The sequence below is a fragment of the Sturnira hondurensis genome, unplaced genomic scaffold (assembly GCF_014824575.4).
Source record: "Sturnira hondurensis isolate 20B ecotype Veracruz unplaced genomic scaffold, ASM1482457v3 Scaffold0004136, whole genome shotgun sequence".
In the NCBI taxonomy this organism is placed as follows: Eukaryota; Metazoa; Chordata; class Mammalia; order Chiroptera; family Phyllostomidae; genus Sturnira; species Sturnira hondurensis.
The window spans coordinates 30,188,587-30,329,613 of record NW_028076767.1 but is presented as its reverse complement, the minus strand read 5'-3'; the positions used below and the strand labels follow the sequence as shown (position 1 = coordinate 30,329,613).

The 141,027-nt window shown below is 46.9% G+C and overlaps 5 protein-coding genes and 1 long non-coding RNA gene across 8 annotated transcripts in view; 3 read left to right on the top strand and 3 right to left on the bottom strand.

Annotated features, from left to right (window-relative positions):
* CSNK2A1 (casein kinase 2 alpha 1) overlaps positions 1–52,230 on the top strand; it is a 55,880-nt gene extending 3,650 nt beyond the window's left edge. Inside the window, exons 2-13 of one of the 2 annotated variants that reach the window (XM_037044258.1) lie at positions 27,408–27,627; positions 29,586–29,697; positions 31,845–31,946; positions 32,460–32,510; positions 33,798–33,857; positions 35,333–35,416; positions 39,597–39,707; positions 40,635–40,736; positions 41,716–41,816; positions 44,796–44,944; positions 45,962–46,048; positions 49,305–52,230. In XM_037044258.1, coding sequence (XP_036900153.1) covers positions 27,527–27,627; positions 29,586–29,697; positions 31,845–31,946; positions 32,460–32,510; positions 33,798–33,857; positions 35,333–35,416; positions 39,597–39,707; positions 40,635–40,736; positions 41,716–41,816; positions 44,796–44,944; positions 45,962–46,048; positions 49,305–49,420 — 1,176 coding nt within the window. In that variant the 5' untranslated portion in view covers positions 27,408–27,526 and the 3' untranslated portion in view covers positions 49,421–52,230. The remainder of the gene's footprint in view (positions 1–27,407; positions 27,628–29,585; positions 29,698–31,844; positions 31,947–32,459; positions 32,511–33,797; positions 33,858–35,332; positions 35,417–39,596; positions 39,708–40,634; positions 40,737–41,715; positions 41,817–44,795; positions 44,945–45,961; positions 46,049–49,304) is intronic. The other variant, XM_037044259.1, reaches the window with a different exon arrangement.
* LOC118985988 (uncharacterized protein KIAA1143 homolog) lies at positions 22,402–23,556 on the bottom strand. Its single transcript, XM_037044768.1, has 2 exons — positions 23,547–23,556; positions 22,402–22,990 (listed from the first exon to the last, which is right to left on the bottom strand). The coding sequence occupies exons 1-2, from the start codon at positions 23,554–23,556 to the stop codon at positions 22,521–22,523; spliced, it is 480 nt and encodes a 159-aa protein (XP_036900663.1). The 3' UTR covers positions 22,402–22,520.
* An 11,059-nt stretch (positions 52,231–63,289) lies between the features above and the next one.
* TBC1D20 (TBC1 domain family member 20) lies at positions 63,290–86,553 on the top strand. Its single transcript, XM_037044256.1, has 8 exons — positions 63,290–63,488; positions 70,147–70,332; positions 73,286–73,366; positions 83,006–83,192; positions 83,361–83,462; positions 84,790–84,931; positions 85,735–85,922; positions 86,196–86,553. The coding sequence occupies exons 1-8, from the start codon at positions 63,419–63,421 to the stop codon at positions 86,449–86,451; spliced, it is 1,212 nt and encodes a 403-aa protein (XP_036900151.1). The 5' UTR covers positions 63,290–63,418; the 3' UTR covers positions 86,452–86,553.
* Positions 86,554–93,151: 6,598 nt separating this feature from the next.
* RBCK1 (RANBP2-type and C3HC4-type zinc finger containing 1) lies at positions 93,152–111,452 on the bottom strand. Its single transcript, XM_037044253.1, has 12 exons — positions 110,764–111,452; positions 109,576–109,720; positions 102,534–102,627; positions 102,217–102,415; positions 100,993–101,114; positions 100,735–100,908; positions 99,510–99,670; positions 98,424–98,535; positions 96,292–96,471; positions 95,525–95,623; positions 95,043–95,186; positions 93,152–93,845 (listed from the first exon to the last, which is right to left on the bottom strand). Exons 1-12 carry the CDS (start codon positions 110,783–110,785, stop codon positions 93,765–93,767), a joined length of 1,533 nt encoding a protein of 510 aa, XP_036900148.1. The 5' UTR covers positions 110,786–111,452; the 3' UTR covers positions 93,152–93,764.
* Positions 111,453–115,583: 4,131 nt separating this feature from the next.
* On the bottom strand, positions 115,584–127,477 carry TRIB3 (tribbles pseudokinase 3). Of its 2 annotated transcripts, none has more exons than XM_037044254.1 (4): positions 127,174–127,477; positions 123,185–123,475; positions 119,931–120,220; positions 115,584–116,910 (listed from the first exon to the last, which is right to left on the bottom strand). In XM_037044254.1, exons 2-4 carry the CDS (start codon positions 123,473–123,475, stop codon positions 116,415–116,417), a joined length of 1,077 nt encoding a protein of 358 aa, XP_036900149.1. In that variant the 5' UTR covers positions 127,174–127,477; the 3' UTR covers positions 115,584–116,414. The 2 variants fall into 2 exon arrangements, with proteins under 2 accessions (XP_036900149.1, XP_036900150.1); XM_037044255.1 differs by lacking the exon at positions 127,174–127,477 and adding an exon at positions 125,801–126,473.
* Positions 127,478–132,641: 5,164 nt separating this feature from the next.
* On the top strand, positions 132,642–136,100 carry LOC118985583 (uncharacterized). The gene is made up of 2 exons (XR_005066149.1): positions 132,642–133,380; positions 135,515–136,100. It is a non-coding gene; the product is annotated as an uncharacterized LOC118985583 (long non-coding RNA).
* The last annotated feature ends 4,927 nt before the right edge of the window (positions 136,101–141,027 follow it).

Genomic DNA, 141,027 nt, shown 5'->3' with positions numbered 1-141,027 from the left:
TTAGTCGGGAGGCCAGAGGGTGGATGTGGTAGGAAAAATGACACCTCCCACCCCCAAAAGATGTCCATGTCCTCATCCCTGCAGTCTAAGTTATATTAACATTATGTGGCAAAGGGACTTTGCAGATAGGAAATTACTCTATTGCAGATCATCCTGGGTTGTCTGGGTGGGTGCAGTCTAATCACATGAAAGCAGAGAACGTTCTCCAGCTGGAATCAGATTTGAGGCATGAGAGGCACTCAGCCTGCCGTCACTGGAGGGGGCCACATGGAAAGCATAAGAAGAAATGTGTGCAGACAACCAGCAAGGAAATGGGGACATCAGTCCTTTGACCAAAAGGAACTAAATTCAGTCACTGATCAGAATAAGCTTGGAAACAGATTTCTCCCAGGAAGGAATGTAGCCCCGTGGACACCTTTGATTTGCTGCCTTGCAGACCTCTAAGTAGAGAACCCACCCACCCAAGCTCACCTGACTTATGATCTGTAGAAACGATAATATTTATATTGTTTTTGATAATTTGTTATAGCAACAACAGAGAACTAATAGAAAGGTTTTGCTGACTTTATTTAAGAATCTTGCCCTGGCCGGTGTAGCTCAGTGGATTGAGCACAGGCCTGCGAACCAGAGGATCGCGGTTTGATTCCCAATTGGGGCACATGCCTGGGTTGCAGGCCAGTTCCCTGCAGGCCAACTCCCAGCAGGGGACACACGAAACACAACCATACATTGATGTTTCTCTTCCTCTCTCCTTTCCTCTAAAGATAAATAAAATCTTTTTTACAAAAAGAATCTTTGGGGAGTTATTTTCTGGAGAACAAAGGGGCAAAGATTATTCTGTAAAGTGATTTGGTCCTGGAAGACTCTGCAGAATAATGGGGTTGAGTGGAACCTATACCTCTTCCTTAATGTTTAAGTATCTGTTACTGTCCTTACTTGCAATTTGAAGGGGCTAGTTGACCAGCTTAGTAGAATGTAGATTCAAGAGCTACAGACCATTTATTAGGACCTCTATAAATTAATGATTCTCTCATGTCTATAATAAATGTTGGGTAAAAGTGGGGTTGTTTTTTTGTTGTTGTTTTGTTGTTGTTTTTAGCAGGAGGGAAAAAAACATCAATATGTGGTTGCCTCTTGTGCCCCCCAGCTGGGGACCTTGTCCATTACCTCAGCATGTGCCCTGACTGAGAATTGAACCAGTGGTTCTTGGGTTGCAGGCTGACGCTTAATCCACTGAGCCCCACTGGCCAGGGCTCTTCATTAATTTTTATTGGCCACATAAAGCAATGAGTTTGTGACAACCGTTTAAAGATTTATTCCCTGTTTTGTTTTTGTTTTTTAGAGGAGATAGAAATGGGTGGTTGTTTTTAAGAATTTGTAACCACCAATACACACAGTCTGTTCTTTCACACCTCCCATCCCAACCAAGTGAGGTCCTTTCTCCTGGTCCTTGTCATTGGAGGTTAAAAGTCAGATCTGGAGATTATAATTGCATAGTGGAGTCCTCTAGCTTTAAATATATATATATACTGTTTTCGTTCTTCAGCCTATTGAATTAGACTCTCAACTTTAAGTTGAGAAATGTGGACTCTCAACTTTACTGAGGGAGACTTCAGCGAATGGAGGAAATGAGACTGTTTCTTTTTGAATTAGTTACCTGATTACAAAATTAGAGCATTGCAGGATATGAAAGACTTTTGAGATTATTGTTGGACTTTTGGGTTTAGAAAAAAGGAAATTGGGTCACATGAAGGTTAACCAAGGCTCAACTAAGCATCTCAGCCCTAGAGCTGTCCTAGAATCCCGGTCCAGGTGATGGGGATGGATGACTTCTGAACTACAGCAGGTCCTGGAATAAATCCTTTCATTGGAAGGTTGGTGAGATGCCATTGGAACTGACTCTTGTTTATATCAGTTAGCCTGTGGCAAAATTTGGTTTCCTTTTTTTTTTTTTTAATCCTCACTTGAAGATATGTTCATTGATTTTAGAGAGAGGAAGGGAGATTGACATCAATTGGTTGCCCCCTGTACTGGCCCCGACCCGGAATCAAACTCACAAACTTCTGGTGTACGGAGCGATGCTCTAACCAACTGAGCTGCTTGGCCAGGGCAAAATTGGGTTTCCATATATGTCATTTCACTTAAAGCTGTAGCTTAGAGGTGACATTAAGTCAGGACTTACTATATATCCCTGTGCACCACTCCTTGCTTTGTCCTTTTTCTAGATTTTACCTTGTACCGGTTGTCTCTCTGTGCCTCAGTTTCTTCATGGGATAATGTATCAGGGTAATGCATGTAAAGCATGTAGCACAGTACTCAACAGAGTAAGTGCCCAAAAGATGTTAAGTGTTATGCATGATTATTGTTTGGACAGCTGTATGACTTTTGCATAACCATCACAGTACAATCTGTATAAGTTCAGAAATTAAGAACTGGTATGCTTTGGCATTGGGTTAGGTAAGGACTTAGCATTTTAAGGTAATAATGCATGTGATACTTGTTTTAAAATGAGAAGCGGGATTTGATCCTTGGTCTATCACAGTTTATTTTGTGACCTGGGCCAAGTTCAAGTTCGTTTCACAAGAGTATTAGCTTGTTCACATACCTAAATTCTTTGAATTCCCAAGATGGATGATTTAAAAAGTAGTGTATCATTTAATTGTTTTTTAATAGAGAGAAATCTAGGCCAGCTAGCTTTTCAAATGAAGAAATTCCTCTAGGGTTATTAAGGAACTGCTGTCATTGGAACAAAGGGTATATTTACATTTGGTTATAGACAGTTGACAGTTTTTCTTAACTATTTGGTATGCTCCAGCATAGAAATCAGCAGACTTAGTTGTTAGAGACTTTTTTTTATAGACTTCTCTATAATGTGAAAAAAAAGTTGTTACAAACTTTTTCACATTATAGAGATCAAGAATTGAATCTTTTTAAAAGTTTAAGGTGAGCCCTGGCTGGTGTAGCTCAGTGGATTGAGCGCGGGCCTGCGAACCAGACGATTGCGGTTCGATTCCCAGTCAGGGCACATGCCTGGGTTGCAGGCCAGTTCCCCGCAGGGGCCAGTTCCCAGCAGGGGATGCACGAGAAGCAACCATACATTGATATTTCTCTTCCTCTCTCATTCCCTTCCCCTCTAAAGATAAATAAATAAAATATTTAAAAAAAAAAGTTTAAGGTGAATGAATTCACAGTATCATGTTAGGAGTGGCATTTCACTGGTTTCTACAAATTCTGTGTCTTAGACTTAGCAACAGTTGCTATGGTGGGCAAGCTTTTTTTACATTAGTGATATAGTGTTTTCTTGCATAGAAAATACTGTGCTATCTGAAATGAAGGTTTTAGGGTTAAATACCAGGGTATACTTAGAATAATCTTTTGTAATTTTAGATGGGTCACATCTTAAATACCTTTATATTAGCTGCTTTTTTTTCTTTCTTCTTTTTACACTTTTTGGTCTTGTGGATTTTCTAGCAATTTTTTGTTAGCTGAAACAGTTTAATTTGCTTGGGCTCTGGCAGGTTGGCTTGTTTGGTTGGAGCATCATCTCTGCACCAGAAAGATTATGGGTTCAACCACTAGTCAGGGCATGTCCTGGACATTTCCCTTTCAAATTGATGTCTGTCTCTCACCCCACCCCTCCCTTCTCTCTCTGTAAAATCAGTAAGCACATCATCGGGTGAGGATTTTTTTAAAAAGTTAATCTGTGTGGAAAAATGAGCACTTGAAATTTTCTGAAGTTACGACGGATGCATTAATGGGCATTTCTCAATTTAGTTACCTCATTAATGTTCTACAAAATTTAAGAAAGCAAACCTGTTAAAAACAAATTGATAAATTGTTTTCCTAAAGAAATGAAATCGTGTCCTATTTCAAAGTACAAAATAGCTATTTGGGGCTATGCAATTTGTAACCAGTCAGAGATGTTACCCATTCAGCAGGCCCTCCCTCTCTCAGTGCCTACTACATTTCAGACAGGTGCTGTGCTAAGGGTCTCTAGATTGTCCCTATCCTCAAGTTTACAGCTGAGGACATTTTGTAATAATGCATATGTCGTCCACAACTTAGCATTCTGAGATGTTTTCTTAAGAATGAAAACTCCGATTGGTTTTTGTATCTCAGGTAGTTTCTGAAACAACTACAGAAATTTGGGGGAGGGAGTTGAGAATTTCTCATTCTTCTAAATGAGAAAAATAGAATTTTCTATTCTGAAAAATAGAATTTTTCAACTGACATTGCTTGCTGTGCAGGGGCACAGAATTGTTGGGGAGAACTCCGGCTTTAGGGTGAGGCAGACCCAAGTTTGGGGGCCGTTACTTAAGGTCTCTCGAGCCTAGATTTTTGTCGTCTAAACAATTGAGATAACTACCTTGCACAACTTAATTATTAACCTGTAAAATGGGGGTTAGTAGTACTTAGTTATTAACCCTCACAAGTGAGGATTAATGACGGGAGCAGCAGATAATGTTATCTCAGGGTTACTGTGAGGGCTAACAGAGATAAGTTTCTGAAATGCTGGCTACCTGACTAATGTGAGTTCTTACCCTTTACTGCCAGTAAAGACACTATGTCCATTGTCAGTGCTACCACTCTTTTTTCCTTATTTTCATTTTCTGCTGCCAGGAGTACTTGTTTTTTAATGAGGCCTTTTGACCTGGACTTCCTGTTTCTGGTGTGGCCTGCTGGTTCGGGGAGGTTCTGAATTGCTGTTGTGGAAGGGTGGGTCACTATGCAATCAAGCCCAGTGTAGCTGCCTCAGTTACTCGTGTACAGTGCGAATTACCAGAGTGGCTCTCTGGGCCTCGTGAATATTGGGTTCTCTTGCTTCTAGACAGACGAGTGAACCCCGCCTCTGATTTGGGGAATGTTCAAAGTTTGCTGTCCTGCAGTCTTGTGAACCTGACTCAGTGGTCTTATTTCTTGGTGGTTCTTTTTGATTGCAGTTTGGAGAACTTTATCCGCATTGACATCATCCATGTATCCTGTTCTCCTAGGTAATGTACTAATTTGCTTTCTTGTTTGTTCTGTATTCTTAAATCATACACTCCTTAGGTAGGGAGGGAACCTGTCTTTATCAGTAGTTTAAAGTGGTTAATGTGTTCTGGGTGTTTATGACTTGTTATATAACATGACTACAAATATCCGTATCCTTGGAGTTTTTTCTTCCGTCATTTAAAGCCTGGTTTTTATACCATAGTGGCCTCATAGTGAAGAGAATAATGAAGACTTCTCATTGTTGAAGCTCGCATGCTCCACCCTTCTCCTCTTGCCTCCACATTTAAACCAGCCCATTTCATCGTGTTTATGATAGGCTGTTACTGAATCAGCATGCAGAATTAGGGAGAGTTGAATTAGTGAAAATAATTATTTAGTTTGAATTCCAAGCAGAGCTGGGTTCAGATCTGGCCCTAGCCACTTAGTAATCCTGTGAGTCAGGCCATTGAACTTCTAGATGTGTTCGTTTCTAAAATGAGATGTGGACCCTGGCTGGTGTAGCTCAGTGGATTGAGCGCAGGCCTGCAAACTAAAATGAGGTGTGCATCTCATACCAGGCCTGGCTTATTAGAGGTGTTCAAATGATAGCAGTAATTATTACATACGTAAATGCTGGATTATACTTTAGATTACTCTGGGTCTCAACTGAAGTTTTCTGTATTTGCTTCCAAAGAATTGTGGTCAGTGGAATAAAGTATCAGACTGTGACTTTATTTTCCTGCGTTGCCTGTTTAAAATATATACGATGACATCTTTCCCCATCATTCATTATATTCTATATTATCGGAGACAGTGCTGGACTGAGACTCTGTCAGCTGTTTGAGGTAGAACTGCATGGATTCGTGTTGCACTGCTTGGGTTTTCGGATAGTGCTTCCCTCCAGTGGAAGGCCCCTCTGTTGCTTTATTATTCATGTAGCATTGGAACTTTGATTCCTCTTCTGATTTAAAGGTGAAGAAATGAAATTCACACAGAGGGTCCAAATGTTTTTGTTTTGTTATTTTGTTACTCCATACGTGCTGGTTTGTTTTATGGAAATGTTTTTTGGAAATGTTTGCCTTCTAAAATAACAATGTTGTCAGTTTTGTCAATGGGAATAAAAACAATGCTCAGTGAGTGATATGTTAAAATTGTAGTGTTTTAAATATCCTGTAAGTTTAAGCACGAAGTAGCTTAATGGGTTGTCAGGTGTTAACTGTGAATGTTTACAGTTCTGAATTCAGCTCTTTGGGGGGGGGGGGGGGGNTTTACAGTTCTGAATTCAGCTCTTTGTGGGGGGGGGGGGGGTGGAATACCTTGTTGGCTTTCAACAGATTGTTTTCTTGCTTACTCAGTGTGCACTTGGAGTCTTGGGATTTGAAGGTCAGAATGGGTTAGGGAACCTGTTAAGGAGCCACTGGTTAACCATTTTTACCTGTATAATTTTCTCCTATTTAAAAAACACCACCACAGCTTCTTTGGCAGTAGTCTGATAGATGAGAAAGAATGTTCTTGGCCACGTTTACCACCTTAAGTTGAAACAGGAAAGGAGAATCATAAAGCGTGGGGGCTGGGGAGGAGATAATTTCATTTCTTTTGGCTCATTCTTCCAAGTTAGGGTTAAAAGGTTTAGTTTGTGTTTGTTGTTTTAGGTTTGTTTTGGGGGTGTTTTTTTTAAGCTCTGTATAATTTTTTTTAAGATTTTATTTTATTTAGTTATCTTTAGAAGGGAAGGGAAGGAGAGGGGGAGAGAAATATCAATGTATGGTTGCCTCTGGTGTGTCCCCTGCCAGGAACTGGCCCGCAACCCAGGCATGTGCCCCAACTGGGAATCAAACCGCGATCATCTGGTTCGCAGGCCCGCGCTCAATCCACTGAGCCACACCAGCCAGGGCTGTTTTGGGTTTTTTGTTCCAAAGACTTCCAAATACATGATCTCCCAGAAGAGACAGTAGCTCATTAGTTGTCATATCTGGATAAAACGTGAAAGGTGCAAAGATGATCGCATAGCTCTTGAAATAAGGGGAGTTATGAAATAGTTTTCTCAACCTGTGTCGACTTTGACTATTTAGCTCATGATCTCCATAGGTCATTTAAACCAGAAATTTTCAGTGAGTGTATATATCAGGATTCACAGATGTGTGGAGATTCTGATCCTGTCACTCCACTGGCCGTTTGTGGCAGGTACAGGGCATCTGAGTCAGTGACCTTAGGTCTGAAAGTATCAATTATTCCAGTGTGCCATACAAGTATTATTTTTTTCTCTTGTGTCCTGAGTTTTTAAAAAGCTGTGAGCACTAATTTAAAAGTTCAGTAATGATATCTTAGCAGTTTTAAGATTCAAGAGGCCATCAATCTTAAAATCTGGGCTTTGGGTTCAGAAAAGACCCTTTTTAAGTATCTCTCTAATCCTTAAATTTGCTTTTCATATATAATGCAAGGGATATACTTAAATGTAAGACACTATATGATTTGTTTGGACACTTAGGAAGAAATTCAGGTTCTTATTTTTTAAGCAGTAATGTGAAGCAAAGGTAAAGTTCCCTTGTGTAAACTCTGTGTCCTCACCTGACTGACTGAGGCTGACGTTTTGTTAATCATTCATCAAGCTCCAGGCTCAGGCTGGAACATAAATTGAAGTCTAAGATACATTGTCTTATTCTCTTCCCTCAGGAAAGAATAGGGTATACTTAGTTTAAGAAATCTGATTGTTTAATATTTGTGTAAATTCACAAGTTAACTTTTAAAATGGATGTTTTACAGTGTTAAAAATGTTCGTTTCCTTTTGTCTGACTCACCGATTCTTAATTTTGCTGGGGTTTACTGATTCCTCTGAGCCTATAATAAAAGCCATAGATCTTGTTTTTTTTAAAAATGTGCCTGCACGTGTTATTTGATATATACTTACAAGGGGTTCGTGGACCTCTGATCTCATTGATGAACTGCATTTTCAGTGTCATAATTTGCTTTGTTCAAATACTAGTTTTCCCTTTTTATTACTTTTAATACTGTAACATTTGCCTGATTTGTCATTTGCCACAGCATTATTCTTCCCACAAGTGTCTCTGGGCCATCTTCTACATGCCCAGACTCCCAAGGATGCAGTTTTTAGAACCCTCAGAGCTTTGTTTAGTTAGGGGTGGGAGCGTGAACGGCACAGTGGCAGTGCTAGGTGGAAAGGAAGCCAAGAGTGCTTGCTGTTGGAGTACAGAGGGGGCTTGACCGTTAGATTTTTTTTTCTCGTAAATCTACCGTCAATTGTGTTTCTTTTTTTTTTTAAGATTTTATTTATTTTTTTAGAGAGAGGGTAAGGGAGAGAGAAACACTGACTGGTTGCCTCTAGTAGGTTCCCTGATCAGGAATTGAACTGGCAACCTTTTACTTTGCTGGACGATGTCCAACCAACTGAGCTGCATGGGTCAGGGCAGTTCTGTATTTCTTGACAAAAAGCATATTGTGGCCCTGGGTGGTGTGGCTCAGCGGAGTGAGCACCATCCTGCAAACCAAAGGGTCACTGGTTCAATTACTGGTCAGGGCACCTGTCTGGCTTGGGGGCCAGGTCCTCAGTTGGAGGGATGTGAGAGGCATCAATGGTTTTCTCCCTCTCTTTCTCCCTCCCTTCCCATCTCTCTAAAAATAAGTAAAATTTTTAAAAAAGAAAAGAAACAAAATCCCAACATACTGTGAAGTGTTCCTAATGGAAACTTAAATCAAGGAACAAATAGTCTTTTTATTTATTGTTGTTCAGTTACAGTTGGCCCCATTTCCCCCGTTGCTCTCCCCTGCCCCGTCCAACCCCTGCTCCTGAAGATAGTCCTCACCCCATTGTCTGTGGGTCCTTTGTACATGTTCTCCTTCCTTCCCCTATTATCCCCCACATCCCTCCCCCAAGGAACAAATAGTATTTTATTTTTAGATGGAAGGGAGGGAGAACGAGGGAGAGAAACATCTATGTGTGGTTGCCTTTCATGCGCCCCACACTGGGGACCTGGCCTGCAACCCAGGCATGTGCCCTGACTGGGAATCAAACCCAGTGGTTTGATTGCAAGTCAGTGGTTTTGCAGGCTGGTGCTCAGTGGACTGAGCCACACCAGCCAGGATAGGAACAAATTGTCTTTTAAGTTGAGAACTTAAATGTGCTTGCCATTGCTTGTGATAATACTGACCATTTTCTTTGCTCGTGTTTTTTCCCAGTTACCTTTTTTAGCATGTCAGTTTATATATTATAATTGTATATATTTAGTGTAGACCAGGGATTGCTAACTCAGATATCCACAGAAGTTGGACCAGTAAGCTAAATTAATAGAATTATCCAGGTTTCCAGAGAATTATCCTGTCTCGTTTCCAGTGGATGGGTTTTATAGTCCATTGTTGGATACTCATAGCTCAGCAGATCAGAGTGACTTTGTCAGTGCAGGAATACAAAATCATCGTTACCAGACAGACCTACCTCCCTTCTTTCGAGGTCAGTGTTGGCAACTAAGTCACACTTAAAAATAAGCATCACAGAACATTTTTTAAATCCTTACCTGAGGATATGTTCATTGACTTTAGAGAAAGAGAAAGGAGGAGGGGGAGAGAGAAACATTGACCAGTTGCTTCCCACGTGCTCCCAGACAGGATCGAACCTGCAACCCTTTTGGTGTACGAGACAATGCTTCAACCAAATAAGCCACCTATTACAACTAAGCCATTAGCCAGGGCTATTACAAAGCATTATAACATCTAATTCAACTTAATAGCTGATTCACTTTCTAAAAACACTGAAAAAACCTGTATAGAAATGTTCATGGCTGTATTATTCATAATGGCTGAAAAGTGGAAACCTGAATGTCCATCAACTGATCACTGAATGAACAAAATGTGACATGTCTATGTGGTGGGTTTAGCCATGAAAAGGAATGAACTCCTGTGAATAAAACTACAACATGGATGAACCTGGAAAACAAGCAAAATGAAAAAAGCCAGACATACAAGGTCACATACTACATCACTTCATTCATATGCAATATCCAGGATAGGCAAACCCACAGAAACAGAAAGCAGGTGAGTGGTTGTTCGGGAGTAGGGGCAGTGGGGTATTGGGTGACTTTGGGGGTGTGGGCAATGTTCCGGAGTCAGATAGTGGTGGTGATTGCACATTGTGAATATGCTAAACACCACTAGATGGTGCGCTTTAAAATGGTGAATTTTTTCATGGTGAATTTTATGTTACGTGGATTTTACCTGAATTTTAAAAATTGGGGAGGAAACATACTGTGTGAGCCAAATAGGACGTAAGTATTTGCTGTAGAGCAGAATGAATAGGCTGTGAATCTAAATGGAATATTTTAAATCACCTCTCTGTGACATGGTAGCAATTACTGTGATATATTTGCCTTCTGTAACATGGGAAGAATAGTCCCTAGGTCTTGGACTTGGTAGGTTTAGAAGTGATCAGTATAAATCCCAAGAAGCAGTGACTTGCTCATCATAGACATTCACGTACATTTATAGTTGGAAACCAGCCAGTGTTTGCCACCTTCAGTTCCAGCCTGTGTTTTGTTGCCAAGTCTAGGTCGGCCTGCACTACTAGTTATTGCTTATCCATCACCTCAAGAGGTATGGTTGTCTCCTCTGTAATCTACTTCCGGGGCAGTAAAGGGAGGAGTGGGAGAGAGTATCATTCCTTATATTCCGCAGTTTCTTCACTGTAGTCAGATGCTGTGAAATGACAGATCCAAAGTCATATTTTGTTCTTAGTGGCTCCAAGGTTCATGTCTTTCAGTAACAGTACTAAATGTTTTCTGTAGCTCTGTCAAGGATTGTTGAGCACTGTGCTCATCACATTGGGTAAATGACATAGCCTCGTGGAAGCTTATGGCCTAAAGAAGCATCTTTCACATATTGACTGGTTTCGCATCTCTTTGGGAAGTGATAGTATGGTTTGTATCTCTGGCATTAGTGTGTGCTAACATTTATATGTAAGACTGAGAGCATCTTTAAAATCAGTTACAGATTAAATATCTACCATACAGCCAAACAGGTTTTCTTAATTTTGAACAGGAGAAAGTCTATATGTAAGCAAGGTTAATTTTTGCCCCAAATATTGTTTCTACTTACTACTGTCTTGATATTCAGTTTTTCAAACATTTATGCAACACCATGCTAGGCATCGCGATAACTGCAGGGCACATATACTAAGAGAAGTAAGAGTCCAGGTTCTTGAGTTCATTATCTGCTGAGGGAGAAGTGTGTAAACAAAATACACGTGCTGACATCATGAGTACTCGGAGGTGCTTTGGCTCCAGAGGAAGTGCTTTCCTTATTTTGGAGAGCTGTGGAAAGGCTTCATCTGGATGTAAAACTGATTCTTGGAGGGTGAGGAGTCCCCCTAGAAAGCAGGATTAGAGGGTATTGGAGAGGGTAGGGAGTGAGGGGAGGAGTGTATTCAATACTCACTTGCTTAACATTTACAACGTTTGTGACTTTTTAGAAGTGTTCTGAAAGTGTTATGCTGTGCAGTAGAAAGACATTAGGATAGAGCGGAGGTTGTGAAGTGATACCCAGTTACAATACAGATTGGACTGGTTATGGGAGTGTTCGGGGTTTGTGCTCGCACGTGTGTGTCAGTTTTGGCAAGTCTTTCCTCTGGGAATTTCAGATTTACTGGCATAAAGTTGTTCATGTTATCCTGTGTTAAATTATTCGGTGTTTTAGGACAGTGTTTTGGGATATGATAGGGTTTTTTCCCCTTAAATTTAATTTTTACAGTTAATATACAATAAAATTGATTCGTCATGTTTTCAGTCCTGTGAACTATATCACACACGTAGAAGGAAGGAACCACCATCACAGCCAGGACACTGAGCCCGTGTTAGTCACACCAGGTCTCCCAACCCTGTTCTCTGGCAGCCTTCATTCTATTCTCAGTTAATGTAACTTTATGTTTTCAAAAATGTTATGTGAATGGAATCAAACAATATATAATATTTTGAAACTCGCTTTTTAAATTTTTTAAATTATATTTTATTGCCTTGGCTGGTGTGGCTCAGTAGATTGAGTGCCAGCCTGTAAAACAAAAGATCGCCAGTTCAGTTCCCTGTCAGGGCACATGCCTGGGTTGCAGGCCAGGTCACCAGTAGGAGGCATGCGAGAGGCAACCACACCTTGATGTTTCTCTCCCTCCCTCCCTTCCCCTCTAAAAATAAATAAATAAAAATAAATTGTATTTATTGATTATGCTATTACTGTTGTCCCAATTTTCCCTCTTTGCCCCTCTGCACCCAGTACCCCCACTCCTTCAGCCAATCCCCACACCATTGTTCATGTCCATGGGTCATGCTTAGGTTCTTTGGCTACTCCATTTCCTGTACAGTAGTTTACATCCTCATGGCTATTCTGTAACTACCTGTTTGTACTTCTTAATCCCCTTTCCTCTTCACCCATTCCCCCACACTCCCTCCCATCTGGCAACCATCAAAATGCTCTCTATATCCATGATTCTGGTTCTGTTGTTCTTATTTGCTTTGTTTTTAGATTTAATTGTTGATAGGTTTGTATTTTCTGCCATTTTATTGTTCCTGGTTTTGATCCTCTTTTTCCTAATAAGTCCCTTTAACATTTTATATAATGATGGCTTGATGATAATGAACTCATTTGGTTTTTTCTTGTCTGGGAAGCTCTTTATCTCCCCTTCAATTCTAACTGATATCTTTGCTGCTGGGTAGAGCAGTCTTGGCTGTAGGTCCCCACTTTTGATGACTTTGAGTATTTCTTGCCAATCCCTTCTAGCCTACAAAGTTTCTTTTATTTTTATTTTTAAGAGTTTACTTATTTATCTTTAGAGGGGAAGGGAAGGAGAGAGGGAGAGAAACATCAGTGCATGGCCGCCTCTCGTGCATCCCCTGCCGGGAACTGGCCTGCAACCCGGGAATCGAACCGCGATCGTCTGGTTCGAAGCCCCCCACCCCCACCCCCCCCCGCTCCCCCGCTCCCCCGCTCAATCCACTGAGCTACACCAGCCAGAGCACCTACAAAGTTTCTTTAGAGAAATCAACTGACAGTCTTTAAAAAAAAAAGATTTTATTTATTTATTTCTAGAGAGAGGGGAAAGGAGGGGGAAAGAGAGAGAGAAAGATCAATGTTTTTTGCCTTCCACATGCCCCCAACCAGGGACCTGGCCTGCAACCCAGGCATGTGCCCTGACTGGGAACCAAACTGGCAATCACTTGGTTTGCAGGCTGGCTCTCAATCCACTGAGCCACACTAGCCAGAGCTCAACTCATAGTCTTATGAGAACTCTCCTGTAGGTAACTTTTTCTCTTGCTGCTTTTAAGATTCTCTGTCTTTAACCTTTGGCATTTTATTTTATTTTATTTAAATATATTTTATTGATTTTACCATTACAGTTGTTCTATTCCCCCCCCCCTTCATTCCCCTCCACCCGCACACTCCCTCCCCCACCATTCTCCCTCCCCTTAGTTTATAACCACGTGTCTCAACTTCTTTAGATTCTATATTTCCCCCACTATTCTCGCCCTCCCCCCTATCTATTTTCTACCTACCATCTATGCTATTTTCTGTGCCTTCTCCCCCTCCCACCCCCCTGTTGCTAACGCTCCATGTGGTCTTCATTTCTATGGTTCCACTCCTGATCTAGCTGTCCTCTTGGTTTGCTTTTGTTTTAGGTGTGGTTGTTAATAACTGTGTGTTTGCTGTCCTTTCACTGTTCATATTTTTCATCTTCTTTTTCTTATATAAGTCCCTTTAGCATTTCATATAATAAGGGCTTGGTGATGATGAACTCCTTGAACTTGACCTTATCTGAGAAGCACTTTATCTGTCCTTCCATTCTAAATGAAAGTTTTGCTGGATAAAGCAATCTTGGCTGTAGGTCTTTGGATTTCATGACTTGGAATACTTCTTTCCAGCCCCTTCTTGCCTGTAAGGTCTCTTTTGAGAAATCCGCTGACAGTCTGATGGGTACTCCTTTGTAGGTGACTGTCCCCTTATCCCTTGCTGCTTCTAGGATTCTCTCCTTCATTTTGGCCTTGGCTAATGTAATTATGATGTGCCTTGGTGTGTTCCTTCTTGGGTCCAACTTCTTTGGGACTCTCTGAGCTTCCTGGATTTCCTGGAAATCTATTTCCTTTGCCAGACTGGGGAAGTTCTTTATTATTTGTTCAAATACGTTTTCCACTCGTGGCTGTTTCTTTCCCCCTTCTGTCTTTAACCTTTGGCATTTTAATTATGATGTATCTTGCAGTGGGCCTCTTTGCATCCATCTAGTATGGAACTCTCTGTGCTTCCTGGACTTGCATGTCTGTTTCCTTCACCAAATTAAGGAAGTTTTCTTTCGTGATCTTTTCATATAGATGTCCAACTTCTTGCTTTTTGTCTTCTCCTTCTGGCATTCACCCTATGAGGTGAAAGTTGGACCTCTTAAAGTTGTCCCAGAGGCTGCTTAAACTATCTTTTTTTTTTTCGGGGGTGGGGGTTTCTTGTTCTGAGGGGAACTCTGCATCTGATAGAGCTTCTCCCCATTTTGTTTAGTTCTTGGGGAGTTTTCATTTATTCTTTCATTTGGGCCATGTTTCTTTGCTCATTTCAACAGCATCCCTGTGTGTGTTTGTGTGTATGAGGTAGAACTGCTGTGACTACCTGTCTTCATAGTGTGACCTAATGTAGAGGTGTCCTGTAGTGTCCATTGGCTCAGCCTCCCGTCACCCAAGCTGGGTGCTTGAGGTGTGCCTTTGGTGTGTGCTGAGTACATCCTCCTCTTACATTGGAACCTTGATTGCTGTTGGCAGATCAGTGGGAAGGATTTACCCTGGCCAGAGACTGGCTTCTTTCACTCAGCATATTGCTTTTGAGATTCATAGACATTCTTTTTTTTTAATATATTTTATTGATTATACCATTACAGTTGTTCTATTCCCCCCCTTCATTCCCCTCCACCCGCACACTCCCTCCCCCACCAAGATTCATAGACATTCTATCAGTGGTTAGTTCCTTTTTATTGCTAAAAACTATTTCATTGTATAGATGGACCGCAGTTTATCCACTTAGTTAATAAAGAATAGTTAATATTCTTTGATTATGAATAGAGCTTCTACAAATATACATGTATAAGCTTTTATGAACATGAGTTTTTATTTTTCTAGAGTAAATAGCTGTGAGTGGGATTGCTGGGTCATATGAAAAATATTTTAACTTTATAAGAAATTACCATGTAATTTTATAAGGTGACTGTACCAGATTACATTCCCACCAGGAATCAATTACATAGATTCTGTTACTCTGAATCCTCTTCATCTTATTGTCAGGTTTATTTTATTTTTTTTTAATTTTAGCCATTTTAATAGATCTGTAGTGTGTCTTATTTTGATTTTAATTAGACTTCCCTAATGATTAAAAATATTTTGCATCTTTTCATGCTTCTGTATATATCTTGTGAGGTATCTTCAGATCTCTGGCCAATTGTTTAATTGGGATATTGTTGAATTTATTATAGGTACAAGTCCTTTTTTTATATATAAGGTGTACAGTTTAAGTTAAAGTTCATAATTTTGCAAATGGGTGTCCAAGTTTTCCAAAACCACTTATAAAAAAGATTATCCTCTATCCATTGAAGTGCCTTTGTATCTGTGTCAAAAATCAATTGGCAGTATTCATGTGGGTCTTATATCTGTGCTCTCCATTCTGTTCAGTTGATCTGTTATCCCTTTACTAAAACCACACTAATTTTTGTAATTGTAGCTTTGTAATAGTCTTAAAATTAGATGATTCCTCCAGCTTTATTCTTTTTAACTGTTCTGGTTATTCTAGTTCATTTTGGATTTCTGTTTTAATACAACCTGTCACAGTATTTGCCTTTTACCTGAATAATTTATTTCATTTATATTTAATGTAATTAGCCCTATTTCTGTTTAACTTTTCTCTCTTGTGTCTTATGTTCTGTGGTTTTTTCTTATCTTTTTTTTCTATCAGTTTTTGGATTCTTTTTATCATTTCACTTTCCCCTCTATTTCTAGTTTGAAAATGAATGGTGTTTTTGTTCTGTAAATAAATACCATCATAGATATTATAACCTGGAGCCGTAAATATCAAAGTCTGTTATTAGTCGATGTCGATGTTTATTGGAACTTTCACGTAAATGGTCCTCTTTTTTTGCTCATTCTTTTCTCTCCCAACTCAAACTTTCCAAATGGGATTATGTTATCCTCTTTTTTTTAGAGATATTTACTGGATAAAGAATTTTAACTTGGCAGAGTACACTGCAGGTATGAAACTGTCTTGGCTTCATTGTTGCTTTTGGAAAAATCAGCTGTTTCTCATGTTGCTCCTTTGAATGTAATCTGTCTTCTCTGTTTGCTTTTCAAATTTCCCCTTGTCTCTGTTTTTTTCTGCTGTTTTGTTATTATATGTTGTAGATTTCTTTTTATTGATCTGGTTTGTAATTTGTTGGTTTCTGGAAGGTGATTATATCTGGTTGCTTCTGGGAAAATGTCAGCTGTTACCTATTCAAATATTGCCTTTGTCCTGTCCCTTTTTCTTTATTGTAGCACCAATTAAAAGTACACCAACCTTTCACAGTGTTACTCTTCTCTTATTTTTCGTTAGTTTTGCCTTCTCTGCTACACTGTGGGTAATTTCTAGCCTAGTTTTTAAAGTATCCTGTTCTCTGCAGATGTTCTGAAACATCTCTTATCCTATAAGCACAGTTACTTCATAGTTTGAGTACAATAAGAATCCGAAGTTTCTGTGGGGTTTTTTTCTGTTGTCTATTCTTTTTCTGCCATTTTTTACTTTGGAGTCTTTTCTTTAATGCCTAGTTAGTTATCTTTGATTACAAGATGGATGTTGTATTTTAACAATTATTTGTGGAAATTATTTAAGGGCCAAACATAGGAAGGTACTTTTCTCCACCAAGAGCTTATTCATATTGGGTATCTGTAGACATCACTGGTCCAGGGACCACCTTAAAACAAGCTTCAGATCTGCTATTCTTCCTATAGGGCTATAATACTTCTTTGGATCTGTCACTGCCCCAACCCTGATCCCATCCACCCTCACCTGCGGATTGTAACTCTGAAATCTCAGCTCATGCTGGAGGGATTCTCCTATCAGATTCTTTATCTTTTTTTAAAAATATTTTATTTATTTATTTTTAGAGAGAGGGGAAGGGAAGGAGAAAGAGTAGGAAGAGAAACATCAGTGTGTGGTTGCCTCTCATGAGTCCCCTGCTGGGACCTGGCCTGCAACCCAGGCATGTACCCTGACTGGGAATCAAACCGGCAACCCCTTGCTTCACAGGCCTGTGCCCAATCCACTGAGCTACTCCAGCCAGGGCCAGATTCTCTATCTTAGAGCACTGGGCTTTGGTTTCTGTCAGAACAAAATTCTAATTTTTAGGGATCAACAGACCATTTGGGCTTGCTTACTTGCTTGCTTCTCTGGGTTCTCATTTTCTCTTCACTTTTGGCTATAATTGCTTATATGTTTTATTTATGAAAGAGAGAAAAGAGAAGAGGCAGTGTGTATGTGCGTGTGTGTGTGTTTAATCGATTCTTTTTGGTTCTTCACATTGGGAGGGTTGACCCAAATAAGCCCGCCATTACTGAAAATAGGAATATTATCTGGAAAAATCTTGGTTTCTTACTTTGAAAACTGAGAACCTCTAATCACACTTTCAAGGATCATCTACACCTCCTGGTTATTTGTCCTTTCTAGGCATTTTGCTCTGTGACCTCTGCAGTGAAACTAATTTGGATGAGGAGTGGAGAAAGAAAGAGAATGAAATCTGAATTGCAGTAGTTGTGAATTAATGGTTCTATTTTTTTTCTTTTAGGCACATACTGTAACAGTCAAGTATAATGTACCAGTATTCTCCAAATCAGATATAAAAAGGTTGCTGATCCGATTTGCTTCTCATAGGGGATAACAAGGTGTGTCAGCCTTTGGCAGTTTTAGGGTCAAAATTATAGCTGTTTAAAAATCTTAACTTGCTGCCCTGGCTGATGTAGTTCAGTGGATTGAGTGTGGGCCTGTGAACCAAAGGATCTTGGTTTGATTCCCAGTTAAGGCACATACATGCCTGGGTTGCAGGCCAGTTCCCAGCAGGGGACACACAAGAGGAAAACATACATTGATATTTCTCTCCTTCTCTCCTTCCCTTCTCTAAAGATAAATAAATAAAATCTTTTTCAAAATCTTAACTTGCTTATTTTATTGTGCTTTACAATTTCTTGTTTCAGTGTTCTTCACCTGAGTAATTCCTGTACATTCTTCAAAACTAAGCTTAGATGTTATTTTTGTCCCTGATAGCTTTTCCCCAGATTGGTAGGTGACTTAAATTCCCTTCAGTGCCTTCAGAGCACTAGGCCTTATTTCATTTAAGCACTGATCACTTAGGAGAGTAATGGTCTGTTTTTTTTTTGTCAGAGGACTTAGAGAAGGAATTCCTTCTGGGCCACAGGCACACATTTCCTAGTGCATAGTAAGTGTTCAATAAATGCTTACTGAGTGAACATTATGCTCTTGGTTTAAAAGGAGAAGAATAGTAGAAATTAAAGGCACCTGTGGACATTTGAGACAAGCATTCCAGGTAGTATTAACTACTTAAATCCTTTTTTTTTTTTTTGGTGTCATGTGGCCTTCTAAGCAGTGCCACTTTTTTAAAAAGATTTTTAAAAATATTTTACTTATTTATCTTTAGAAGGGAAGGGAAGGAGAGGAGAGAAATACCAATGTATGGTTGCCTCTCATGGGTCCCCCACTGGGAACTGGCCTGCAACCCAAGCATGTGCCCTGACTGGGAATCGAACCGCGATCCTTTGGTTCACAGGCCCGAGCTCAATCCACTGACCTACACCAGCCAGGTAAACAGTGCCACTTTTGAAAGGGGAAAAGGTAAGTTTGTGAGACTCAGTATTTGTCTGCTTCTATAAGAAAGCATGAACATGTGAGTAGTTACACTTTTCCCTGAGTTTGTTCCACAAATCCTGCCTCTCTCAGCAGCATGCACTGCCTGGTTGCTAGGAAGAGCTCACGCAACTGCTGTTCTGCCCACAGGAGTCCTAAATCATGCAGACAGGGCAATATAAGTGCATTCCTCCTCCTTTGCCTTAGAAATCTTTGTCCTGTCTGGATGATTATGAGACTCGGTTCATTCACTGTGGAAGATCTAGCAATAGCAGGATTTTTATTTTTATTTTTATTTTTTTTTTTCGTTTTGAAGATAGTGACTCTGGTAAACATGAGGGTTATAAGAACTAATAAAACTATTGCAGTTTGAAAGTGGACTTAACTTTTTAAATTTAAAGTTCCAGAATAATCTTTACAGTTCTAATACTAGAAAATTAATCTATAAAAGTACATTAGAACAAATGAGTAATTGACTTGTACAGTTTCCTGGTATTAGACCATTTACTAGGCCCCCAATTTTCTTCTTAGCTGCCAGATTGAAAAGTAGAAATCATATAGAATAGAAGAGAGTAAAGAGAGAGACTGGCTGAAAAGGGCAAGAGAAGTTTGTATAGAAATTAATTCTATTATATTCCATTTATGTCAGTAAATTTCTGATTTTGGCACTGTGTATTTTAAACTTATTGTTTAAAGGAGTTTCCATTTCCTTGCATCTTATAAAGAATAGGTTAAGCCCTGGCTGGTGTGGCTCAGTGGATTGAGCGCCAGCCTGTAAACCAAAGAGTCACTAGTTGGATTCCTAATCAGGGCACATGCCTGGGTTGCAGGCCAGGTCCCCACTGGGCCACACGAGAGGCAACTACACATTGATAGTTCTCTCCCTCTCTCTGTCCCTCACTTCCCTCTCTCTAAAGATAAATAAATAAAATCTTTTAAAAAATATATAATAAAGAATAAGTTAAGCAATGAAATAAATTATCCATGTAATTGGCTTTGGTTATAGGTGTGGTCTGACTTTAGTAGGGAAAATTTTATTGAGAAGATAATTTTTCATAGTTTAAGTTTATTATAATTGGCTTCTGTTATGTTAAACATTGAACAAACAAAACTTACCCATATCTTCAGAGTCAGTCTGAGGGTTTTTTAGATAGAAGTGTAGTGGTCTGAAATTGTTACCCACTGAAGTTATGTTGTCTTTTATGCAGTTACATGGGAACAGTAAGAGTTCAATAAGGGTATTTGAAACGGAAATTATTGGGGAAGGTACTACTTCTCTGTGAGTTAGGTTTTCCTGAGGTACGCACATGTTATGAACAGTGCACAGGAGACTTGACCTTCAGGACATTCAGGCACTTTTTCAGCCTTCCAAATATCTATTATAAAAATTGCTAAAATAAAATTTCTCCAGTGTTCAATTTTTATTATTGTTATGGGGGGAAATCTCAATTGTGGCCCTGTTCTTTAGTAGAAGAATGTATAATGCTGGGAAGGAGAGAGAGAAAGCAAAGGAAACAATTGCTCAAGAACCCTTTAGTTCCTTCTGGCTGTGTGCCGGGTGCTAAGTGTTTGGGGGCACCCTGCCTTTTAGAGGCAACTTCATTTTATTTTATTTTTAAAAAATAAGCCGACATTACCAGTATTGCCACAATAAATTCAATTAAAAGGGAGAAAATTAAAATTAACATTGATTTGATCAACAGATATTTACTGTGCATCCTGCAAAGTGCAAAGCCTTCAGCTACATACGGGAAAGTAAAAAGATTTGACATAAATCTTGACTTTGGGGAGCTATGGAACTAACAGGGAAATTAAGGTTTGAAGACGACTGTAAACGAGGTTTAGGAAATGAGTAAGTTCTGTAGGAATGAAAAAGACTTGAACCTTGGCGGTCAGCCCACTTGGCTTTGCATCCCAACTTCATTTCTGCTGGATATTCTCAGTCAAGCCTCTGAGCTTATCTGTAGATTAAGGAAAGAAATGCCCGCCTCATGGAATTGCTGGGAGGTTAAGATATTTAAAGCTGAGAGGGTTTTTTATCTCCAGATTTGTAATATCTAATTTCCTATTCAGTACCCTTTTTGATGTCTCAAAGCTGTTTTAACCTTAAGTCTATAACCTGAATTGTTAGCTCTCTTCCAACATGTTTTCTATTTCCAGGAGTGTCATCAACAGGCTGTCCAACCAGAAATCTAAAACTCACCCCCCACTTCTTTACTCCATTATCCAGTCCACCCAGAGTTTATTTTTACACCATAAATTTTTGTTCCTCGCATTAGTCCATTTACCTCCATTGCCGCCACCATTGGTCAAAAGTCCATCATCTCTCTCACATAGGTGAGTGTTAACAGCCTTTTGTCCATAAATCTGTTCTCTGACTGTCCCATAACCAGCCAGAGCAAAATATTTAAAAAATATACATGAATCACTTTTCTGCTTAAAACTCTTCAATGAATTTTTATTATCCTTAATCTGCAGATACAGGCATATTTGTCTCACCCTTGTTCTGCTTTGCTCATTATTATATTCCGAAGGCTTAGCATAGTACTTTTTCATCATAAATGCTCGTGTACTTAAGGGATGAACAAAGGAAGGAATGTATGAAAGAACCAAATCAGTGATGGAGAAATTTAGGTTGTCCTTGTGTTTCCTTCCTGTTAGGCTGCATGTGGTTGTACATACATACATGTTTAAAGAGAAGAGTAAAATTCTATTTTTGAATAATGTTAATCTTGATGACTTCTTCCTATCTTTTCACATCCCCATTTTATCCCCAGCTCACCACCCTTCCCTTTCTTCCTTGCACCATCTTATTTATATGAAGTTTCTGAGCTCAAGAACCCTGTTACCTTCTCCCTGTGTAGTTACTGAAGGCCGACCATTTGAAATTCATGTGAATGGCTTGCTTACTGTAAGCAGAGTATTCAGTATGTGTGACAGTAAACTGAAGCGTGGCGGGGTGGGGGTGGTGCAAAACTGCTAGTTGTCCCCCCAGGGGAGAATCAAGTCCACTAGCTCATAAATTGGGTTCCAGCTCGTGCGGCACCAAAAGCTGCCAGGGTCGGTCAGACAAGTACTGGAGAATCTCCTTGAGTTTCATTAGTGAATAGTCTCGCTTTGCTCTTCATGGAGAACCTCAAGGCCTTAAGAGAGCAGAGGAGGACGGGGTGGTAAGAGGGTGGTACATGGGCCCATAAATGGGAGTTGGGGGATATTTTCCATGTGAGTCGGGTGGTTTCCAGGGAGAAATGAGACCTCATTTTGTAATGTCATGTCTGCCCATGAGTTGGCCCTCAGAGGCTGGGACTCAACCACAGCTTCTATAGTTTTTGTATTTTAGCAAAAGCTAAGAATGGAAACTAACCCTTTTTTTTTTTTCAGTTTTGTTAAAAATTGTAATTTACATACATATACACCCCAGATGGGAATTAACAAAATGTTAATACTATACGAGTTAATGTCTACAGATTTAGCATTTCAAGTCAGAGGAGTATTGATGGATAGACAGAGTTTTTATCTCACTAATTTTTTTGCATTTTCTAAATTCTCTATAATGCACTTGTATTATCTTTATGATAGGAAAATATTATTTTTAAAAACACCCCATATACTTCTAAAGACTGAGCTCAAAATGTTTATACTTATTAATTTTCATTGTCACTGTCAAAAGAAAGGAGGCTACTGTTTTTTATTTGCTTTTGTGAGTTCTTTTTAACTGGTTCCTGCTGATTTATTTCATCTTCGCTTGTCTTTTTCTTTTTTGAGCTTGCTGTTAAACCTGAGTACTTTTCATCTGGGGAATGCTTGAGTGGTTTTTGATACATGATTCTTCCATCAGCTGAAGCTGATTCTTCGTCTGCTTTGGCAGCCTTTATTTCTGCTCTAATTTTCATGACTTCTTCAGCTGACAGGTCTCCCTTTTTTAAAACCACCACTTGAGGCTGGTCATCTTCTTTGTCACTGTGGTCACCATCTTCATCTGGAAGCTGAGGCTGAATTCTCTTCATCTCCACCGTGGGCCCTTCCCTGTAGCCAACGCGCTCCTCAAAGCAGGCCAGGAACGCCAGCTCGGCTGGCCGCACATAGGACACCTGGTTCCGGTTAAAGGGGAAGGCTCAAGACTAACCCTTTAAAGATAGGTTTCTTCATATTAGTTTTCACTAAGGAGCTATGGTGTAATAATAATTTACATGTGTTTGGTGTTTCTGAGCCCTTTCTGGAAGCTCTCTCATTTGATCTCCTCAGTCTGCAAGTGCAGTTGGGCAGGTTTTATGAGTGATGAACCGAGCTGGAAGAAGCCCAGTGAGGTCCTATAGCCAATTAGGGATTTGAGACCGGTTCTCCACTGCTTGTTTCATCACCCCATTGCATCTAATCCCAGTTACTAAAGTTGTGTTGATCTTACAAACTTACTAAACGCATAGTAGAAGAACTTCGAGATCCACAGATAAAGGGTGGCTTACAGGTTTAAAACATCAAGCAAAAGGAAAAAAATGCCTATAAAGGAATATGAAGACTGAAGAGAGAATGTTTTCGTCAGAGAAGCTAGGAATTTAAAAGTTCAGTATCGTTTCATTGAAAGTCATAAATAACCTGGGGACAGTATTTCTACTGGCTTCAGCTGTTGTCTGTGCTGTTCTGGCTGCTTGCGTGTGTACACACATACATACCCTTATCCATCTTCCTAGTGTCTCACTGTTGTAAATGCAGGCATGCAGCCACCCCAGAAAAAGCCAGCAGTTCCGCAGCACAAAGGACCTGTTCCTTGGGAAGAACAAAGGTTACAGTAGAAAGTGTCTGCTTTCTGGTTTTTTTGCTTAGTATGTCTGTGTGTGTTTTTTATACTTAACCAATATTAGGTAAAGAAATTAGATTACCATCACTGTGATGGTTTTATAAAACCAAAGAAATAAATATTTGGAAGTAATCTTAAAACTGTTTTGGGCCCTGGCTGGTGTAGCTCAGTGGATTGAGCGCGGGCCTGCGAAAAAGAACCACACGATCGCGGTTCGATTCCCAGTTAGGGCACATGCCTGGGTTGCAGCCAGTTCCCGGCAGGGGACTCACAAGAGGCAACCATACATTGATATTTCTCTCCCTTTCTCTCCTTCCCTTCCCCTCTAAGATAAATAAATAAATAATCTTTTTAAAAATATACTTTATTTATTTTTTTTTAAAACTGTTTTGGTTCACTTTTTAGTAAGTAAGTACTTGAACAGTTTTGTTGTTTTCTGGCCATTTAAATTTGTACTTGTGGGACTCCGGAGTTTAACAGAGGCAAGTTACAGGAGTTTTGTGGATGGAAGAACTCATACATAGATAATACATGGCACTTTTGATTTCATGTATTAAAGGGGGGGTATCACTGATTGTGTTTATTAAACTCCCCAGTAGAGCATTAATTCCCATTCCAGTCTCTCGCTCATCCTCTTAAAGCTTTAAACCACTGAAACCGTGGTCATAACGAGTCATCTCTTCTGGCTTATTTTCTTTGTGTATGGTAGTTAAACTCCTGCTTAAATACAGCATTGGGAAACGTGCCGTCATCATACATGTGTCTCCTAGAGCTCTCAAATAGGCACAGTCCTGAACATTCATTAGTTCACTGAAGCCTTACCACAAACCTGGGAGGTGATTGCAGTTATCTCCATTTTCACAGTCTGGTTGAATGTCCACTCCTCCAGCCCTGTCTTTGGGCAAGTTACTTAACTCTCCTTTAGTTCAGTTTCTTCATCTGTAAAATGGTGATAATGACGTTCTCGCTTTTGTGTGGTGAGAATTAAGAGAAATCCGCATAAAGCACATAGTGAATGTGCGTATCTGGCTGACAGGTAATGAGTGATTGTAGACGTTAGCTATTGTTACCTTACTAGTGGGGTTGCATGGCAAAAGAAATCACTGCCACAAGAATCAGAAGTTTGGTTTCTGGTCCTTGCTCTGTTGTTAAGTATGTGGCTGGGGGTTAAAAAAATATTTCTTTCTGAGCCTCAGTTTTCTTACACCAACTTCATTTTAACCCGTTCATTTGGAAGTAACTTCAAATTTATGAGAGACCAAAAAAATAGTACAGATGTGACACTGACGGTGTATACAACAGAAATCAAAATAAATTGGAGCGTATCAGCATGAAAAGTTTTGTGCATCGAAGAGCACCATCTACAGAATGAAAAGGCAGCCAGTAGGGAGAATATATTTGCAAATGGTATGGAGGGGTGTCCAACCCTTTGGCCTCTCTGGGCCGCATTGGAGGAAGAGGAGTTGTCTCGGGCCACACATGAATACATTGCAATACATAACCATGGGGGGAAATCTCATAATGTTTCAAGTTTTATAATTTTTGTGTTGGGCCACATTCATAGCCATCCTGAGCCACATGCAGCCCACAGGCCGTGGGTTGGACACTGCCGTGGGGATTAATAACTAGAACAGATGAAGAACTACAACTCAACAACCAAAAAAAGAAGAAGTCCAATTTAAAAAATAGCCAAAGAACTTGAATAGTTAACTCTCCAAAGAAGATAGAAAAAAACCCAGTAAGCACATGAGAAAATGCTCAGCATCCCTGATCATAAGGGAAATGCAAATCAAAACCACTTCACACCATTAGGATGGCTACTATAAAAATAAATGCTGGCAAGGATGTGAAGAAACTGAAGCCCTTGCTCCATTGCTGATGGAAATACAAAATGATGTTGCCAGTGAGCAAAAGACTATGGTGGTTCTCAAAAAATTAAATATAGAATTACCATATAATCAGCAGTTCCACCTCTAGGTACATACCCAAAATGAATGCAAAGACTCCGAAAAATATTTGTACATCTATAGCAGCGTTCTTTATGACAGCCTGAAAGTTGAAATAACCCAAGTGTCTATTGACCAATGAATGGGTAAAAATGTGGTCTATATATACATAGTATTACTCAACCTTAAACATATGTATACTGAGTGAAGTAAGCCAACTGTAAAAAGTCAAATATTCTGATTACACTTAAATGAGGTACCTGGAGTAGGTACCCAGGTACCTACCTTCTCAGGCTCCCAGGACAATAAAGTGGTGGTTATAAGGAGCTGGGGGAGGTGGAAGTTGATGTTGAATGGGCATGGTGTTTCAGTTTGGGGTGCTGAATAACTGGGGAGATCAGAGGATGTGATGGGTGCACAAGAAGTGAGTATACCAAAAAAAATGCCACTGGCCTGTATACTTAAACATGGTTAAATTGGTAAATCGTATATATTTTACTACGATTTGTAAAAATACATGTTTTAACAAATGAATAAAAAGAACATTTGTGTTTCCTTTACCCAGATTTACCTATTGTAATATTTTACCCCATTTGCTTTATCATGTGTGAGTATGTACTCCTTTTAATTGATTTTAGAGAGGGAGAGAGAGAAACATCAATATGTTGTTCCGCTCATGTATGCGTTCATTGATTGCTTCTTGTACGTGCCCTGACCAGGGATCAAACCCACAACCTTGGCGTATGGGGACGATGCTCTAACAGCTGAGCTACCCGGCCAGGGCCGGGGTGATACACTCTTGAGTGTACCTGACCTGCCATCTAAATTCCAGTTTTATCATTTGATCTTGATAGTATTGTCTTTTAATAGCATTGCCCACCCTTCTCCAGTACAGGATAGGGTAGGACATTGTATTTAGTTGTCTTTTGTCTTTTATAATATTGATGTTTTTGAAGAGCACAGTGTATCTCCCTGCCCTGCCCCCCACCTTTTAACAGAGTCGTGCTTGGTTGGTTTGTCCCGTGTTCCCTAGTGATTAGATTGAGGCTACACAGTCTTGACCAGAAAACTGCACAGGTGATGCTGTGTCCTCCTGAGGTGATGACCTCTGGAGACTCAATACATTTTTCATTAAATACAGAGTAAGAGGAATCAACAAATGTTACAGGAATCTCAGAATGGTCGAGTATTTATTAAACTTGTACCTGTATAGAATAAATTAAGGGGAAATTAACTGATTTTTATTTTTAAATTTAATGAAATCAAGTGTATCTTTCAAACGGTGGTCAGGGGTCAACTGGTAATTGAATAGGGTCCCCCAAATGATTTGGATTCATGTAGAATGACATTGAACTTTGATGTGTGAGAGCAAGTCTTTATTTCCTTCCTGGTTTCATCAAGTGGTCTATACTCTTGGCTTTGCCACCATTCCAGAGCCTTTTGGCTGTAGAAAGCTGTGAAAAGAAAGGTACTGGTTTTGCCAGCTTCTATAGAATGTGTGGATAGTAGTGATGCTATGGGGTCTGTTCTCACTGCCATCTTTCCCTTCCAGGTTATCCTAACTTTAGCTGAGGAGGTAACAAGCTACTTTGAAGAGTAGAGTTAGGATTAACAATAGGTTTTGATTTATGTTAAGGGAATCACTGTGACACCATTGGTATACATTCACTGGTTTAACAGGTAGGAGAACCAAAGGCATATTTAAGGCCATTGTTGTAAGGTGATTTTTCTTTCTTCCCAAATGCTTTTAAAAAATGATTCCTGGGCCCTTGTGCCTTTTGTTTCTGCAGTGTAAAGAAAAGCAGCCTGAAACAAGGTCTTAACACCCCTCACCCCCAGCTGCCTCTGAACACGGTGACTGCCAGATCTCCAAACATCAAGTTCAGCTTTGTTCGCCAACCTGTCTGACATGTCGGGACCCGTGCCAAGCAGGGCCAGAGTTTACACAGACGTTAATACGCACAGACCCCGGGAGTACTGGGATTACGAGTCACATGTGGTGGAATGGGGGTAACTGCTTCCTTTTACTTCACTATGCTCACCCAAGGGCCTGACTCTTGTGGGTTTGTTGAGTAATTTATGTCAGAAAACCTCACTGGCTGTGCATTTATAAACCTCAAGATTGAAGTCTGATTTGAGTTTTCTTTTGCAATGAAGAAGCAAGGTATTGCTTTGACAAATTAACAGTTTTGATGGGCTTATTTAAGAATCGTTTCAGTCTTATTTTCTCTGATTTATATATTCTGTATACAAAGCGGATAATCGGGAGTTGCCTGTCCACTTGCCTTAGCTAAGGGCTCTGCAGTTAGGTGAGAATACTTTAAGAGACTTCGAAAACACCAAACTCTTACGTAAAATGTTTTTTGAGGTCAGAGAACCGTTGTCCCATGATGATTGTGAAGGATGAAACAGTTCTCCAGGAAGGTGTCTTCTTTCTAATGGGAAGCAAAATTAAACCCTAAACACTTGCCTCATCATGAGACTGGGCATGTGTAACATGGAATTCAGCCCAAATTCCATCTTGAACAGTTGACTCTGCCCAAACAGCTGCGTTTGCCCTCCTGATTCTCTGTGCAGTCTTGTTTGGGTGTTTGCGTTTCTTGTCCTAACATGGTATGTATGTAATTGATCAGGTCATACTTTTTTGTAATAAAAGCATTTTGACATTCAAATGCAAAAGAAAACCATTTGATAACTTACAGCCTACATTTTATATCTGTCCGTATATGATGTCCATGGCCTGTAAGTGGATAAATATAAGCTCCTAAAATTGTTGTGGGTGTATTTTAATCATATTTGGGTATATTGCCCTTGCCTGAGGATGCAACGTGCTTTAAGGACAGCATCAAGAACCAGTGGTACAATACCAATAAATGTTACCATATTGATAAATGTAACCATTCCCTTTATATCACAGGCTTTGGGCTCTAGGAGTACCTCTGTTTTACAGAAATTTCAGCTACTCTATGCAAATTGAGTGCTTTGCACTAAATTCTGTTAAAATGGCACCGAATACCCCTTTTGAGTGTTTGTCGTGGTGCTGTCTGGTTTGCTTTTGTTTTCTGTGCCTACCCATAGGAGGAAAGCTCAACTAGAAATAAGAGTCCTCTTCCCCCGCACCTTCCTTGGTTATTGCGCTGTTCATTGTCCTTAGTACCTTTGCTTTCTCTGTTCATTTACTTTCTTTTTAGCTGCTTGAGGAAATGAATGGCTGGTTGTTTCATGTTGGATTCTCAGTGTTTCCAGCTGAGAGTAAAGAGAATTTAGGCCTCACTAAATGGACCATGTTTGTCATTTAGAGAAAAGTTCTCTAACTTGTAAGCAGAGGCAGAGAGAAAATGTTGGCGTTTTTTTTTCCCTCTGATGTTTAGTGCTCATGGAAGAAATATGGGCAAAAGTAGAGGAAGGGACCCTCTAACTAGTTCATTACCTGTAGCCTAGTTTGCAAAACTCCATTATATGCACTGTCCTCAGGGCTTGCCTTGGAGGACAGGTGTGAGGGAGGTCAAGACTATACATTTGAAAGGTATTTTTAATCTGCAAAAAAAAAAAAAGCCCATAACTGTCAGCTGCTCCCAAAATGTGCTTAATTGAAATATTCTTATAATGTGTTTATTTCCTGCTAAGTGCCAACACTGGGACAGGCAGTAGGAGACAGGAATATATAAAAATTGCTTTCCAAGGGAAAGCTGTCTACTGTTGGAAACAAGTATACATAATGAACCCTAAAACAAGCTGTCTCTGTGTGGGGTGTCAGAGATGTAAACAGTGTGGGGCTGAAAGGATGTGGAGTGCACACACACATTTTTAATTGGCCCAATTAAAAAATACAAGGAAACCAATTTAGGAATTATGTGAAATACCTCTTACTTCTTTTATCCTTACTGGTAATACAGTTTTATTAGTTCAATTAGTGCTTGATAATTTGAACTGCTTAAATGATTGTGACTTTGACTCTCTGTTCACAGAAATCAAGATGACTACCAGCTGGTTCGAAAATTAGGCCGGGGTAAATATAGTGAAGTATTTGAAGCCATCAACATCACAAATAATGAAAAAGTTGTTGTTAAAATTCTCAAGGTTAGTACAAGAAGAGAGAGATGATAATTTCAGGGAAATTTGGAATTTAGATGTGTTTTAAGTAATAGTGATTGCCTTTTTAAAGTAGCATTTGAAAGTGTTTTTGGAGTGCTTCAATACCTTTATTTTATTGTGTTCTCTGAAATCAACAGAGATTATCTTCATTTGACAGGTCAGGAAACTAAAGAAAGAGAAGTGATTTGACGTAGTCATATAGCTAGGTTGTAGCAGAGCAGGGGCGGGGATGGCGGTAATAAAGGTTGTCTTTTAAGTCTGATGCTGATTTGGTGCCTCATATTAACTTTATCTATGTTTAGTTATATTTCATGCTTTTTTAAAAAGATTTTATTAGTTTATTTTTAGAAAGAGAGGGAAATATGAATGTGTGGTTGCCTCTTGCTCACCCCCTACCAGGGATCTGGCCCACAACCCAGGAATGTGCCCTGACTGGGAATTGAACTGGCGACTCTTTGGTTCACATCCACTGAGGCACACCAGCCAGAGCTAGTTATATTTTGTGCTTTTGTTTTCAGTGAATTGTTACCTCTATTGTGTAAGGATCAGCATTTAATTTTAGAGAGAGTGGGGAAGGGAGAGAGGGATCAATGTGCAAGAGAAGCATCTGTCAGCTGCCTCTCGAGCGCCCCCAACTGGGGACCTGGCCTGCAACCCAGGCATTGTGACCTGACTGGGAATGTAACCAGCAGCCTTTCAGCTTGTAAGACAAGGTCCAACTGACTGAGCCACACCAGTCAGGGCATGGCTCAAAGTTTTTAAAAAATACAGATTCTGATTGAGCACATCTACGTAGATCCTGGGAATCTGTGTATTAAAAAACCCCAGGTTATTGATCATCAAAGTTTAATAGCTAGTGATCTTATTAATGAAGAAATGATACAAATTTAAAACAATTTTTGAGAATTATGTTTAGTGTGTCAGTAGTCTGAGGTGACTGGCACCCCAGGAAAGAGCTGCATGGTCTGATATGGTGGACGCAGGTCCCATGTGGCTTTTGAGCATTTGCAGCGTGGCTGGTCCCAACTGAAATATGCTGTAAGGATAAAATATACTAGATTTAAAAGGCTTCATACGAAAAGAAAGGGAAAAGAGAATATAAAATTTCTCATTAGTAATTTTTTATATTGATTTACATGTTAAAATAAGATTTTTGAATATATTTTGTTAAATAAAATTAATTTTGTCTGTTTCTTTATCTTTTTTAAAATATATATGTGACTTGCATTATATTTCTTTTGGACCAGCACCATTTTAGACTGTTTAGGAGGAAGGTTTGGTGGAGGAGGTACAGTTGGATCAAAGCCCTCCTCAGAGAAATGAAAACCATTTCTGTCCCAGGACAGGTGTGGAAGTGATGGGTGAGGACAGAGGGGTGTGGGTGACGTGCTGTAGGGCCTGCAGGGTGGTCGTTTTAGAATGGAGAGAGGGCAGTGCTGATCACGAGGCTAGGTAGGTGTTACATCCCCTCAGATTCTGAGTTCTTTTCATATATTTCATTTGATTCTTGAAACAGTCATACGGGATAGGTACACTCTTTTTTGATCATTTTACACATAAGGAAAGCCTTAGACGGGTTATTACCTTTCCCACAGATACACAGCTAGCAGGTAATGAAAGTAGGATTCGCATTAGGCGGTCTTGACTTCAAGGCCCACATTTACCCCACAAGTTTTTGCGGCACAAAGATGGTTTGGCTGTTCTTATCTTGGTCCTGTTTCCCTCACCCCTGTTGGGTGTTTATAGACGTACAGGATGGACCAGGAAAAGCCCATGTTTCAACCTAATTGGTAAGAAGGTTTTTCAAGATATCCCCTAGTCCTATTACTATTTATAACCCTATTCTGTGTAGTTATAAAAAGTTAACATTAAGACTGATGATTGAAATTAAAGGCTAATTCTGCAGAGGAGGTCTGGTCTTTGGAATAGAAAGTTGTTTGTTTGTTTTTTTTTTTTTCAATTCAACGTTTGCTAGGTAGCCTACAGAGTGCCTTGCAGAGGGTTGGGAGAAGGGGATTCACAGATGAGTCTGAAACGTTTCCTTCCTTCAAGGAGCGCGCATACTAAGCCATTTATGTATTACATTATCTGTTGAAGTACGTTATTTCACTGATGTACTTTTACCCTTTTAGCCAGTAAAGAAGAAGAAAATCAAGCGTGAAATAAAGATTTTGGAGAATTTGCGAGGCGGCCCCAACATCATCACACTGGCAGACATTGTAAAAGACCCTGTGGTGAGTAGAGTAGATGCTAGCAGGGCCCACCAGGGCTGAGGGTGTTTGACCCCCAGAGCGCAGCCGGCCCCTCTCTGTTCCCCCATCTACCATTAAGTGCTGCTTTGAAAGTGCTTAATCAGTTATAGCATTTAACCAGCTTGGGTCTTTCTTTCAAAGAGACCTCCACCCACAGACTATTTCTTATTCTTCTAGGCTAAGAGACTGGTAGCACTGGAAACTGAAATGTGTTAATCCATTTTGCAAACTCAGGTCCGATGCCGATGGGCGATGGGCGCATTGTCGGGCTGCCTAGAGCCTGGTGAGACTTCAGCTCCATGTCTTCTGTTTGAAATCCATCCCCAAAATGACCTAAGTGTGGTGATGATCAGAGTTGGGAGGGCTCGTAGCAATAGAGGGTTTCCTACCACTGAGGCAAGGACTGCCAAATTCGCCACGTAGCGTCCGCAGACACTGTGCCCGGTAAAGCTGCCGGACTGTTGCTAATGTGTTTTTTCTTTCTCTTTTCCCTAGTCACGAACCCCCGCCTTGGTTTTTGAACACGTAAACAACACAGACTTCAAGGTATAATATGTATAACCAACCATTTCAAGTTGTTAGGCTTTTAGACCACATAGAAGGCCTTTTAGGGATGTCATTATTAGAAGAACTTCCTTCTAACTTGCTTAAAAAGAGCTTTTCATCTTCATTGTTAAATTTTAAGGTAGAGATACTCCTGTACAAACTGCCAATTTCCACATCTTGGTATTTTTGCCCTTTGACTTATTGTGTGTTCTCTTTGATGACCAATATGTTTACTTCTCACCACCTTTACTATTCACTTAACACTTTCCACTGATGTCAGACTTAATGAAAGCAATAACATATGTTTAGTCAAGATCTGGCCAAGGGCATTTCACTTTAAAATGACAGTGTTCAAGAAGGAATGTATTGTATGCAAAGCAAGGTCTGCTTATACCTTAGGATTCCTCAGAAACTCTTGGCTCTAGGTCTGAGAGAGGAATGGGTGGGTAAGGGTGGCGTCAATTCTGCTATAACACACACCTTTACAGCAGATTTCTCTTAACTTCCAGCCCATCCAGCGGCCTACTTCAAACAGTTCTCCGTTCTAGTACAATAGAAAAATGTAGGCGCTCTCTTGGGTTTCAAGTTGTAAAGGTATTAACTTGCCTTTGCACTAATTCAGTATCAGAAAATTTTAGGTATCGATAAATGGTTGAATGCTTTTGCTGACATAAGAAAAAAAGAACTTTTAGAATCAAAACAGTAACTTCAAAGAAAATGTGAGATAACATCACCAACTATTTAATGAGTTGTACATTTTTTTAAGACCATAACTCTGGAAACTGAAAAAGAGATATAACAGTTGTTCAAAATTTACTTTCAATTTGGGACACAAATGCTTCTGTCACATTGGCTTGACAGATTCGTCAGCAAGCCGTCTGCATGCCTGCTGGCGGTCTGCAGATGGGGTAGTTCCCCACCACAGAGTCTGTGTGTTTGCCAAAATGCCTTTTATTAGAAGGTCTGGAGGTAAATGAAAAACAGACTCAGTTGCAAATGTCTGTCGGGGCATGTTGCTTACATAAATTGGTATATTCCCAACAGTGGAGTATAGCTTCAGAAATACAAGTTAAAGTAATTCTTGCATTTTGCATGTGGAGTCAAAGACTCAAAGCATCCCTTTAGAGTGAATGTTACGCTGGAGAAGTAGAGACGGATGTAGAAAAAGATCTTGGGACCATAGCAAATAAGCCGAGTCCTGGTTTGAATTTTACTGCAAGTGAGGACGAGAAATTGCCTTCCATCAGCAGTGTTTCGTGGCTTAAATGTTGCGTTTGTCTTTAACAGCAATTGTACCAGACGTTAACAGACTATGATATTCGATTTTACATGTATGAGATTCTGAAGGTAAGGGAACCTTGGATACTAAATATCTAGATTGAACTTCCCTTTGTTAAATAACCCAGATGACTCTTTGTAAAATATTGGGAAAGAAGGGGCTCTTCGTGTAAGTTTTTAATAAGTTAACAATATCAGAATTCTGCTAGTGTAAAGATTGTAAAATGGGATTTGGTAAGAATGTAATTTAGAATGCTGTGGAAAAGGTGTATAGAAAAGAGCTGGGACCCCTTAAATATTTATAATTTCCATCTTGCTCCTATAAAAGTTAATTGTTCAAACTTGTAAAAATAGCTCCTTATGTACTAGCTTCTGGTGTACTTAATTTTACTTAAAATTGAACAAGTAAAACAATAAATTTAGCTGTCAAAGGGTCATTGTCCTAAGGATTATATAAATCTCTGCTCAGAGATTGCTGATTTTGAGTGAGTGGACTTTGGTTTCTAAAGTGAGATTACCAAATACCTTGCTCCTGATAGTCATAAGACCAATCAACTTTATAGCTGAAAAAATTGCTAGGCTGGAGTTTCTTACTAAATGAGGGTTGTTGGCATAAAGCCTGCATTTGAACCTTGGAAGTGTCCTAAAGAGATGATGCCAGTAGAGATATTTGACCTTTCCATTGGCTTATGCAGCCTTGTGGCAAGCAGGACTTAATAAAATTAAGAATATGCTTCATAAAATTAAGGGTATGCCTGCCTGGCCCTGGAAACTGTAGGAATTCAAGTCACCCTTCAAGAAGGACAAGAATTTGGCCAGTGACATCAGCTGACTTAAAAGCTGAAATTAGCAAATCCCAAAGGTTGTGCTACTCGGCTCACCTTAGTTTGAGATTGGACTTGGTTTTCAAGTTAGATTTGATCTCATAAATCAGGAGTTGGCCAACTTATTTACAGGGATGAAGAGTAAAATGTTTGATTTTCTGGTCCGTGCAGTCCTTCTCAGTACTCAGCTCTGCTGTTGTAATGTGAAAACAGTCCCAGACAACATGCAAACAAGTAGGTGTAGCTGTGTTCCATTACCACAAACATCAGAAAGGCTGCAGGCCATGTATGGGCATGCTTTACCCAAGTCTATTGTAAACTCTTAGCTGCTAAAGAATTATTGGTCTATGAATAACAGTTTTGTAGTACAGATGAGTTTTTTTCTTTTGAGAGGCCCATATTTGTGAAAGTAATCCAGGATTTGGGTTAGGGAGAGAAATTGGAAGTGATGCAATTGGTGTACACTTTGGGTCTTTTAAAATAGAAAGGCGGTTGTAACAACTGTATAAGACCGGGACTTTGATGTTCAGGGGCCGTGATTTTGACTTTGGGGTCCTGAGCAAGTCTCTGAAGATGGGCTTTGGGAGTGATTGTTCTCACTGTGATTCCCAGGGGTGTTGTGAGGCTAGAAAGAAAACTATGGAGGAATATAAGTAGGGAACTTGAACTAGAAAATCAGTCTTAGGCAAGCTGATTCTTTTCTCCCTGTTTCTCTCGCAGGCGCTGGATTACTGTCACAGCATGGGAATTATGCACAGAGATGTGAAGCCCCATAATGTCATGATTGATCATGAGCACAGAAAGGTAATGTGATAGACTGGCAAATGTCTTCACTGGCTCCATAGAATGTACAGCCCGTCTTCAGTGAATGAATTAACAGAGAAGAATGTTTGAACCATTATTTATTCATATTTCTAAGAATACTATCAAAGAAGGAAACAGATTAGTGTAGGAGGCAAAACAGTAACTCCCTTCTCATCTGCCTCCTATTTCTTACTGGTACAGTGTGCATAATATTTGCTTTGCATTGCCACGAGGTTATTGTGAGCATTAAGTGCACACCGTTGTGAAATGGATGAAATATTCAGATAATGCTGCTGCTTTGCAAGTGCCATCTAAGTACTATTAATGCGATCTCTGCTCACAACGTGCTTTATAACATTGCAGTTTTGTAAGATAACCAAGCCCACCTTTTACAGGCGGTAATGACTCTGCTGTAAGCTTTGGCAGTGTGGGTGATTTTTCCAACTAAAATTCTGTGGGATTATTCTATAGGCAGGGGATATATACATGAGGCAGGTAATAAAATCTTGTCTGTGAGGGACTTGCCTTTGGGGGAGGCTGGTAGGCTAGAAAGTGAAAAGTGACGTGGAAGAAAAGTAAGTTAGGCATAGGGAATAGCAGAGAATGTTGCATTTTAAACAAGGGGGTGAAAGGAAGATTTCATTGGGAAGGTGATTTGAGAGGATACTTGAAGGGCACAGCCATGCATCCTTGGGAAGAAATATGTCCCTAGGTAGAGGATGCAAAAGCCCTGAGGCAGGAATGTGCCTGGGTTGTAGGAACAGTGATAAGGATAGACCTGGGATTAGAATGACTGGGGAGAGGAAGGAAATGGTATCTGAGAGGTAAGGAAAACCAGATCATGTCAGGCCTTTTCTCTACAGATGCGAGACTTTGCAGAGCTTGAGGAAAGGGTTGGCAAGCTCTCACTTGCCTTTTCAGAAATTTACTGCATATCACCCTAGCCAGGTGGCTCAGTTGGTTACCAGTCAGTGCACTTGCCTGGGTTTGGTTCCTGGTAGTGGTGCATATACAGGAGGCAACCAACTGATGTTTTTCATCTCTTTCTCTGTCTCTCTCTCCCCCCGCCCTTCTCTCTCTCCCCCCGCCCTTCTCTCTCTCTCTCCCCCCTCCCTCTCTCCCCCTCCCTCTCCCCCTCCCTCTCTCCACCCCTCCCTCCCTCCCTCCTTCCTCCTCCCCCTTCCCCCTTGCCCCCTCTCATGCAGAGAAACTCCATACATGACTGGTGGGAATGTAAGGTGGCACAGCCATTTTGGAAAATGCCAGGCTGTTATTTTGTACTTTTTTGGATTCTTTAAAAGCTAAACAAACAGCCCTGGCTCCCCTGATTGGTCCCATTGTCCCATAAAGGGAGGGGTCTCGGGTTTGAATCCCAGTCAAGGCACATGCCTGTTGTGGGATCAGGACCAGGACCACTTGGTGTGTACTTGGAAGGTAGCTGATCGATGTTTCTCTCCCTCTCTTTCTCCTTCCGTTCCTCTAAATAAATAAATAAGCCAATAAATAAATAAATCTTTCTAACAAATCTAAATAGCCCTTGCTAGTGTGGCTTAGTGGATAGAGAACAACCTGTGAACTGAAAAGTTGCTGGTTTGATTCTCGGTCAGGGCATATGCCTTGGTTGCAAGCCAGGTCCCCAATTGGGGGATGTGCGAGGGCCGGTCCATGTTTCTCCCCCTCTCTTTCTCTCTTCCTTCTCTCTCTTAAAATAAATAAAAAAATATTTTTAAAAACCTAGACAAACATACACATGCATAATAAACAATCCTTAGGTCCACACAGAAACCTGTATATGAATATAGTCTGTATTTGTAATAGTTGAGAATTAGGAGGAAATCAGTGAGTAAATGGTTAATCAGACTGGAATGTGTGTACCATGTAGCGTTATTACTGAATAGTATTACTCAGCAATAGAAAGGGAAGATAATGAATGCCACAACTTGGTTGGATCTCTTGCTAAGTCAGAAAAAAATCTCAAAAAGTTATGCTGGTTATTTCATCTATAAAAACATTCTCAAAATAATAATAAGAGTTAGAGAACAGGGGTTGCCACAGGTTAGAAAGTGGAGAACAGATAGCAACAAGGGACAGCTGTGGTGATGGAACAATTCTGTATCTTATGGTAGGAGTTCTCCAAATCTACACATGATAAAATTACGTAGAATTACACACACACCCCAACGTGGGAAACTGGTGAAAGAAAAGGTCACTGTCAATTTCCTGGTTTTGGTATTATACTGTGGTTATATAAGATGTTACCATTGGGGAAATGTAAAGCTGGATGAGGAGTACATAGAACATCTCCAATTCCTGTGAGTTTATAATAATTTTCAAATGCAATGCTTTTAAAAAGGAGCATTCTGGTTGCTGTGTAGAGGAGAGAGGGCGAGAGTGAAAGTAGCTTGACTGACTGGAGAGGGGGCTGTGGCAGTGAATCAGTCGCGAGGTGGTGGTGGCGTGGACCGGGGCAGTAGCGGTGGAATAAGAATCATGGTCAGAGTATGGCAGAGCCAGCAGGATTTGTTGACAGATACAGGGCGTTGGGGAAACAAGAGTCCAGAGTGAAATTTTTTGGCCTGAATGACAAGATCAGTGGAATGACCTTTAATCCAGAAGAAGGGGCAGGCGGTGGGAGAAACAGAATAATCAAAGGTTTAGCCTTTGAGATGTTTGTTAGGTGACCAGAGAGGGAGAGGTGGCTGGTAGGATACGTGGGCCAGCGGATAGGTAAGAAATGCTGATATGCTGTGTATGAAGCCACAGACCAGAAATAGTCGTCTGAGAATACTTGGTAAGAAAGGAAACTTCAGGGATAGCTCCAGAGCGCTTTTGTTAGGGGTTGAAGAGAAAAACTGTAAAAAAATTATACTTTCACCCTGGCTGGTGTGGCTCAGTGAATTGACCACTGGCCTGTGAACCAAAATGTTGCTGGTTCGATTCCCAGTCAGGGCTCATGCGAGGGTGGGTTGCAGGCCAGGTCCCCAGTGGGGGGCTCACAAGAGGCAGCCGATGTTTCTTTCATACATCAATGTTTCTCTCCCATTCTCCCTTCCCCTCTCTCTAAATACAAATAGAATATTTTTTAATTTATACTTTCTTTCATACCTTTTGTTGTAGTACCTTTTGCTTACCAGAACAAGAAAGATGCTGTACCTAGTTAACAGTGAACTTACAGAGACAGTGACGAGAGCAGTCAGGCATTTGTCAGGCACTGCTGCCCACACTTCAGATCACGGTTGTGTTTGGCACAGTGGATAAATAAGGTTGACTCTCGTCCTTGCTAGTATCCTTTCAGGATACATTTTAATAAGGACCATTTGATGTGGTTTTTCTCTTCCTTTAACTCAGCAAATATTTTTATGTTTCTCATGTGTCCTGGGCAATATGTTGAATGTTTAAAATTATAAAAGTGAATGAAACAGTCCCTACCTTGAAGGAGTTTGCAGTCCATTTGGAAAAAGAAAGAAAACAAAGTACAGTAATAAAGAGTTGTGGTTTGCCCTGCCAGGTTGCTTAGTTGGTTGGAACATCAGCCTGTATACCAAAAGGTTGTGGGTTCGATCCCCAGTCGCAGTGCGTATGGAAGGCAGCCAATTAGTGTTTCTCTCACATTGATGTTCTCCCTCTTCCTTCCTCTCTAAAGTCGATAAACATATCCTTGGGTGAGAATTTAAAAAAATACAGAAAATATTGTAGGTTCTCTTAAAGAAGTATACTTGAGGTTCAAGGAGGGCTAAAGGCAGTGGATCTATTTGGTATTTAGAAAAAACCTCAGTGAAGGTGGCTAACTTTCGTCTTGAAAGATAAGATATTCACCGGTAGGAGTCTAGGTTGGATAGTCTTGGTATTCTACTTGGGTAAGCAGTGTAAGAAATTAGCAGAAGCACAAAATAAAATTGTCTTTCAACAAGTCTTCCTGGAGCATGAGAATTAAGTCACGGAGACCCCATATGTCAAGTTAACAGTTCCCCAAGTTTGATTTTCATCTTAACCATAGGGGTGAGCAAAATGAGGTTTACAGTTGTGAGTACGCAAAACACAGAATTGATTTTTGTATTACGTATTTTTCTATACGAACAACTCTAAATCTACTTTTGAAAGAGTACTCTAAAGACAGCGTATGGGGTAGCTCAAAAGATAAAACTGCTCATGACTTAAACTCTCTCTTTTTTTTCTTTAGCTTCGGCTAATAGACTGGGGTTTAGCTGAGTTTTACCATCCTGGCCAAGAATATAATGTCCGGGTTGCTTCTCGATACTTCAAAGGTCCTGAGCTACTTGTAGACTATCAGGTGAGAAGAGAAAGGCAAATAAAACTTTGGTTTATATGTATTTTGTACATAACTTGTGAAAAACGTCATTTTGTGCTTTGAGCCAAGATCATTTATAAACATCCATGGCTGCCTCTTCTGTGCAAATGTAAAATTTAAAATGTGAATCACCTCAGTTTATCTTCCATAACTTTCGTTTTTGTCTTATGTCAGTGGAATATCCACTGATCCTCATTTGACCCTCGCTGAAGAGAAAATGCACCAACGCTGGCCTTTTCTGATTAGAAACTCCAGAGCCAGTTTGAGGGTGGTCAGCTGAGGGTGACCAGCGTGAGGACTAAACTAAAAAAAAGCCCACTTATGATTTTCATAGATTGTATTCTATATATATATAAAGACCTTTCCCCGACTAAAAATTAAAAAGCCCTCCTCTTCCTCACACAAACGAAATCCTGGGGGAGCACCTTGCATGCCCAGTGCTGCCAGCTGTTATTATCAGAGACCTTGACAAGTTTGGACTCTAGCCCATGAAATGTTTTAATGGGATCTTGAGGATGTGGCTGTGAGCTCAAACATTTTATGTATAAAAATGTTTTTTATATTATTACTTATAGTGGTGAAAACAAATCACTATCCTATTATGGGGAAATTAAAAATCAAATTCTGAGACATTTATGCAACAAAACGCTACACATTAAAGGTTTCCACAGGCTAACAGTATGAGATGTTTTCATGTGAGCGAAAAGGTAGTAATTCAAAATAGTATGTACAGGTTGTTTTCAAATGGGAAATGCATAGAAAACCGAAAAGTAGTATATGAAGATGTTACTGCTGTTTGGACTTTTTAGTGGAGTGATTTTTTTTTTTAATAAAGAGCAGTTTTTTATTTTGAAAATACAGTTCTTGTTATTTTCATTTATAACTGACTTCTTTTTTACTTTAATGCAGATGTATGATTATAGTTTGGATATGTGGAGTTTGGGGTGTATGCTGGCAAGTATGATTTTCCGGAAGGAGCCATTTTTCCATGGACATGACAATTATGATCAGGTGATAAAGCCGTTCCCATTAGGGGGCTTTCTGCTCGAACCTAGGGGTGGCCAGATCTGACTGCTTAGAGACTGCCGTGGATTTTGCTGAAACCCAGATGCCCAGCCCCAACCTGAGACCTGTTAACTCAGAGGGGCCCTAGGATAATTTTCACTTCAGGGCTTGTTCAGCCAGCTCAACATTGAGCCTCATTGGTGTTTTAGGAGCTACCTGTGTAGCCTGTTGAATCACTGAGTTTTCCCCCTAGTATTTTTTCATTTGTGTTGCTTGTTTTGTTTTAAATTATAGATATAAAATAGGACTTTACCTTAGAATCTCCTAATGTGAGTTTTCATTAGAGCTGGGGGTGTCTTCAGTATGTTGGTTTCCACATGGTATTCCTGTGGTCCTTTTGTCTCATTACACAGATTGGACGTGTGTCAGTAGACGTGCAGATGACACTCTTTATACCAGCTCCACTTCCCCTTGAAAGATCAGTTAATACCAGCACCTCTTTATCAGGTGCCATGCGGGGTTGAGGAATATGCTGAAAAAAGATTAGCTCAGCCTCTTGAGTAGTTCACGGTGTATCTAGGAATCTAGATATAAAGGAATCTAACATATAAAGAAAGGGGTTGCAGTTGTAAATGCCAGAGTAGACAGGTGTGGGAGTGAGTGGTCTGAGTGTGCAAGAGGAGCTTCGCCAGAGAAGTGGCACCTTCAGCTGGATTGTGAGGGGGACATCTTAAGCCTTCATCGGGGACACATTTCAAGGGGAAGGTTATAATTATTTTTTTCTTTTTGACACTGTCACATTGAGTACTGATTTAGGGAATTTTATGTGGAAATCCATTCCTGGGTGCATAGAAATTCGATTTAAATCAGGTGTAATGTTCATTAGCCATGATGATCCCTTTCTGTTAATCTAGTCACGGTTATTGTTTATTTAATCATGTAACATGTTTGTTTGTGTGGGGTTTTGTCTTTTTTTCCCTCCTAGTTGGTGAGAATAGCCAAGGTACTGGGGACAGAAGATTTATATGACTATATTGACAAATACAACATTGAATTAGATCCACGTTTCAATGATATCTTGGGCAGGTGAGTCATAAAATTTATTCATCAGTGCCTTAAGCACTTTAGGTGTACTTTGTAAATTGACACTTTGAAATGTTTTTACTGGGATCTTGAGGATGTCGGCCCTCAGAAAATAGGTTCTCTTTACCGACATTGCTGAAGTGTCAGTGGCTCAGTGGTGTAAGTGCGGCTCGGGCATGCTGTGGTAAGAGCAGTGGGTTGAATGGCCATTTCCCAGATCTACTTACAGGATTCTGCGTGTGGAGATCATCGTCAGAGTATTCCTGTAAAATGAATGGAATGTCAATTTCAGTAGAAGGGTCACAGTTGACTCAAATATCAAATTGGGTTTTTTAAATTTTTTTACAGTATATTTTATTGATTATGCTATTAACTAATCCATTTTTTCTCCCCTTTATTCCCCTCTGCCCTGCAACCACCTCCCACCAACATCCCCCTGCCCCTTAGTTCATGTCCGTGGGTGGTACGTACAAGCCCCTTGGCTTCTCTATTTCCTATAGTATTCTTAACCTCCCACTGTCCACTTTGCACCAACCATTTATGCTGCTTATTCCCTGCACCTTTTTTGCCATTTTCATCCCTCCCCCTCCCCACCGATAACCTCCCATGTGATTTCCATTTCTATGATTCTGTTCCTGTTCTACTTGTTAGTTGTGGGTTTGTTGTCCTTTTACTGTTCATAGTTTTGATCTTCTTTTGCTTAGATAAGTCCCTTTAACATTTCATATAATAAGGTCTTGGTGATGGTGAATTCCTTTAACTTGACCTTATCTGGGAAGCACTTTATCTGCCCTTCCATTCTAAATTATAGTTTTGCTGGATAGAATAATCTCGGATGGAGGCCCTTGCCTTTCATGACATGAAATACTTCTTTCCAACCCCTTCTTGCCTGCAAGGTTTCTTTTGAGAAATCAGCTGATAGTCTTATAGGAACTCCTTTGTCAGTAAGTGTTTCCTTTCGTCTTGCCTTGCTGCTTTTAGGATTCTGTCCTTCTCTTTAATCTTGGGTAATGTAATTATGATGTGCCTTGGTGTGTGCTTCCTTGGGTCCAACTTCTTTGGGACTTTCTGGGCTTGCTGGACTTCCTGGAAGTCCTATTTCCTTTGCCAGATTGTGTAAGTTCCCCTTCATTATTTTTTCAAATAAGTTTGCAATTTCTTGTTCTTCCTCCTCTCTTTCTGGCACCCCTCCTGATTGGGATGTTGGAACATTTAAAGTTGTCCCAGAGGTTCCTAAGCCTTTCTTCATTTTTTTGAGTTCATGTTTCTTCATTCTGTTCCGGTTGGATGTTTCTTTCTTCCTTCTCAAAATCATTGATTTTAGTCCAGGTTTCCTTCTCTTCACTGTCGATTCTCTGTATATTTTCATTTCACTCTGCAGAGCCTTTATTTTTTCCTCTATTTTGCAACCATACTCAACCATTTCTGTGAGCATACTGATTACCAATGTTTCAAACTCTTCATCTGATAGGTTGGCTATCTCTTCATTGCTTAGTTGTATTTTTTCTGGAGCTTTGATCCATTCTTTTATTTAGGTTATATTTCTTTGTCTCGGTACTCCTGTTATGTTGTAAGGGGCAGAGCCTTAGGTATTCACCAGGGCCGGATAACCCACATCACTGTATTTGAGAGGGGAGTCAGAGAGAGAACTATGCTGCTTGCTCAGCTCTCACCCTGCTGATTGGGCCCTTCTGGTGCTGATTCCCAGGTGGGTGGGTTTGTGTACACCTGGGACCCTGTAGGTCTCTCCACCGAACTCTCCTGTGAGGCTGGGAGTTTCTCCTGCTGCCACAGCCCCCACAACTTTTTACAACCAGAGGGTTTTGAGTCTTTCTTTTTCCTCCCCGGAACGGGTTGGAAATGGGTTGGGTTGCGTGGTCTGTCTCACTCCCCAGTTGTTCCTCTCAGTTTATCTGCATGCGAATGTGGGACTGCAAATGTAGGAAGGCCCTTACCACAAGTCCTCTCCACCCACTCCGCCCATCTCCACCTCTCCTACTGGTCTGGATGAATGTTTTCTTCTTTAACTCCTTGGCTGTCAGACTTCCATACAGTTCAATTTTCTGGCAGTTCTGGTTGTTTTTTTGTTTTTACATTTATTGCTGTCCTTTTTGTTTCTCCTTCGTTGTGCAAGGAGGCAAAGTATATCTGTCTACTTATTCTCCATCTTAGCCGGAAGTCAGATACTGAATTATCTTGATTTAGCTTGCTTCTCCCAATGACAAAACCCAGTCTGAGTGAAAGAAGTAGTAATAGAAAATGTATGCTTCCGGACTGATGTGCAGTGAACTCTGAAAGTAGTGGCTAGACGCAGTACTAATTCACTCACTGCTCGCCAGGAGGTGGACTTCCCTGGGGCAAAGGCTGTGCTGCCCAGGGGCAGAGATGCTAGGGGTGTGGGGGTGGGAGAGGCCTGGTGAGCCCAGCCACCCGACCCGCCTTAGTGTGCAGAAGCACCCAGTCCTATAAAGTAACCTGAATTACGTTTTGTAAAATTATGAGGACTCAGAATTATCTTTCGTATGACTCTGTTCTTTTCAGTCTCTTCAACTAGCTTGGTTGTATACCCAGTGACAGAGCACTATAAAACTACTCTCTTGAGTTTTGATTTCTTTTTTTTTTTTTTTTAAGATTTTATTTATTTTTAGAGATAGGCAAAGGCAAGGAGAAACAGCGAAGGAAAAACAGAAGAAGAAAGAGAGAGGGAGAGAAACATCAGTATGTGGTTGCCTCCTGTGTGCCCCCAACCGGGGATGTGGCCTGCAACCCAGGCATGTGCCCTGGCTTGGCTGGGAATTGAACCGTGACCCTTTGGTTCTCAGGCCCACACTCAGTCCACTGAGCCACACCAGCCAGGCTTGGGTTTTGATTTCTTTTTGCTAGTGCCTGGGCTATTAGCCACTAAGGAAAACATAGGGATGAAATGTTGGGCTTTTCTGCCGCCCCTTGGTTCGTTTCTCATTACCGCCTTTGACTCTGCAGACATTCCCGTAAGCGATGGGAGCGCTTTGTCCACAGTGAAAACCAGCACCTTGTGAGCCCTGAGGCCTTGGATTTCCTGGACAAGCTGCTGCGATACGATCACCAGTCACGGCTCACTGCAAGGGAAGCCATGGAGCACCCCTATTTCTGTGAGTCCACCTGTCTGGTCCACAGACCCTGTGCGGGCCTGCCCAGTAGACTGCACAAGGCCACAGAACGTATGTGCTGTGAAGAAAGCTCTGGACTCGTGGAACCTGCAAAGGGCAGTTGGAATCCCAGCTCCGCTTAGCTCGTGGCGAGGTTTTTTTCGCCCACAGGGAGCCTCGGCTTCTCCAAATAGTGACAGTAATGGCAACTGTCTTACAGAATTGTTGGAGGGATTCTCGTCTAACAGTGCTTAATATGGTTGCTCCTCAGTAACTGCTTTTCTTACTGTATGGGTGACACTTTTCAGTGGCTAGATAGTCCGGAATGGTTGGATTATAACAAATAGCCCTGTGTCTGTCCGCTATCTCTGGTTATCATTTGTTGGAGAGATCCAAGGAAGTGTGAGCATTTTGACTGAGGGTTGTGAGTGTAGCTAAGTGTGCTGTTCTGGGTGAAAATGTCACTTAGCCCACCCATCCTTCCTGTGATGTCGGCTTCAGCATTGGGCTGTTCCTTGGAGTGGTAAGGTGGTTTTGTAGTTCATCGATTATACTGTTGCCCAGTGTCCTGTAGCTGAAGCAGACTGACATGACATCTGTGATGACAGCACTGATTCGCACAGCCTGTGGCTTTGTCCTCTATGGCACCTGTGTGACCAGCTGGGTTGTAGACTGCAGTAAGATCAGTTCACTCTGATAATAAATACTCTCCAGGCTAGTCAGATTATGTTGTCTCATTAAACTCTAATGGGATTACTTTTAAAAATTAGTTCTACCCTGGATAATTACCCCATCTTCCCGCCATTTAGTTTAGGAGGTTGCCTTTACTAGTTTGGCAAGAAAGATGATTCTGTTTTCTGTTACTTGTCTAATTCATGGTGCAAACAAAGCCACCTTAAGTTTTTCTGGGAATAATACAAAGTACATGTAAAATTCGGAGAGTGAGGATGACTGTTTTAAGACCATTAGTTTAATCATTAAGCACAACAGAACCTAACATTTTTGCCTCTTTTTTTCTAGACACTGTTGTTAAGGACCAGGCTCGAATGGGCTCATCTAACATGCCAGGAGGCAGTACGCCTGTCAGCAGCGCCAATATGATGTCAGGTCAGTTCATTGTTAAATCTCTTGGTTTTTAAAGATTTTATTTGTTCTTTTAAAGATTTTGTTTGTTCATTTTTAAGAGAGATGGGAAAGGAGGGAGAAGAAGAGGGAGAGAAACATCAATGTGTGGTTGCTTCTCATACACCCCTACTGGGGACCTGGCCCACAACCCAGGCGTGTGTGTGCTCTGACAGGAATCAAACCCGTGACCCTTTGGTTCACAGACTGGCACTTAATCCACTAAAGCCAACCAGCCAGAGCTTGCTTTTTTCTTTTCTTTTTTTTTTAAGATTGATTGATTGATTGATTTTAGAGAGGGGAAAGGGAGGGAGAGAAACATCAATGTGTAGTTGCCTCTTACATGCCTCTAACCAGGGACCTGGCCTATAGTCCAGGCGTTTGCCTTGACCTTGAATTGACCCTCGACCTTTTCAGGTTGCAGGACACTCCCATCCCAGTCAGCCACACCAGCAGGGCTTTTGATAAATTTCTAAGAAAACAAAAGGTAGAAGTCAGTTATTCTTTTTTTAAAAAATATATTTTATTGATTATGCCATTACAGTTGTCACATTCCCTCCTTCACTCTCCTCCACCCTGCACACCCCTCCCCCACCATTCTCCCCCTTTCGTTCATGTCTATGTGTCACAAGTTCTTTAGATTCTGTATTTCCCGTAGTATTCCTGCCCTCCCCCTGTCTATTTTCTACCTACCGTCTATGCTACTTATTCTCTGTACCTTCTCCTCCTCCCACTCCCCTGTTGCTAACCCTCCATGTGATCTCCATTTCTATGGTTCTGCTCCTGATCTAGCTGTCCTCTTAGTTTGCTTGTTTTAGGTGTAGTTGTTAATAACTGTGAGTTTGCTGTCCTTTCACTGTTCATACTTTTTTATTTTCTTTTTCTTAGGTAAGTCCCTTTAGTATTTCATATAATAAGGGCTTGGTGATGATGAACTTCTTCAACTTGACCTTATCTGAGAAGCACTTTATCTGCCCTTCCATTCTAAATGAAAGCTTTGCTGGATAGAGCAGTCTTGGCTATAGGTCTTTGGATTTCATGACTTGGAATACTTCTGTCCAGCTCCTTCTTGCCTGTAAGATCTCTTTTGAGAAATCCGCTGACAGTCTGATGGGTACTCCTTTGTAGGTGACTGTCCCCTTATCTGTTGCTGCTTCTAGAATTCTCTCCTTCATTTTAATCTTGGCTAATGTAATTATGATGTGCCTTGGTGTGTTCCTTCTTGGGTCCAACTTCTTTGGGACTCCCTGAGCTTCCTGGATTTCCTGGAAGTCTATTTCCTTTGCCAGACTAGGGAAGTTCTCCTTTATTATTTGTTCAAATAAGTTTTCCACTTGTGGCTGTTTATTTTCCCCTTCTGGTACCCCTATATTTCAGATGTTGGAACATTTAAAGATGTCCTGGAGGTTCTTAAGCCTCTCCTCATTTTTTTGAATTCTTGTTTCTTCCTTCTTTTCTTTTTGGTTATTTCTTTCTTCCTTCTGGTCCACTTCCTTGATTTGAGTCCCAGTTTCCTTTCCAGCACTATTGGTTTCCTGTGCATTTCCCTTCATTTCAATCAGTTTAGCCTCCATATATTCCTCTAATTTGTGGCTAAAATCGACCGATTCTGTGAGCATCCTGATCACTAGTGTTTTGAACTGTGCATCTGAAAGGCTGGCTATTTCTTGGTCACTTAGAATTATAGGCTCTGGGGCTTTGAGCTGTTCTTGAGTCCTAATGCTTGGTCTGTTTGTACCTGTTCTGTTTGAGGGGCGGAGCCTTAGGTGTTCACCAGGGCCGGGCGACCCAGTCACTGGATCGTGCTGCTGTATGTGGGGGCGGGGTCAGAGAGGGGGAAAATGGTGCTTTGCTCTGCTCTCTCTCAGATTTCTGTCCCCTATGCAGCTTCTCACATGCAAATTGGGCCCCTCTGGTGCTAGTTCCCGGGTGTGTGGGCCCATGTACTCCAGGACCCTGTGGGTCTCTCCAGTGAACTCTCTGTGAGCCCAGGAGCCTCTCCTGGCCCCTCGACCCCAAGAACGTCATTACAGTTGGTGCTTTCAGGCTCTTATTCCCATTTGCTGGACAAATGGATGACAGGACATCCATTTGGTGGGAGGCTTTGCAGCCAGAGGGAAGAACAGAAGTTCCAAGTTCTTTTCTAGCTCCAACTCCAAGATAATGTGAATTGAAATAAGGAATCTGCAAAACTATGTCCAGGACCAGGAGTGGACAAAAACGCATAATCACATTCCTATATATGATTTTTATATGAATGTCCTTATAAAATTATATTCTTGTATATGCATTAAATGTTTCTGTAAGGAATACACCCGAGAAATGGTGCCATAAGTTGGCCAGTTGACAGGGTAAGGGAGATTTTTTCATTGTATAATCTGTTTTAAACCTTTTGTATTTTGAGCCTTATAAATATATTGGCTGCCCTGGCTGATGTAGCTCAGTGGATTGAGCGCAGGCCTGGGAACCACACATTGATATTTCTCTCCCTCTCTCCTTCCCTTCCCCTCTAAAGATAAATAAATTAAAAATATATATATTGGCTGTTCAAAAACCATTTTGAAATTTCAATAACTGGCTGACTGAGAACTGTTAACAGGTAATTGTCCTCTCATTCCGATCATTAGATAAGTGGAAGAAACTAAATGCAAATAAACTCTCAAACACTATTTTAGCTTAGAACCGGGTGCTCCTTTCCCCACCAGGTGGACTTTGAGGAGTTTTGAAGTCCTAGCCAGCAGCTGGCGTAGGCACATGGGCTTTGACTCTAGCCCTCAGCTGTTTCTTACGGCAGCGACTGGCCACGTGTGGCTATTTACAGTAACTACAATCAGTTTCTTAGTTGTGCTAGCCACATTTCAGGTGCTTAGTAGCAACGTGGGGCTACCGGCCACTGTGCCAGCACAGGTTACAGAGCAGAAATCTGTGCAGTGGCCCCAGATGGGCCTCAGCTGGAGTCCATGCATAGTTGCCAACCTGACTAGCTTTTCACCTTGGACAGACTGCTTAAACTCACCAATCATGGACTTCTTTACTTTTTAAATGTATTAGAACTTTCCATTTTAACTTAATTTGTAAGAATTTAATTTGAAATTAGTTGAATTTGTGAAAATCTGGCTAAGGAGATCCCTTCAATAAACAGAATTGTTGCTGCGTCACTTGGAGGGTGGTGCCAGGGAAAACTGGTGACAATGTTTCCACGGCTGGCGTCCCTGGCTCACTCTCGGGTGTTTTCTTTCAGGGATTTCTTCAGTGCCAACCCCTTCGCCCCTCGGACCTCTGGCAGGCTCACCGGTGATTGCTGCTGCCAACCCCCTCGGGATGCCTGTTCCGGCTGCCGCTGGCGCCCAGCAGTAGTGGCCCCTCCTGTCCCCTGATGCCTGAGCAGAGGTGGAGGAGGCCACTCCCTCCTTGATGCAGCTCGCGCCGGGCAGGGAGGGGGAAGTACTTACGAAGCACCGTGTCTGAACCGTTGCTTGTGGAATTACAGTAGTTCAGTCATAAAAAAATGATAATAGGCTGATTTTCTTTTCCTTTCTTTTTTTCTTTCTTCTTTTTTAACTCGAACTTTTCATAACTCAGGGGATTCCCTGAAAAAATACCTGCAGGTGGAATATTTCATGGGCAAATTTTTTCTCCCCTTCTGAATTCAGTTCCTCATCACTAAAGAACAAAGATAAACCAGCCTCAATTCTAGCTGCTGCTATTGGGGGGAGATTCTTTCCCTGCCCACCATTGCTCCCCTATTATCCCACACTTTGGGGGTTTGTATCTCATTTTGTTTTTGAGAGATTACAAAAATGTAGCTTTTTCAAGAGAGGTAGGAAAGAAGGGGGACCCAAGTATAAAAGCAGCGTCCTGCTAGTCATTTACATCTCTTAACTCCAGAAGTGCTTCAGTGGGGTTATCCTGGTGAATCTAGTGGAAATAAGTCTTAATAGTTACATTGAAATGCTGAAAAATTACCCCAAGTCCTGAAAACTTCTGTTCAGTACGAATCATGTCTTACTGACCTGACCCTAAATCTAACTCACTTATAAATTTAGTTTCAGTTTAGTTTAAAACTTGAATAACCTTCCCTTCCAAGCTCCTTACCTTGGTCCTCTCCCCTTCATCTCCCAACATATAGCTGGTAGGAGCGGGGAGGCACAGTCTTTCTCAGTTTCCTTGGACTTGGCCATTTTGAAATCAGTTGGTACTGGGTATAACTTACTGCTTTTTACAAAAGAAAAAAAAACTTTGTTTATATGGGTTTCATGCTAACAACGCTTTAAGAGCTAATGGGAGATGTGGCCACACTTTCATTTTAAGCTTTCTACCTTTTTTTCCTCCTGCCTTCCCCTCTCCTCACATGCCATCCCTGGAGAAGACCTGCCCCTGGGTCTCGTAATTGCATCTGAGAGGGAGGGGCGGAGCCACGGGCTCCGGGGAAACTGAAACAGTAGCCCTGTAATTACGGGAAAATGATCAACTCTTGTTACAGTCCTGCCACCCCTTGCTGTGTGTATATATAATACTTTGTCCTTCATATGTGAAAGATCCAGTGTTGGAATTCTTTGGTGTAAATAAACGTTTGGTTTTATTTATCAAGGTTAGATTTAAGTTCCCTGTGTAAAGGTCTCGCTGGGTGGGTGTCTCACGTTCACATCCGAGGGGCCTGCAGCCCTGTACCGTGGAGGCTTCCTAAGCTCCCGTTTTTATACACCCCTCGTTCGACCCATGGTACCGGGCAGGGCAGAGAGGCCTTAAAAAAGCACCACAAGCCAAAGCGTCTCTGGGGATTAAGGATCCTTTGCCATAAAACTCATTTTGTGTCTCAGCAGTGCAGGGATTGAGGATGGGGAAAGTCGCCAGTTTTCGTGTGTTTGTGTGTATGTAAAGTGGATTTTCCACTGTAATCCAACCACCTAAGTTTATCAGGTGCTTCACTGAGGAAGCCTAGTTTTTTAAGCACAATAGCAAAACCATCAGCTCTGTATTTTCTCCTGTTATTTCATTACAGTAGCTGCTTGTGGGGACTAGGAAAAATTCTTCCAACATGTTTTAAAGCCTAAAGTCTTAGTTCCCCATTCTCCTACCTTTATGGATTCATAAGCCTTTCTCACCTGGGCGCCATAGGTAAATGTAATTACTTGAGGAGTTGAATTTAATGAACTTAACCTAACTTTGTAACCCACCTTGGCTCTAGAAACTTTATCAAAGCAATGGCTTAAGTGAATATAATGGTGAGCTTCAGAGAAAGCTAACGCCTCCTTTTATGATGCTTCTCAACTGTAGGGAAAACATTCGGACTGCGTGGCGGGGTGGTTTCTTTCCTTGCGGCCACTTAGAGTGGATATTTATTGTTCTTGACCCTTTAATGCCCTAGAATGCTGTGGGGGTTACCGTGTTGAATTTGTGCAGAAGCTAAAAAGCACCAGATGTGCCAGAGATGCAATTTGTGATGACATTTGCACTGGATTGTGATTTGAACAGGACACTTACGACTAATAAGTTCTTTCTCTTTAGGTGGGGAGGAGGGTTGTAAATGGAGACTTCACACCCCACCCATGTAGCTCAGAGTCTAGATGTAGCAGAGGCTGATGTGGGGAGCCGCAGGCTGCTGAACCTCCCTCCACGCATCAGACCTTGCAAGAAACTGAAGGTGAACGCAGAGGACTCTGAAATGCCACCCAAGAGCCTTTGAAAAGAAACAGAATTTTTTTTTAAATGCTACTTAAGGAGTCACTGCAGAAGCATGAAAAACCGACCCAGTCGGGTGGGGGGGGTGGGGGGGCAAGGGTTTACAGAGTAACAACTTCTTTGTTGTTGTAAATTACCTCATCTGTATACCTTGTATTGGGACACGATTTCTCAGCACTACCTGTGTCTGCGTTGATCAGACCGCAGGAGATGGACGGAATAATGCCAGTATAAAACAGTTGTGTTGGCAATTACTATGAAAGGGTTTTTTTAAGTAATTTTTAGCTTTGTTTGAAGTGGGTTTCCCCACCCCCCACCCCCCGTTTTTTAAGTTTGAAGTCAGAAGTCCCCCACTCCCTCTGGATTTATTGGTTGTAACTGTATTGTAATTGGTATAACTGAAACATAACTGTGCTGGGAAGAAGTTGTGCCATGAAGGTCTTTAATTTTTTTTTTTTTAAATAAAAACATTTAAACAAATGAAATACCCCTGCAGCCTGAGCAGTATGCTTCTCCAACCGACACCGTGTTGTGGTAAGATGGCTGTGTCCTCACGAACTTCAAAGTTAGTATCGGGCTGATGGAGATTTGAAGTGGGATAGTTAAAGATGGGTTGAGGAGTGCCGAAGTCGGGGAGTCTTTGACACAGAGACAGTGGAAAAGAGCATGACGTTGCTGCTAAACAGGCCTGGTGCCATTCCTGCCCTTGTCACGTAACTTGGCTGCTTGGCAAGTTACTTAACTCATGAGTCAGCTTCGTCTGTAAAAGGGGGCCACTGCTTCCTTGGGACTGAATCTGTAAATGTCAGGTGTTTGGCACCTGTCAGGCCCTCGGTAAACCTAATTTCCTTGGCCTCCTGGTATGGAGGGTTTGGTCTTGGTCCTGGCTTTGCTCCTAGTTGAGCAGACGAGCTCTGGGTCTCTCCAGATCTCTGCGTGTCTTCGGTCCGGAGACCAGGTGAATTGCCTTCTGAGTTCCTTTCTCATCTCTGACACTGATTTAGAAAGTTTGATGCTTAAATGCAAAGGTCCATGGAGATACCTCGTTCACAGCAGAAAAGACCTCCCTGCGGAAGGTCAGCTTTGGAGATGCCCCCAGTGCTGGGGGCAACTTGGCGAAGTTGTGGTGCCTGGGATGAAGGTGTTGTGCGGGTGAGCTTTTGGGGACCTGGGTGGCAGCTTAAGTCAAGATCACCAGGAAGACTGGTGAAAGAGGTGAGGCTGAGTTTACTTACCAGTGCCAAATGAATAAATTCTACAAAAGTACATACTTAAATTGCCTTTTGTTTCTTGTTTAATTACAAATTTTTTAAATTAAGTGCTGTTATCCCAAATCCCTAAGTTCATTTAAATCTATCAATCTCCTATTGCATAAGTTCATGCAATCTTCTATTGCATACTGTCTTACGGCATCTGCATATTCTCAGTACTGGGAGTTGGGAAGTAATGGTTTAGATAAAAGAAACTATTGTGTAATATATCTGAAATAGCTAACATGAACTCCAGTTTCTAGTATTAATTCCTATCTTATACATGAAAAATACAGGAAGATGACATTGTTAGAGACAGGAATGTATTTTGTAAAAACAAATTTTCAGAGTATGGTCATTATTATAGCCCTAAAAGTACTAGAGAAATTGGAGATTGATTTAGTGGTTGACATAATTGGGAATTTCCGTTTCCTTTCCGTCTTTAAATTTTATTTTGTCTCACCTGTTGACAACTGTAATTATAAGTAAAACTGACCGAGTGTCTCTTGAAAAATCTAGTTTTGTCATCTCCATCCAAAGATTTCCACCACCAGATGCTCTCCTTAGAGTTGGGTTTGAGTAGTTCTGTTATTAATGTTCGCCTACCTCCTGCTAGATAGGTAATTCCTCCTCCCTTAGGAACTAAGTTTTAGGGACTGTTGGCTGATCATTAGTGATCTGCATGCTAGTGAGGCTGTCTTCCCAGAGCCTTTCCCTCCCTTGAGGAAAAAGTAAGCTAAAATGCTTTGAAGTAAAGTGGTCCCCAGTTCCCTCCTCAGGATGGGTCTAGAGCCCTTGATCTTGGCCCTGGCAATTGTAGCTGAGCCGGTTGGACATTGTTCCCCCAATAGAAGGGTCGCTGGTCCCGTTCCCAATCAGGGCATGTGCCTGGGTGGTGGGTTTGGTCCCCGGTCCAGGCAACTGATGGACGTTTATCTTGCATTGACATTTCTCTCCCTCTCCCTCCCTTCCCCTCTCTCTAAAACTAAATAAAATATATATATTTAAAAATCTCTTGATCTTAGCTGATGCTCTACCCTATCTAAAGTGCCTTCCTTCTTCTCCCACTGCCATCACTACCACCATCTCATTGCCCTTTTTGCTTAACACCTGAACTTCTTAGGGTATTATTTTGTTGATTTATTGTCTCTCTCCCACGTGCATGTAAAATCCTGATGACTCCCTGGCTGTTGTGACTCTGGATTGAGTGCCAGCCTGCAAACCAAAAAGTCTGGTTTGATTCCCAGTCAGGGCACGTGCCTGGGTTGCAGGCCCAGGTCTTCAGCAGGGGGCGTGTGAGTGGCAACCAGCTGATGTTTCTCTCCCTCTCTTTTTCTCTTCCCCTCTCTCTGAAAATAAATAAATAAAATATTAAAAAAAAAACTCCCTGGTGACCTATGTCTAACCAAGCTGTGAAGTGTGCCAGGATTCTGCAGGGTTGAAGAATGAGTGGAATAGCACAAGGACATGGCTTAGCACCACACCAGGCTCAAAATAGATGCTCAGTAAGTGATGAGTTCATTCTCTCCACATCCACCTTCCCACCGCACAGTAAGTTAATACAAGTACTGTTGCATAAAGAGCATCTGAAGATCAGGAGAAATTTGTCCTTATTCTTGCAACTGGAGTGATAAGCTACAAGCCCCAGACTGGATTAACATGGTAAGATGTTTGTTTAATGAGCCCCTGATGGAATTATAAGAGACTGAAGTCTAAACAATGATCCTCACCAATTTAGTAGACAAGGATGCTAAAATATCTGCCTTCCATCGCTTATCTATAATAATACGAAATTCAGACTATTTTCCAAGTGGAACAGACACGGGGTGTCACAGATGGTCTGTTTCTGTAGTCTGATGTGAACAAGTCCTTTCTGGATTTTAGGACCTTGTACGTCTGTGTTAAATTTAACCACTCGGGAGAAGCAGCCTGGTAGAACTGCAGATGTCCTGGTTCTAATCAAAGGCCTGTCTGGCTGTGTCGTTTTGGATCAGTTACTTAACCTCTCTGAACCTTCACAGAGACTTGACTTATTACTGTAAAGTGTTTTAGACAAGTACCAAGTTACAAAGAAGCTGTGACACCCCCGTGAACCTACCACCCAAGGTACATCTACACGAGCAATGCAGATGATAAAAGGATCATACCTCCTTTTCCTTCCTGCCCTAGGGGTCCTCGTGTTTCCTTCATAAATGGGAGTGTGAACACCTGCTTTGTAGGGTTCTGTTCACATTAGACGGCATGTCGTAGAAGAGCCCAGCACAGTGTCTGACGCAGAGTTGAACTACATGGGTGGTAGTACCCTGGGTTTTTGTGCAGTTGTGCAGATTATGTGCAGAGGTTGCTGCATCTATACATTTGTGCGTTTCTGTCTACAGTTTCACAGCAGATGGCAGTGAAGTGTCCTCTAGAAGAAGAAAATCGCATTCATTGTAACAGGTTTTCAACAAATGCAAGTGAAGTTTCTCATTTCCGTTGCCCTGTTCCCTCCATCTTAAGATTTCTCTCTAGGATTTTGTCACTCTGTCTCCTCTAAGTTTTTAATTTCTCCACTAAAAGCCAAACATTTTTGCACTGCAGCAAATTACGTCTGGATCTGCCTGTGGCTGCAATCACCAAGGAGTCTAACTGTCCTTAAACATAAGAAGGTGTCCCCCGAGTGCCTCCGGGTGGCAGTTTACTGGATGGCCAGTCAGTTTCTCAGTGAATTTCCTAGGGGGGGTCGGGTATTTCTGAGTCGGCTTCACTCTTGCATCACCTGCTTTGGCAGCGTTTTCCTGGCTCCTCCAAAGAGAAAAAGAAAGCAACAGCAGCTGGTAAGTGGTTTCCTGATCTCACCTTGTGAGTCAAGAGTCAAACATTTGTAGGCTGGTATGGGAAGGCAGAACCTAGCCTGGGTTCGGTGTGTTAACCGGTGTGTGAACTGTGCCATGAACTTCCTATGAGGAAATCCTGGTAGCCACAGCTCTCCCCATCTCCTCACATGTGTACCTTGTTCTGCTCCCCGTTCACCCACTTGGCTGCTTCCTCTCAGCCCAGGCTTCCTTAGGCACTCGCCTTCTTCACAGGTCTCTCCAGGGTTCATGTTTTATGTAAGATGCCCTGCAACAAGTATCTGTTAGTGTCCATGAGCCCAGTCCTGTGCTAAACACTGGAGAGTGAGAGGAGACACAAGCCCATGGGGAAACGTGTTCTTTTCAAATACAAGAGGAAACAACAGTGTGTATATCGAATTCTTTCAACTTTTAAAAACAAAAATAGCTCCCCGGGGGAAAAGAAAACAGTTGCTCAAAGTGGTCGGCACCTAACATGCAGGCACCCACGTCCTGTTCCAAACACCCGAGAATGCTAACTAAGATGACATCGTTTACCTTCAGATAAATCACCAATTTCAAATGAACTGGCAATTCCCAGGCAGCAAAAAAGAAGACCTGAAGGTCTTCCTTTTGAAGGTAAGTGGACATTGGAGTCACAGTGGCCCCCAGACACCAGGCTTGGGTACAGATGGGCCTTAGGGGCTAGGGTTTGAATGCCCCCAGAGGGTTAGGAGACAACCTCTCGGGCTTTCACGGTAGAGACTGAAACAACCCCAGCATTTGAAAAGGCTGCTTCTAGGAAAAAAGGTTGGAAGAAAACAATATTAACCTTTTTCTTTCACTTGCTTTTGCTCTCCAGTCCTTACAGTAAAAATTTTTGTCTTCCCGCAGGATACAGATCTCTAGGTCATCGGATCTAAATAAACTGGGTTCCACCAATCAGCTCTGCCTCAGGTTGAGGATTGGCGGGGCTGGGCTGCTGTGGTGATGGGACTTGGATTTGCTCCACGCCCTGGCTCCTCCTGGGCCCCACACCCAGACGGCAGCAGCTACCCCAGGCACGCTCTTCTCGTCCATGGACAGCTGGAGCACAAGAGGCCAAATCCCACACAAAAAGAAATATTTGAAGAAATAAAGGTTGGGGATCTTGCAAAACTGACAGATACGCCATAGGTCCAAGAAACTCAAAGAACACCAGGCTGAATGAACGTACACACACGACTAGGCATGTCGTGTTCAAAATGCTAAAACACAGCCTTACAGGCAGCTCAGGGAACAAAGTGACACATTACATACCAGGGACACTTAAAAATGACCAAAAACCATGCGAGCTAGAAGACCATGAAGTGACTTCAGTGCCGAAAGAAAGAAGAAAGCCATCAACACAGTGTCCCCTACTCTGAAAATATCTTTAAAAACAAAGGAGAAGCAAAGCCTTTCTCAGACAAAAACAAAACAAAACAACGCTGAGGGAATATTTTACCTGAAGACCTATAAGAAGTACTAAAGGAAGTTCATCAGGCATAAGGAATAGAATACCAGGCAGAAATTTAGATCTACACGACAAAATTAATACTGGAAGTGGCGCTGACAGGAAGTGCAGTTGGTTAGAATGTTGTCCTGATAACCAAGGTTTGGGGTTCAGTCCCCAGTCCGGGCACATAACGAGAGTCAACCGGTGAAGGCATAAATAAGTGGAACAACAGATCAAAATACTGGAAGTGGCCCTGGCTGGCATAGTTCAGTGGAGCTGAGCACCAGCCTGTGAACCAAGGGGACTGCAAACCAAGGGGTTGCAGTTCAATTCCCAGTCAGGGCACATGCTTGGGTTGCAGGCCAGGTCCCCAGCAGGGGTGTGCATGAGACAACCACACATTGATGTTTCTCTCCCTCTCTTTGCTTCCCTTCCCCTCTCTCTAAAAACTCTTTCAAAAAATACTGGAAGTGGAGTAAGTGAAAGAAATAAAAAGGATTTTTAATTACCGTAAAAAATAAGTGTAAAGTAGGAGGAGGTCAGCAGACTTTCTGTAAAGGAGCAAAATGTTCCAGGAATTGCGGGTCATCATTTCTACTGCAACCCCAGTTGCTGTAGCGTGAAAGCAGTCTTTGACAATAGGCAAATGAGCGTGGCTGTGTTTCCATAAAACTTTGTTTTATTTGACATTTAAATTTCATGTCACTTTTATGTGCCACGAATTTTTTTATTCTTTTTCCCCAGGATAATTTAAAATGGTAAAAGACCATATAAAATCAAGTATTGGGGTGGTTTTCTCTAGCAAAAGGGTCATCTTTTTTTTTTAAGATTTTATTTATTTATTTATATTTAGAGGGGAAGGAGAGAGGGAGAGAAACATCAATGTATGGTTGCCTTTCGTGCGTCCCCTGCTGGTAGTTGGCCTGCAAGGTCCAGCCTGCAACCCAGGCATGTGCCCTGACTGGGAATCGAACCCCGATCCTCTGGTTCGCAGGCCCGCGTTCAATCCACTGAGCTACACCAGCCAGGGCCAAAAGGGTCATCTTTTGCTAACCCCAGGTGTAAAGCAAAAATGTGAGCAATGAATTGTGTATTTATAGAATACAGATAAATGAATGGTATGACTATGATAAAATACTAGGCAATAAAAAGAAAGAACCCTGGCTGGATTATCCAAAAGGTTGTGGGTTTGATTCTCCGTTGGGACACACACCTAGGTTCCGGGTGTCATACCCAGTCAGGGCACATGTGAGAAGCCCGAGATCAACATTTCTCACATTGATGTTTTTATTTCTCCTGTCCTCTCTCTAAAATTAATAAACATTCTTGCATGAGGATTAAAAGAACTTAAAAAGAAATAAATTTGATACATGCAATAAGATGAATTAGTCTTAAAACAATTTTGCTGACTGAAAGCCAGACCCAAAAGACTGCATACTGTATGGTTCTATCCCTATGAAATTGTGGAAAATGCAAACGATAGCCACAAAATGTAAAGTGGTTGTCTGCAAGAATGGGGCGGGTGGGCCATTGGGAGGCAGTGGGGACAAGGGATTTAAGAAGAAAATAAAAGTATGACAAGAGCACGATGAATAGAAGGAAGGAAATGGGACTCTATGGTTGTAAGGTCTTCAGACTTACTGTACCTAAGCATGGTATCTGAAGGCAAACTGATTAATTAAAGATGTGAGTTGTAAATCTGAGGGCCATCATCGAAACTAATGTCGTCCCCCCCACTTTCCTGCTCTTTGCCTCAGAGTCTTGGCCAGGGCTCCGCCCCTGTTCAGTAGGGGGCGGAGCATCAGACTCAGGCCTAACTCATTGGCACAGGAACTGCTGTGACTGGCCGGTGACCAAGTCAGCCAAGTGAGATGTCAACACTTCCCTTGGAAATACTGGGACAAAGAGTTCAAGGTATTTCACAGTCAGATGCAGGAAGTATGGTGCCACCCGAGCTGTCAGGGTCTCGTTATGATCCCAAGGCCTCTGTGGGGTGGTAGTTCAGTCAACATGAAAAGGTGGGCAGCTGAGAGATGGAGACGGGGGACGCAGGAGAGCGAGAACTTCAGTTATGTGCGCCAATAAACCTTTGCCGGAGATGTCTGTGGGGTGAAACTGTCGGTCACGCGCTGTGTGACAACACACCGCAAATGCAATCATTTCAGTTTTTGCGGTGCAGGTACCCAAGTGTGGGTCAGCCCGCTTCTTTACTCAGGGCCTCACCAGGCTAAAGTCAAGTTGTCAGCCAAGGTGGTCATCTCGGCTGAGGCTCTATGCCCTCTCCCAAGCTTACTACCGGCCAAATTCAGGTTCTTTTGCTGTAGGACTGAGACCCTCCACTCCTAGGGACCGCCACTGTTCCCTGCCGTGTGGCCTTCTCCACGTGGAAGTCCACTTTCTCCAAGGCCAACAAGACAACACCGCTATAGATGTCTCCTACAGAGAAGGCCCGCCCCTTCTCTATAGAGAGAAAGGAGAGTCAACGTGTGGTTGCCTCTGGAGCGCCCCCTACTGGGGACCTGGCCTGCAACCCAGGCATGTGCCCTGACAGGGAACTGAACTGGCGACCCTTTAGTTTACAGTCCGGCACTCAATCCACTGAGCCACACCAGCCAGGGCAGGCCACACCTTCTTTTAAAGGACTCGCCTGATGAGGTCTACCCACGTCAAGCTCCCTTTTGACTGCAAAGTCAGCTGACTGGGGACCTACATTACTCTTCATGTTTACCTTATAATATTACCTAATCATAAGAGTGAAATCCCATCATATTCACAAGCGCTGCCCACACTCATGGGGAAGAGATTATGCAGGCTTCTACACTATGGAGTGGGAATCTTGGGGACCGTCTTAGAACTCCACCTACCACAGGGACTTAACCGATGCCCCTGAATCTCTTGGTTTCTGGGATTTTCCATGTTCTTTCAGACTTACCGGTTGTCCCCTGTCTCACCGTTCACTTGGCCTTCCTTGTCTCCTCCCTTAGAAACTGAGCAGTTTAACATGTGTCACTACACCCCAGCTCACAGCTGGGCATGGGTTCGGTGCTCCACAAACACTTTTTGTGTGGCTCACTGGAGGCGATGCTGATACTGGAAAGGAGGCTTAATCTGGACGACAGCAAAGGCCACGTTCAGTGCTAAATTCTTTAATTCCACCCTGCTGACCCCATCCAGCCCAAACTCCCTACCAGCCCCTGCACACTTCTCTGTGCTCACTAGTGTCAAAGTCCACTTTCTCTTTCACTCCGTGCTGAAAGAACACTAAAACATTCAGTTTCTAGACTGATTTGCCTTCTCCTAGCCTGTGCTGTCTTCTCAGCCCACAGTGCTCTTCCCTGTACCAACAGACTTATGCTACTCATCCCTCTATATAAGCTTAGAAATCCCTACCCCAGGAAGTTTTTCTTCATCACCCTCCTACTTCTGTGTGTGTGTTGGGCTTCTACAACCCTTCAAGTTTTCTTCCCCTTTTCTAGGACTCGGCGTCTCTTGTAAGTTGAAGAGTCCATCTCTCTACCAACCTGAGCTGTCCAGGAGAGCAGAAAATAAAGCTTTGTTATGTTGGGTCCTAGCACTGGCCTGGTTAAGGTCCATGAATATTTGTTGAGCAAACCAATGAGCTCAGTAATATGCATGTCTGTGTTTGGGGGTCTCCCAAGATACTCACACTTCTGGGTGCCCTGGGCCCCCGGGAAGACCAGCCCAGCAGGTTGTGGCTCAACTACAGGCTCCAAACTCAAGCGACAGGGGAAGGGCACGACCATCATAACGCTTGAATCCTAGGCTCGTTTCTATTGACCTAGGAAGGCTTTTAAAAAATTCTCTTCTGCCACCTAGAGCTCCTTTCTTTTTTTTAAATATTTTATTTATTTATCTTTAGAGGGGAAGGGAAGGAGAGAAATATCAATGTATGGTTGTCTCTCGTGAGTCCCCTGCTGGGGACTGGCCTGCAACCCAGGCATGTGCCCTGACTGGGAATCGAAACGCGATCGTGTGGTTCGCAGGCCCACGCTCAATCCACTGAGCTACACCAGCCAGGACCTCGAGCTCCTTTCAAAGACAGTGGGCATGGGGAGTTTATGAGGCAAAAAGACTGGCATTCCTGATCATGCTGACATAGAGCTCCTGAGATGAACTGCAGTGAATCAGTGAGTGTATTGCCCAGAAGGTGGGGTATCAGCCTGGGACAGGAACTGGTTTTCTCCATGCAACGCCTTGTTCACCTTGCTGAGCACTTGGTGGCAGTAGCTTGACCCTCTCTCTCTTTTCCCTGAGAGCCAGGCACTTCGTTGTCTTACAGAGGATGAGCGCTGGCCCAGTCTCACAGTAACAACGCAGGGTTTAGCCCTGGAGCTGTGATGGCGGGAAGGGGAGCGAGTCCCTGTTCCATCAGTGCCTCAGGCAAGAAGCCACCTGCCAGCACAGTAATGAGGGAGTAAATACCCCAAATTGTCCGAGTCCATTACTCCCAAACTGGTATGGCAACCCTTCAGAGCAAGGAACATCTCTTAACCTCAACTACTGTTGAGAATAAGGACTAGAAATGTTTTAAACTCACCGTGCTACTGTTTTTGCAAGTGTAATGCTTGACATTCTTATAATATTTAAGATAATTTTGGGAATTCTAACAGACCCTTGTGGTATTGATTACAAATGTGTATTTGGATAATAGATTTGACTTGTGGTTTTAAGGTGAAGGCTTTTTACATTTGTATTGACACATTTAAAAGAGCTCATGACTCAACATATTTATAAGTTTAATTTATCTTGTTTATAAGAATTACATAAGGATGGAAAAGGCATTGTTAGAAAATTGTGATACTGAAAAGAGGAAAGTGAATTATTAAGCTTATAAATACAATTTCAAGTCTTCAATGGAACTTTTAATTAACCAAGTTTATTGATGGGACCAAAGAAATGGTTGTTAAAATTGACTAGATTTATGAATGGCATTGTAAAATTTGCCCGCTGAAATTAAGAAAACTCTATCTGGGGATTTCTAATTTTAATAAATTGAGTATTAGTTTTAAAAATCAAATAGACCTCAAAGTAATCATTTCTGCTCCTGAAAGCTACCCAGAGGACCTTTTAACAAAGGACTTACCTTCTAATGGTAGATAAGCCACAGAACTTGGATTGAACAGGATGGGCAGGAAACCAAGAGGTGCCACTAGCAGCCAAGTGGGCTGGGGGTCTGAGAGAATAAAGAACTGTTTTGGTAGGGCTCATCCAGCAACCAGAATCGAGGGAGCCTGAGGGGGTATTGTCTGGCCACAACAATAAGGGTGTGACGGGGAATGGGTGGCCAACTGGAGAGAAAGGAGTGTCATTAGAGATGAGAAGATGGTCAACAACCTGGTAAGACAGAGCTCATTTTGAATGAGTGGCCAGTTTTGTATAACTCAAAGGGGCACTGATCACATAATCACCTGTGTGAACAGCATCTCCTGCCGTTGTGCAGTGAACCTGCAGAACCACACACAATGGTTCTGAGAAAACCCTGAAGTAGCTAAGTATGACAGGTACAAGTGGGGAGGTGAGGCAGGAGGTAAAATCCTTGGTAAGCAAAACATTAGCTTTAATTGTTTAATAGTATTCTAAGCACTTTCCCAATAACTCTGACTTCAGAACTTACATTATTTATTAATCAGCATCCTTTACAAATAAGAAAAGTGGTAAGTTATAAATAAGAAATGACAAAATCTGGTCCAGAACACACTCGTTCTGGCTCTCCCTGGCTGGTGTGGCTCAATGGATTGAGCGCTGCAGGACTGCGAACCAAAGGGTCATTGCCTCGATTCCCCGTCAGGACACAGGCCTGGATGGCGGGCCAAGTCCCCAGTAGGGGGAGCATGAGAGGCAACCACGCACTGATGTTTCTTTCCCTCTCTTCCTCCCTCCCTTCTCTCATTTCTTTCTTGGTTCCCCGTCTCCAGTTTAGGGAGCCCCGCCCGCTCCAGCGTAGCGGACGGTCACGTGCCGGCGTGGCGAAGATGCCTACGCGCCTGCGCGCAGCTGGCTGCCCAGCCGATCCTGCGGGGCGGTGCGGGCTCTGGCTGACGTGCCCGCGGCCGCGGCTCATCTCGGCTTCACCACCAGCCGGGGCTCGGGCCCGGGCCCGGGCCCCCGGGACATGACCTCCCGGAGCGCGCAGGGCGACAGCCCCACCTCCAGTCTCCGGGACAGAGGCGCGGAGACGGCAGGTACGGAATCCGGCCGGGGCGTCAAGGAGTGGCCTGCGAGGGCGGCCTGAGCGACAGGGGCGACCCTGGGCCGGGGCAGCTGTCGGAGGAGCCGGCCCCGGCGCCGGGGGCTCCCGACGGGCCGCGTAGGGTACGCCCAGGGCCGAGGGCAGGAGTTAGGACGGCGGGAGAGGAACGGGCTGAAGAGAAACAGAGCCTAGAAGCGGGGGATCCACGGATGAGATCCAGCTGATGAGACCAGGGAACCCGTGGTGGCAGAAAGAAGTCCCCAGTGGGAAGGAAGGGGCGGGGACGCTGCTCCCTTCCTCGTCGCGTCCGAAAGGGAGAATCTGGTCTCTGAGAACTGAGGCCAAGCTTCACCTCGTCCTGAGACTGTCCGGCCATGTCCGCAGACTCCTGGTGCCGCCTCCCTAGTTGTAAGGCAGGTTCCCAAACTTCATTCATCTGTCGCCGGCTTGATTTGCGTGGTGTGCGTGACCACCAATTTCTTTTAATAATTACCATAAAATCCAGCCCTTTAAAAGTGTACGGTTCAGTGGTTCTTAGTACTTTCACAGGGCTGTGCAATCAGCAGCCCTGTCTAATTTCAGAACATTAATATTCCAAAAAGAAAGCCCATCACGCCGCACTCCCCGGTGTCCACAGCTGTCGCCAGACGCTAATCTACTTTATGGCTCAATCCTGTTCCACCTACTTTAATGTTACTTAATTGTGTAAAAAACAGTTTTCTATTTTATGTCGTTTAATGATTGTTCCATACAGTTATTTCTATGAAAGCATGGATTCGTTGTCTGCTGTTTTCACATATGTTTTACATGTACGACATGACAGTTAAAATGATTAACGTTTACTCTGTGCCGAGTAAAATCATCTCTGCCCCCTCTGAGAAGACTGAAGCAGCTCTCCCACTCCTGCGTCCTCTAATCGGCGGTGTCCATGATGTTATAGAACCAGTGGACATGTTCAACTCACATATTTTGATGAAGCAGCTGATGTCCGTATCTGTTTCTCTGGGCTCATTTTCTGTTATCCCCCCTCTCCTGTTCTAGTCCTGGGTGGAAGTGGACCTCACGAATACTACTTCCCCTGGCCCTTTGGCTTTGTGACCCTTTGCTGGTGTTTGTATGACCTCTTTCTTCGTGGCCTAATAGTCAGTGAGTGCCCCAGTGGTGCGGGTCTCGTGACCCGGGGTGGCACAGCTGTGCGGACTTGGCGGCCTGGTTTCCTTGATTTTACTTCTCTGGATGAATAGGAGGAACTTGGAAATCAGAGTATTTTTGGAGAATTAACAAAGTTACTAACACTAGAAGTTCTCCTGTGTAGAGTTCATGATCGGATTGTTTTACTCTCCAGAATATTTTTCTGCATCATTAGGGTGAAGCCGCCGTGCTTAATATGCGCTTGTCCGTGTGTTTCAAGTAACGAATCCGTGCTAAGTCTGGTGCGGGTAGTTGAAACTAAATAGGACCTTCAAAAACAGAAGCTGCTTTGTCTTACTTTGTTTTTAGTGGGAACCTTACTCAGAAAAAGGTAAGGCTGTACTCTCCTACTGTCTTTCTCTGGTACAGATACTAAATTCAAGCATTAAAAGTGTTTTTAATCCTTACTTGAGGATATGTTTATTGATTTTAGAGAGAGGAAGGGAGGCAGAGAGAGCACTGTTGGTGTGAGAGAGGAACATTGATTGATTGCCTCTCCTATGTGCTCGGACTGGGGATCAAACCTGTAACCTAGAGACGTGCCCTGACCAGGAATTGAACACATGACCTTTTGGCGTACTGAGCCACACTCCAACTAACTGAGCCACCTGGCCAGGGCTCAAGCCTAAAATTTTAAGCTAATTTTCAATATCAACATCTGGAGTTCAAGGGGTGGTGTCTGTCTGAGGGGATCTCTCTCTCTCTCTCTCTCTCTCTCATGGTCTCTCCCATTGTTTTGATTAAGGCTAGCACTGCTCAGTTTGAGTTTGACTTTTATTTGAAGACCGAAAAGCTTTCTTGATATGCAAGCTTAAACCAAATAATAAATATGGAATTCTGTACTCTCGAGTAAGATCCCATTACAGTGTACTCATACGTAGATCTTTTACCTACTGTGAGTCACGTATTTTGCTGATATGGAAAACTTTTAGAGGAAGCATAGCTAGTGTTCATCTTTCGTTGTTGTCATATATATATATTTCCCCAAACTAGGTGCTTTTGGAGATACGCGCTTCTCTGAGGAGGCAGAAATCTCTACCTGGGTTCTGTAGCCGGGGTTGGGAAGGTTTTGAGACCACACCAGGCTCAGGTGTCTTTATCTGAACTGTTAAGAACTGCTGCTTCAGTGCCCCTTATTAAAATGATTGTTTTAATGGAAAGCTGGCCAAGTAGTGCCTGTATCATTTTTTTCCTGTGTTGAATGAATTGCTTTTCAGGCATCAGGGGTTTATTTTTAGCAGTGTCTTATATTCTGCAGCCAGCTGTAGACCATTTTGTCGTGGTTATGATAGCCAAGACCTCTCGCTGCAAAGAATTTGGAAGGTACCAACTTTGGGATATGTGATACATCTCTTTCATGAGTGGGGCAAAAGGAAACTGGAGAAGAAATGATCCAGGGGGACTGAGCTCGTGGACACACCACCTCCTGGTGACACATGGGCTTTTCTCCCAAGCCCGGATAGAATATTCTCACGCCTGGAAGTGCGTGTCCCTCCCCAAATCCATCTATAAACTTTGTCTTAAAATAGGTAGTAAGCATGAATTTTAATATTTTCCCGAGTACCCCAGAAATAGCTCTATGATTTTTCTCTGAGGTGAAGAAGATACGTGTAAATCAGTTTCAGTTGAGACTTTACTAACATTTTCTTCCTCACTGTGTAATCTAGCAGTTGACCTTACACCCCTGTAATTTATGTATCTCTAGCTCACTTGAGTTTTCTGGTTTTTCCTCCCTTTTTATGGCACAATGAGAGTTTATATATCAAGTGTAATAAACATTTCTGGAAGTGGGGGTGGCACAGTTAGAAACACCTTCCTCAGCCATCAACGCTCCATCGAAACTGGGATTGATGAAGGTGATGTTGGGGCCCGAACAGAGAGGAGCTAAAATTCCCATTCCAGCAGCATCCTACCCTGGGAAGTGCCAGCAGCTTCTGAAAAAGACCAGAGAATCTACAAATCTGTAGTCCTGTGCCACACAGCGTCTGGGTCAGTGATGGACCACGTATATGAAGGTGGTATACTCGAGGTCTAGGTGCATGGTGGGCTGTACCACCCAGGTTTGTTGTGTAAGTGCGCTCGGTGATATTTGCACAGCAGCGAAACTGCCCGACAGCACCTTCTCAGGATGCAGCCCACAGTCAGGCAGCGTGGGACCCTGTTTGGGGTTGCACTGTGGCGGCAGTGGGGGGAAGGTGGTGTCGTTTATCATAGGCCCAGGTTTCCAAAGGAACAGTAGCTAAGCTCAATTTTTGATTCTGTTCTATGTATATTTATCGTGTCCCCACAGGGCACTGAAAACCAGAAGATAGTAGTGAATTTTGAAACACAGGATTAAAAATAGAGTTAGAACAGAGTGTTAAGAAAGCTAAGCACTGGAGCTGTGGTTTGGGTTCAGAATTGGTAAAAACTCTGGCAGATTATGTACCAAAACCTCATGGAAATCCAGCTGATGGCAAGCAGTGTTACCTTCTCCGAGATACAAGCCACAGTTTTCCTTTCCCCCAGATTGCTAAATAGCTTACTCCGTCAGAGAGGCAGGGTGGATGTGGCTAAAGAAGCGGAGGGAATTGTTCCACACTCTTAGGTGGATGAAGAGGGTTTCTAAACACCAGCTGACCTCAAGCACTATTCCTATTACCATGTAAGCGTTCTTAATTTGTGATGTGTAGAAAATACAAGGAAACTGAGAAAAAACATCACAGGCTATCTGGCACTTTATATTTGTTATTGGAAATGAATTCAGTTCCTGTGCCTATTTTGTCTCAGTCTGTTACGTAAAAAGTCTTCTCTGCATCCTGTGTGTCTGCCGTCCCTCTTTGAAAACTCTCAGCCTTCCCTTCAAAGTAGGGCCCGGTGACCTAGGGAACACCCCTCCCTGTCTTTCCTCGACTGTAGAGCGGAGCCCAGACTCCTCCGTATGCTATGTTCCCTGCAGGCCTTCAGCTCTGTCCTCTCTCCTGTCCCTATACCTGCCACTTCAGCTTCACAGAATTACCTCTGTGTGTTGGGGACATGATATTTTTTTCCCATGGCAGGTCTTTGGCACACTCCGCCATCTCCTTGGAATGCTCTCTCTTCAGCCATTTTCCCACCTGCAGAGTTTTCTTTAAGGAGGAACCAGAGCATGTTCTTGGTGACGCCTTTCCCAGCTGCATGAGAAGCAGTCATTCTTTTTTTAAAAAAAGATTTTATTTATTTATTTTTAGAGAGAGGGGAAGAAAGAGAGAAAGGGGGAGAGAAACATCAACGTGTGGTTGCCTCTCACTCACCCCCCACTGGAGACCTGGTCTGCAACCCAGGTATGTACCCTGACTGGGAATCGAACCGGCGACCCTTTGGTTCATAGGCCAGCACTCAATCCACTGAGCCACACTCGCCAGGGCAGAAGCAATCATTCTTTTGTCTGGAGTTTCGTAATTCTTCAGGATTCTATGACGTCACGTGTGATCATTGTTTGTGTCCGTCCCAACTGTGAGCCTCTCCAAGGCTGGGAGGGAGTCACATTAATCTTTTTTTATTTTTCTTTTTAAGAGAGAAAAAGGGAGGGAGAAAGAGAGGGAAAGAAACATCATTTGGTTGCCTCTTGTTGGCGCCCATGGCAGGACCCAACCTGCAACCCAGGCACGTGCCCCAACCAGGGATCTAACTGGTGACCTTTCACTTTGTGGAACGACACCCAACCAACTGAGCCACACTAGGCACAGCTCCAATTAATCTTCTTGCCCTTGTACAGTGCTTATGACGAGTAGATGTTCATTAAATGATGGATTGAGAAATCAGTGGGTAGACTAATGGACAAGCGGATAGATGGATGGACAGACGAGTGGACATACAGATGGACACACTGAAGCCAAGAGCTTGACACAGCTTGTAAACAAACATTTAACTAGTTAGGTGTTGTACTGACAGAGAATCGGGACTTAATTTTTATGATTTCTAGGTAGTAACCATGGAATTTAGCATCCAAGCTGGGACATTTTTAGAAGTACAAATCACAGGAGGGGTTTGGGATGAGCAGTTGTGCCAGGATTACAGGCGTGAACCAGGAGCCTCTCAGACAAACCGAAAGAGACGGTCACTCTACTAGGTAACCAAGGAAAAAAAACAGTGTAACCGGGAAAACAGGTTTACTTAGGTTAAAAGTCACCTGTGTTATTTTCCTGTCTGCACCTCCCATTGCACGTGGCTCCACACCAGCTGACTGACACGTCACAGCTCTCGTAGGTAGGTGACCGGGACCATTAGTACCAGCTTTCATTTGTGTTAATAACATGCAGTTTTGTCATGGAAACAGTTTGTGAACCGTTGCCTCAGGATAGGAAATTATCAGGAAAGCCGCTTAGTGTCCCTTCTAACCCTAATCTACCTTTCAGTATTCGTCTTCTGTAAAGCCTGCCTTCTAATGTTGCCGTCCACCATGCATGCCTCCAGTGCCTCCACCCAGTCTGTGCTACACACATGTTTTTAATGGGTCCGTCCGCTGTTAAGTGAAAGGGCCTTGTGTGTCCTGTCTCCCAGTGTCTGTCCTGCTCTCTCTCTTCCCAACCTCTTAGAGCCTTCCTTTTCCTTTTTCAGCTTCTCTGCCCGGCCTGCTCCACAACACGCCCCGAGCTCTCCTTGTCTGCACAGTCCTTTTTCTGGCAATTGCAGTGCACTCCTTTGTGCCATCTCTTTTATGGCGCCCTGTTTAACTTTCCTTGTGTTTGCCATTCCTAAAATTAGATATTCTGCATGAAAACTCGTTAAGAACCTGTTACTCCATTATTTTAAATAAAAAAAAGTTTAATAGGATAAACATCAACCACAAATTCTCGACTGATTGCCTAAAAAGTATTTTAAACACAGTAAATGCCTGTGCATAAATAACAAAGGATCGCATAAGGATGTGAGATGCTTAAAACGCCACTTCCTGATGACAGTGAGCAGCTCGGGCTCTGTGTGCGACGACGTCATGCCCCTCACCGCCCACGCCCGAGACCGAGCCCGCCCTGTTGCATTCTGACTTGGAAAGTGTTTCTAGGACTCTGATGTTTTACCAGTAACTGGAACACTTGTGGTTTTGTTTTAAAATGTAGTATTGAATTTGGGTGGCATACGTTTTACATTTTTCCTCTCAAAACCACAGGGAAAAAATTATAGGAGAGAGAGATACATGCTCTAAAGCTTGGTACTAAGAAAGAAGACATGTTCTATTAGGAGAACATCAACAGTAACTGTTAGATGTGTTAAATTTACTGAGCACTTATCGTCATTGTACTTCCTTGCTGGTTACTTACATGATGTATTCCCTTCCTGTTTTGCACATTGCATGCTAATTAGGTATCTGTAGGTTGGCTTTACATATACCTACCTGCACCTCAGACCAGATTAGGAGACTGAGCCCTGAAGACATTGCGCGCGTGCTGGATATGTGCCTATGCACCCCACCCCTGTTTTTCGTTTCTCTGTCTCTGCAGGTTTTAACGGGAAAAGGAAAAAGAAAGTGGCAGAGATATACCAGGCTCTGAACAGCGATCCCACCGACGTGGCTGCCCTCAGACGCATGGCCATTAGCGAAGGAGGGCTCCTGACTGACGAGATCCGGCGGAAAGTGTGGCCCAAGCTCCTCAACATCAGCGCCAGCGACCCACCTCCCATATCAAGTAAGGGGGCCTGCTGTGAGGGGAGCTTACCCAGGAGGCAAGGGGGAAAGAATTGCAGGGTGTTTGATGTTTATGCTAACGTCAAACTGAGAGCAGGTGAGTTCATGTAAAGCACCGGAGACTATGATTGGGTCAACTCTGAGTGTAAGGCCAAACTAATAAGTAGAAGTTTATTCAAAAGTGAAACGAGCTTTCATTACGTAGTTACTTACATAGTAGTTATTACATAGGGAGCTATTACTGGCTAGGTGGGGGAGTTCATTAAAAATGCGTCTTTCGCGCCCTGCAAAAGGGCGCGAAAGGGTGTAGCTCAGTGGATTGAGCACGGGCCTGCGAACCAGAGGATCGCAGTTCGATTCCCAGTCAGGGCACATGCCTGGGTTGCAGGCCGGTTCCCTGCAGGCCAACTCCCAGCAGGGGACCCACAAAAGGCAACCATACATTGATGTTTCTCTCCTTCTCCTTCCCCTCTAAAGATAAATAAAAAATCTTTAAAAAAATAAAAATAAACATACACGTTCTTTAAAAAAAAATGCGTCTTTCGCTTAGAGGAATCTGTATTTTATCAAGCACTCCACCTAATTCTGATGTAGGTGGACCACATTTTGAGAAACATTAGGCTGTGGGGGAAAATAGTATCTTTAAAAAAACATAAAATATTTTTATTGGGAAATACTATGATTGTTTTGAATTCTAAAATTCTATAATTCTGTGAAAAGCTGTTACTTAACTGACCCACAAGGGCCATGGAGTAAAAGGAGTTCCTTGGAATGGAGCGCAGAATACGGACGAAAGCACTGCAGTCGCCCATTCACTCCATTGACATTTCTTTTCTGCCATGTATGTACGTTGCCAGGGATGCTTCCACTTATTTAGTAGATCCTGGTTGTGCCCCTGTTGTGTGCCAGGTGCTAGAGATGGCTGTAGCAGCCTCTGCCCATGGAAGGTGAAGGTCATGGTGTCGTGGGGCAGCTGAGTGGGTGTTAAGTTACCACTTGTTGTTATCTTTGGAACTGGCTGCCTCAGTGCAGTCAGCTTTTGTTGGAAGGAGAGGGCATTGCCATATATATGCTCTGAATCCTGAGATGATGCTCTTCTACCAGATTCCAGACCCCCCCACCCTGCCCCCTGGCTTTGTAAGCTGGGGTCTGTGTGGGGGTGTTTTGCACAGTCTCCTCTGGTAGCTTTTTTTTTTTAAGATTTTATTTATTCATCTTTAGAGGAGAAGAGAAGTATCAATGTATGGTTGCCTCTTGTGAGTCCCCTGCTGGGAACTGGCCTACAACCCAGGCATGTGCCCTGACTGGGAATCGAACCTCGATCGTGTGGTTCGCAGGCCTGCACTCAATCCACTGAGCTACGCCGGCCAGGGCTCCTCTGGTAGCTTTTGATTTTGGTCTGTGAACTGGTTACACAGCACTCAGCTTGGGTTGAGGGAAATAGACACTTGTTTTATACATATATATATATTTTTTTATTTCTCTATATAATATATGGATTATATATAAAATATAATAGCTAGAGACTGCCTCCTTACTTTCACACTGTATTGGGCTTATCACCTGAACACAAGTACTGTATCCTATTTTCATTCCAGTTTTAGAATTTCAGAGTCAAGAGCAGTTAGGCCTTGGCTAGTATAGCTCATGGATTGAGCGCCGGCCTGGGAACCAAAAGGTCACTGGTTTGATTCCCAGTCAGGGCACATCCCTGGGGTGTGGGCCAGATACCCAGTTGGGGGCATGTGTATCTCTCACACATTGATATTTTTTTCTCTCTCTTTCTCCCTCCCTTCCCCTCTCTCTAAAAGTAAATAAATACTTTTTTTAAGGGAGAAGTTAGGTTCTTCTTTATATGAGGTATCTTTTTTTTTAAATTTTATTTATTTATTTATCTTTAGAAGGGAAAGGAGAGAGGGAGAGAAACATCAATGTATGGTTGCCTTTGGTGTGTCCCCTGCTGGGAGTTGGCCTGCAGGGAACCGGCCTGCAACCCAGGCATGTGCCCTGACTGGGAATCGAACCGCGATCCTCTGGTTCGCAGGCCCGCACTCAATCCACTGAGCTACACCCAGCCAGGGCTATATGAGGTATCTTAATACTCCTTTCTGAATAGCTTAGTGCTCCCTAGACTTTGCAGATGTTAAGAGTTTTTTTCAGTGGGCTGTGGTTTTCACATTCATGATCTTAGTTGGCCCTTACAGAGACCTGAGAGGTCTCTGATGGGAGGGAATATTGCCATTTTACAGATGTGGGCTTGGTATTCAGAGCAGTTACCCCGTGATGCTGCCGGAGGCCCCTGGCCTCTTTGATCCTGACAGTAACCTGAGTGGTGTATTAGGGAAGGGAATAATGCCATTTTTTTTCAATCCTCACCCAAGGACATACTCATTAATTTTAGAGAGAGGTGAAGGGAGTCAGAGAGAAAGGGAGAGAAACATTGATGTGAGAGAGAAACATCAATCAGTTATCTTTCACACACACACACCCCACTGGTGATTGGTGATCGCACCGACAACCCAGGCATGTGCCCTGACTGGGAATCAAACCCACGACCCTTTGGTCTACAGGATGACACTCCAACCAGCTGAGCCACACTGGACCAGGGTGGAAATACTGCCACTTCACAGATGTGGACTTTGAAATTCAGAGCAGTTACCGGTGATGCCACAGGAGGCCCCTGCCTCTTGACTTCTCCTTTGCCACCGTGTCCGCCTGACTCTGGGACCCTCCTGGACGTAGTGACCCCTCCCCCTCTGGTTGGCAGGACTGGCATCAACCATGGTTGGGACTCAATTCGGGATTCCTCTCCAAATGTTGTATTCCGAGTCATATTCTCTTTAGGAAAATGCAGGAGTATGTCCTCCTTGGCTTTGGACTAGAACCAGAATGTTCTACTCCTGATCTGGCTTCCTCGATGTTCCTACGGTGACGTGTTCCTTTTCCTCCAATAGGGAAAAACCTACGACAGATGAGCAAGGACTACCAGCAAGTGCTTCTGGACGTCCGGCGGTCGTTACGGCGCTTTCCTCCTGGTGAGAAGCTCTGCGTCGTGCCCGCGCCAGTCCCGGGAGTTTCCGACCCGGCACTGGTCCCGGCGGGACCCAGCACGTGCTCCCGGTCCGCCCATTCGTGCCTTCAGTTACTCCGGCACACTCGGACCCCCGCTGAGAGCCTGAGCCAAAAGTGATTTCTCTTGGCCTTGAGATGGTGACCAGAAGTAGAGGATTGTTCCCTTGCTTTCAGAGCTAAGGAGGAGAATAGGAATTACTAGAGCCATCTGGCTTCAAGGAGGAGATTGGTTAGGAAGCAGATACTAACAAGAACTATTGGTACCTTCTCTGATTAGGTTTATACATAGTAATATCTGGCATGTACGTATGTTGAGTTCCTTGGACTGGAAGGGAGGCCATTCCCTCATGTTTGGAGTCTCTCACTAAAACTGCCTCCCCGTTCCAGGGAGAGTGAGAAGAATGACCGGTGTCTCCATTTTCACAGTGAAGGAAATCGGGCAACAAACCTCATGTTTATGACCTATTTCTCTTCCATTGGCAACTTTGCCTTTAGGTACATAAAGAGAGAATTGCTAAAGGGAACAAGACCCTCTAAACCAGCAATGTGATTTTCACCTGGTGTGCTGCAAGAATTTTTAAGGGGCTGGGGGAGGGGCAGAGGGAGCAGAGTGTCTCAGCGTGGTCCCTGAGATGGCGGTATGGGCAGCCAGCGAGGCCCGGGAGGGGGCTGTGCGGGGAAGTCGGGCTGCCTGTAGCAGGAACCCTGGGGTGGCAGAGCAGCCGCCGCAAGGCTGCAGTGGTGGGTTCTCCAGGGATGCCTGCTGCTGGAGTTACTCTCCACCGTGAGCTGGGAGGTAGACAAGCGCTGCACTGAGCTCATGTAGGACACCTCGGCTTCCTCTTAACCTTGACAGTGCTGGCTCTGGCCTATCCTGACTCAGGCACTGTGTTCATCGGCTTTGACATTAGCTGACCGGAAACACTGGACAGTGAGTGTCCTTTAGAAGTGGCAAGGAGAGACTGAGGAGTTTTGCCCCAGTGCCAAGGTCACGCTGCTTGGCTGTAAACTGGACGTGCAGGCCGACCCAGCTACACTGAGGGAGCTGTTCAGGCAGCGGCTCTCCCTCTTACACATGAGCAGGGCACTGCTGGCCAGGCAGGTGGGGGCTGCGTCCTGTGTGGAGTGCTCTTCCCGGCCCTCTGAGCAGGGTCGGGTGTCTTCCATGTGGCCACAGTGGCTTCCAGGGTTCATGGCCATAGGTAGCTGCGCTGTACTGACTCACACTGTGGACTGCAGTGATCCACTCAGCTGGCAGGACAGCCAGACCAGAGGGACAGGACGAAGGCAAGATACACAAGGACTGAGCCAAGAGTTGCAGGCTTATGTGACGAACCAGGGAGGGGCAGAGTGTCAGGTGGTGAAGGGCACAGCTGTTTTCCTGCCTGCACCCTGGCTTCCTGACCTCCTGACTCTGGCTGGGACTTCGGGGCAGGTTGAGTGAGCAGTTCTCCTAGGCAGGGGACCCAGAGGAGGAGGGTGCCGCCATTCTCCACAGCTACATTCCCTTCCCCTCCACAGCTACATTCCCTTCCCCTCCACAGGAAGTTGAGGGAGGCGGCAGGACAGACATTTGGGCCAGGAGCTAGGATGGGGGGAAAGGGGGTGGCGAAGCTCGTATCAACAATGACCTTGGTTGAGTCTCAGTGTAGGAAGAGTGTCTTCCTCCCCCGCCTCTCAAGTCCCCATATCCCGGTCCTGGTGTCCTTCCCTAAGGAAAGCGTCCATTCCATGACCTTCTCTTTTCCCCTTCTCTCACTTCTACGGCTGTTCTCACTCATCCTCACCTCCAGGCAACATGCACTAAATTAAAAGACAAGTTGAACCCTGGCTGGTGTGGCNTCCTGCCTGCACCCTGGCTTCCTGACCTCCTGACTCTGGCTGGGACTTCAGGGCAGGCTGAGTGAGCAGTTCTCCTAGGCAGGGGACCCAGAGGAGGAGGGTGCCGCCATTCTCCACAGCTACATTCCCTTCCCCTCCACAGGAAGTTGAGGGAGGCGGCAGGACAGACATCTGGGCCAGGAGCTAGGATGGGGGGAAAGGGGGTGGCGAAGCTCGTATCAACAATGACCTTGGTTGAGTCTCAGTGTAGGAAGAGTGTCTTCCTCCCCCGCCACTCAAGTCCCCATATCCCGGTCCTGGTGTCCTTCCCTAAGGAAAGCGTCCATTCCATGACCTTCTCTTTTCCCCTTCTCTCACTTCTACGGCTGTTCTCACTCATCCTCACCTCCAGGCAACATGCACTAAATTAAAAGACAAGTTGAACCCTGGCTGGTGTGGCTCAGTGGATTGTGTGCCAGCCTGCAAATCAAAGGGTCCCAGGTTCTATTCCCAGTCAGGGCACATGCCGGGGTTGTGGGCCAGGTTTCCAGTAGGGGGGGTGTGAGAGGCAACCACACATTGGTGATTCTCTCCCTCTCTTTCTCCTTTTCGTCACTTCTCTCTAAAGATTAATTAATTAAAAAATAAAAAGCAAGTTGAGAAGCCATTCCCTCCATATATCCACCAGCCCTAGCTCCTCCTTCTCTTTCCCCAGCTGTCCCCGAATAAAACTCATGTCCATGGGGGATAAAAAATTTTTAAACACACAATACCTGACTATTTAGTCAGGGGCACTGGCCTCCTTTCCTTTAGATTGTCAAATTGAAAAAATGACAACAGCCAACACAACAGTAGCCATCTGGTGTGAAGGAGTCAAAAGTATACCTATTTTTTTTTTTCAGCAAAAATTCTAAAATATTTTTTGGTGTGCCACAGAATTTTAATAATTTGTGTGCATCATGAGATGAAAAAGGTTGAAAATTGCTGCTGTAAAACCATTGCTTCATTCTTCCGAACCCATGATTTGGCTTGGGTTTAAAAATATATATATATTTATTTACTTTCAGACAGAGGGGAAGGGAAGGAGAAAGAGCAGAGAAACATTAATGTGTGGTTGCCTCTGGCACGCCCCCCACCTGGGGATCTGGCCTGCAACCCAGGCTTGTGCCCTGACGGGGAATCAAGCCAGCAACCCTTTAGTTTGCAGTTGGCACTCAGTCCACTGAGCCACACCAGCCAGGGTGGATTTTGTCTTTTAAAGAGCCTTTATTCCTGCTTACATCTTTACCCCCTGGAGAGGGTGAGTGGTTTTTATATAGCTAGTGGCCTGCCATCTTGTTTTTTTTTTAAAGATTTTATTTATTTATCTTTAGAGGGGAAGGGAAGGAGAGAAGGAGAAAAATATCAATGTATGGTTGCCTCTCATGAGTCCCCTGCTGGGAACTGGCCTGCAACCCAGGCACGTGCCCTGACTGGGAATCGAACTGTGATTGTGTGGTTCGCAGGCCCATGCTCAATCCACTAAGCTACACCATCCAGGGCCTTAATCTTTTTATTTACTTATTTTTATTGAGGTATAATTGACATACAACATTATATTAGTTTCAGGTGTACAACATAGTGATTCAATATTTGTATATATCCAACTTGGTTTTAATGAAAACAAACGCCTGTGGTCCAATCCCTTTTCCCTATCCTGCTGCTTTGATTTTTATTTGTTATTTTAATAACTTTAACGTAGACCTCTGTGTTGAAGATAAACTTTTTAAAAAGAAATCTCCAGATTCCAGAAGTAGCTTTTCGAGGCAGCGCATGGCTTACTGTGGACTTCGTCAGCTCCCACCACGGCGTACCGTGGCCAGGGCCCGAAAGTGCAGAAGGTGACGGTGCAGCCCATCAACCCCACCCTGCAAACTAGATCTCGGGTTCAGGCGTGGCTTTCTGAGCAAGCGAGGGTGCGGATAGAGGGCGGCGGTGTCACTGTGTTGATGCGTGCATGAGCCTCCTATTAGATGGTGCAGAAGAGATCCACTCAAAAACAGAGTCAAGAAAACAGCCAGGTCAGAGCACGCTGGAAGGAGGTGGTAGTGCTCTGCTCCGAAGTGTCTCCCGCCGGAAGTGGCTAGTGAAGTGGAAATTGTCGAGAAGCAACACAGGGTGTGTTTTTAGGTGTTCTTTGTTGGGAGTAGAGTCCTTAAACGTTCATACCATGTTGATTACCCTTGTATTACTGGATGACAAACAATGCCTTGGGGTTGTTTTTATTAACAATGAAAAAAAGAAATCTATAGTGACACTTATTTTTTGCTGTTATTTTTTTAGAAAATGTTTTCTTTTTCCATTATAGTTGATACTCAATATTATATTAGTTTCGGGTGTACAGCGTAGTGGTTGGACATTTATATGACTTAGGAAGTGATTTCCCCAGTAAGTGTAGTACCACCCGGCAGCGTCCGTGTTACTCCAGCATTATTGGCTGTCCTAGTCCCCATGCTGCACTTCACGTCCCTGTGACTGTGTAGTAACGACCATGTTGTGCTCCCCAGTCCCCTCGTCGTTTTCACTCAGCCCCCCAACACTCTTCTACCTGGCAACCATCAGCTCATTCGCATATCTAGGAGTTTGCTTCTGTTTCAATTGTTCAATTATTTTGTTTTTTTATTCCACATAGAAATGAAATCATACAGTATTTGTCTTTCTCTATTTGACTTATTTTACTAAATATATTATTACCCTCTACAGCATAATCTGTGTTGTTGCAAATGGTAGGATGTCATTCATTTTATGGCCAAGGAATACTCTGTTGTGTATACGTGTCTGACACGTTCTTCCCCAAGCCGTCCACTCGTGGGCAGTTAGGTTGCTTTTGTATCTTGGCTGTTGTGTATGGAATGTCCTTCATTGTCTCTTGTTACAGCCTTCATTTTAAAGTCTATTTTGTCTTATATAAATATTGCTATGCCAGTTTTCTGTCCTTTCCATTTGCACGAAATATTTTTTCCTGTCCCTTTGCTTTCAGTCTCTTGTCTTTTGGTCTGAACTGGGTTTTGTTGGTTCTTGTTTTCTTCTCCTCAGCCACCCTATGTCATTTTTTTAATCCTCATCTGAGGACATGCTTACTGGTTTTAGAAAAAGTGGGGAGGGGAGAGAAACATCAGTCGGTTGCCTCTCTTATGTGCCCTGACCTGGAACCGAACCCTTGACCTTTCGGTTTAGCCTCAGCCACCTGAGCCGCACTGGCCAGCGAACTCTGTCTTTTGATTGGAACATTTAATCCACCCAAAGACACAGGTGTATACTTACTGATAAATGATAGGTATGTAGTTATTGCCATTTTATTATTCATATTTTTGTCTTTTTTCTTCCTCTTCTTAACATCCTTTAACATCTCTTGTAATACCGGTTCAGTGCTGATGAACTCCTTTTGCTTTTTCTTGTCTGAGAAGCTCATTATATCTTCAGTTCTAAATGATAGCCTTGTGGAATAGAGAATCTTGGTTGTAGCTTCTTGCTTTTCATCACTTTGAATATTTTGTGCCAGTCCCTTCTGGCTTGCAAAGCTTTGCTGAGAAATCACCCGTCTTATGAGAGTGCCCGTGTAGGTAAGTAACTGCTTTTTTTTTTCTTGCTACTTTTCATATTCTCTCTTTGTATTTAATCTTTGGCATTTTAATTATGATGTGTCTTGGTGTAGGCCAGTTTGGGTTCATTTTGTTCGGAACTCTTGTGTGCTTCCTGGACTTGCATGTTTATTTTCTTCACCAGGACAGGGAAAATTTTTGTTGTTATTTCTTCTAAATAGATTCCTTTTTTAAAAAAAGATTTTATTTATTTATCTTAGAGGGGAAGGGAAGGAGAGAGAGAGAAAAATATCAATGTATGGTTGCCTCTTCATTCGTCCCCTGCCGGGAACTGGCCTGCAACCCAGGCATGTGCCCTGACTGGGAATCGAACCTGCGATCGTGTGGTTCGCAGGCCCGCACTCAATCCACTGAGCTACACCAGCCAGGGCGATTTCTTCTAAATAGATTCTTGATCCCTTGCTCTTACTCTTGTCTTCCTGGTACCCCTATGATGTGAGTATTGTTATTTTTTGTGCTGTCCCAGAGTTCCCTTAAACTATCCTCAGTAAAAAAATTTTTTGCCCTGGCTGGTGTGGCTCAGTGGATTGAGCACAAGCCTGTGAAGCAAGGGGTCACTGGTTCGATTCCTGGTCCAGGCACGTGCCTGGGTTGTGGGCCAGATCCCCAGTGGGGGACACGTGAGAGGCAACCACACATTGATGTTTCTCTTCCACTCTTTCTCCTTCCCTTCTCCTCTCTCTAAAAATATATAAATGAAATATTAAAAAAAAATTTTAGCCCTAGCTGATATAGCTCAGTGGATTGAGGGTGGGCTGCAAACCAAAGGGTTGAGGTTCAATTCCCAGTCAGGCACATGCCTGGGTTGCAGGCCAGGTCCCCAGTAGGGGGTGCACGAGAGGCAACCACACATTGATGTTTCTCTCCCTCTCTTTCTCCCTCCCTTCCCCTCTCTCTAAGAATAAATAAATTTTTAAATTTTAAAATGTTTTTAAGTTTTTTGCCGTTCTCCTTGTGTGTTTTCTGCTTGTTTTCCAAATCACTGATTTGATTTTCTGCTTCATCTAATCTGCTGTTGATTCCATCTAATGTAGTTTTCATTTCAGTTGTTATATTCTTCATTTCTGACAGGTTCTTTCTTATGTTTTTTTATCTCTTTCTTGAAGTTCTCACTGAGTTCATCTATTCTTTCCCTAAGTTCATTGAGCATCCTTATAACCAGTGTTTTGGAAACTGGAAACACTGTGTATCTGGTAGGTTGTTTGTCGTTATTTTGTTTAGGTTTTTTTTTTTTTTCTGGAGTTTTGTCCTGTTCTCTAACTTAGGATGTTTCTTTGTTTCATTTTGTTTTTTTCATCCAGTCTTTCCCTTTTTTTTTAAAGATTTTATTCATTTATTCTTAGAGAAGGGGGGAGAGAAGAAGAAAAGGAGAGATACATTGATGTGTGAGAGAAACTGATTGGTTGACTGGGGACTGAACCTGCAACCCAGGCACGTGTTCCGACCGGGAGTTGAGCAGGAGACCTTTCCCTTTGTGGAGCAGTGCCCAACCCGCTCAGCCATACCCGTCAGCTGTTTCCTCGTTTGGGCTGTGTTTTGGAAGATCTGCTACATCTCCCAGTCTTGGACAGTGGTCTTCTGTAGTAGGTGTTCTTTGGGGCCCAAGGTGCGGACTCCCTGGTCACCTGAGCCAGGTGCTCCAGGGGTGTCCCTTGTGGGGGTTGTGTGTGCCCCTCTGTGGTAGTTGAGCCTTGACTGCTGTTGGCACATCAGTGGGTGGGACAGAGCCCCAGGCTGGCTGGTTGTGAGGGCTGTCTGTGACCGTAGTAGACAAGCTGTGTTGTGGGGGCTGCCCGCCCCCCCCCACCCCCACAGGGCAGGATTCAATTCAGTGGGACTCTGATGCCTGCCAAGTCCACCCTTTGGGTGTGTCATTTGTGTAGCTAATTGGGGGATGCTCATTTGTGGTCTGAAGCCGGCCACCAGCCGCTGGATCTATTGGCTCTGGGGCCTCTAGGGAGGGGCTGTGGTGCAGCCCCAGGTCAGCCACACTGCCTGTGCCTAGCTCGGGGTCACCGGGTAGGAGCTACACAGTGATCTGCAGTTGCTAGCTGCCTGTGCTGGACTTGGAGGCCGCTGCCACTAGTGCTGGAAGCCACTTAAGCAAGAGGTACAGGGCACCTGAAGCTAGCGGCTGCTTAAGTGGGGTCTGTGGACCTTTGAGAGGTTTTAGGAAAGTCGACAGCATGGGCCAAGGCCAGCAGCTTGTGAGGAAAAGCTTCTGAAAGAGGATCAGGCTGAGGCGTAGATTGGCTGAGGCAGGGGCTCCCTGTTCTGCTGCTACGGAACAGACCACCTAGTCCAGATGCCTCCCTTTTCCCCCTTGTTTTCCCTCTGAATCCTTTATTCCTCTTTTACTTATATAACATCCATCTATGATATTCTTTCTGTAGGCCAAACTTTCCATGTGGTTTAAGATTGTCTTTGCGTTCATGTTCCTCTGAGCTTATCCGACCACTCTCTTATACTGAAATTCAAGCAGGGTTTAATGTTTTCTGTTACTACTTTTTGACCTAACCTGTCCTTCTACTGGGTTCACTTCATTTTCTTTTTTAATTTCATCCTTTAGAGTGTGCCCTTTTGAGAAGCAAGAGGGTACATACAGGCAAGAGATGAACTTTGCTCTTGCTTTAAACCTCTCGTTCAGTTTAATCCGGGCCCTTACCTTAGCTGCTTCTCTCACAGGACGTGTTTTAACTGGAAAAGCTAATGGTGCGGGGAAGCTGTGCCGTGTGCCCTTCTTCTAACGAGGTTCAGACGCCGGGATCGGGCGCCTCCACACTAAGAGCAGCTGTGTGAGGAGCCGCCGCCAGGCCAGCGGCCCGCTCAGAACGAGCTCCCGGGACAGGCTCCTCGTTTCCGGTCACGTCTCTGCCCCAAGGGGATCCCGTCTCCTGTGATGTTTAGTTCGGTTTAGAGGGGAACATGCAGTTCATTTGTTTTTATTTTTAGATGATTTCATCCCTACAGAAAAGTTACAAAAATGGGACAAAGAATTCCCCACATACCTTTTACCCAGATTTTCTTATACGTCAATATCTTACTATATTTGCTTTCTCTCCTCCATATACACACACATAAATTTTTTTCTGAGTTATTTGAGAATAAATTACAGACTATGCCCCTTTGTTCCTAAATATTTCAGAGTATATTTCCAAAAAAAACCCCCAAGGCTCTTATATAGTCACAAGTGCACTTATGAAAGTCAGTAACAGCATTAAAGCATACTGCTATCTAATCTGCAGATTTTACTCAGATTCCACCATCCACCCCAGTAATGTCCTTCGTAGGAAGAGGAAATACAGATTCACACAGTTCCCATTCAGGCATCACATCCCCAGCCTTCTTTAACCTGGAATAGTTCCTTTGTATTTCATGACAGGTCAATTACTTTATACAATTTTCCTCAATGAGAATTTGTTGGGTATTTTCTCAGTATTAGACTTAGGTTTATACATTCTTGATGGGAGCACCACAGGCGTGATGCTGAGTTCTTTTCAGTGCGTCACATCGGGAGGCGCATGCTGCCCGCGGCCCACTGCTGCCCGCGGCCCACTGCTGCCCGCGGCCCACTGCTGCCCGCGGCTCACTGCTGCCCGTGGCTCACTGCTGCCCGCGGCCCACTGCTGCCCGCGGCTCACTGCTGCCCGTGGCCCACTGCTGCCCGCGGCCCACTGCTGCCACGGCTCACTGCTGTGGCGGCTTGGCTGAGATGGTGTCTGGGTTCTCCCGCCGTAAAGTCGCTAGTCGGTGGCTCTCCTCTGTGTGCCACATAATTCCTTTCTGTGTGTGGACCTTGATGTGTGTTACTAAGATGCAAACTTTCTTTTATTAAATACTTTCTCGGAGCCCTGACTAGTGTGGCTCAGTTGGTTTGATGTCATCCCACAGCAAAAGATCACCAGATGGAATCCCGCTCAGTGCTCAGGCCTGGGTTGTGGGTTTGGTTCCCAGTCAGGGTGTGTACGAGAGGCAGCTGATCATGGCTTCTCTCCTTCTCTTTCTCCCTCCCTTCCCCTCTCGCTAAAAATTAATTAATTAATTAATTTTTAAGAGCCTTTCTCTGAAAACCTGTTGCTGTTTTGCTAACCTCTGTGTCACGAGGCTGCTTGCCCCGTTCAAGTGCATCCCCGCCCCCAGGCATGCCCGAAGAACAGAGGGAGGGGCTCCAGGAAGAACTGATCGACATCATCCTCCTCGTCCTGGAGCGCAACCCCCAGCTGCACTACTACCAGGGCTACCATGACATCGTAGTCACGTTTCTGCTGGTTGTGGGAGAGACGCTGGCGACGGCACTGGTAGAAAAGTTATCTACTCACCACCTCAGGTACCAGCTCGAAGGGACAGAAGAGGCCGGCATCCCTCCCCAAGTGCCCTTGGGGGTAACGCCTCAGCCCATTTCCTAATTGGTGTTTTCAGTGGTTTGAGTCCCACCCGCCCCCACCCCGATCTGAGTGTTGGGGCTGACCAAGGTGATGGAACCGTCTCCCTCTAGGGACTTCATGGACCGGACAATGGACAACACCAAACACATACTGAACTATCTGATGCCCATCATCGACCGGATGAACCCAGAACTCCACGACTTCATGCAGAGGTGTGTACGTGGCTGCGTGCACACACGCCTTCAGCCTTCGGTCGCCTTTGTTCCTGCCTCACGAGTCTAGCCCGTCATCGTCTCACATGGGTTACTGTTGGGTTCTCCTGAGTCGCCCTTTCCAGTCACCAGTTCTCTGGAGAATTCAGTTCAGTACAGGGTCTCGGAGCACTCTGTGAGTGCTGTGCTCTTTTGGGGCTACAAGACATGACAGCCGTGCGCTTGAGGAGGTTGCATCTGGTGGGGAGAGATGGGTGAGGCAAGTGTGCCAATGTGGGTTTAAGGTTATTGCCGCAGGAGAAGTCCAGAGTCCTGTGGGATCCAGAGACAGGAAGGCAGGGCCCTCTGCAGGTGGTGGTATTCACCAAGTGCCAAGGAGGAGAAATAATTTCTTTGCAAATCTCATATGATTTTTTTCTTTTTATTTGAGTTAGAAATGTATCCTTGGCCAATGCCTGCCTTTTTTTTTTTGATAACAGCTATGTCTGCCCTGGCTGGTATGGCTCCGTGGACTTAGTGCCAGCCTGCAAATTGACAGGTCTCCAGTTCGATTCCCAGTCAGGGCACACACTTGGGTTGTGGGCCAGGTTCTCAGTGGGGGGTGTGCGAGAGGCAACTGATTGATGTTTCTCTCCCACATCAATATTTCTCTCCTTCTCTTCTCTTCTCTCTAAAAAGTAAATAAATAAAATCTGTTTTAAAAAATAGCTGTCTTTTAAAAAAGATTTTATTTATTTATCTTTAGAGGAGAAGGGAAGGAGAGAGGGAGAAAAATATCAATGTATGGTTGCTTCTCATATATCCCCTGCTGGGAACTGCCCTGCAACCCAGGCATGTGCCCTGACTGGGAATCGAACCGTGATCGTGTGGTACACAGGCCCATGCTCAATCCACTGAGCTACACCAGCCAGGGCAAAATAGCTGTGTCTTAAGGTGCTTCTCATCTCATGTTAACGTGTGTTTTCAAGCCTGAGAATATGTGTCTTACCCTGAAAGGTGAGACTTTCTCAGAAGGAAAACCGGGATACCATTTTCTGTAAATGGATCCTTCGTTTTCCTATAGTAGGCATTTGTTGGCCATTAGGAGATCGCCCTGTGAGATAAGGGGACCAGGATCCTATTGTCGTGTTAATGGCACAACAGTGGATCCACTTTAAGGACTTTGTATTTTGTGAGGAAAACGTGCTGAATTCCTAGGTGGCTGAATTTTCCAGAAAGCATATTTCCCAGCTGTTTTCTTCTCATGGCACTGAGGACAAAGGAGGCCCAGACAAAGGGAAGGGATGACTCAGCGGGGAACCTGACATCTGGGTTTCCCTGTTCCTAGTGCGGAGGTGGGGACCATCTTCGCCCTCAGCTGGCTCATCACCTGGTTTGGGCACGTGCTGTCTGACTTCCGGCACGTCGTGCGGTTATACGACTTCTTCCTGGCCTGCCACCCCCTGATGCCCATCTACTTCGCAGCTGTGGTAGGTCCAGGCCATGCGCGGCAGCTCGATTGTTTTCCCTCAGTGGAAACCTGGGGATTACAAGGAAAGGTGCAAAGAGCGTTTCCCAGGCTCGTGTGCCCAGGCGCCATTCTGTGCAGCGGTGATGGGGAGCATCACAGAGAGATGTGTTCCCTGGGAAAACGAATTTGGGCAGTGCTGGTTCGACAAAGATAAATACATCTGTTTATTGCTTGATTCCTCCGAACCTTTGAAATGCTCACCCATGTTGTAAATTAGGTGTCCCTGTTGACATCCCCCGGAACAAGTACAAACTGCCAGCTCCGATGTGGTGTGATGACGGAAAATTGAGATGACCTGGGGGTGTGAGGGGGCTCCAGTGATCAGAGAGCCCGAGTCATCCGGGGTGGGAGTCGGGGGCGGGGGGGGGGGTGTGAAGGTGCAAACTCACAGGTGCTCTTCATTGTTCTTCAAAGGGAGCAAGGCCATTCTTTCTACTGTTCTGAACCATTTCTTTCTGTGCTGGAGCTCCAGGAATCTTCCAGTAATCTCTCTCTTCTTCTCCCTCCTTAAAGAATCTCCTTCATTTAATTAGTCTTCCACATCATTGGGTGGAAGTTTGCCTCGAGCGGGAAGGGTCAGCCCAGTAGGAAAAGTATTCGGATTTGTACGTTATTACTTCCTAAGTGGATACAAGACTGTGCCAAATATTTGGGGTGACCCCTGTCTGTTACCAGCATAAGTTCATGTCGAAGGAGAATGAAATGCGTATGACCAAAGCCTCGTATGTTCTGGTCCCTGACGCAAGGCCCCGCTCTCCACAGATCGTGTTGTATCGAGAGCAGGAAGTCCTGGATTGTGACTGCGACATGGCCTCGGTCCACCACCTCCTGTCCCAGATCCCTCAGGACCTGCCCTATGAGACGCTGATCAGCAGAGCCGGGGACCTCTTTGTTCAGTTTCCCCCGTCTGAACTTGCGCGGGAGGCAGCCGCCCAACAGCAAGCGGAGAAGTGAGTGAGGCCAAGCCGCTGGTTGAGTGGGGGGGGGTGTTCGTTAGTGAGCAGGAGTGGTGGGAGGGGTGCTGGTGGGGACAGGGCAGTGGGGGTGTGTCCCGAGGACTGTGCTCGTGCCAGCAGAATCCCTGCCGGAGCTCCCAAGGGCCTTTATGAGGGGCTTTCTGAGCAGCGGACAGCCCTGCCTTCAGCCTATTTGATCTAGTTTTTCTTTCCTTCTGTGTCTTTCATATTATTTCCTTCTTTTTGTCCCCTCCTCCCCCTCTGCAGAACGGCAGCCTCTACCTTCAAAGACTTTGAGCTGGCGTCAGCCCAGCAGAGGCCTGACATGGTGCTGCGGCAGCGCTTTCGGGGACTCTTGCCCACTGAGGAGAGAACGAAGGACGTCCTGACCAAACCAAGGACCAACCGCTTTGTGAAACTGGCGGTCATGGGGCTGACGGTGGCGCTGGGCGCGGCCGCTCTGGCTGTGGTGAAGAGCGCCCTGGAGTGGGCCCCCAAGTTTCAGCTGCAGCTGTTCCCCTAAATGCCAGGTTGGAGGCTGCCTCTGGCGTTGCTCTAAGGTCTTGCCCTTCCATGGAAGGATGGGGAGGGATGGAATGTCCTTTATTAAAAGGGTTTCTGTCAAGGGTTTTCTATTCCTACCACCCTTCCCGGCCTGTCCATGGTTTGCCTTCACCTCCTCAGAGGCCAGTAACAGCCTGTCTGACACTGGGCACCTGCCTGGGCGTAGAGCCCTTCCCCCCACAGTGGGCTTCTGAGTGGGCTCTTCGCTGTCGCCTCCTGTGTGGGAGGAGGTGGTTGGTTGGTTTTTTTAAGCTTCCAACTGCCTTTGGAACCTACTAGGCCTGGTCACTGGGGACCCTTCCGGCTGCCTAGTAGTGACATGGAAGGGTGAATGCCCGCCCCGAAGCTCCTCCTGTTCATCTGCTTTGGCTGGAGGGAGAGGGAGGGCACGCAGGTGAGGGGCAGAGCAGGTCAGCCCAGGAACAAGAGCCGCTCCATCAGCTGGTCAGAGATCAAAGGGACCAGTGGGAACTAGGTTACTGGGTGAAGCCTAGAAACCACAGGTACTTTCAATCAAATGATAAGGAATGTTGAATATGAGGGCCCAGATGGAGACTGGTTTTACCTCCTTTTTTTTTCTGTTTGTTCTCTTCCGCAAGTCACGTGAAGTTGCTTATAGAAGACATTTTTTAAAATATATTTTGTTTGTATATATTTAGAGAGAGGGGAAGGGAAGAAGAAAGGGAGGGAAACATCATTGTGTGGTAGCCTCCCGCACCCCCCCACACTGGGGACCTGGCCCACAACCCAGGCCTGTGCCCTGACTGGGAATGGAACCCGCGGCCCTTTGGTTTGCGGTCTGGCGCTCAGTCCACTGAGCCACACCAGCCAGGGCAGATAAAAGACACTGATAGCTATTTTTAGAATTACGTAACACCCATCATGTAAAGCACCCTCACTTTAAAAATAATAGTTCATGGAAAAATTTAGTTCTCATCAGAAGGATGAGCTTCAAAGACCCTGCAGTTTTGTTTTTACTCCATTACTTAGCGTTTCCCTTTAGCCAGAGTTGCCGTTTGTAAGCAGCTGCACACGCCGCCCTTCGTGTCTGCCTTTGTGTTGCTTCCCATCGCCGGTCTGTTCCCAAATAGGCACCCGCTCGCTACCTTGGCTTCGTTTTTTGGGTTTGTCTTCGTAACTGCCGGTCTCTCCTTCCGGGTTGGAAATGTCCGTGGCAATGTTCCGCACCCAGAAAGGGACAGACCGCGGCCAGAAGAGTGTGGGGGGGCTGCCACACAGCCAGGTCCCTCACCAAGCCGCCTGGGACCCTCCCGGCCTAGGGAACAAAATGGGTCGTTCAGTCCTCCTGGGACTGCTGTTCCTATAAGTGAAGCCAGGTTTGTTTTAGATTAATTCTGGCTTGGAAAAAAAAAGTGCCTTTTGCCTCTTTAAAGAATCGGGGTTGTATCGAATGAAGCAGCCGTGTACTTCCATTCTCCTGGTCTCTCTCTGGCACTGCTCTGTCTTGACAAGCGTTTCAACGTGGACACACCAGAAGCGCTCCGCCCACCACCCCAGACCCGTGCCCCGCCGTCCTTCCCGCACGCCCTCCGATTGCAGAGTAGGGGCGTGCAGCGTGCCAGGCAGCAGGGCAGGCCGGGGAGGTTAAGAGAGGCGTCCACATGGAGTCACACTCAGCACTTGGCAACCGGACAGGCTCGGACAGGCTCCTAGTGAGGGGTCTACAGCAGGGGCCCCACCTGGGACGGGCGCCATGTGGACGGGCTCACTGGGAAGCGGGGGGTACATCATGACAAAGGTAATTCAGGATCCAGAGCTGGTGACGTCACAGGTGTCCCCAGGCTTCTCCCTCAGCCAACCTGTCCTCTGTTGCACACGGACAGCCGCATCGGCACCCCATGCCGAGGTACTAGGCCTGTGTGTGAACACCAAAGGGGTGAGTGGGGGACAGGGAAGGAGGTGCACGAGATCCGGTCCCGAGGCCACAGCTCTTTGGAGCCCGGGAAGCAGGTGGCATTTGCTTCTGTTATGACCTAAGAGGGAGCGAGTTCATCCGTTTTATAGCTTTGCTGACATCAGGATTCACCCCGTCAGTGAGAAGAAAACAACCTTCTTACCTTCAGGTGGTTTACTGTTCTGTAAAGAATGTGTGTAAATATTTTGTACAGAGCCCTATATGAAATACACAGCCATATGTGGTTACTAATGTCCTCTCCTGTCGTTCTCTCCACCCACCGCTTGTTTGGAGTGGAACCCGAGCTTGGACGTCTGCCCCCTCCTGCTCCTGGCCTGGCACCGTGTCTCTCTTCTCCCGGTCAGCCTCGCCTGGCCTGGAGAGCTGGGGGAACACCTGCAGCCGTTTCTATTTCACCTGCAAGAAGGATGACCTACACACCCCAGCAGTTACCGGGCGCCACTGGGCATTCGGGCAGCACAGGGGGTGCGGGATGGGAGCCAGGGATGACGTCAGCTGTTGTTCACACTCTGTTCTGGGGGCACCCTGTTTCTGAGGGCTGACATTCGGGTTTGGAACTGGACCAGAGCCTGGTGTGATCGCCACTCTGCCTCCACGTGGAATTTCTGTCCACAAAGGAGCTCTGAGAACTTTTTCTTGCCAGCCTTTTCCAGCATCTTCTTAACACTCCCAGCTGTTGGGTAGCAGGAGCCCGGAGTGGTGCTGAGTGCCTGCTGACCCCACTCCACAGATGGGCCAGTCCGGGGGCAAGAATCCATGTCGTCTGGGATGTTTGCTGTTTCCCTGGCCCAGAGGAGGGGGCACCCGAGGCTGAGCTGGCATCTCAACCCCCTGACCTTGCTCCGCAACCGTAGGCCAGCTGCCTGTGCTGCCCTTTGACCTGCCTCACGGGAAACACGGGGCTGGCCAGGACACCGCCCAGCACCTGGCAGCTCTGCATCAGAGCTGCGTTGAAGGAAGTTGGTTGGTTGGTTCGTTTGCTTGAGTGGCAGGTTCACCAGCAGTTTTATAGGAGTTGATGGTTGAGTAAGGGGAGGATTTTGAAACCTGGGTCAAGGAAGGAAAGGTACATGTGGTATAAGAAATGTTTTGGCCCCAATCCCCCTGAAATTCTTGGAATTTCCTGATAGGCTTGTCTTTTGTTCTTCATAATGATTCCCTTTTAATCCCACCTTAGTTCATGCTAGTGGGGTGACACAGTGGGACCCCTAGACAGCCTCAGAGTGGGGCCGGTCACCAGAAAGGCCAAGCAGGAAAATATAGGCCCAATCCACAGACCCTGAAGGAGGCGGGGGGAAGCTTGAGGTGGAACTCGACAGACTCTTCATTCAGGGACTTTGAGAGCTTCCGGGCGGGTGGTACACCTGGAGAAGGCTTGGGAGACCTGCTCCCCCTCCCCACACCTTGCAAAATTGGCGAACGTAAGTGTTTTCCTGAGTTCTGAGAGCCTTACTAGCAAATCAGTGAATCTGAAAGGGAGTTGGAGAAACCCCTGAATTTGAGGTGGGCCAGGGAGAAATGTGGGTAGCTGGGAGCCCCACCTGGCTGGCACCTGCAGTGGGGCGGTCTCATGGGACTGAGCCCTTTAACCTGTGGGACCTGGTGTTACCTCCAGGCAGTGAGAGAATGGAGTTGTTGGCCACTCAGCTGGTGCTGGGGAATTAGGGAAGTGGTGTCAGAAAACAGCGCACGATATGCAAGGCCGAGGGGAAAGTGGTGTAAAAATAACAGCTGGATTAAAAGTGGGTGTTTTGTGGGCCTTAAAGCCCAGGATGACCCGAGTTTGGGGTCTGTGTAGAGATGGAGAGGGTAGTGTCCGTGGAAGGGAACTTAGGGTTCAGGTCAGGGACGGCTCTGGGCACTGTGGAGGGAGCAGGACCCTGGGCAGTTTGGGAGGGGAGGACGGGCCACGACCAGAGCTGGGTTTAGAGAACGATGATTGGTGACGTCATGGCAAGTGTGTTACTTCGTGGCAGTCTGAGTTTCTCTGCAGGCGACATCTCTGGGGCTCTGTCAGTGCCTGTGGGATGATAGAGGTAGCCCCGTCCCACGCGGTTTGGTGAAATGTTTGGGAAAGTGCTTCGCAGACTGAAGTCACACAAGTGTTTTGACTCCACTTGGGTGAACATTAGTCAGTCAGTGCCTTTAGCGAGCCCTACACTTTGGCCCGTGCTCATTCAGGGGTTAAGTGGTGACAAAGGAGTAGGCTAAAGGCTTTGCCAAATCCAACCAAGAGAGGACGCGGCCTGCCCTCACTTTTTTTCCTGGCCCTGCCATCCCCCCATCGCGTTTTCTGCTCTGGGTCCTGCTGCCCTTTGCCTGTCTTCCCAGGGGCCCGCCCTGGCCAGCAGTCTTCCCCCAGACTTATGGATGGATGGGTGGGATCTGCCCAGGAGCCTCGGTGAGCCAGCAAGGCTGTGGGGCCTCCACGGCTTCCTGCTGCTTCGGTGAGCAGCTGTCCTGCCAGCGCACACCCGGAGGACGAGGATCGGCCCTGGTGCAGGCCGTGGGCCACCCTCTCCTTCCTGTTCACAGCACCAGCCGCCGCTCTTTCGAGCACTGGGCCTCCACTCGCCTTCCTGCTCTGGGAGACTGATTACATCCCTCAGGTACACTGGGGACCTCCTGCTGCTGCTTCAGGTAGGTGGTTTCAGGTCTGCTCTGGCCAGTGGGTGGTGGGTTCTCAAGGTCTGTGGCCTCAGCCTAGGGCGACCCTTGGGAGAGGGCGGCACCCCCCCCTTGACCCTGCAGTAGAGACCACTTGTGAGCCTGCCTTTTTTCTTTTTTCTTTTTTAATCGAGAGAGAGGAAGAGCAGGGGAGAGAAACACTGATTTGTTGTTCTACTTATTTGTGCATTGGCTGATTCTTGTATGTGCCCTGACTGAGGATCAAACCCCCAACCTCGGCGTATTGGGAAAACACTCTAACCAACTGAGCTACCCGGCCAGGGTGAACCTAACTTTGATCCCTCACCCACCGGTCCGCTGAGTATGGCACTGGAGGCTGGAAACCGGGGGCCGCCCAGCGCCCTCCACTTTGGCTGCAACAAACGCAAACTCCCTGTTTGTGTCGGGGCGAACAAGTGGGCCAAGTGAAAGACAGCCAGTGAAGCCTTCTTCCTGCTTGTCCTCACTTTTGAGACAGCCACAGGATCCCCAGCCGGTGTGGCTCAGGGGACTGAGCGCCAGACTACAAACCCAAGGGGTCACTGGTTTGACTCCTGGCCAGGGCCCATGCCTTGGTTGTAGGCCAGGTCCCTGGTGGGGGATTGCTCGAGAGGCAACCACACCTTGATGTTTCTCTCCCTCTCTTTCTCCCTCCCTTCCCCTCTCTAGAAATAAATTTAAAACAAACAGCCATTGGTAGAGAAGTACTTCCTTAATACCTGTTAATATTTATGAGAGAAAGAATGGTCAAGGGCACTGCAAAGACCTCAGCTCGAGGTGCACCAGGGACGATAAGGACCACGGTCAACCCGAGGGTGGAGGGCGCCCTGGTGGAGGGAGCTACTGTACATGGCTCAGCTGTTCCTGCCATGGGGAAGTGAGGGCCTGGGGTTACCAAGCTTCACCTTTTCCAAGAAAGGCTAGGCATGTAGATTTTAATAGTTTCTCAATTTAAAAACCATGGCCACAAATTCATATTTCTAAAACAATATTGGGTGGGCTGGGTACAGCCCGTGGCTTACCAGTGTGCATCCTCTGAATTAAGAGAATGGTCTTTGCTTCTCGCTCATGCCCAGGCCCTGAAGGATGCCAAGATGGGCCCTGGCAGGAGAGGCGGGAGGGGGGAGCTGGTAAGAGAAAGCATTCTGCCCTGACCTGGGCCCCATCTCACTCTCAGGCCTGCAATCCTGGTCTCAACGCTTCTGAGTCCTCCAAGCCAGCGGCTCTGCCTGACAATGTCTCACTCCCACACAGGAGGCTGCCCTTCAGCTTGGACGGCTGCTGCGAGCCAGCATTGGAAGGACAGGAGGCCATGTGTGTCCTCTGATAGCTCTGTTCAGTGCCTGGGGCACTTCTTTCTAGTTGTGGCGTCTGAGGACAGGGTGGCAGGGAGTTTCCAAGGGCTAGAATGAGCCCATTCCCCCAAAACCACATGCCCCAACTTCTGGAGCCCGGAGTCCAGGCCTTGAATGGCAGAGACACGCCCCGCCCCCCTTGTGATGATCCACACCACGGCGCAGATGCATCAGCCTGGGTCTCACCAGGGGCGGGGGTGTGTCTGAGACTTCAGTGAAGACTTAAGAGAACAGACACACAGAACTGTGTATGACTGACCTCTGACCAGCACAGAAAAGAGACTAATGACTACTGGTGGACTGACACTGTGACATCTTGCCCAAGATGGTAAAATCAGGATGGACGACCCCACCCCTCAACAGCAGCAGCTCCCCCTGATCCTGACATGTCTGTTCCCCAACCCTGGATGGCCCCTGAGCGGCCTGGGGGAGCAGCGAGCCTTTCCTGCCCTCCATTGTCTGCCGCTCTGCCCCTTCCCACCCCTCAAGCCCACACGGGTCCACAGGCCCTGCTTTGCGGACTCCCGGCAGGCACTCTGCAAACCCCGCTGGTCCGGGGAGCCCCCTGCCCACCTCGAGCTGGGCACAGGGGGCCACGCAGCTCGTGCATGCACTTCCTGCTGCAGTTCCTGGAGAGCCTGGGATCCTGCCTGGGTGCAGAGTCCCAGACCGTGTCCTCTCACAGACATCACATTTGCCCCTTCCTGGAAAACCACTTTAATTAGCTTACACCAGTGGCAAAGAGGGAGCAGCGATCCTGGGCCAGGCAGGCTGTGCTCCAGAAACTGCCAGCTCTCCCTCTAGGCTCCGAATAGGATTAGCAGCAGTTCCAAGGGGCCCCAGGCCTCCAACAGCAAAGCCAGAGAAAGGTCGGCCCTAGAAGGCCGGTGGGAAGTGGCAGGTGTGAGTGCTCCAGTGTGTGAGACGGTGGGGGGCGGGAGTGTATGGACTCACACGGGGCTCTCAGGGGCTCCATCCCGCAAGGCCTCTGGCCAGGGCTGTGTTTAGGCCTGGGTCAGGCAGAGTGGGAGCCGCAACGAAGAGATGAGAGGTCTGGCCAGCAAGTCTCAGGGGAAGGGCAAAGGCACTGGGGCAGAGGCGGCTGTGGATAACGGCCAGCTCAGGCAGGGCGCTTGCAACACTGTAGCAAACAAGGCCATCTGTGCAACTCAGGGCCTTGGCCTCCACGGGACCGTCTCAGCCAAGCACAAAGGCATCTCCTGAACCAGAAATCAGAGCCAAAGCACCTGCCCTCTCCCACAGCAGCTTGTGGACATGGGGCTGGGTCAGCGTGGGCACGGGGCCACCTGCATCTCAGTGGCAGTTCTGACAGCTGGGGTGGCAGGGAATCCCATTCATCCGGCAGCGGCAGCCCCCACTGGTGTCTCCAGGGCCCTAGAGGATGGGGGAAGAGAAGGTCAGGGCAGGGAAGAGAGTGCCCCCACCCTGCTAGTCCATCACACCCCAACACAGTGCACACTCCACTCCAGGCTGTTGGGCAGGTCCCCCCACTTCTCAGCTGGTCCTCTCAGCCTCAGCGACCTGATGGAGGCCACTGTGAAGGCCATTCTATGCACCCCAACTCCATGGCCTCCGGCTGCCTATCCCAAACCCAGAGCAGGAAAAGGTGCTGAGGGACCTTTGCATATTTGGTAAGGGTTGGCACACTGGCAGCAAAAAAGGGCCATCCCCTCTCCCACCCCCTATCAGGGCCTGCGTGTCTGTAACAGCCATAGCCCCCCAACTCCAGGAACACCCCCTGGGCAGCCACCACACAAGAAGTGCTTAAAACGTGAGGGGCGCCCTGCTGAGCACCTTCCTCACACCTTTTCATTGGATTCCAACAACCAGCCTGAGGGAGACAGGCCCAGCTGTCACCTCCATTTTACAGATGAAGAAACTAACGCTCAGAGAAGGCAGTGACAGCCAGAGCCACACAGCCCGTGTGTGCCAGAGCCAGGCACCCGAGCCACCTGACTCCAGACCGAACCCTTCATCGCTGTCGTCCAGGGCAAGGGGCACAGCCTGTTTCTGTAAAGAGCCAGACAGCTAGTTCTGGCTTCGCAGGCCACACGGTCTCTGCCTTCGTAGTGCCGAAGCAGCCAGAGACCCTACGCAAAGGAATGGGCACGCCTGTGCCCCCCAAAACTCCCTATGGACACTGGCATTCAGGGTTCCTATCATGTGTTTTCGATTTTATTTTTTAATTTACTGATGTTCAGAGAGGGAGAGGAAAGCAGGGGGAGAGAGAGAAACATCAATTTGTTGTTCTACTTATTCATGTACTCAGTGGATGAGTCTTGTATGTGCCCCGACCGGGAATCGAACCCGCAACCTTAGTCATATCAGGCTGATTACTCTAACCAACTGAGCTATCTGGCCAGGGCCAGATTTCATATAATTTTCACATCACAAAATGTTCTTTTGATATTTTTCAACCGTTAAAAAATGTAAGAAATGTTCTTACTTCACAAGCTTACAATCACAGGGCAGGGGTTGGATTGGCCCCTGGGCTGTAGTTTGCCAAACCTCACTCTCGGGCAAGGCCCCCTCCCCACACCCGTCCTGAGCCTCGGCTCCCCAAGGACTCACCCCCGGCCCCCAGCGCGGGCCCTTGGTGACCCAGCAGATCTCAGTGTGGCAGACGGTGCAGCGGATCCAGTCGCAGCCGTCCTTCTTCTGCACCACGATCCGGCACTGTGGGCAGTGCATGGCCTCGCCCTGCTGCAGCATGGACTGGGGGCGGGGGCAGAGCGGGGGCTGACCTCGGGCCAGCAGAGCGGCTGCCCGGCCTCAGCCCCCGCCCCCACCTGGCACCCTCCCCGCTGCAGAGGGAAACCGGAGACCCTGCCCCCGGAGTTGAGGCATCGCTCTCCTAGGCTACTTGTTGCTGTGGCCTCCTCCCTCCACCCGAGCACCTACCTATCCCAGGTGCCAGCTCTAGATGCGAGTGACACCAGCAGGGAGGTCAGAGCCTCAGGGCCCCGTGAACCTCAGCCCTTCAGAGAAGCCCCCACCCCCCTGCCGGCTCCCAGAACTCCAATGTCCGGCCTTCAGCCCTGCCCCAGCCTCACCCTCAGCATCTCCGTCGTCTGCCGGGCGGCCACGTCATTCTGAGCCCGCAGGGCCAGGTCGTCCTGGTACTCCTTACAGTTCATCTTCTCGTGGATGGCCTGCGAGAGTGAGGGGCTCGGGTGAGAAGGGTCCCCGCAGGAATCTGGGAGAGGCGGGGAACACAACAGGCACCCACACACGCACGAACGCAGTGCCTCCAGGTGTTGTGTCTGGAAGGGCCTCGCTTTCTGAGCCACACCCCCATTTGACAGGAGACACGGAGGCCAGGCAGGTGAAGTCGAGGTCAGCATGTATAATAATTTATACCCATTTATGTCAAGCCCTAATGGGCACGGAAACCCCAGACCACCCCTCACCCAGGCTGTGGCCCCTCGTGCCTGGCTAAGTTCGGCCTCAGGCAAGGCCAGCGCTCTGAGCCTGAGCCTGCCTGGGGTGTCCAGGCCCAGACTTGCCTCCTCACCATCCTCTTAATGATCAACTGCAGAGGCAACGGGGAGTGAGGGGGTGGGGTGGGCAGCAACAGGCCTGGGTCTGGGGCCATAGCTCAGCGTAGGGCAGGGGTTGGGACTTAGTGCGGGGTCAAGGCTCAGGCCAGGGTCAGAGCTTGGGCCAAGGCTTAGGCTCAGGTTGGGGCCCAGGCCAGGGACCATCAAGGATGTGCAGCTCTAAGTCGTGACGGTCAGGCCCTTGGTGGAACAAGCACTGACAGGCAGGGAGCTCCTGGCAGGACCAGGATGACCAGGCAGCATTGGGTCCCCAGCCGCACCTTGCAGACCAGGCAGTTGATGCGCAAACACACGGGGCAGGTGAACTCATTGACGTCGTCCTCGAAGAAGCACCAGCCCTTGCAGTCCAGGGTCTTGCAGTGGTAGCTGAAGGCACTGCGGTTCTCGGCGATGGAGATACCCAGGTCCAGGAACCGCTGGTACTCCTCGGGGCTCAGCAGCTGCCAACGGACCACAGCCTTGGTCTCCGGGGTTCGGAACACCCGACAGGCGGCCCTCCAGGCCACCAAACACCCTCCTGGAAGCCCCCAACCTGTAAAGTCCAATCCGGCCCCCAGGCTCTTTCCTTCACATCAGTATTTTAAAACTCTATTCAGAAGGTGGATTAAGAATTCTGAAGGCAGACGGTGATGATGGCTTTGTCTTTTATTTTTACTGTTGACAATGTGGATATACTTAATGCCACAGAACTACACATTTAAAAATGGTTAATATGGTAGATTTCATATATTTTTACCACAATAAAAAACTAAAAGAAAAAATGGACAAAAATGATAACAAGCAATGCTAGAGGATATGTGGTCAAACTAGCATCCCAGTACATGTCACTCTGAGAAAGCAATGTGACAACTAAGAAAACAATGTTAAGGAGAAAGAGATACTATGCAAAGGGTTCCCTGAAACCTTATTTACACACTGAGACACTGGGATTATTAACAGAGGAGGCACAGACAGGATATGCCAGAGATTTATACTATTTAGGAAGTTTGTAGCCAAGTAGCAAGAGTTGTTGTGTCTATGCCAGTCATAATGAAATAAAAATCATGCCTGTGCTCCTCTGTATGTTGATTGGGGTGGTGGTTACAAGAGACATTTGTCAAAACTCACCCAATTGCACTTACAAGGGGTGCATCTTATTTATTAAGGTGCCAAGTACACCTTAATAAAGTTGATTTAGCCCTGGCTGGCGTGGCTCAGTGGAGTGAGCGCTGGCCTGCGAATCAAAGGGTCCTAGGGTCAATTCCCAGTCAGGGCACACTCCTGGGGTGCAAGCCAGGTCCCCAGTAGGGGGCGCTTGAGAGGCAACCATACATTGCTGTTTCTTTCCCTTTCTCCCCCCGCCCCCTCTTTAAAAATAAATAAATAATAAATAAAATCTTTAAAAAACAAAAGAATGCTTATTTAAAAATCTTTAAAAAATAATAATAAAAACCATAAATCAAGCTAAACAGTCTACTTTACAACTGGGGAAAGGGAGACCAGGGAAGGGAGAGGACCTGCTCGAGATCTCCAGCAGTCAGGGAGGGAACATGACAGTAATACCGTTAGTAACAGTAACAGCAGCACACACACAAGCAGGTGCAGACAGACAGCATGGTGGCAGACTGCTGGAGGAATGGCCCCAATTTGTTCACGTCTCCCTGACTCCACACTCGTGGGTGGTCCCCTCATGCACAGAATCTGGCCTTGAGCATGTGACTTGCTTTAGTGGAACAGCAGCAAGTGTGAAAGGTGCACACTTGGAAAGCACTCTTGCCCCGGGGCTCCCCACTGGCTGCTCTCGGAACTCTGACACACCAGGGGAGCAGCCTGGCCAGCCTGCCGGAAGAAGGGAGGCCTCCGTGGGAAGAGGCACAGTCGTCCCGGCCGTCACAGATGAGGTCATCATATGTCAGTCCAGGACAGCTGACCCACCAGCTAAGCCCGGATGAGATCAGCTAGGCTCCGCCTGGACCAGAAGAATCATCCAGATAAGCCCAACCAAAATTACTAACTTGCAGACTCATGAGCTAAAGAAATGGTGGTTATTTTAAGCCACTGAGTCTGAGGGACCTGCTACCCAGCGAAAGCTGACCGGGGCTTACTGGGTGGAGCACCACTCTACATCCTCCGCACAGTCCCTCTGCTGCCAACTGCACCACGCTTGAAACAGAAACTAACCGACTTTCACTTTAACCAGAGGCACCAGGAGGCTGAGCATCTGACTGGAGGTCCCCCAGGCCCACTGTTAACTGCTTGGCTGTCTCTCCTTCATAAGGGGGGTTTTCTTGACTAACTGTCTCCCTCATTTCCTGTCCTGTTCACTGCTTGGGTCCCCAGCATCCCAAGCCAGCTCCCACCTGCCAGCTCCGGGCCCAGCTCCCAGTTCGGGTGACCCAGCTCCCGGGCTTACCGCCCGGATCTCCCTCTCCAGCAGCTTGCCCGAGCACGAGTAGGTGTTGTCGATGAAGGGGCAGGCGACCTCGGCCTCCTGGCTGTTGCGGATGGTGCCCTGCAGACACTCCCTGGGGGCAGGGGACAGAACAGAGGTGAGGGTCACCTGAACCTCACCCACCCATCGGGACAGGTGGGCTTCACCTCAGCACTTCCCTTCCTCCCTGTCCCTCCCACCAACCTGTCACCACGGCCCCAACTGCTGCCCACCCCACTGCTCCCGTCCAGGTCTCCATCCCCGACTGCCTGGAGGACTGCAGTAGCCTCCTCCTGGGCTCCCTGTGTCCACCACGTCCCTTCCTAGTGACTGCCATCCCATCAGGCTCAGAACAAGCCCAAGCCCCTAACTGCACTCACGAGAGCCCCCTTGACTCGCCTTCCTAACGCCTCGGTCCACCCCTCTGCCCCAGCCACACCGCACCCTCGTTCCTGCAGACTGGCCAGGCACACACCCACACCAGCTGCCTCCAGGGCTTCCCCACCACCCTGCTGGGTCAGGGACCAGCTCCTTCACCACAGTCCACTGGTACCAGGCATTTGTCACAATTTGCAATTACATCAGTGATCACTGAATGAATAATTGGCGTCCCCACTGGAATGTCAACTCCAGAAGGCAGTAACTGAACTTTTCGGTCCCTCCTGGATCCCCAGGCCGAGCACAGTCCCTGGCACCCAGGGGCTGCTCACCAAACAGCAGGATGTGCTCTCCACAGCCTGGGATGGAGGGGCCAGGAGCAAAGGCTCGGAAGGGGGAAGGCTGCCCACCAGCCGGGTGCAGGGTGAGGGGCTGGCTCAGGCAGCCAGGGCCTCAATGCCCCTGCACAGGCCTGGGTCAGAAGTAGTGAGGGGCGCAGGTGCTGGAGCCAGGACGCCTGAGCCGTGGGGCCTCTCTGCACCTCAATGCCTCCCCCACAAAATGGGGAGGCAGGGCCTACCTGGCAGGGTTTTGTGGGTGTCCAATGAGATGTGAGCACAGCACCCACCCGCTTTCTGCCCTGGTTAATTGGTGGCTGGGACCAACACTTAGCTGGGGGTAGGACCGCACCTGCAGAAGGTGTGCAGGCACTCCCGCAGCACCACAGCCTCGCCGGGCGCCAGCGTCGAGTAGCACACAGGGCACTCGGTGGGCTCCGTGTTCAGCACCAGGCTCCTCTGATCCAGCTGGATGTGCTGCAGGTAGTTCCCCTCCTGCTGCTGCTGCTTCCGCTGGGCACAGGGGGTGGGGCTGGTCAGACCAGGAAGTGGCCAGGACCAGGGGCTTGGTCAGATCCCCAATGGGAACAAGGCTGGGAGACAGTCAAGATTCCCTGGGCAGGGGTGTGGGTGGCCAGGCAGTGGGCGTGAGCCAGAGCCTCTGGGAAGGGCAGGACCCAGGGCAGAAGCAAGTTGGGACTGCAATCAGGGGTCAAGCCAGGCAAAGGAGCAATGGTGGTAATAGTGGTAGGGAAAGGGGGTCAGAGGCAACAGGGCTCCCATTTCTGCCAAGCTGGGTGGGGTTGGGGCTGGCCAGGGGATGGGGGTGGAGCACTGAGTAAGTCAAAGGTATGGGAAGAAGAAGTGATAAAGTTAGGGAGCAGAGCAGGGCAGCAGAGAGGATGGGCCAGGCCAAGGTTGCAGATGGCACCAGGAGTGATTTCATGGCTGGGGAGGGCAAGGGCAGCACCAGGTCCAAGGAGTGCAGATGGAGGACGGGGCATCTGACCTGAACGGGGAACACTCAAGGGCAGGTGTCTCTGTGGAACCAGCCCTTGGGCCAAGACTGGGGGTGGGACCAGAGGGTGCAGGCCAGAGGGTGGGGTCAGCCTCCCAGGGAGCAGAGAGGTGTCAGGTACTGGGGTCAGAGGAAATCAGGGGTGGGCTACAGCCAGAGAGGCAGGACAGTCGGGAATAGTAGGGTCCAGGGCAAGGTCAAGGCTGAGTGAAGCAGAGCTAGGTCACGGGCAGACGAGGGAGTGGCAGATGGGGCACAGTCAGGGTCTCGGCCAGGGTGTTGGAGTCCCTACCAGGTACACTTGTGTGCATAATTGATATGTATGTCAAAGCTAGGGGCGGAGCCACAGCCTACAAGGGGGCAGGGCATGTTAGCCTGGATGGGCAGCACAGCCAGCAAGCAAGGGAGGGTCACAGTGAAGAGAAGGGGTCGCCGCCTGCCCTTTGTCCATGAGGGGGCACGGCAACAAGCGGGGAGAAGTGGCAGTGTGCAGGAGCCTCCCTTCCTGGCCACTGCCCCCCAGTCCAGTCTGCAGGTGTCTGGGGACATCCCTGCCCACCTGCTGGTACTGGCGCAGCGCCTCCTCCTCGCTGGCCAGCCGCGCTCGCTCCTCCGCGTCTGGCTGGTACGTGGTGGGTACCTGGTAGGTCTCGGGCCGTGCCCGGCAGCACATCTCACAGCCAGGACGCGTGGGCTTGTTGATGAAGGTGCAGCCGGGGCACTGCCAGCCCACCTGGGGATGAAGGGCTGGTGAGCTCGGTGCGCTGAGGGTCTTGGGCAGCGTGAGGAAGGAACGCAGGGGTGGTGCACAGCTTACCGGTGGGGGCTCCGGAGTGGTGTCAGGCTGCCCTTGACCAGGCTCCTGGGGGACCCCAAGCTTCGAGGGTGCCTGCTCCAATGGGCCCCTGGGCTGCAGTGTGAGGTCCTTGAAGCCCAGATCTGGAAAGATCAGTTGAGAGGCTGGTGGATCCATGCACCCTACTTTGCCCACACTCTCTGGTCAGCCAGGAACCCTGTACCCTGCAGCAAGCCCCCTCCTATCCTCTCCCATTTCCCTGGATGAGTCTCCAGCTTCGTCCCCTGGGTGGACCCAGACCTGGCTGAGTGTTCTGGTGTCCACAGGGTCAGAGTCCCTCCGCCACCCAAGAATGCTCCCGTGTCCTCAGGGCTGAAAACCCTGCCTAACAACCTACCTCCTGGGCCCGGAAGTGATGCACCCAGGAGGACAAACACCACTCCTCAGGTGGTCCCGCCAAAATGCTGACTGATCCATTTGTGAAGAGACACTGGACCAAAACCAAAGAACTGGCCTGGACGCAAAACACCAGTATAGGAGGGTTAGGGGAAAACTGAGGGCACCAAAGACTAGAGGAGACCGGGAGAGAGCCCTGGGCTGTTGTTACAAAGGGCAGCACGGTAACGGCGCTGCCTCAGTGCCCGTTTTCGCAGCCTGATAGCTGTCTGTGGCCACATAAGAAAACGGGTCTTCTTTTTACAGGAAACACACGCCAAAAGATTTGTGGGAGAGGGCCTTCTTGTCTGCACCACCCCCCAAAACAGTTCAGGAAAAAATTACTTACATGCTCCCAAACAAACGTTATAAATAACACTATGGACAGAATGATACAGCAGAACAAATACAGTAAAATGTTAACATCTGGGGAACCCACACCCAAGGTTCGTGGGAATCTGTTATACAGTTCTGTGTACAATTTTGTAACTTTTCTGTAGGTTGGAACTATTTTAAAATAGGAAGTACAAAATGGAAACACTAGTGATTATCATCTTATCTACTTTACATATTTAGAAAACTAATGAGCAAAGACAAGACAGGCCTTACCTAAGGCCACAGAGCTGATAAATGCCAGAGCCAGGACGAAACTCAGCCCCTCTCCCCTGGGCCGCTGTCCCCAAAATGGACCCCGGAATGACTCCCTCCTGGGGTGTCCTTTGTCCTCCCTTCTCCACTATGGGTGAGACCCTCCAGTCTAGCCCCATGACCTCAGGGGAGTCCTGTCCTCACCCGAGAGCGGAGCCTCACCTTCCAGCATCCGCAGCTGGCGCTCCCGCTGCAGCTCCTGGGGGCTCAGTGAGGTGTTGCGGGCTGACAGCAGGTAGAGGTAGGCGCGGTCGCCATTCCGCCGCACCCCGTGGGAGTGGAGTGTCTCCTGGTCCCGGGCCAACCGCTGCCCGATCACCCACCGCTGCAGGGCCGCTGGGAAGCCATAGTCCAGGAACACCTGGTGGGGGAGGGGGAGGGGGAGGGGGAGGAGGGAGGGGGCGGGAAAGGGACCAGGTACAGTCGGAGCGCAATGGGAAGCCTCCGCCCTGATGTCTCCCTTCAGCCCCCTCACTCACCATGTCCTTGAGGGAAGCCACTGTCATGTCAGGATGCACCGTGAGCCAGATGGTGACAGTGTGCATCTGAGCATCTTCCACCTTCACCCACAGCCTGCAGAGAATGGGGGTGGCAACAAGGACTCTGGCTGCAGGTCCGACCTCAGCAACCAGTTCTCAGCGTGGGCGTGTTTGCACACCTGTGCATCACATACATGCACACACATGAGCCCCCAGGCAGTGTGAGGGGCCTCTCTCCTGGATTCTGACACTCCCGTGCTTCCTCCTTTATAAGAACCCCCTGCTGAAGCCCCTCCAGTGGCTCCACGCTGCTCCTAGAATAAAATCCGCACTCATGGTGCGCGCAAAGGCCTCTGGGACCTGGCCCCTCACCACCTCTCCAGCCACTTCTATCCCTCTCTCCCTTGCTCCTTAGCCAGGCCGCCCCAGCTATTTTTTACTATACGCCAAGCCTCTGCAAAGCACTCCACATGTCCTAACTCATTCAATCCTCTCCACACACCCATGGGGCAGCACTGTTGTCGTCCCTAGTTTACAGATGAAAACATGAGCGACAGACAGGCTGGCTGACTCTGTTAGGAAGCAGAGGAAGCGGTTACTTAGTAAGTGTTAGAGGCAGGATTTCAATCCCAACAGTTCTATGCCAGAGAAAGTGGCTTTCAACACCAACCGTCTGCGGGATCCTATCAGCCAACTATCAATGAAGTGATAGTAAAACAGAAATTTTTAGACATGTAAAGACTTCAAAAGTTTACCATCCACTTTCCCATATGAAATTTTGGAACTAGCCCTGGCTGGTGTGGTTCAGTGGATTGAGTGCTGGCCTGTGAACCAAAGGGTCACTGGTTCCACTCCCAGTCAGGGCACATGCCTGGGTTGCAGGCCAGGTCCCCAGTAAGGGGCACACGAGAGCTAACCACACATTGATGTTTCTTTCCCTTGCTTTCTCTCACCCTTCCCCTCTCTAAAAATAAATACATAAAATCTTTTTAAAAGTGTTTGAAATAAAAGAAATACAAATAGCTGACTGAGTCTGATCCAGGAGAATGGAGAACTAAAAGGAAATTAAGAGGCCTGACCTTCACCATTGAAACATGTGAAACATAAAAGTGCACACATTTTTAGGCCCTGGCTGGTGTAGCTCAGTGGATTGAGCACGGGCCTGCGAACCACACGATCAAGGTTCAATTCCCAGTCAGGGCACATGCCTGGGTTGCAGGCCAGTTCCCAGCAGGGGACTCACGAGAGGCAACCATACTTTGATATTTCTCTCTTTCTCTCCTTCCCTTCCCCTCTAAAGATAAATAAATAAAATCTTTTAAAAAAGTGCATATATTTTCAGCCCAAGTGTCCATTAATACAATACACAAGTGGATGAAACAACTATGGGACATTCACATAATGGAATTCTACTCGGATTAAAAAAAGAAGAAAGTTTTACCCTTTGCATCGGTATGGATAGACCTGGATGGTATTAACGCTAAATGAGAGAAGCCAGTCAGAGAAAGACAAATACTGTGTGACTTCACTCATCTGTGGAATCTAATGAACTAACCAGCCAGGAAAACGGAGACAGACTCATAAATGGAGAGCAGATGACGGCTAGTCAGGACGGGAAGGTTGTGGGTGGAGGGATGGCACAAACAGGAAAAAGGACTCAGAGACACGGACAACAGTGTGGTGACTGCTGAGGGCGAGTGGGTAGAAGGGGACTAAATGGTAATGGGAAAAATATAATAAAAAGCATATATATTTTTAAAAAGTGCATACATTTTCCACTGCACTACTTATCCTACAGTGAATAAAATGCCAAAATTCAAGTACTATACATGCTATTTTGGTGGGTTTAGATTTTTAGAATCAACCTAGAAGCAAAGCATAGATGCCTTCATTACAGTTTAAAAAAAAAAAACAACTCAGAAGCTACAAGCTATAACTTTAGTACCAATGACAAAAAATATAATTGGAGCTCTCATATCCAATGTCATCAGTCATAATGATCAGTTTAATCAGAAAATTCATTAAAGCTTCAACGCTTCACTCCACCTCACAAGTCACAAACACACAGCCGCCTGCCGCTCTCCCGGTGAACGGCTATGGCTGCTCTTTGAGTGCAAATCTGCCACTGGAGTTTCCCCAGGATTTTCATTTTTGGATGAACCACACCCATTATACATAGGCCATGCTTTGCAGTATCAACTTTTTCTTTCTTTTATTTTTTTAAAAATATATTTTATTGATTATGCTATTACAGCTGTCTCATTTTCCCCCTTCATTCCCCTCCACCCTGCACACCCCTCCCCCACCATTCCCCCCTTTATGTCCATGTGTCACAAGTTCTTTAGATTCTGTAATTCCCCTATTCTTGCTGCCCCCTGTCTATTTTCTCCCCACCGTCTATGCTACTTATTTTCTGTACCTTCTCCCCACTTCTCCTCCTCCCACTCCCCTGTTGCTAACCCTCTATGTGATCTCCATTTCTATGGTTCTGCTCCTGAACTAGCTGTCCTCTTGGTTTGCTTTTGTTTTAGGTGCGATTGTTAATAACTGAGTTTGCTGTCCTTTCACTGTTCATATTTTTTATCTTTCTTCTTAGATAAGTTCCTTTAACATTTCATATAATAAAGGCTTGGTGATGATGAACTCCTTGAATTTGACTTTATCTGAGAAGCACTTTATCTGCCCTTCCATTCTAAATGAAAGCTTTACTGGATAGAGCAATCTTGGATGTAGGTCCTTGCCTTTCGTGACTTGGAATACTTCTTTCCAGCCCCTTCTTGCCTGTAAGGTCTCTTGAAAAATCAGATGACAGTCTGATGGGAACTCCTTTGTAGGTGACTGTCCCCTTATCTCTTGCTGCTTCTAGGATGCTCTCCTTCATTTTAATCTTGGCTAATGTAATTATGATGTGCTTTGGTGTGTTCCTTCTTGGGTCCACCTTCTTTGGGACTCTCTGAGCTTCCTGGATTTCCTGGAAGCCTATTTCCTTTGCCAGACTGGGGAAGTTCTTCTTTATTATTTGTTCAAATATGTTTTCCATGTGTTGCTCTTCCTCTTCCCCCTCTGGTACCCCTATAATTTGGATATTGGAATGTTTAAAGATGTCCTGGAGGTTCCTAAGCCTCCCTTCATTTTTTGAATTCTTGTTTTTTCATTCTTTTCTGTTTGGTTGTTTTTTTCTTCCTTCTGGTTCACCCCATTGATTTGAGTCCCAGTTTTCTTCCCATCAGTATTAGTTCCCTGTGCATTTCCCTTCATTTCACTTAGTGTAGCCTTCATTTTTGCATGTAATTTGCAACCAAAATCAACCAATTCTGTGAGCATCCTGATCACCAGTGCTTTTTTTTTTTTGGTTTTTGGTTTTTTTTTCAGAGGAAGGGAAGGAGAGAAGGAGAGAAATATCAATGTACGGTTGCCTCTGCTGGGAACTGACCTGCAACCCAGGCATGTGCCCTGACTGGGAACCAAACCACGATTGTGTGGTTCACAGGCCCGCACTCCATCCACTGAGCCACACCAGCCAGGGCTGATCACCAGTGCTTTGAACTGTGCACCAGACAGATTGGCTATCTCTTGGTTGCTGAGATGTAATGGCTGTGGGGCTTTGATCTGTCCTTCCATTTGAACCATTTTTTTGGTCTGGTCGCGCCTGTTACGTACAAGTAACAGGTGTTCATCAGGCAGAGTCGACCCAGTTGCTGGGTTGTGATGCTGTGTGTGGGGGCAGGGTCAGAGAGGGGACAATAGCGCTTGCTCCATTCTGTTGAAGTTCAGTCCCTTCTGCCCTTTCCCACAAGCAAATCGGGCCCTTCTGTTGCTGGTTCCTGGGTGGGTGGGCTTGCGTACGTTCTAGAATCCTGTGGGTCTCTCCAATGAACTCTCCTGTGAGGCTGGGAGTTTCTCCCACTGCCACCCCAACCCCCACAGGTGTTTTCAATTGGTGTTTTTAGGCTTTATTTCCCGTCGCTGGAGCCCTGGGTGGTGTGGTCTTTCTCGCTCCTCGTTTTCGCCTGGTTTATCTGCACATGAATGTGTGACCATGAACAGCCAGCCGCCTTGCGCGCCTCACTGGGTCTGCCTGTTGCCTCCCCATGCCAGGGTCTGCCAACCGCTGCCTGTGTGCCTGGGTCCGCTAGTCACCACTTTTTCCTGCTGCAATCCCTCTCTGCCAGCCGCCGACTTCACCGCTCTTACTGGTCTGGATGAATGGTTGTCGGACTTCCATACAGTTCAATTTCCTGTCAGTTCTGGGTGCTTTTTTGTTTCTAAATTTTTGTTGTCCTTAATTTTGGTTGTGCGAGGAGGCACAGTGTGTCTTCCTATGCTTCCGTCTTGGCTGGAAGTCAGCCTTTTCTTTAAAGTGGAGCAAAAACTTCAAAATACTCTCAAAGCATCTCAGTACAGAACTCTTCTGGATTTTTACCATTTTTTCTTACAACTGCCTCACCCTAGGGTGTTAAGTGTTTTTTTTGGCAACGTGTCTCTCTGTTGTCTTTCTAAAGCCATCAGCTTATTTTTCACAGAAACACTTCTCTTCTGGCACTTACACTTTATTGATTAATATAACAGTTAATTATATTATGTTATTACAATAACAAATACAATGGCTATAAGCAAAGCTGTGGTGCAGCAGTATGTTATATACATATATATCACATATAAAATCAATATGTATATATCATATAGAGAGGGGAAAGGAGGGAGAAGGAGAGGGAGATAAACAGAGATGAGAGACAAACATCGATTGTCTGCCTTCTATACACACCGCTCCTGGGGGTAGAATCTGCAACCCGGGCACATGCCCTGACCGGGAATCGAACTGGCGACCTCACCGACGACTCCCACCCAGCTGAGCCACACCGGGCAGCGCTGCAGCAGTATGCTTCACAGCAGAAACCCCGGTGTGGTTTAACTGGAGGGAGCAGGTGGGGCCAACTGGGAAGACTTCTACCACAGCACTCCCACAGAAATCAGTCAGGAAAAGGAGAGGCGAGAGGAGTTTGCCACATTCTGTATTTTCATAACAGAGACAACACAGGTGCTGTCCCAGGTGGATACACCAAGTTGAAGAGGCTACGTAAATAGTCACTTTCACACAAAATGGCCAATCGACCTAGAGACTCGGTGCCATCCCCACCAAACCCCGGCCAGCTCTGTTCCACAGGTCTCCTGGGACAACGACTAACAGGATTAACGGTATCCATCTTCTCTTCTCTTGCTATCAGAAAGCCTGAATTCCTTTTCTTTCGTTAAAATTTTTTTATTTATTGTTTTTTTGAGAGAGAGAGAAACATGGGTTTGATACTCCACTTACTCATGCATTCATTGGGTGATCCCCATAAGTGCCCGGACTGGGGATCGAGCCACAACCTTGGCGTGTCGGGACAACACTCTGACCAACTGAGTGGCCAGAGCGAGAACCTCTGCATTCTTGCTGTCTCCCTGGCTATATATCACACCCTCCCTCCAGGCTAGGGGGTAAGGCTGGTCTACAGGAATTACGAGGAAGAAGTGCGTGTAACTTTCTGAGCTGTGCTCTTCAAAGAAGTGTGGGAGGGGTGGCCTTTCTTCCCTTCCTCCTTCCTGCTGGTAAGGATGCTGATGTGATGACTGGAACTGGAGTGACCATTTCGGATCAAGATGTGAACCTCAGAATGGGGGCCACGAAGGGCAGAACAACAAGAGAGGAAAGGCATGAGGCTCTGAGGCCCGCGGGAGCAGCCTCCACACCTGGACTGCCTGCCATTAAACTCCTTTATGCCACTGCGATTATGCGTTTTTCTACAATAGGAGACCTAACATCCTAATCCACCCCTAACAACCCCAGAAGACAGATACTATGCCCCATTTTTCAAACGACAGAGATGGAAACGCTGAGCAGTGAAATGACCTGCCCTCGACCTCAAAGTTGATCAGTGCCAGCGTTGGGGTTGGAAGGCAGGTCTCCTGACACCAGAACCTGTCAGTAAGAATGACTGTTCTAGCTGGATTCTGCAGGCCCTGCGCCCTTGCTGCGTTGGTGAGGTGCCCCCATACACATCCTTCAGTTTATTCTCACTGACCCATCCCTCAAGGCTATCAGAAGGAACCCTGACACCCAATCGACCACCCAACTAGTCCACAAGCACGGGGAGAGGCGAGGGCCAACACCTGCACCTTGGAAAAGGCCTCGACCTCCCCCACGTTATTGGCAGTTCTCGCGGTGCAGCTCGGCGACGGAGCAATGCTCTCCAGCTTCACCATTACTGCTAATGTAAGTGAAGTTTAAAAAATTCTTACCCAATAAACAATGTAGGGCTGTCATGTCTGCTTAAAAAATGTTCTCTAATTTGCTAAAACTACTTGTCTTCAGATTGTTTCACGAATGCATTGTCATATCGTGAAAGTCAGCTCTGGCCACGTAGCTCAGTTGGTTAGAGCACCGTCCTGATACATCAAGGTGCAGGTTCGATCCCCTGTTAGGACACATACAAGAATCGATCTAATGAATGCATAAGTGGAACAACAGATCAATGTTTCTCTCCTTCTCTCTCTCCAAAAAAAAATCAATCAATAAATAAAAAATTTAGCCCTGGCTGAGTGGCTCAGATGGTCAAAGCAGCTTCCCATACTCCCCAAAAGGTTGCAGGTTCAATCCCTAGTTAGGGAGTGTGCAGGAGGCAACTGATGGATGTTTCTCTCTCACATCGATGTTTCTCTCTCTCTCTCTCTCTCTCTCTCTCTCAAATCAATAAACACATCCTTGGGTGAGGATTTAAATAAATAAATAATTTTTAAAAATTATGAAAGTTCAAGTGCAGTAGTTTTTTGACAATTGTAAGTGGTGATATATCTCATTTCTTGTAAGATAAACACCTTTGTCTTTATCTTATCAGGGAGTTTCCCATGTCAATTTTTAAACTGCTGTTTGGTATAACAGGTATAAAATAAATTCTGTGAAAGAGAAAAATAAAAGCGAGTCACTGTTCTACTGGCAGGAACACATTACAGCCCCCTGGGCTTCAGCAGGCCCTGTGTCCCGGGCCAGCCCCGCACTCCTCACCTGACGTCCTGTGTTGGGGACACCTCCGGCTTCAGTTGCATTCTCAGGGGTACACGTTGCTCTGCCAGCCAGATGGCACACTGCATAGCCACCTGTTCGTCCCCACCGGCCACTGCTCGGGCAAGTCTCAGGGCCATCTCCTCGGCTAAAATTCAACACAGGGGAAGCAAGTTAAAACAGTTTATTTTTCAGGAGCTGGAGGTGAGGATAGAAGCAGGAGGTGATCCTTTGCACAGGCTGCTGCTTCTGTCTTCTGGTGAACTCCTACATATCCTGGGAAGACTTCTCTGATACTCCCCAGTCCCCCTTGCCTGCTCATTTAGTTCTGTTTTTCCTTCATATTCCTCCCCAAGTCCCCCTTCCTGCCATTCATTTCGCTGATGAGAACTTACTAAGCTCCTGTGTGCCAGCCACTGTCCTAGAAAGTGGGATTCAGCAAGTGAATTACATAAACAGGATCTTTCATCCTGGTGAGAAGACAGACATGTTTCTTAAGAGAAAAGCAGATTATGGTGCATGTTGGCAACAAAATAAACAGGGCAAGGAAATCGGGGAAGGCTTCTAGGAGGAGGTGACCTTGAAGCTGAGCCCTGAAAGAGGAGAAACTGGATCTTTCCAGACCCAATCGGGAAGTGTGTTCCAGGTAAGTGCAAAGGCCTCAAGCAAGAAGTGGTTGGATTAGATCAGAAAAAGCCAGTGGGGCTCCAGCAGAGTAAGCAAGGGGGTGAAGGGAGGAAGGCCGTGTGAGGCCAGCCAACCAGCAGGGCCCTGCCTGCCACCCAAGGACTCTGGGCTTTGTTCAAAGAATACAGAGAAGCACAGGAGGATTTCTGAGCAGGGTGGTGACTTAGGTTCTACAACACAAGGTGGAGGGGACTAGAGGGGACCCTTGGTATTCAGATCAGTGAGGTCTGTCTCCCCCACCAGCTTGGGAAGTTTCCTGTGCCCTCTGGGACCTCCAATCTCAGCCCAGCGCTGGCGCACGGAGGCCTCGGGGCACCACAGCAATGAATGACCAGACAACTCTGACAGTAATAGGGCCCCCAGGGAGGAAACTGAAGGGCAAGTGGGCAGAGGAAGACCAGGGTTAAAGCCCTCCTCCCAGGCCTATCTTGGCAGGGGAGGCAGGGTCCTGGCAGGGTCAACCTTCCACCCGAAGTTTCCCAGTCGCATCCAGGCTGTGCCCACCTTTCTTGGTCTTCTCGTCCATCTGGTGTGGTTGCTCCCATCACCCCAGGACGGGGCTCTAGCTCCGGGGAAATGCTATCTCCAGGTCACCAGGCAGAGGGAGCAACTAAGCCCCGGCCAGTGGCCTCCAGCGTAGCCCAACCCCCCTTTGTGCCTCGGTGTCCCCCGCAGCAATCGGGTAGCATCACACTACCCGAGGACCAGGGCCTGGGGCTGGGCTAGGGGACAACTCGCGAACCTGCGTGGCAGGTGAAAGAGCAGGAGGTACCGACCCAAGCCCGCAAAGGGCGACCAAAAAAAACGGGACAGGCCTGGCGTGGGGGGGGGGGGGCACACCGCACAGCCGGGACTCTGGAAAGCCCCGGGCAGGGCCCCCACTTCTCCCCGCTGGGAGCGCCCCGGCGCCCGGGATTTCAGCCAAACTCCCTGCCCTCCAGCCCCAGCGAGTCGGGAGGAGGGGAGCGGTTTCGGCGGAAGAGAAAGTGAAAGTGGCGGCCCCGGAAGTGGGGGCGGGAGATTGTCACAGGATCCGGGACACCCTACCCCCTCCCGTCCCCGCGCCCGGCCACCCTAGGCAGTTGGTGGCACACGCTGCCCTGCCCCAGTCCACCGCGGCCCCGGGCGCTCAACCTGTCCGCCCGGGGCAGCCTTACCCCACCCCCAAGTGACTCCCGACTCTGCGACCCCCACTCTCCTGCGGGGCCCGCCAGCCCTTCCGTCCCGTGTGAAGGGGTGGGGAGGGGCAGGGGCGGGGCAGCGGCCGGGCGGGATTGGACAAGCGGGCGGAGCCGCCGGCACGAGGGTGCGCAGACCCGGTCCTTCGCAAGGTGTGCGGAAGAAGAAACGGAGCCTCGGTATAAGAACTGCGCGAGGCCACAGAGTCGGGTTTGAATTCAGGCCTGGCGGGCTTCTGAAGCCACCCTCAGCCAGCCAGATTCTGTCTCCCCTCGGCGATCACTCTCCACCTGTTTACTGGGCCGCTAGTGGAGTTTGCGTTTGCCTGCCGCGCGCTGGAGCCTCTCGGCATCGTCGGGACAACTGCCCCTTATTTTCCTCCCACTCCTCATCCCATAGATCTTCAGGTCCTGTGGGGTCCCCCTTCAGAATAGATCCAGAATCTGTCACCTCTCACCTCCACACCCCATCCCGCTGTTCATCGTTTCTCCTCGGGTGTTTTACAGTCTCCTCTTTGGGCTCCTTGCTTCTCCTTTTGGCCCCTATAGTCCCATTTTCCACTCAGCTGCCAGAGGGTCCTGCTAGAGTGTACATCAAACTCTGTCGCTCCTCAAAACTCTCCCCATGGCTTCCATCTCACTCAAAAGTTCAGTAAAAGCTTGAAACCGCCTCCTCTTTCTTTGACTGCTATCCCCTGGCTCACTCCATTCAAGCCCCGGTGGCCTGAGTCCTAGAACATTTGTGGATTGCATTTACCGTAATCCACATATCTTCTTGGCTTGCTCTCTCCCTTTATTTTGGTTTTTATCCAAACGTTTTCCCTGTCCTTTCTATCTGAAATTTCACATGCAAGGTGAAATTTACATCTACACCCAGCATTTCACCCTTCCTGGCTTCATTTTCCCCCAAATCATGAATTACTATCTAGCAGCAAATTTTACTTACTTACCTTGTTTTTGGTCCTTTTCTCTCTTCTAGAGGGCAGGGGCTTTTGTCTGTTTTGCTCCCTGCTGTGTTCCTGATGCTTAACGGATTCTATGTTGAGTGAATGAATCTCAGACTTTCATCTGGTATCACTTTCCTTTTGCCTGAAACACACCCCTTAAAAGAGGTTTTCAACCTGGGCCGTACTTTTTTTTAAAAGATTTTTTTAATTTATTTATCTTTACAGGGGAAGGGAAGGAGAGAGGGAGAGAAACATCAGTGTATGGTTGCCTTTCCTGCGTCCCCTGCTGGGAGTTGGCCTGCAGGGAACTGGCCTGCAACCCAGGCATGTGCCCTGACTGGGAATCGAACTGCGATCCTCTGATTCGCAGGCCCACGCTCAATCCACTGAGCTACACCAGCCAGGGCTGGGCCATACTTTTGATTTCCCCGGGGGAGCTTTTAAAAACCTTATAGCCCAAGCCACATCTCAGATCAACTGACTCAGAATCCCTGGGAGTGAGCATTTCTACCTGGGATAGAATTCTAGCTGGCATTCTGGCATCGTAAAGATGGCAGCATTCCATTCATTTTCCTTTAGCTTCCATGGTTGCCGTGGAGACATCACCACCTGCCAGTGTGACTGACTGCTGTTCTTTTTTAAAACAGCTTTATTGCGATATAATTTATTAACTATAAGATTCACCTATCTAAAGTGTACAATGTAATGGTTTTTATTTATTTAAGCATTTTTCTTTTTTTGGTTTTATGTATTTATTTTCAGAGAGAGGGGAAGGGAGGGAGAAAGAGGGAGAGAAAACATCTGTGTGTAGTTGTCTTTCGCACACCCCCTACTGGAGATCTAGCCTGCAACCCAGGCACCTGCCTGACTAGGAATTGAACCAGCGAACTTCCTCATCACAGGCTGGCGCTCAATCCACTGAGCCACACCAACCAGGGCTCAAGCTTCTTCTTCGTGTAAGCCCTGTTAGTAAACATTTCTGTTTTGTCATCTGTGTCTGATAATATCCCTCTCCAAACTCTGGATGTCTGTGTCTGCCAGTTCTCACTCCTGTTGCCTTGTTTCTTCTGCTGATTCTGCTGGCTTGTGGTGGTCTTGTTCCCTTCAGCCCTGAGGTCACCTGCACGAATTTGTATTTGGAGCAGATAACGTACTTTCCAGTGTTCTGGTCTTCGCCTTGGATCTTCAAGGGTGGAGCTGGTAGCCACTTTGGACATCCCACCTCTCTGGGCCTCAGTTTTTCTCTCCATACAACAGCGACTATCACGGTCCCTCCCCTGTGGGGTTTCTGCAAGACTCTGTATCAGTTATTCGTTACTGATAAGTGACAAATTATCCTAAAACTGAGTAGCTTAAAACAACAGTTTCTAGGGGTTAAGAGTTTGGGAATAGTTATGTCATTTGACTAAAAAAGTCTCTCGTGACAGTGTAGTTAAGGTTTTCACTGGGGCTTCCGTCAAAGGCTCGATGGAGCTGGAGGAGAGACTTTCAAGAAAGTCCACTCAGCCCTGGCTGGTGTAGCTCAGTGGATTGAGTGTGGGCCTGTGAACTAAGGGATCATGGTTCGATTCCCAGTCAGGGCACATGCCTGGGTTGCAGGCCAGTTCCCAGCAGGGGACGCACGAGAGGCAACCCTACATTGATATTTCTCTCCCTCACTCCTTCCCTTCCCCTCTAAAGATAAATAAATAGAATTTTAAAAAAAGAAAAAAGACCCACTCATATGGCTGGTTGGTGCTGGCCATCACAGGGCACCTGAGTCGCTGACCACGTGGACCTCCCCACAGGATTTCCATGGGTGTTGCAGCCACTTGGCAGCTGGCTTTCCCCAGAACAGTCGATGCAGCGGAACAAGGCAGGAGCCACAGTGTGTTTTACAGCCTAGCACTAAAAGCCACACTTCATCATTTGCAGTCGTCTGTTAGTTGCACCACTCAGCCCCGCTCAGGGTGGGAGAGAACTAACAAGGGCACGGATAGCAGGGGTCAAGGAGCACTGGGGCTAGCTATCAGGTATCGAATGAGATAATGCATGTGAAGCACTGGACACCCCGCGAAGTGTGGGTGTGTGCTCACAGTAAACAGGAACCACCCCTACTAAGCATCCTGGCTGTGCCCAGGGCAGGTAGAATCTAGAGAGCAACAGCTTTCATCCAGTCGTTCAACAAACACCGAGCAGCTCTGTGTGCCAGACCCGATTCTAGGAGCTGGGGACACGATGGTAAACAAAACATAGTATGAAACTAACACAGACAAACAGATCTAGAATGTTCTGCCAGGTGGGCTAAATGCTCTGAAGAACCACAAAGCCAGGGACTTAGGGAGAGAATGATAAGGACAGCTGCATGTCTTTCCCCATAAAGCTGGCACAATGGCGGTGGCTCAGACAGTGACCTCTGGTAAAGCCCTCCCATACCTTGGGCCCACCCTAGCCTCATAGGTGGTACAGTTTATGCCCTCTTTAAACCTGGGTTGGGGTCAAACAGGCACAGAAGGGGCCAAAATGAGCTGAGTCCCCAAGGAATCAGGATTTTTCCCGATAAAGAGGTTCTCCAAACAGGATGCCCAGCAGCACCGCTAGGAGGCTCGTTAGCAAGCAGAGCCCTGGCGCACCCGAGCCACTAGGTCTGGGCAGAGCCCAAGGGTCTGCATTTTTAAGCTGGCACCCGGGGGGCTGATGCAGGGCTGCAAGGTGAGGGCTTCAATGGTGCAGGGACCTCGGACAAGTGTCGGAAGAGGTTCCAGGTCCAGCCTCAAGGGACGGGCAGGGCTTAGCCGCACAGAGAGGAAGCAGACAGAAAGAGGCCCAGAAACACGAAGCAGCTGGACTCAAGTGTGTTGACATCTCAAGTACCGCAGTGCCACCTCCCTTGTTCCTTAGGTCACAGATGTCTCTAAGATGACAGACACCAGGGACAACAGAGTGGAGACAGATGAGGCTGGGGAGCCGGGGTCCTGCTGACAGCTCTGAGAGCTGAATCAGCCAGCCCTGAAGCCCACCCCACCTGCTTGTGTGAAATACGTCTCCTTTATTTTAAAGCTATTTTGACTCAGGGTTTCAGTTATTTGCAGCCAGAAGTTACCCCAGTTGAGACACCGTTGCCTCCAGAAGAAAGAGAGAGAACGCAGAGGACTCGCCAGGGGCCAGCCTGGGACAACTGACAAGACAGGAGAGGAAAAACGTCTGGAAGAAATACAAGTATTTCGTAACTCCTTTATTAGGCACAAAGTAAAAATATATACTCATGGTATACAAAACCTATAGTACTAATGTGGGGTCCTGGACCCCAAGTGTCCCCAGAACTGGGTTTAGCACTTTCCAGGGGGCCAGGAGGCGGACGCCACCTAAACGTGCCCCCCTGGTCAGGTCAGGGGCTGCTGCAGCAGACAGGCCTGGACCCTCATTCCAAACCGCTCCTCCAGTCAGATGAGGACTCGCCACACAATTCGCACTCTCGATCTTCCAGCCTAAATGCTTGGCTCAGGCCTGGACAGAGGCTCCTGTGACCAAGAGAACGCAGCTGCTGGGGCAGAATTCCTAGCGTGGCCGGAGCTGCGGAGCTCTCAGTTGCAAGGGGGAGGCCTGGAGCCTTTGGCACACGATGCTTCCCTTCCTCTGAAAGGTACAAGGCACAAAGGCAGCTGGGCTGTTTGTGAGAGAAACTGTCTCATGACAGAGGTGCTGGTGCCAGCACGAGTGGGTGTCGTCACCTGCACTAAGTGTACCCAGTCAACACAAGACAATGGCCTGTGGGCATGGAAAAGTACTGTCAGCTCTGCGAGCAGGGGTTTGTCTCTGGGTCACAGCTGTGTTCTCAGCACCTACAACAGAGCTCCCAGGAAAGACCTGTCAAGTGCATGAGCCCACGTGCATAGGCGTGTGAACCACATGTGTGTGCATGCAGCACATTCCACACACACCTCTTTTCTCCCTCTTAGAAGGCATTTCAGTTGTGTCTCAGTTCAGAGAGGTAGGAGAGAGCTTGGGGATGCCCCAAACACCCCACAGCTGAGAGGCTGGCAGGGTGGCCCTAGCCATACAGGCCCACTTCCCTTTCTCCCTCCTCCTCCTCCTCCACTTTCTCCAGCCCTGGCCCTTCAGGGACCACTTGGTCAGCCTCCCAGCGGTGGGCTCGGGACGGCACTGAGGGGGTCAGGTTCTCCTGCAGCCAGGGGTGCAGCAGGATGCCCTGGGCCGTGAGCCTCTCAGCTGGCTCCCGTCGAAGGAGGCAGCGGACCAGGCAGCAGGCCCGGGCCGAGAGGCCCTGAGGCAGGGCGTAGGTCCCCCGGCGGATCTTGCTGAAGAGCAGGACAGGCTCTGAGTCCTGGAAGGGGTAGTGGCCAGCCAACATGGTGAAGAGCGCCACGCCCAGGCTCCAGACATCCGCCGCTTTGCCTGAGTAGGATGCCTGTGAGCTGAGGATCTCGGGACCCACGTAGGCTGGGCATGCCTGCTTGTCCCAGAGGGAGTCGTCCGGCCCGGTCAGCACACAGGAGTCCTCCAGGTTCTCCAGCACTAGCTTCGTCCTGCAGCAGGGAGAGAGACAGAGGGCTCAGGCCCTGCTGGAACTGCCAAGCCACCACCTCACACTAGCACCGGAATGTTACCCGTTTCCCGAGTGCCCACTGCCGTCTGGCAGAACTGAGCCAGTCCTGTGTGGCTGGATGACTGAGCCCATTTTACAGATGAGAGAGACAAGGCTCAAGAGAGGTTAAGCCACTGCTCAAGGTCACAGAGCAATTAAATGTGAACTAGGACTTTGAAAGGAACACATTTCCCAACAGTCCCTGGGGTGGGAGGGGGCCGAGGGCATTAAACCTCTTGTAAAACAGATGCAAGCTTAGGGTCCAGGCAGGTAATAAAATGGGAGAAGTAGGAAGTGGGGTTGGGCCAAACATCTCAGCACAAACCCTGCCTAAAAAAGGTGACATCACCAGCATCACAGTCAGTATTGACAAACTGTCCACTGGGTACTCAGCCCTGAGCTTAGCACCTGGCATATCTCATTTCACCCTCATACAACCTGTGAGAAAGACACACTTGTACATCCACAGGGCACGGGGCTGGGATGGGGATGCCAGCGCCCGCCCACCATAGCAGGCGCTAGGAACTGCTCACGTAATTTCCAGGGGGACCCCACATTCCTGTTTTTCTCCAAGGGAAGCCAGAAATCATTTGAACAAAAGAGTTCCCATTTTGGAAACACTGACAAAACTACTTCAATTGAAAACGAATAAACAAGTATCTGGGGCCAAAATAAAAGTGTGCAGCAGGCCGTTTGCAGCCTCTGCTTTAAACACCTCCCACGGGACATCCCGACTGCTTTATTAATAACCATTCTCCTCGCACTGTATTCACTTTACTCCTATGGCACCCCTTCCTCAGTGCTTGCTGGCATCTCACACATGGTGACCAAGGCTGTGGATTACAGCGCGGGAGGGGAGGCGGTGGGGAGGGGGCAGTGTCAGCACTGCCGCCCATTTCACAGACGCGGAAAGCCAGGTTCGGGCAGGTGAAGCCACTGCTCAAGGCCAAGGAGCAGGCTAAACAGCATAATCAGGGTTTGAACCCAGGTCTGTCCGACCCCACCGCCCGTCTTCTACCCACAGCGCCTCCCAAATTATTGCCTTGGGAAGGGAAAGCAGCACTTTCTCCTCCCCTCTGGGGGGGCTGGGGGGGGCTGGGGGTGTCGTGCTCCCCCAAGGCTCAACATGATGGGAAGTTGTGCATTCGACTAAAAATCATGGTAAATTTTACATTCCACATCTTACTAAAGGCACGTTTTTAGAGTACAAAACGTAGAAGGAAAGAAGGAAATAGAAAGGCACCCTTAGACAAAGGTCGCTGGGACAACCGCTGAGGGGCAGACAGGCAGCTGCAAAGACCAGCAGGCGAGAGTTGGAGGAGAAACAGTATATTCACACGCGGCCTCCAGACACCTTGAGGTACTTATGAATGACCAGCTAGTACTCGAGGCTTTTATTAATGACAAAGGCTAAGTTGGGAACCTTACAGTGGAGGCACTGAGCAGACGGCACCATGACCAGTGACCGGGGCTGACATCACAGTAACACACGTCACCACCGTGAACTTCCTGATGCCAGGCACCGAGAAGGGCCAGCATCACTTTGGGGGCGTCCTTGCCAAAAATGTAGAACCTCAGCTTAACGTAAGACAACCATCAGTCGGATCCTAACTGGGGGGCATTGGACAAAATAACTGACTGGTGCTCTTCCAACATGTCAAGGTCAAGGCAGAGGTCAAGAAGAGGCTGCGGACCTGCGTCAGACTGGAGGACACTAAGGAGATGTGACCGGTGGATGCAGGGTGGGGACCTGAATGGATCCCGCACAGAAAAGGACCGAGTAGGAAGCTGGTGACATCTGGACCCGTCAGTGCTTTAGCGAACAGCACAAGGCCAAGGTTAGCGTCCTGGTCGTGTTGGTTGTACTGTGGTCGTGTAAGGCATTAACCTTAGCGGGACCTGGGTGAAGGAAATACGGGAACTCTTTGGACAGTTTTTTGCAACTTTTCTGTAAGTCTCAAAGTATTTGGAAATAAAAAGTTTTTTAAAAGTTCAATGGAGTCACCCCACCCCCACTCAGCCCAGAAAAAATCTTGACATGAAATCAAAGTTCTTTATGGATGTCTGTATGGACCATCCTGCGTAGTCCCAGCAGTCTGGGTGGGGACAGGATGCCAGGCTCCTTTCTGTCCCCCACTCCAAAAGTCACTGATTTTCAGTTTTACAGGAAAAGGTTCCTGTGTGGGGAACTGAAGCACAGTTTTGGCTGTTGTCTGTGACCTTGAAATCCTGGAAACATCTTGACAACCCAGACCTTTCTCCTACTGCTAGGGAGCCTGAGGTCTCCAGACCCTGGGTCAGCAAGCACCCCAGCCAGGCCTCTCCCCTCTCAAGCAGAGGGCATTGGGGCCCTGACTCTGGAGTCGCATCTGGGTCCAGACCCCAGGTCTACTATTTATTTATTTTTTTAATTAATTTATTTCTTTATCTTTAGAGGGGAAGGGAAGGAGAGAAGGAGAGAAATATCAGTGTATGGGTGCCTTTCCTGCGTCCCCTGCTGGGAGTTGGCCTGCAGGGAACCAGCCTGCAACCCAGGCATGTGCCCTGACTGGGAATCGAACCCAGATCCCGTGGTTGGCAGGCCCTCGCTCAATCCACTGAGCTACACCAGCCAGGGTTAGGTCTACTGTTTATTTAGCTGCGGGATCCTGGGCATCACTGACCTCTCTGGGTCTCGGTTTCCTCGCCTGCCATGTGGGGACAATGAGAGTACCGACCTCATTGTGTAAGGATCCAGGCCGAGTCAGACAGTGCCCCTGTGCCCTTCCTTCATCACTGTCGCTGCCATCACAAAGGCAAGGGTCCACCCGGAGGGGCTTTTTCCTGGGACCCAGGCAGCGCTACCAGTCCAGGCTTCCCCACGTTTTGTGAGGGCTACTTTGCCTTCCCGAGCCTCAGTTTCCCCATCACGCCCCATCTCCTGGGTGTGTCTGTGGGTGGGTTCTCTGTTGCCACGCTCACCTCTCACAGTCAGTGAAGACAAAGCGACGCAGCTTGAGGTCTCGCAGGACCAGACCGTGCTGGTGGCAGTGGGCCACGGCGGCGGCCATCTGGCGGAAGAGTCCAGCGGCCTCGGGCTCGGGCAGGCGGCCGCGGCGCACCAGGCTGTGCAGGTCCCCGTGGGGCCGCGGGAAAAAGGTGTAAAGGTGCTGTGTGTCCGCCAGCACCTCCGCTGGCCGCGCCACGTGCCTATGAGGGGGCAGCCGCGAGTAGGGCTCCAACACCGCCAGGGCCTCGCCGACCGGGTACACCTGTGGGCGGAGCACGGTCGTGAGCACAGGTGGGGACCGCGTGGAGCCCAGGCTGGCCCTGGAAACAGTCCCGGAGAACCCTTTGGACACCACTGGGTGCTAGACCCTCTGCCACGCGCTTCAGCGGCCAGCTACTCAACCCTGACAAAGCTGGGAGGGCTCACGGCCATGAAGTACTCTTCACTGCTGCCTTACAGGGCCTTAAACTTAAGGGAGTTGAAAAATAACAGGGAACCCAAACAAAAATAACCCTGCAAGCCAGGAAATCCAAAAGAGCAGATGATGCGGAAGTAACTTTATGCCCATCACCATCATCACCATCACCATCCTAGCTTCCATTCTCTAGAACTCATGCCCGCCCACCTGCATTCCTATGGGCAAAGGCCACTGGCTGTCTGAGTTGACTGACAGCCACGGTCCCTGCTCCCTGGTGCCCACAGGCCAATACGGGAGACAGTAAGCAGGCCCAAAAGCTAAATATTTATGCACACTAAACAAGCAACACGATTCTGGTAAGCGTTGCAAAGGAACTGAGAAGGAGGCTGGAATACAGAATATTTTGGAAGGGGGCACCTATTTTCAAACCTGTGGTTCAAAAGGGACTCTGGGGAAGTGACCTGAATGATTCAGGAATGCTCATGGGGTACGCTTTCCAGGTGGGGGCCCCGGGCAAGAAAGAACTTGGTCAGCTCTAGAGACACAACCAAAGATCAGCAGGCCGACATGGGATGGGGGAGGGAAGGGAGGCATGTGGTGAGGTGGCTCAGCTCCTCAGGAGCCGAGCTGGGGCCTTAGGACCTCAGAGGAGGAAGGTGACTCGTTGGAAGCCATACAGCTGGTCAGCGGCTAAGCTGCCATAAACCCTTTGCATTCTGTTTTAGCTTATGCTACACAGAAGATCCAAATAAATAAAGCATATACATATTTGATCCCTTAGGAAACACTGTAAGCATATGTCTTTAAAAAAAAAGGTGAGTGCGGCATGGAGGAAATAATCCAAACACAGACTTTTTTGAAAGTTAGGGTAAGTACATCCCTCTGTGCACATTTGCACTTGCCTTTCCTGCTTCCCTAAGATAACCATGGGGCTGGTTCCCCCAATTCACACAAGTCACTGCTCAAACGTCACCTCCTCAAAGAGTTTTCCCGGACACCCCTCGCTAAAATCACCCGCGCCCCCTGCCGTCCCTGTTCTCCTCTCTCCCAGCTCCCAGCCTTCTCTCCACAGCCCCTCCGATCACCTGAACTAAATGTTACTCGTTCGCTGGTCTATTGTCCATGTCCCTCCTTAGAACATCAGCTTGATGAAAGCAGAGCTTTGTCTGTTTTTGAACCACACAGCATGGTGCTTGCTGGTGCTCCCCGGTCTGTTCAATTAATGAATTAGGTGATAATCTACAAAAACAGTTGTTTATCTTTCTACACACTGACCAGAAACCCCTAGAGACGTGGAAATGGCCGGGGACCTGCATCAGGCAGCCCAGGGCCCTGGTGAAATGATGGCCGGACCACATGCCCAGATGTGCCCCCGTCCACTGCACCCCGACAGCAGGAGCTGGAGTCAGCTGCTGCTGCTCCCAGTTGGAGGCTTAAGCCCTGTGGCTTCTCTGCATTCCCAAGGGGATCCAGGTCTCCTTCTGCCCCTTCCTTATGAACCAGGCCTCTCCTGTCTTCCATATGCCTGCCTTCTAAGAGCAAACCTGTCCTGCTAGTGTCTGAACCACTTGTCCCGGCGTGGGGCACGTGGCTGTGAGCTCAGCCTGCCAGGGCCCAATGTCCGCTGATACCTCCTGGCTCGGAGATGTGGCAAGTGACCACATCCCTTTGAACCTCAGTGTCCTCCATCTATAAAATGGGCCCAGCTCTACCCCATAGAGTGTGTGAAGATATCATGCACATGAAGTAACCAGGGCAGTACCTGGTGCACAGTAAATACCTGTTATTACACGTTCTCATCTCTGTCCTTTTGACCTGCCAATGTTCTGTGTGGGCCTGACCCTCAGGGGGCATTGGCCCTGCCCAGTCCCTGATTTCAGCCAAGAACCCTGGACGTTGCCCTAGGAAGCTAGGCCAATGTTTTGTGTGTGTGTTTTTAAGAAATATTTTATTTTTAGAGAGAGGAAAAGGGAGAGAGAGAGGGAGAGAAACATCAGTATGTGGCTGCCTCTCATGCACCCCCTTCCTGGGGACCTGGCCCACAATCCAGGCATGTGCCCTGACTGGGAATCGAACCGGCAATTCTTTGCTTCGAAGTCTGGCACTCAATCGACTGAGCCACACCAGCCAGGGCCAGGCCCAGTGTTATGTGGATTCATACATGACCCTGCTGCTGTCTTGACCTCAGTCTTTGTATTTGTAAAATGGCCACAGTGCAGGCCCAATGCCCTCTAGGGTCCCAAGAGTTCTGATATCTACCATAGTTAATCTGCTGTTGTGCAAACACCTTCAGTGGCTCCCACGGCCTAGCGGGAGGTTTTTCCAGAGCTTTCACACGCAGTGGCTGTCGGCCCCCATCTCCTGCCCTGACTACATGCCTTCTTCACGCAACCACAGGAACGCCGCACTGTCACTCCTCTCGGCCTCTGCACAGCTGTTGCCCAGCCTGGCCCTCGCTTTCCCTGCTCCTCCCGAGCCAACTCCTCCGTCTTTCAGCCACCCCCTTGAGTACATGAGAGAGACGCTTCTCCCCTGTGCTCTCATGGTCCCGAAGCCCACCCCTACAACATGTATCACACTATGGCCGCCTAAGCTACGAATTCCCCAGCACTGGGACCATCTGGTTTACCTCTCTGGTCTCAAGCCAGCCTGGGGCTTGACAGATAATTAGGGGCTCACTGGCTGCTTCCCCAGTAAACACAGGACCAAATGCACATAAGGGCTCCTCAGCCCTGAGGATCCCCTGCAGCCAAGGCTCTTTCCCGGCCCCCTGTGATGCTGATGGAGAGTGGTCCCCGCGGCACATACCTGGCAGGTGTATTCGGTGCCTGTGGGGCAGTGCAGGGCCCGGTAGACCCGGCTGCCCTCCTCAGGCCCCTGGAGGACATAAGGCCCAAGCCGGGAGGCAGAGGTCACAGCAGGGGCACGGCCTGCATCAGGAGGCGGTCTCAGTGGCAGTGGGCAGGGGGGCAGCTTGGGCTGGGGTCCACTTTGAGCTTGTTTCTGGGTGGGACACTCAGGGTCTAGGTCATCATCCAACTTGAACTGCTTCTTCCTGGAGGGAGCGCTCACAGGAGCTGCCAGAGGGGAGGCTCGCATCTGGAAAGAGGGAGAGAAAGGCACTACAGTGAGGCTGTCTGGTGGCCACTGTCTTCCTCTGCTGGTGGGAGGGCACACTGGCACGACCTGGACAGAGGGTGATTTGGCAGAGGGCATTCAACTGACAACTGCACGTACCCCCTCCTGGATGTCCCACCTCCGCAGGCTACCCTCCAATCAACATGCTCTTCATCAGAGCCTTGTGTCTAGGAGCAAAAGGCAGAAAATACCCCCAAATGTCCAGCAGTAGGGGGCTGGTAACAACAGCACAGGATAGCCATACAATAGAATACTATACAGCTCTGAAAAAGGACCAGGGAGCTCTCTACACATGGCTGTAATGATGCAAGTACAAGGTTATTGCTGCAGCCCACACACGATCGTTTAGAATGGGAGGTCAGGTAAAGTGCTTCCCAGACAAGGTCACGTGAAAGGAGTTCATTATCACCAAGCTCTTACTATATGAAATGTTAAAGGGACTGACTTGTCTAAGAAAAAGAAGATGATGAAAAATATGAACAGCAAAAGGACAACAAACTCACAACTATCAATACCTGAACCTAAAAAAGCAAAAACTAAGCGAACAACTACAACAGGAACAGAATCACAGAAATGGAGATCACATGGAGGGTTGTCAGTGGGGAAGAGGAGGGAGGAGAATGGGGGGAAAGGTACAGGGAATAAGAAACATAAATGGTAGGTGCAAAATCGACAGAGGGAGGTTAAGAACAGTATGGGAAATGGAGAAGCCAAAGAACTTATATGTGTGACCCATGGACATGAACTAAGTGGGGGATACTGGTGGGAGGGGGTATGCAGGGCGGAGGGGAATAAAGAGGAGAAAAAATGGGACAACTGTAATAGCATAATCAATAAGATATATTTAAAAAAACACTTGAACATCCACCATTAGGGGACTGCTTACATAACTTATATTTCATCCATACATGAGATAATTGCACCCGTTTAAAAGACTGAGTCAACTCTATATTGCTCATTGAAAAGACATCCAGAATGAACTACTAAGCGAAATAATAGTAAAGTGGAAAGACAGACTTGGTGGTTGGTGAGAGGAAGAGCAACCGCGTGGTATCTATTGAGTATGATAGGGCAGACAGCTGGTACCTAGGAAAGGGAGGGAGGGATGGAAGGAGTGGGGAAGGATGGCGAGTGAACAAGGTATGCACACACGAATATATACTCTGGAACGGTTATGTCATCAAGTGAGCAAAGCGAGCCGCTCAGCACTACACCTAAGATGACCTCGTTCGTATCTCAGCAGCGTATACTGTGATGCGTCTCCGTCTTTCCATAGTTATAGATGTGGAAATGTACAGGGAAAAGTCTGGCAGGACCCAGGCTAAAACAGCCACACAGTAGCTCTTGGCCTCCTGGGAGACCTCCAGGAGAAGGGCCGAGGTCAGGAGGTAAGTAAATTTTTGATTTCAATAAAAATAAAGATTCCGCATTCATTTATTGCTTGAGCGTTTCAAAACAGGGGAGTAGATTTCTTTTTTTTCAATTGTGAACTTCATCTGTGATTGCCCGACAGCCCGAGGGCCACCAGACTCTCAGGCGCACCTGCAGCGCTCACCCACCTGTTTCATCATCAGGTTGGAGGGGAGGCCTCACAAAGGCCCCGAGGTTGCATTCATTCGCGGTGGGGGAGGCCACCACCCCTGCAGCTGTATCACTGGGTGTGTCGGGAACGGGCAATGACACTTCAGCTCAGAAAGGTGCTCTCGAGGACCCATCTGCCCACCCATTCAGACTCCAGATGAGGGACAGAGGCCCAGGGATGACGTGTTGGTTAGAGGGGCAGAGGCTTCACCCCAATTAAAGACCTTTGGACAGTTGGCAGTCGGAGGCAGGATTAATGGGGAAAGATCCCGCAGAGTCCATTCTCATACTGATGCCCACCTCTCCAGTCATGCTACCCCCAAGTGCATGGGCTGCCTCGGAGGGAGGGGGAGCCCCACCTCGGGTGAAAGGCCACAGTCCTGTCTTGGTAAGAGTGCAATGGGGGTGGCAGGGGTCAAATATCCCCGGGACCCACCCTGGCTGGGGAGCCCTGGGCAAAGTCTTCAGCCTTCATGAGCCTCCGTTCCTTCACACAGCGGGAAGCTTATGGGATTTTTGTGGTGAAGAAATTAAAAACAAATAAAGTAGCCTGGCCCTCTTAGGATCGGTGCCAGTAAATGACCACTGCGGCTTTATAACTGCTATTACTATTATCATTCATAGCTGAAGGTGGCTTAAGTGCTACCCTCGGGAGTCTCAGAAATCTCCCCAGGGATGAGGTTAGGATGACATTGTTCATTTCACCGAGTTTCTGAGTCAAGCAAGATGATCCCTGGCTGTGTAGACGCTTTGCGCCCAGTGAAGCAGAGACACCCTGGAAAGGTTCTTCCGGGGTTGCATTAGCAAGCCCGGTTGTCAGGTTGCCTGCCCCATCCGTGCTGAGCCCAGTGGGGCCTGAGCTACCCCGGCCCACTGGACAAGGGGTTCGGCAGGCACACCAAGGGAGCGCCACTGCAGGACGGAGGCAGCCTCCAATCCCTGGCACCCTGGTGGAGGTGGGGTGGGGAGATAAGGGCGGGTCATACCCAACACGCACAACAGGGCAGACGGGTACAAATGCCCCTCCAAAACACACTTTCTCCAATCCAGCCAGTCCAGACGCACATCCACAGAAGAGCGGAGCACACACATCATTAAGTGGCACACAGGTCTCCCTCCGTGGGCAACAGTGAACGTACACACGCAAAGAGCTCACACCTATCACACTCAGGACTGCACAACTGATACAAAAAAGGTTACACAAAGTCTGATGCCCGCTCCTTGCCTGCCGCTCCTTCTACTGCGCCCCAGGCTCCTCCCACAGCTCCCCAGGCTCCTCCCACAGCCAGGCTCCTCCTTTGGGAGCGGAAGCCGCGCCCCCGATTGTCCTGGGGCACAAAGTTCTACGGAAACAGAGGGACGCCGGGGGACCTGGAGGGGGTAAGGAAAAGGGAAGGAGGCTGGGCCCCAGGGCTGTGGGAAGGAGTGGACTTGGTCCTGGCCTCGCACTCCCTGCCCGTAAGTACAGCACACCCCGTCTGCTCGAACCAAACACCCGTCTGCGCAGTGCAACGTGCAAACCCGTAGCCGCACGGCTGGGTGCACACCTGCGGCGGCGCCTGGCACCCACCGGGATTCTGCACCTCGCGCGCTGCATCCGCGTTCCCACCGCCCGGCATGGGTTCCCTGCCCCCGGGGCAGCCCAGCAGTCCCCCAGCCATGTCCTCTGAGACGTAGCCCCACCCAGACCCCACAGGCTCACGCGGACCTCTGCAGACACACTCCACAGTGCTAGACCTTACACACAGTTCCCCAGTGTCCCCCACGGTCCCTCACAACCTCCCCGCACCAAACCACACGACTTTCGCGCCTCATACTCACCCAAAACACACACCTGCGCACCTTTCTCGGGGCGACACTCGGACACCTCAGTGTTCGACTCTCTCCGCCCCCGGGACACAGCTGCCACACCTGGGGGCTCAGCCTCGCCCCCAGTGGGAGCCGGCCACAGTCGGGCGACCCCAAGCTCGGCGGGGCCTCGTCCGCCGGAACCCGGCGGATCCACTAGGGTTTGTTAAAAGTATGTGAGTGTGTCTAACCTGCAGCGGCCCGCCCGCCCCCGGCGCTCCGCCCGGTACCTTGCCCTGGACGGGGGATGCTCCGCTGCGGCTCAGCTCGGCGCCCGTGGGAGCCCAGGCCTCTACACCCCACAGCCAGACGCGTGCGGATCCGCCGCCGCTCCCACAGCAAGTGTCTCGGAGACGCCCGACGCCAGGCTCCGTTCTGCTCCTGCCTGGGTGATGTAAACCTGAGTTAATCACCCGCCGCCTGATGTGCTCTGGCGCAGTATTGCACCATCCCCCAGAGCTCCGCCCCCTGGGTCTCGCCCCGGCACCCGGCCACGGCGCTCCCGCCGCGTCCCAGCTGGGGCCCCGGGCACCACCTGCCTCTCCCGCCCGCTAGGGGGGGTCTCTTCTCCACCCCTTCGCCTCCCGCCCCGCACCGAAGCTTCAGTCGCAGACACCAGCCACTGACTCCCGCTGTCATCTTGGAAAAAGCATTTTGCTTTTCTGAACCTGAGTTTCCCTATCTGTGAAATGGGAAGAACGTCGTTCATTCTCAAGATGGTGCTGAGGCGATAAAGAGCAAACCAGGGGACAGTCTCCCGAGTGCTTCCCATTTATAAAGCACTTTTCCCGCCGTTGCTTTATTAAACCTTTAGAGAACCTGGCAGAAAGTTCTAGTATCTCCATTCTACTCAGGTGCAGCCCGAGGCTCAGCTATGGGAAAGCAGCCCAGAAACTTGCTGTGCTACCTCAGGAAAGCTGAAAACCCTGCTTCCGTTTCCTTCTCTATAAAATGGGCTTATAGCCCTGGCTGGCGTAGCTCAGTGGATTGAACGCGGGCCTGCGAACCAGACAATCGCGGTTCGATTCCCAGTCAGGGCACATGCCTGGGTTGCAGACCAGTTCCCAGCAGGGGACTCAGGAGAAGCAACCATACATTGGTATTTCTCTCCTTCTCTCCTTCCCTTCCCCTCTAAAGATAAATAAATAAAATCTTTAAATAAATAAATAAAATGGGCTTATAAATAGTACAGCGCTCACTTTATAGGGTTGTTGATTGAAATAAGTTAATCCATGTAAAATGCTTAGAATAGTGTAGCATAGTGTAGGTGCTCAATAAAAACCGTGGACACAGTGGAGGCTCAGAGGGGGGAAAGCACTTGTAACAGAGCTTGTTTCCCAGGACTGGCAGGCCACAGGGGCACTTGCTGCTTGGTGAAGCCTCCCTGGGCAGCCCCTGCCCCCCACCCCCCCACACACACACCAAGCACCAATCAGTGAAAGGCACCAATCAGTGAAAATCCTTTTTAGGTCTTGATGTTGGAATATACAGGTGTCAAAACAAAACAAACAAAAAAACCTCCTCAGGCAGAGGTTGAATGGGAGGCCGGGGGAGTCATCTTTGTTTCCCTGCTTCCAGAACCCCAGGGACTAGCTCACCTGTGTCTCAGAGCCTTCAGGGCACAGTAGGGGATTCTGGGACCTCATTTAACCTTGAAGACTCCGATGCTTGTCGGGGGAAGAGTTCTTTTTCTACACATTCAGGTTGGAAGATCCCACAGCTGTAAGGGGCAAAGGCAGGCGTGGCTGTCTTCTGAGCGAGGCTACGAGGCTGGCGGCCCCCTGCTCGGTTGATTCACACATTCCTAACTTTGTTTCATGCTTTGTCATCTTGTGAATGCAGGGGACCCATCAGTGACAAGACTGACCTATCCTTGTCCTCAGAGGTTTTATAAATCAATGGGGAGACAAGCCATTCTCAAGAAAATAAAATCAATAAACCAAGGTCATCTAAAATAGTCTAAGTATTATATATTTTCTTGAATAAAAGAGGGTAGATTTGTTCTCTATCAAATATGACTGATATTTGATATCAGTCATATTGATCTTTTCAATAGGAATCATCAGGAAGGTGATGCTTAAAGTAGGATCTTAAGGAAGAAGAGGGAAGACAACTGCAAAGGTGTGAGGGGAGACAGAGGAAAAAGCCAGTGCAAAGGCCCTGAGGCACTGGAGGAACTGTCTGTGAGGTGGGCACTGTCACCTGCATTCTACAGATGAGTCAAGGTGAGGCATTCACCCAAGACCACCCAGCTTATTGTATGAGGTGGATTTGGATTTCAGGGTTTGGGCTACTGTCCCCATTGCCCACCCAGGCAAGGGGCATTTCACATCTTTGCAAACCAGCAACCTCCTTCACACTGGTGGGCATGTTCTCTGGAACATTCTGGGCTTGGCCCCCAGTCTGAATCCCCGGTCACAGCTGAGGGTGTCCAATCCCGATTCTCTGGCCCAGTCTGTTCCCATGGGACGTCACCTGAGCCAAGCCTGCGGTTCCAAATGTTCTAGTCATGCATTAAAGGAGAATAAAAAGAAACGGGCAAAATCAGCTTTAATAATATATTCTATTTCATCCTTTACAGCTAGCATATCATCAGTTGGACAGATAAAAAAGTTATGAGTGAGATCATCTAATTTTTTCATACTAATACCTTCAAAACCTTGTGTATATTTTATGCTTAGTTTGGACACAAATCAGCATGGAAGCTAAATTGTCAGTGGTTAAAGTGAAAGGTTGTCCTACCCAAATAATTAGGTTAAGCTGCATGTAATGGAAAAAATAGTTTGCCTGTTTTAAAATTAAACTGCAATAAAACGTCAGATTTATTTCGTTGGTCACACTGGCTACATTTGAAATGTGCAATAGCCACATGTGCTGGATTGAGAAGCACAACCGCAGACAAAGAACCTCTGCCGTGGCGCAGGCAGAAAAGCGGAGAGTCCGTTGGACCTACAACATAAATGCCAAGTAGCCTTGAGCTACTTGCATTCATAAATGCAGAAATTACTGCAATTAATTACGCCTTTCTTGCATTAATCCTGAGGATTAAATGCATCCAGGCAGCTGCACGTTATAGTCAAACCACATTTCCTGGATTCAGACCTTACCAATTCCATGTGGTGAGATTTTGGGTAAGTGAATTCAGCTCTCCGTGCTTCGGTTTCTTCATATTCATTTTTTTATTTTTAAAAAGATTTTATTTATTTATCTTTAGAGGGGAAGGAAAGGAGAGAAGGAGAGAAATATCAATGTATGGCTGCCTCTCATGAGTCCCCTGCTGGAAACTGGCCTGCAACCCAGGCATGTGCCCTGACTGGGAATCGAACCGCGATCGTGTGGTTCACCAGTTTCTTTATATTTAAAATGGGAATAGTAATAGAACCTACCAACCTCATCGGTTTGTCATGAGGATTAAATGACTTAATATTTGTGAAGTACCTGGAATATAAACATTTGCTAAAAAGTGAGAAAATAACCGCCCCCCCCAATTAAATGTATTACGTGTGCACTTTCCTGGAGAGAGAGTTCTGCTTTCATAAATGAGCTTCTCTCCAGGCCCAGAACATCCTCTGCCCTCGCGTCTGAGCCGAGCGGGCTGCACTTCTATGTGCTGTAGCTCTGATGGGCGCAGGCTCTGACCCTCTGCCGGGGTGGGGGGCGGAGGGCTGTGATGCAGGAGCGGTTGGGGCCCAGGGGCCCAGGGGCCCAGGGACTGCTACCAAAGGAGCGAGCAAGCCTGCCTCCTTCCCTTCCACTCAGGTGTCACTAGTGACTGCCACATGCCTGAAATTCCTCCACTTGTGTCCTTCAACTTTTATCTTTTTAAGTTCTCCCCACTAAAGTGAAAAGATGCTTTGGAAAGAGTTCTGGTTGGATTCTAGATCTGGCTGAAGTCACTGACCCTGTGAGATCCTGGGCAAATCACCTGTTCATTGGGGGCCTTAGTTTTCTTATATGTAAGATAGGAACAGAGAGTTGCATTAGGTCAGTGTTTTCTAAGGCACGTGCAGCAGTGGTAGATGCCAGGCGGTTTTAGGGCCTCCTGACACAGTTCTATAACGTGGGATCATATGATGTGCCTATTTCCTTTCAATTTTCTTCCTCTTCCTTCACTGACTGGGGAAGGAAATCTCATCTATCTGTGTCTTTTCTGATTTTATTTATTTATTTGTAGAGAGAGCAGAAAGGAGAGAGAAAGAGAAACATCAGTGTGTGGTGGCCTTCCGAGCACCCCCAACTGGGGACCTGGCCTGCAAACCCAGGCATGTGCCCTGACTGGGGATCAAACCAGCGACCCTTTGGTTCGTAAGTCGGCACTCAATCTACTGAGCCACAGCAGCCAGGGCAGTTTCTGTGTCTTTAACACCTCATTTATTAAGGAAGAAAAAGCAAGGCTCAGCTCAGAGCTGTCAGCAAGAAATGGGATTTAACTGGAACTTAAGAATCTTGTTTTGTTTTCTTTGTACTTAATTTTATGGTTGTTTCACCTTTATGGCAAATGATACTGACTTTCCATTTGAGGTCAGTAATTTAAATTTTCTGTTTTAGGGGTGGATGGGGTGGGAGAGAGCAATGGGGGGAAATTGGGAGAACAGTAATTGAACAACAATAAAAAACAAATAGAAAAATTCCATTTGCAATACATTTTTTACATGAGTTGATTGCAAGAGGAACATTGTAGACCGAATACAGGCATTTGGGAAAGATGGCGACTCTAGCCTCTCCTCCTCCTGGGTGCCCTTAATAGGAGACCGAGCACCTCCTCCTTCTCTGGAGTCTCCCAGGGGCTTTGCAGAAAACCTTTGTCATCTGAATCTGGCTCAGGCTGGGCCCTGGCAAAGACAGGCAGGCGAGTCGGGGCAGCATCAACACAGTGGTAGCCCAGTGGCGGCCACAGCCCTGCTGATCTTGCTGTCTGCCCTGTGAGTCTGGGTTTTCTTTGCAAAGAACATAATTCTTGTGCCCGTGGGTTGAGTATGGCCCTGTGTGGGTGCTTCCCTTACATCATCTCACTGTATCCTCCTACCTCCCCACCAAGCTGCTGTTTTCATCCCTGGAAGAAGATGAGGCTCAGAGAGCTGACATCACAGGCCTAAGGAGTGAGGTGGGCAATGGGATTAGAAACCAGCTGCTCTGGCTCAAGGCCTAGGTGGCCTTTGTTGACTGCTTTATGCCACCTCCTTGGCCTAAACTAGTTGTATGACACTGAGCAAGTCACTTAGCTGTAACAGTGGGAAGTTGTAACAATGGGAGATTGTAACCGCCCCACCACCACTCTTTGTTATTGTTTTTCTAAGTGCTGACACTAACGAATCTGTGGCTTGCGGATGAACAGCATGTTTGTATAAGAATCCTAGAAACTAGCTTCAAACGATACAGACTCCAACCTTCAGGCATCCCAGCTCCAGGAGGTTTGCTGACCTTCAACCGTGGAGCCGGGGTGACGTGAAGCCAGGATGACTAAACCAGGATGACACGCACCGGACCATCACCTGCCTTATCGGAATGGACTGTGCTCGTCTGCACATAGAGAACTTTTCTACCCCCCTTCCTAGATCTCTTTGTTCTGATCCTGTCTCCCTCCTAGTAAAAATGTCTGCCTCCACTGAGAGGTAGAGATGGGCTTTGTGAGATGAACCCCCGTCTTCCCAGGAGATGGGCTTTGAGAAGTGAGTCCCCCATCTTCCAGGTTGCCGCCACCTGAAAATAAGTCTCTTTCCTTTATGTTATCACCTGCCTCCTGAGTATTGGCTTTTGTAGCAGCAGACAGCTAGAACTGCTTTCAGTTACAGTTTTCTGTGACTCCAGATGGAACTCTGGGGACCCCAGTAAGGCCTGAAAGGCCTGACCTGGGGGTCCCAACTGCTTGTGGCAGGCCGACCCGGAGGCAGGGATCACGGGAATTTGCCAGCAGCTGCAACTCTTCCTGTTCCCCTTTGCCAGGCGTCAGCCGCCTTTCAGTGCTTTGCTGGTGAAAGGAAACGGTTCTCGGGGACTCGCAGCCCAAACTGGGTCAAGTCCCTGGTGTGCACAACCAGAAGCCCCTGCCCCGAGCTTGGGTTCTTTGACCCATTCGGAATTCTGTAGGGTCAACCGGCGCCACTCAGTGGCAGGCAAGGCTGAGTGGCGAGAAGCAATATCCCAGTTCCCCAGGACGAGATTTATTGTTGCTTTTCTTGTTGCAAACTGCTTTTTAATCGTCTCTTAGTTTTGTTTTTCTGTTCTTCCGTGGGGGGTGGGGGGCGGGGAGCCTGTTTCTGTTTGCACGCTCTCTGTTTCTCTCCTCTGCCTGAAATGAAATGTTGGTTACAGTTTTTGCCAGCCTTCTTGGCTTTTAAGGGCTTGGTTTGATCTTTGCTGTTTTGTACACACCGGGAATCTTCTGTCTCCGCCATTTGGACCTCATCAGGGCCGTTGGCAATACCGGTTGGTGTGAGGTAAGATTCTAAGACTAGTCCCAGTCTCTCCTTTTAGACGATTTAATTCTAAATACTCATTTGTTTAAACTTTGTCCGTGCTTTAGATTTTGTTTTGGTTTCTGTTTTGAAAGGAACCCTTGGTCTGATTTCAAATTGTTTGACCAAAGGTCTGGTAAACGGGATATAATCTATTACGTGCAGGCTTCCATGTTGTTACCTCATAAGGATTCTACTCAGAAAGGATTTCAATGAATGGTTTGAAGACCGGAAAAGATCGCACTCCCCTCTCAGAGAGTAAAACCCAGAAAGAAAAGAAAAAAGGGGGAAAAACGGGCATTTTTAAACTTAAGCTGTTAAAGCCGCCTCGAGCCTGTTATCTCTCCCCTCTCTTCTCCAGCCTCCTGCAAGTTGTCAGGGTCAGTATATACCGTATTTTGCCGTGTATAATGCGCACCCATATTTGGGGCTAAACTTTCAAGAAAAAAAATCTTTTGTTTTGATTTTTAAGTCAATTATTTATTTATTTATATTTAGATCCTGGTTTTTTGTAACAAAGGAATTTTTGCATTTCTTTTTGAACATATGGATATGTTATTGCTTTCTAGAGTTACACTGTTCATGCATGAGCATAAATAAAAGAATTCAAAATATTTATATAGGCACAGAATTAGTACTACCCATGTATAATGTGCATCCTTATTTTTCCCTCAAAAATTTGGTCCAAAGAGAGTGCATTATACACAGTAAAATACGGTAATCAGACAGCTGACCTTTGAGCACACTAAAGGCACTAATCACCAAAAATCCAAAAGAGCGGTGTAAGTTTGGTTGATGTCTTTTAAACTTATTAACATAAAATATGTTTGTTTTTGCCTGGGTTTAAAAAAGAGTTCTTGTTATCTCCATTATGCCTCTTTAAAATGTAAATGTATTTGCCAATGGAGAAAAACACTATTTCTGAAAATTACAAAATGTATTCATAAATTTGTTAGTCTAAAGAATGCTAGTTACTTGCTCTTCGTTGTCACTAAGTTTTCTAAAAATTGACAATTCTCATTATATGATTCGAATTGGGAAAATATATGATTTTGGCAATAAAAAGTTTAAATTACAACACTACATATTGAAAGAAATAGCATTGAAGGTTGGTTACTTCCGAATAAGTTAAGGAGAAGAAACAAACTGAGAAGGGGTGTGTGCGTCGCAGAGGGTCCGTGTCGGCCAGTCAGACAGGGTCTGTGTGCGGTGCGGCGGGCTCTTGTAAGTCACACGGGGTCTGCAAATGTTGGGGAAGGCTTGGGCACAGGGGAGGGGCAAAAGGGGAAGGAACTGAGGAAGTGAAAAAGGTAAGAAAGGATAAAGAAAAGGGACGTACAGGAAGGAAGGACACTGGAGAAGGAATTTCTCAAGAAGGGGAATGGAAACGAGGAAGACTGGGAATGGGAAAGAAAAGGAAAGGCTCACAGACAGTAAAGCAGAATGATCATTTTAATAACAAGTGGAAAAGCCAAAAGCTCCTTTGGATTTTCTGAAACCAACTGTTAGTTCCCCAAATAAACCCCAGGTAAAATTGGCAGTTGGGGACAAATTAATTAATGCGTTACTCTGATATACTTCCATTTATAATTTTTAGTATTATCTTAAAATGTGATTACCAAGAAAGAAAGCAAATTCCTTTGTCACTTGCATTGTAATCTGATCTATAACCACGTCATTTTTTAATGTTTTTGTCATTTAGAGACAGTCATTGTTTTACTCCGAAGCATTTGCAGAAATGTTGCCCCTGCTGACTGATGGTAAAATACGAGTTTCTGAGGATAAATGTTCAGATTACACTTTGAAATGAATGGGGCTGTGGAGGGCTCACAGAGACACTGGCAAGGACACACGGGAGGGAGCCGAGTGTGGGACTGAGTGAACTGAGGGTAATCATCGTTCTTTCGACTTCGATCAAAGTGTTGCTGATTAAAGAAATGTGTTTGTTTTCATAGAGCAATTTGGTCAATTGTAGCCACACTGAAGCATTTATAATTTTTCTCCCTACTTGATCTCTCCAGAATGTGGAAACACTTAAGGAGCGAGTATTGTTATTTTCATGGCAATATGTTTGTTTGCATGAATTCAACGGGATGTATTTTTTTCTGGTTTTCAGCTGTGGTTTTATAAGCCAAGACTTTATCTGGAACGGTGTATCTGAAACAGACATGCCTGGACTCTGCACGTCAGCAAGAAGCTTTAAGGAACAGAGATCGACTTTGGAGCCTGTGTAAGCCCCTCGGAGAAATAGCCGATGCCTTACTTATTCTTATGGCTCCTGGCGGTCTTTGCAGCTAACGAGCAAAGGTTGCGTTCTGGGGAGATGGTGAGGAAGAACCTCAGACATTTTGGGGACCTTGGGAACTTGAGGAATTTACCAAACCTACAGGTATCCAGGCAGGGCCTGATGGCAGCTGTGTGGCTTGGTTTCTTTGCCCTGAGAGATTAATGGAAGCTCATTCTGAAGGTTCCTGGTGACGTCCCAGCCAAGTCGATGTATCAAGACTGGTATGATCAATTGCTATTCCTGTGGTGTTTACGCAAATGATCAGGCCAAATCGAAACTGGACCAAATGCAGTCAGTGAATTGGTCTTGATTTGCACTTTGATGAAAAGGAGAGAGATTGTAGGGGAGAAATAGTGTTTCAATAAAATCTATTATACACAGTCGGGGAAATTAAACTATAGTTCAGTTAATTATCTGTGAAATTTTATTTTTTTTCTCTTGCGCTCCTGAATTGTTCTAGTTTCCTTAAATGTTTGGAACACAACCTTCTAACGTCCATAGAAATGGAAGAACCATTGACGGGGGGGTTTGTAACGATGGCAGATGGTGACCCACCCCACCACTCTTTGACATTGTTTCTGTAAGTGCTGACACGGACAAATCTGTGGCTTGTGCATGAACAGCATGTTTGTGTAAGAATCCCAGGAACTAGCTTCAAAAATGCAGACCCCCAACCTTCAGGCATCCCAGCTCCAGGCGGTTTGCTGACCTTCAACTGTGGGCTTTCGTAACAGCAAGCAGCTTGACCTGCTTTTGGTTACCGTTGCTGCTCTGAGACCCAGAGCAAGATGGAATTGATAACAGAATCCTCCCCAGGAGGTTATTGAAATGCTTATGGTTATTGGTCATTGTTTTTGGATTAAATGGCAGTTAATGAGTTAATGCAGGCAAAGTGTTTAGACAAGTTCCAGGCACGTGGTAAGCACTTGATGATAACTGGCTACTGTTATTTCCGCAGAGCCTCGCCTCCTGCCTCTCCCCCAGCTCCCCAGCACACACCCCTTGAGAGCAAAGGGTGACCCGGACGCAGGGACGTTTCCTGAGCAGCCCTCAGGTGGCAGACCTGGGCTGTGTCTTTCATTTGCTCTCTGATGTAATCCTGACCACAGCCCTGTGAGCCAAGAATGAATGTATGCCCTCTGTTTTCACGAGTGATAAACAGGTGTCAGAGAGGAGAAGGAACCAGCCCAGGATCAGGCAGCAAACCAGGGGGCGTTGAACCCTGGTAGGTGTAGTTCAAAGCCCCTGTAGTTCAAAGCCACTGTTCCAGGAGCCTCCCAGAGATTGGCTGGAAGTTCCTGGGGGGGATCCGTGCCCTCTTTAAGGGCGAGAGGTCCCCTCCCTAACCTGGAACTAGAGCGTGCTCCTGGGAGGAAAGTTGTTTTCGGTTCTGATCTTGCCTCTGACAGTAGGGGTGACCTTGCCTGGACACCAGTCCCTCCCTGCTTCAGCCACACAGTCATTGCTGTGTGTGTCAGGGCGGGGGCCCTCCAAACTTCTGGGGGTCCTGCTTCTCTTGTTACCTTCCAGCTGGGAGGAGGAGAGAGCGGGAGATCCACCCCCTCCTGGTACCGGAATTGCTGATGAATTGCTGTCATCTGATCCCCTCCTTCCTGCCTGCGTGCCTCCTGGGGGTCTAGAAACCTTTTGGTGGGGAGGGAAGGGAAGGGGTTACATGTGTTCAGTCCAGGCTACTCCCCAGTCTTCTCTTTTGGAGAAAAGGTTGCTGGGTGGGGTCGAGAGTAGGAGCAGGGTGTCGAGGTGTTCAGCCAACAGGCAGTTGCATCAGAACACCTTGCGCAAGGCGTCCTCCTGGGTCAGTCAAGCACAGAGCCCTGCCCCATAGCCCTCACCCGCACCCGCATCCCCTGAGGTGCCAGAATGAGGACTGTTAGGACTTGGAGGAAACACTAACCCAGGCCTGGTCCTGGGGTGTGCCAGGGGAAGGCGGGGAGGGTTTGGGGCAGGTGCAGCTCATATGCCTGGGGGATGGAACTTCAGGCTGGAAAGTGCTCATCGAAGAGTCCAGATCTGCCCAGTCCCTCTGTGGAGAAAGAGGAGGCTAGGCTGGTGCTCTGGACAATGGCTGAGCCCTGATTCTCGACTCTGGTCACAGACGGAGCCGTATTCCCTGACTGTGGACTCCCACAGGACTCTGCCCTGAAATCTGGGTGTAGCCTGATCACTGAGCCTCGGTCACTGCCCTTAGCCATGGCTCAGTTCTGACCCCGGCCCCAGACCGAGTGCTGACTTGGTCACTGACGACGTCTTTTCCCGTGCTGACCCCTGGCCTAAAGCCCAGTCCAGCTCCTGACTGAGTTACAACCCTGCAGACCCACTTGCTCTGATTCAGCGATTTTCAACCGGTGTGCCACCGCAGGCACACTGGGGCGCCGCAAGAATTTTTAAAACTTCAATACTGGACTATTTAGTCAGGGACACGGTCCTCTTTTCCTTGAGAATGTCAAATAAAAAAAAAAAAGACAACAGCCAGCACAACAAGAGCTGCTTGCTGTGAATGAATCAAAATTATAGCTTTTTGGGGGTTGTTGTTGGGTTAGCAAAAAATAGAATTTTTTTTGGTGTGCTGTAGGATTTTAGTACTTGGTTGATGTGTGCATGGGATGTCGCCGCTCTAATTCATGACCTTTGACCTCAGTCTCCAGATAAACCCCAACTGTAGCTGAGGCCCAGGCAGAGGAACAGGAGAGCTGTGTTCAGGCACCTGCCGCAAGTGCTTGGCAACTGCTGGTCTCCCTTCTGGCCATTGTACCCCATCCCAGGTTGAGGTTGGCCAAGGGGCTGTCCTCTGACCAGCCCCCCACTGTGACTCAGCAGGGTTGGGAGCTGAGTGTGGAGTCAGCTGGGGCCACGGGGGCGGAGCCAGGGCAGTGCTGAGTCAGGGCGAGGAGAGAGGACCGTCTCTGAGGTTAGAGCCGCAGACAGGATTTGGGGAGGCCCCGGGTCTGCACGTGGATGTTTCGTGTGGCCGGCAAGGCCATGAAGGTAAACCGTGCAGCTGCAGTTACGGCTGTTTCCTCTCCCGGTCTGCACAGACGGAGCACACACACAGTCCTTCAGTTTGCCTTCTTCTCTCAGTTTAACCATTTGCCTTTGGGATTATTGCACTTTGGTTCAGAAAGACCTCCCTGATTTTTTAAAATAGCTTTGTTGTATGCCATTGTCGGGATGTACTGGTTTACTGAAATCTCCTTGTCTTTGAACATTTCGTTATCTCCAGCCTTTTTTATACCAAACGATGCTGCAGGGTTCATACCTGAGCGGTAGAGAGAAACTCGGAGCTCATTTCCTGAACGCGGAATTACTAAGTCAAAAGTTGGAGCGTTTGCATTTTGGATGGAAGTTTCTGGAGGATCCTCCATCCAGATTGCACCCATCTACCTCCTGCTGGCGGAGCGTGTGAGTGCTGTCATTGAGGGGTTTTGATTTTTACCAGTCTGATTCAGAAAAACAAAAGTGCCTTCATGCAGTGTTCACGTGTTTCTCATGTTCTGACAGGTGAATCTTTTCACATTTTACAGCCGCAAAGGCTGATGGGGAAGAAGAGCTTCCCCAGGTCAGCCCTGCCCATGCTGACTCGGTGGGCAGCGAGCGTCCCATCTCGGGAGGGGACTCAGCAGAGGCAAGAAGAGGCCAGGTGGCTAGTGTGACAGGGCCTTCAGAAAGCAGTCGCACCTCCCTCTGCTTCCTCTGCCCTTGGTTTGCCCTCCCTTCCCAGATGTGCCCACACACTGTCCTCACCCAGCAGGGCTGCACCCCCACAGGTCATTCCAGGGTCCCACCTCCTTCCTTAGGAAGCCATTTCCCTCTTCCTGCCACTTAAAGTTTCCCTGGCCCAGAGGTTCTGAACGGCTTGTGCTAAGGGGACATCTAGCTCTCCTANCGCAAAGGCCGATGGGGAAGAAGAGCTTCCCCAGGTCAGCCCTGTCCATGCTGACTCGGTGGGCAGCGAGCGTCCCATCTCGGGAGGGGACTCAGCAGAGGCAAGAAGAGGCCAGGTGGCCAGTGTGACAGGGCCTTCAGAAAGCAGTCGCACCTTCCTCTGCTTCCTCTGCCCTTGGTTTGCCCTCCCTTCCCAGATGTGCCCACACACTGTCCTCACCCAGCAGGGCTGCACCCCCACAGGTCATTCCAGGGTCCCACCTCCTTCCTTAGGAAGCCATTTCCCTCTTCCTGCCACTTAAAGTTTCCCTGGCCCAGAGGTTCTGAACGGCTTGTGCTAAGGGGACATCTAGCTCTCCTACTTGGCCTCTCAAGGCACCAGGAAATAGTTTGTATCAGGCTGCTTGCTAGTCTGGCACTCAGTGAAGGTCAAGCCCACAGCCCCCCCTGGTGGCCAGCATGCAGCGTGTGTGTGCCGATGTGCCTGCATTGGTGTGTACCACTCAGATGTGTGTCTCTGTAGCAGCCTGGAGTACAAACAAAAAAGCCTGGTTCTGGGGCCAGGACAGATCTGGATTTGAACCCCTGCTCAGCGTCTGATCAGCAGTGAGACACTGGGCCGGTCCTACCCTCGGTGAGCAGCAGTTCTCTGGGCCGCAAAGTTGGGGTGATAAGCAAGGGGCTGACCCCTGCCAGCCTGGATGAGTCATCTCCTTCCACGTTCCCCTTGCCCTTCCGTTCCAGCCACGCTCCCTTTTTTCTAACCATCGAAGAAACCAAATTCTTCCTGCCCCAGCACCCTGGCCCTGGCTATTCCATCTGCCTGCAGCTTTTCCCACACCTTTCCCGGCTTCTCCTCCTCCTTCAGGCCTCAGGTCAGACATCACCTCCCCGGAGAGATCTTTCCTGAAGGGCCAAGTCCCCACCCCACCAGCTTCTGAAGTCTGTGTCTAATCTGTAACTGTCTTATTTTATTCACAGCGCTTGTCAAGGTTTGATGTGATCTCATTTATGTCCTAAAATGCTCTTCTCTGTCCCTCCTGCTCCCACGAGAAAGACAGGACCCTGAGGGCTGGGTTGCTGTAACCCTGTTTTTAGAACAAAGCCTTGCACCTACTAAGTGTTCAATCGATTGTTGAATGCATGAATGGAAGGTGCTCAGCACAATGCCTGACGTACAATAAAGCTTGAAAGTGCTGCCGATTAGTGTTAGGTCAGTGCTGGCGGCTATTGTTAATGAAGAAAACTTTGCTCCGCAGTTCTTACAGCAAGCATGTTCTTGAGTCCTGTGTGAGGAGGTGTCCTGGGAGAAACAGGGTTAGGAGACCCAGCGGGTGCCGTTGAGGAAGAGACCCGACAGCTGGGGAGGTGCGGACTCTGGAAAATAATCACGACTTACTGACGTCATGGTGCACTGAGTTAGTCTCCCTGCAAGACTG

Coding starts and splice junctions, on each gene's coding strand:
- TBC1D20 (XM_037044256.1), top strand. CDS start 63,419: ATGACCTCCCGGAGCGCGCAGGGCGACAGCCCCACCTCCAGTCTCCGG. Junction 70,333..73,285: donor CGACCCACCTCCCATATCAA/GTAAGGGGGCCT, acceptor TTCCTCCAATAG/GGAAAAACCTACGACAGATG. Junction 83,463..84,789: donor CTCCACGACTTCATGCAGAG/GTGTGTACGTGG, acceptor CCCTGTTCCTAG/TGCGGAGGTGGGGACCATCT.
- RBCK1 (XM_037044253.1), bottom strand. CDS start 110,785: ATGGACGAGAAGACCAAGAAAG. Junction 101,115..102,216: donor CCAGCTGCGGATGCTGGAAG/GTGAGGCTCCGC, acceptor TGATCTTTCCAG/ATCTGGGCTTCAAGGACCTC. Junction 100,909..100,992: donor CCACTCCGGAGCCCCCACCG/GTAAGCTGTGCA, acceptor CTTCATCCCCAG/GTGGGCTGGCAGTGCCCCGG.
- TRIB3 (XM_037044254.1), bottom strand. CDS start 123,475: ATGCGAGCCTCCCCTCTGGCAGCTCCTGTGAGCGCTCCCTCCAGGAAG. Junction 120,221..123,184: donor GCACCGAATACACCTGCCAG/GTATGTGCCGCG, acceptor CTCCGCCCACAG/GTGTACCCGGTCGGCGAGGC. Junction 116,911..119,930: donor GTCTTCACTGACTGTGAGAG/GTGAGCGTGGCA, acceptor TCCCTGCTGCAG/GACGAAGCTAGTGCTGGAGA.